Here is a 144,179-nt window from a genome sequence, read left to right as displayed (position 1 = left end):
CTTAATGAGTCTTGTTAACGGTTTGTACTGGGAAGACTCAGAGGCATCAGGTGGAGAGGGAGGTGGGAGGGGGGATCGGGATGGGGAATACATGTAAATACATGGCTGATTCATGTCAATGTATGACAAAAATAACTACAATATTGTAAAGTAATTAGTCTCCAAGTAATAAAAATAAATTAAAAAAGTCATAAAATACAAAGGAAAATTACTTCCTTATGTATAGGTTTGTGATAGAAATAATGTCATTGAACCATTATAGATACTTTAGTTAGTAACAGTAGTAAGAAAACATTTATTGAGTACCCATGCTTGCTAGACACAATTCTAAGTGCTTTACTTTAATTGTTTTTTAAATTTTTAAATAATTTATTTTTTTTTAACATGGAAGTAGAGCTAATTTGAACCCAAGTCTCCTGCATTTCAGGCAGACTCTTTACCATCTGAGCTACTAGGGAAGCCCCATAATTAATTTGCAATGCAGTGTTAATTTCTGCTGTAAAGCAAAGTTATTCAGTTATATATGTATATATACATACATACATACATCTTTTTTATATTCTTTTCCATTATGGCTTATCTCAGGATATTGCAGGTAGTTCCCTGTGCTATACAGTAGGACTTTGTTGCTTATCCATTCTATATATGACTTTGTATAAGTGTTTTGTTTTAAATATTCACAAAAATCCAGTTAGGAACTACTGTTATAAAATTTTACATATTAGGAATGTGGTCATTAGGTATTTAGATAACTTGTTCACAGTCACACAGCTAAAAGATTAAGCTGAGAAATTAAACCAGGGATTTTGAATCTACAGGCTTTATACCTTACTGCACAGTGAAGTTCTCTGACATCCATCATTATTATTCCTGAAAGCAATTTTCTTAGTAGAAATACCATAAGATTTTCCACATATAATAAATGTTTTTATTTAGCACAGTAATTTAGTCTCAACAGAAAGTAGTTGTAATTAACTTCAAGACAATAAGTGTCATCAAATTTTAAATTTGTATCTACTGCATTTTACCATTTCAAGCAATAACTATGAAACATGCTTTAGGAAAAAGTATCATTTCTGTATCTGACTATGAATACAGTACAACTCATCTCCTGACCATTAAGTTTCTTGCTTTTAGATGGCCTTTTTACCAACTGATTTTATTTACTCTTAAAGTGACATTTCAACAGAGGTATCCACTCTCATTTCCACTCTTCTTTGACATTTCTGTGACTTAGAGTGCAAGGAAGTGCTTGCCAAAGACTTGCTAGATTGATGTTGGGAGGAAAGGAAAAAGAAAAATTCTGAACATAGCAGATGTTTCTTTTCTACTTGTTGTGCCTTTTACTTTGAAAAACTGACATTACTTAAAAACAGATTTCAGATGTTCTATCTTTTTGGCAGCAAGAGTGAATGTGTTGCCCAACTAGAAGTGTGAGTATTGTTTAAAGAGGCAAACTGAAGATGGAGGATGAAGCAATGAATAAATTCTCAGGAATGTTTTGCTTTTTTCTCCTTCAATAAGCAGTTTAATCCAAGAAAACCCTAAGTTGACTGGGCGAATAATTTAGTTATGCAACTCACTTTGACCTTGTCAAGGTATAGCTACTACTCTTAATAATACTTAAACTGATCTATTTTCATTCTTTTCTATCTAATTTAATAAACTGCCCATAGGAATATTTCAGATGTTACATAAACCAATAAATAAGTTTCAATATGCAAAAAAAAAAAAAAGAAAGAAATTGTGTGTGTGTGTGTGTGTGTGTGTGTGTGTGTGTGTAGAGCACATTTTCAAAGTCATAGATGAATAATTTAGCCAAAAGCCATTGTGAAATTGTTACTATCTTCACAAGTTTCTGTTCAAACATAAGGCATCTTAAACAAATTATTACAAACATTCACCTCTCTGCAGGTAGACTAATTAAAAAAAAAGTTTGCTCTATGGGGAATCAAATTATAAAAGGACATATGTGCTTCCAGGCTAAATGCAACCTTATTCAGAGTCTTGAACAACTGAGCTTGAATTGGCTTAAATTCCACACTTGCGCCCTAACATGTCTATTTGGACAGGGAACAGAATATTCAACTGAATTATTTTTTTAATTTTAATTTATTTTATTTTTATTGAAGCATAGTTGATTTACAATGCTGTTTCGGGTATACAAAATAGTTTCAGGTATACAAAAAAGTGAATCAGTTATACATATATTCACTCTTTTTTAGATTAATTTCCTATATAGGTCATTACAAAGTACTGAGTAGTATTTCCCATGCTACACAGTATATCATTATTAGCTAGCTGTTTTATATATAGTAGTGTGTATACGTAAATCTCAATCTCCCCGTTTTTCCATTCCTTCCTTACCTACCTGGTAACCATGAGTTTGCTCCTTATATCTGTGACTCTATTTCTGCTTTATAAATAAGTTTATTTGTATCATGTTTTTTAGATTCCATATTTAATGGTGTCATATGATATTTGTCTTGCTTTGTTTGAATTACTTTACTTAGTATGATAATTTTTAGGCCTATTCATGTTGCTGCATATGACAATATTTCATTCTTTCTTTTTTAAGGCATATGTGTGTGTGTATACGTACACACACACACACACACACACACACACACATATATATATGTCACATCTTCTCTATCCATTCATCTATCCATGGACATTTAAGTTGCTTTTATGTCCTGATTATTGTAAATAGTGCTACAATGAATATTGTTGTGCATGCATCTTTCAAAATAGAGTTTTTCAGATATATGCCCAGAGCGGGATTTCTGGACCATTTGTTATTGTTGTTAAGTCACTGTCAGTCTGACCATTTGAGACGCAATGACTTAGTCTGCCAGGCTCTTCTGTCCATGGGGCTGTCTAGGCAAGAATGCTGGAGTGGGTTGCCATTTCCTTCTCAAGGGGATCTTCCCAACCTAGGAGTTGAACCTGTCTACTGTGCTGGTAGGCAGATTCTTTATCATTGACCATCAAGGAGGCCCACTGGATCATATGGCAGCTCTATATTTAGTTTTTAAAGGAATCTCCATATTTTCTCCATAATAGCTGTACCAATTTACATTCCCACCAGGAGTGTAAGAATATTCTCTTTTCTCCACACTCTCCCTAGCATTTACTGCATGTAGATTTTTTTACCTCCCCCCCCCCTTCATGTATCACTGTCTTCTCACTGCAAAGCGTTGTGCATAATTCAATGAAGCTTTGAGCTATGCCATGCAGGGTCAGCCAAGATGGACTAGTCATAGTGGAGAACTTTGGGAAAAAATGTGATCCACTAGAGGCAGGAATGGCAAACCACTCCAGTATTCTTGCCACAAGTATCCCAAGAACAGTATAAAAAGGCAAAAAGTTAAGACATTGAAAGACATCCCAGACTGAAAGGTGTCCAAAATGCTACTGGGGAAAAGCAAAGAGAAATTCTGATAGCTCCAGAAAGAATGAAGCAGCTGGACCAAAGCTGAAAAATGCTCAGTTGTGGATATGTCTGGTGGTGAAAGTAAAATCTGATGATGTAAAGAAAAATATTTCATGTAATTGAGATCTAATCTTACTGCACTGTGGTCAGAAAAGATGACTGGAATGATTTCAATTTTTTTGAATTTTCCAAGACCAGATTTATGGCCCAGGATGTGATCTATTCTGGAGGAGGTTCCGTGTTCACTTGAGAAAAAGGTGAAGTTGATTGTTTTGGGGTGAAATGTCCTATAGATATCAATTAGATCTAGCTGGTCCATTGTGTTATTTAAGGTTTGTGTTTCCTTGTTAATTTTCTGTTTATTTGATCTATCCATAGTTGTGAGTGGGGTATTAAAGTCTCCCATTATTATTGTGTTACTATTAATTTCCTCTTTCATACTCGTTAGTGTTTGCCGTAAATATTGCGGTGCTCCTATGTTGGGTGCATATATATTTATAATTGTTATATCTTCTTCTTGGATTGATACTTTGATCATTATGTAGTGTCCTTCTTTGTCTCTTTTCACATCCTTTATTTGAAAGTCTATTTTATCTGATATGAGTATTGTGACTCCTGCTTTCTTTTGGTCTCTGTTTGCGTGAAATATTTAAATGGGACCTAATGAAACTTAAAAGCTTTTGCACAACAAAGGAAACTAACTATAAGTAAGGTGAAAAGACAGCCCTCAGACTGGGAGAAAATAATAGCAAATGAATAAACAGACAAAGGATTAATCTCAAAAATATACAAGCAACTCCTGAAGCTCAATTCCAGAAAAATAAATGACCCAATCAAAAAGTGGGCCAAAGAACTAAACAGACATTTCTACAAAGAAGACATACAGATGGCTAACAAACACATGAAAAGATGCTCAACATCACTCATTATTAGAGAAATGCAAATCAAAACCACAATGAGGTACCATTACACACCAGTCAGGATGGCTGCTATCCAAAAGTCTACAAGCAATAAATGCTGGAGAGGGTGTGGAGAAAAGGGAACCCTCTTACACTGTTGGTGGGAATGCAAACTAGTACAGCCACTATGGAGAACAGTGTGGAGATTTCTTAAAACACTGGAAATAGAACTGCCATATGACCCAGCAATCCCACTTCTGGGCATACACACTGAGGAAACCAGATCTGAAAGAGACACGTGCACCCCAATGTTCATCGCAGCACTGTTTATAATAGCCAGGACATGGAGGCAACCTAGATGCCCATCAGCAGACGAATGGATAAGGAAGCTGTGGTACATATACACCATGGAATATTACTCAGCCATTAAAAAGAATTCATTTGAATCAGTCCTAATAAGATGGATGAAACTGGAGCCCATTATACAGAGTGAAGTAAGCCAGAAAGATAAAGAACATTACAGCATACTAACACATATATATGGAATTTAGAAAGATGGTAATGATGACCCTATATGCAAAACAGAAAAAGAGACACAGAAGTACAGAACAGACTTTTGAACTCTGTGGGAGAAGGTGAGGGTGGGATGTTTCGAAAGAACAGCATGTATATTATCTATGGTGAAACAGATCACCAGCCCAGGTGGGATCCACGAGACAAGTGCTCGGGCCTGGTGCACTGGGAAGACCCAGAGGAATCAAGTGGAGAGGGAGGTGGGAGGGGGGATCGGGATGGGGAATACGTGTAACTCTATGGCTGATTCATATCAATGTAGGACAAAACCCCCTGAAATGTTTTGAAGTAATTAGCCTCCAACTAATAAAAAAAAAAAAAGAAAAATATTTCATAGGAACCTGGAATATTCGGTCCATCATGATGTCTAGTCACCCAATCATGCAATTCCTTTCAAATTACCAATATCATTTTTCAAAGAAAAGATTTAAAATTTGTATGAAAACACAGAAGAAACTAGAGAGCATAATCAATACTGAGGGGAAAAAAAATGGAGCTAGAAGAATGAGATTTCCTGACTTCAGACTCTCCTACAAAGCTATAGTAATCAAAACAGTATGGTAGCAGCACAAAAACAGAAATATAAATCAATAGAACAGGAAAGAAAGATCAGGAGAAAAAAAAAAAACAACTCACTCAAGTATGCTTAATTAATCTATGACAAAGAAGACAAGAATACTGAATGGAGAAAAGACAGTCTTTTTTAGTAAGTAATGCTAGGAAAATTGGACAGCTACATGTTAAAGAATCAAATTGGAAGGTTCTCTAACACCATACACAAAAATAAGCTTTAAATGGATCAAAGACCTAAATGGAACGCTGGACACTATAAAATTCTTAGAGGAAAACATAGACAGAACACTCTGACATAAATCACAGCAACGTATTTTCTCCCAAAGTAATGGGAATACAAATGAAAATAACAAATGGAAACTAAACAATAAACTTTCTGCACAGCAATGGAAACCATAAACAAAATGAAAAGACATCTCACAGGATGGAGGAAAATATTTGCAAATACAGCAACCGACCATGGGACAAGACATTAATTTCCAAAATATACAAACAGCTTATGTCAAAAAAGCAATAAATCCGATTAAAAAAGAAAAAAAGGCAGAAGATCTGAATAGATGTTTCTCCAAGCAAGACATATAGATGGCCAAAAATATGAAGCATATAAAAATATGCTTCAACATCACTAATTATTGGAGAAATGCAAATGAAAACTGAAATGAGGTATCACATTACATCGGTTAGAATGGCCATTGTCAAAAAGTCTGCTGTCGGTGTTGTTGTTGTTCAGTTGCTAAGTCATTCCCAACATTTTATCAGCCCATGGACTTCAGCATATCAGGCCTCCCTGTCCCTCATTTTCTCCTGGAGTTTGTTCATGTTCATGTATTTTGAGTCAGTGATGCTATCCAACCATCTCATCCTCTAAGCCTCTTCTTTTGCCTTCAGTCTTTCCTAGCATCAGGGTCTTTTCAAATGAGTCAACTGTTCACATCAGGTGGCCAAAGTACTGAAGCCTCAGCTTTAGCATAAGCCCTTCCAATGGGTATTTGGGGTTGATTTCCTTCAGAATTGACTGGTTTCATCTCCTTTCCATCAAGGGAATCTCAAGAGGCTTCTCCAGCACCACAATTCAAGATATTTTCACAATATTTATTCTTTCCATCCAAAAATATAGTATGTCCTTTCATCTGCTTGTATAATCTCTGATTTCTTTCATAAATACCTTATATTTTTCAGAGTAGAAATATTTTGTCTCTTTAGGTAAATTTATTTCTAGGCATTGTATTATTTTTGATGCAATGGTAAATATGTCTATTTCCTTTATTTCATTTTCTATTCTTTCATTGCTAGTGTATAGGAATGCAAGAAATTCCTGTGTATAAATTTTGCAACCTGCAAATTTACTGAGTAAACTGATGAACTCTAGTGGTTTTCTGGCATTCTTTTTAGGAATTCCTCTGTATAGTACCATGTAATCTGCTAAAAATGGCAGTTTTACTTGTTTTCCAGTTTGGATTCCTTTTATTTCTTTTTCATCTCTGATTGCCATGGCTAGGCTTTCAAAACTTGAATTGAATTGATGACAATGACACCCTTGTCTCATTCCTGATCTTAGAGGAAATGCTTTCAGTTTTCCAACATGAAGGATGATGTTAGGTGTATGTTTGTATATATGGCCTTTACTACATTGAGATGTTTCCTTTCTTACCACTTTCTAAAGAGAGCTTTTTATCATAAATGGTGCTGAATTGTGTCAAAAGCTTTTTCTGCATCTATTGAGATAATCATATGGTTTTTATTCTTCAGTTTGCTAATGTCGTAGTTTGAGCATTCTACAGCATTGCCTTTCTTTGGGATTGGAATGAAAACTGACCTTTTCCAGTCCTGTGGCCACTGCTGAGTTTTCCCAATTTGCTGGCATATTGAGTGCAGCACTTTCACAGCATCATCTTTCAGGATTGGAAATAGCTCAACTGGAATCCCATCACCTCCACTAGCTTTGTTCGTAGTGATGCTTTCTAAGGCCCACTTGACTTCACATTCCAGGATGTCTGGCTCTAGGTGAGTGATCACACCATCATGATTATCTGAGTGGTAAAGATCTTTTTTGTACAGTTCTGTGTATTCTTGCCACCTCTTCTTAATATCTTCTGCTTCTGTTAGGTCCATACCATTTCTGTCCTTTATTGAGCCCATTTTTGCATGAAATGTTCCCTTGGTATCTCTAATTTTCTTGATGAGATCTCTAGTCTTTCCCATTCTGTTGTTTTCCTCTATTTCTTTGCATTGATCACTGAGGAAGGCTTTCTTATCTCTCTTTGCCATTCTTTGGAACTCTGCATTCAAATAGGAATATCTTTCCTTTTCTCCTTTGCCTTTCATTTCTCTTCTTTTTACAGCTATTTTTAAGGCCTTCTCAAACAGCCATTTTGCTTTTTTGCTTTTCTTTTCCATGGGGATGGTTTTGATCCCTGTCTCCTGTACAATGTCACAAACCTCTGTTCATAGTTCATCAGGCACTCTGTCTATCAGATCTAGTCCCTTAGATCTATTTCTCACTTCCACTGTATAGTCATAAGGGATTTGATTTAGGTCATACCTGAATGGTGTAGTGATTTTTACTACTTTCTTCAACTGATGTCTGAATTTAGCAATAAGGAGTTCATGATTTGAGCCACAGTCAGCTCCTGGTCTTGTTTTTGCTGACTGTATACAGCTTCTCCATCTTTGGCTGCAAAGAATATAATCAGTCTGATTTCAGTGTTGACCATCTGGTGATGTCCATGTGTAGTGTCTTCTCTTGTGTTGTTGGAAGAGGGTGTTTGCTATGACCAGTGCGTTCTCTTGGCAAACTCTATTAGCTTCATTCCATACTCCAAGGCCAAATTTGCCTGTTACTCCAGGTGTTTCTTGACTTCCTACTTTTGCATTCTAGTCCCCTATAATGAAAAGGACATCTTTGGGGGGTGTTAGTTCTAAAAGATCTTGAAGGAAATTTATGATCAACCTAGATAGCATATTAAAAAGCAGAGACATTACTTTGCCAACAGAGGTCCATCTAATCAAGGCTATGGTTTTTCCAGTGGTCACATATGGATGTGAGTTTCGGACTGTGAAGAAGGCTGAGCATCAAAGAATTGATGCTTTTGAACTGTGGTGTTGGAGAAGATGCTTGAGAGTCCCTTGGACTGCAAGGAGGTCTAACCAGTCCATCCTAAAGGAGACCAGTCCTGGGTTTTCATTGGAAGGACTGATGCTAAAGCTGAAACTTCAATACTTTGGCTACCACATGCGAAGAGCTGACTCATTCGAAAAGACCCTGATGCTGGGAGGGATTGGGGGCAGGAGGAGAAGGGGACGACAGAGGATGAGATGGATGGATGGCATCACTGACTCGATGGATATGAGTTAGAATAAACTCTGGGAGTTGGTTGATGGACAGGGAGGCCTGGTGTGCTGTGATTTATGGGGTGGCAAAGAGTCAGACACAACTGAGCAACTGAACTGAACTTTCTAATGTGGTGTATCACACTGATTTGCAGATATTGAAGAAACCTAGCATCTCTGGAATAAACCCCACTTGATCATGGTGTCTGATACTTTTAATGTATTGTTCAATTTGGTTTGCTAGTATTTTGTTGAGTGTTACTGCATCTATATTCATCGTTAATATTGACCTGTAATTTTCTGTGATTTCTCTCTGGTATTGTTATGAATGTGATATTGGCTTCATAGAATGAACTTCACAGTTTTCCTTCTTTTGTAATGTTTTGGAAAGATAGACATTAATTGTTCTCTAAGTGTTTGATCGAATTTGCATGTGAGGCTGTTTGGTTCTGGACCTTTGTTTGTTGTAAATTTTTTAATCACTTTCAATTTCAGTACTTGTAAACAAACTGTTCATATTTTCTGTTTCTTCAAAGTTGAGTCTTGAATGTTGTACCTTTCAAAGAATTTGTCCATTTTGTCTGTTTTTTTTCCCCCTATTTTGTTGGCATATATAGGACTTTCCAGGTGGCTCAGTAGGAAACAATACAACTGAAAATTTAGGAGACACGAGAGTTGTGGTTCAATCCCTGGGTTGGGAAAATTCCCTGGATGAGGAAATGACAACCCACTTCAGTACTCTTGCCTGAAGATTCTCAAGGACAGAGGAGCCTGGCAGACTACAGTCCATAGGGTTGCAGAGTCAAACATGACTTAGCACACATGAAAAGAAAGCAGGTTGTTTATAGCAGTCTATTATGATCCTTTGTATTTCTGTGGTGTCCTTTCTGACTTCTTTTTCATTTCTAATATTATTGATTGAGCCCTTTACGTTTTTACTTGGTGTGTCTAGCTAAAGGTTTATCTATTTTGTCTATGTTCTCAAAAAAAAACAAACAAAAAAAAAACAAACAGCTTTTAGTTTCATTGATTTTTGTTATTGTTTTCTTCATCTCTATGTCATTTGTTTCTGCTATGATCTCTATAATTTCTTTCATTCTGGTTTCTTTGGGTTTTGGTTCTTCCTCTTTCTCTAATTGCCTTAGCTGTACAGTTAGATTGTTTATTTGATATCTTCCTTGTTTCCTGAGGAAATATTGTACTGTTATAAACACTCCTTTTAGGACTGTTTTTGCCACATACTGGGACTTCCCTTGTGGTGAATCCACCTGCAATGCAGGAGACCTGGGTTCAACCCTTGGATTGGGAAGACCCACTGGAAAAGGCAAAGGCTACCTACTCCAGTATTCTGGCCTAGAGAATTCCATGGCCTGTGTAGTCCATGGGGTCACAAAGAGTCTGACATGACTAAGTAAGTGACTTTCACATCACATCATACATCACATTGCCACATACTAAAGGGTATGGATCATTATGCTTTCATTCTCATTTTTTTCCATTTTATTTTTAAATTCCTATATGATTTTTTCAGTGATCCAGTTGTTGTTTAATGTATTCTTTAGCTTCTTCAGTTTTGCTACATTTTTTTCTTGTAGTTTATTTCTAATCTCATAGCATTGTGGTTGGAAAAGATGCTTGATACGACTTCAATTTTATTAAATACACTGAAACTGATTTGTGGCAGAAAATGTGACCTGCCCTGGAGACTGTTCCATGTACACTTGAGAAGAAAGTGTATTCTGCTCTTTCGTATGAAACATTCTACAAATATCAATTGACTACATTATGTCTACTGTGTCATTTAAGGCCCATCTTTCCTTATTGATTTTCTTTCTAAAGAAGATCTGTCCATTAATGAGAGTGGGATACTAAATTCTCTTGCTTTACTGGTGGCTCAGTGGAGAAAGAATCTGCTCTCTATGCAAGGAGATGCAGACTGAATCTCTGGGTCAGGAAGAACCCTTGGATGAACAAGTGGCTCATTCCAGTATTCTTGCCTGGAAAATTCCATGAGAGAGGAGCTTGGTGGGCTACAGTCCATGGAGTAGCAAAGGGTCAGAAAAGACTGAGAGACTGAGTACACTAATATTGTGTTACTGCCAAATTCTCCTTTTGTGGATGTTAGAATTAGCATTATATGTTGGTGTGCTCCTACGATGGGTGCACATACATTTATAATTGTTATATATTTTCTTATATTAACCCTTTGATTAATATGTCATGTCCTTCATTGTCTCTTATCAGTTCAGTTGCTTAGTCGTGTCTGACTCTGTGAGCCCATGGAAGGCAGCACACCAGGATTTCCTGTCCTTCACCAATTCCTGGAGTTTGCTCAGATTCATGTCCATTGAGTTGGTGATGCCATTCAACCATTTCATCCTCTGTTGTCCCCTTCTACTGCTGTCAATATTTCCCAGCAACAGGGTCATTTATAAGGAGTCAGTTCTTGGCATCAGGTAGCCAAAGTATGAGTGTCACCTCAGCATCAGTTTTTCTAATGAATATTCAGGACTGATTTCCTTCAGGATTGACTGATTTTAACTCCTTGCAGTCCAAAGGACTCTCAAAAGTCTTCTTCAACAGCACAGTTCAAAAGCATCAATTCCTTGGTGCTTGACTTTATTCACAGTCCAGATATCACATCCATACATGACTACTGGAAAACCCATATCTTTGACTAGATGGAACTTTGTTGGCAAAGTAATGTCTCAGCTATTTAATATGCTGCCTACGTTGGTCATAGATTTTCTTCCAAGAAGCAAGTGTCATTTAATTACATGGCTGCAGTCACCACCTGCAGTAATTTTGGAGGCCAAGAAAATAAAGCCTGTTACTGTTTCCATTGTTTCCCCATCTATTTGCCATGAAGTGATGGCACCAGATGCCATGATCTTTGTTTTTTGAATGTTGAGTGTTAAGTCAGCTTTTTCACACTCCTCTTTCAGCTTCATCAAGAAGCTCTTAGTGATTCTTCACTTTCTGCCATAAGGCTAGTGTCATCTGCATATCTCAGATATTGACATTTCTCCCAGCAATCTTAATCCAGCTTGTGCTTCATCCAGCCTGGTATTTGGCATAACATAAGCAGGGTTAAATAAGCAGGGTGACAAGATACAGCCTTGACATACTCCTTCCCCAATTTGGAACCAGTCTGTTTTTCCATATCCAGTTCTAACTATTCCTTCTTGACCCGCATACAGATTTCTCAGGAGGCAGGTTAGGTGGTCTCATATTCCCATCTCTTGAAGACTTTTCCACAGCTTGCTGTGATCTACAGAGTCAAAGGCTTTGGCATAATAGATAAAGCAGAAGTAGATGTTTCTCTGGCATTCTTTTGCTTTTTCGATGATCCAGTGGATGTTGGCAATTTGATCTCTGGTTCCTCTGTCTTTTCTAAATCCAGATTGACATCTGTAATTTCACTCTTCGCATACTGATGAAGCCTGGCTTGGAGAATTTTGAGTATTAGTTTGCTAGCATTTGAGATGAGTGCAATTGTGCAGTATTTTGTACATTCTATGGCATTGCCTTTCTTTGGGATTGGATGTTAAAACTGACCTTTCCCAGTCCTGTGGCCAGTTGTTGGTGTGACTGGAGATGGAAGCAATCTCCGATGCTGGAAATTCCTCTGATATTTCATAGGGATCTGGAATGTTAGGTCTATGAATCAAGGTAAACTGGAAGTGGTCAAACAGGAGATGGCAAGAATGAACATCGGCATTTTAGGAATCAATGGACTAGAATGGATGAATTTAATTTTTATGAACATTTTATCTACTACTGTAGGCAAGAATCCCTTAGAAGAAACAGAGTAGCCCTCATAGTCAAATAAAAGAGTCTGAAATGCAGTACTTGGGTGCAATCTCAAAACACACACACACACACACACACAGAATGATCTCTGTTGGTTTCCAAGGCAAGCCATTCATTATCACAGTAATCCAGGTCTATGCTCCAACCAATAATGCTGAAGAAGCTGAAGTTGAACAGTTCTGTGAATACCTACAAGACCTGCTAGAACTAACACCGAGAAAATATGTCCTTTTTATTATAGGAGCCTGAAATGCAAAAATAACAGGCAGATTTGGCCTTGGAGTACAAAACAAAACAGTGCAAAGGATAACAGAATTTTTACAAGAGAACACACTGGTCATAGCAAACACCCCCTTCCAACAACACAAGAGACAACTCTACACATGGACACCACCAGATGGTTAATACTGGAAATCAGATTGATTGTATTCTTTGCAAATGAGTTTCTCCAAAGGTGGAGAAACTCTATACAGTCAGCAGAAACAAGACCAGGAGCTGACTGTGGCTCAGATCATGAACTCCTTATTGCCAAATTCAGACTTAAATTGAAGAATGTAGGGAAAACCACTAGATCATTCAAGTGTGACCTAAATCAAATAGATTCAAGGGACTAGATCTGACAGACAGAATCCCTGAAAAGCTATGAACAGAGGTTCATGACATTCTACAGGAGGCAGTGATCAAAACCATCCCCAAGTCAAAGAAATGCAAAAAGGCAAAATGGTTTTCTGTGGAGGTCTTCAAATAGCTGCGAAAAGAAGAGAAGTGAAAGGCAAAGGAGAAAAGGAAAGATATACCCATTTGAATGCAGAGTTCCAAAGAAAACAAGGAGAAATAAGAAACACTTCCTCAGTAATCAATGCAAGGAAATAGAGGAAAACAATAGAATGGGAAAAACTAGAGATCTCTTCAAGAAAATGTGTGATATCAAGGGATTGTTTCATGCAAAGATGGGCACAATGAAGGACAGAAATTGTATGGACCTAACAGAAGCAGAATATAGTAAGAAGAGGTGGCGAGGATGCACAGAAGAATTATACAAAAAGATCTTCATGACCCAGATAATCACGATGGTGTGATCACTCACCTAGAACCAGACATCCTCGAATGTGAAGTCATGTGGGCCTTAGGAAGCATCACTATGAGCAAAGCTAGTGGAAGTGATAGAATTCCAGCTGAACTGTATCAAATCTTAAATGATGATGCTGTTAAAGTGCTGCACTTTATATGCCAGCAAGTCTGTCTCTTATAACAGAATTTATTTTGAAGTCTATTTTTCTGACATGAATAAAGCTATTCCAGCTTTTTTTTTTTTTTTAATTTTCATTTGCATGAAATGCCTTTATCTATTTTCTCAATTTCAGTCTGTTTTGATTCCTAAATTTGAAGTGGGTCTCTCTTGTAGACAGCACATATATGGGTCTTGTTTTATATCCATTGAGCCAGTCTGAATTGGGCTCCCCTGATAGTTCAGTTGGTAAAGAATCTGCCTACAATGCAGGAGATCCCAGTTCAATTCCTGTGTTGGGAAGATCCACTGGAGAAGGGATAGGCTACTCCAAAATTCTTGGGTTTCCCTTATGGCTTATGTGGTAAAGACTCCTCCTGCAATGTGGGAGACCTGGGTTCAATCTCTGGGTTGGGAAGATCCTTTGGAGAAAGGAAAGGCTACCCCCACCAGTATTCTGGCCTGGTATTCCATTGACTGTGTAGGCCATGAGGTTGCAAAGAGTTGGACATTACTATGCAACTTTCAGTAAATTTCAGTCAGTCTGTTTCTTTTGGTTGGAACATTTTATCTATTTTCATTTAAGGTAATTATCAACATAAATGTTCTTATTGATGTTATGTATAATTGTTTTGGACTTGTTTTTGTAAGACGACTTTCCCCTTCCTCTTGTGTTTTCTTCTCCTTCTCTTGTGATTTGATGTTTATCTTTACTGATTATTTTGGGTTGCCTTTTCTCTTTTGTATGTCTACTTGTAGATTTTTGGTTTGTGGTGCTCTTTTGATATAGTGGTCTACACATATATGTTTGATTTAAATTGCCTATTTCTTCATTTCAAATGAATTTCTATATTTGTACTCTCCTCTTCTCATGATTGCTGGTTTTGATAGCATATTTGTGTATGAATGATTTCATACCTTTACTTTATGTTAGTCTTTACTGTTGTTCTTCCCCATGCATTATTTTCTTGATTCTAGTTGTATCTTCTTCTGCCCAGAGAAGTCCCTCTAGGTTTTGTTGTAATGTCAGTTTGCTGGCATTGAATTCTCTTATTTTTCCCTTGACTATAAAGCTTTCAATATCTCTCTTGAATCTGAATGCAAGCCTTGCTGGGTATTCTTGGATGTTTTAATAACTTTTTTTCCCCTTTCAATCCTTTAAATATATCATACCACTTCCTTCTGTTCTGCAGAATTTCTGCTAAAAAAAATCAGCTAATAACCTTATGTAGCTTCTCTTATATATAATGTGTTGCTTTATTCTTACTGCTTTTAATATTTTTTCTTTGTCTTGAATGTTTTTCAGTTCAATGAAAATGTATTTTGGTATGTTCCTCCTTGAGTTTATGTTTTATGGGGATTATGTATGCTTTCTGGACCCAGGTGAGTGTTTCCTTTTCCATGTTAGTGGAGTTCTGGATATAATCTCTTCAACTATTTCCTCAGGCCTTTTCTCTCTTTATTCTCCTTCTGGCACCTCTGTAATGTATATGTTGGTACATTTAATAATGCTCCAAAGATATCTTAGACTGTTTTCATGCTTTTTTTTTTTTTTTTTTCCTTCCTTTATTCTGTTCTGTAGCAGTGTTTTCCACCATTCTGTCTTCCAGGTCATTTATCCATTCTTATGCCTTAGTTACTCTGCTATTGCTTCCTTCTTATGTATTTCTAAGTCTATTGGACTTCCCCCATGTTTCAGTGGTAAAGAACTTACCTGTAATGCAGGAGATGCAGCCTCTAGTTAGATTCCTGGATTAGGAAGGACTGCTGAAGAAGGAAATGGCAACCCATTCCAGTATTCTTGCCTGGAAAAATGCACGGGAAGCCCATTTTAATTTTAGTTACTGTATTGCTCATGTTTGCTTTTCCTTTAAATCTTCTATCTCTTTGTTAATCTTCTCTTGTAACTTCTTGGTTTGTGTCTCCATTCTTTTTCTGAGATCTTGGATTATCATTACTATCATTACTCTAAATTCTTTTTCAGGTAGGTTACTCTCCATTTTGCCTTCAGGTTGCTGTGCTCTCCTTCTAAGCTCTAAAACTCTCCCCCCTCCAGTCTGATCCCCCTGTCAGTGGGGATTTTTCCCCAGGAACAGGAACCTTTCTTCCTTCACAGTTCCCTCCCTGGAGTACAGGCCCCACCTTGAATCCTTCTCTTTTTTTAATCCTACCCAGTTATGTGGAGATTTTCTTATCTTTTCAGAATTCTGAGGTCTTCTATCAGCATTTAATTGCTGTTCTGTGTTATTTGTTCCACTTGTAAATGTATTTTTATTTTTTTTTCTGGGAAAAGGTGAGCTCCATGTCCTACCCCTCTGTCATGTTGAAACTCCCACACACAACTGAATTCTATAACTCTTAAAGTAGACTAAAGTGTCTATCCAGAGATTTTTCAAAATTTCTCAACACTCTCATGCAAATTTTCTATCTATGGTCTATTCACCTCAAGATTCAAAAAATGTTTAAAATTGGCCATGATGGCAAAACCACTAAAAATTCAAGGGTAACTCATGAAAATACAAAAATGCCTTAGGAAGAGTTACAGTTAATTTTTCATGAGTCTTCCTGTGGATTATCCCATTTTCCCAAAGTTATCAGATGAGAGATATGTTCTCTCGTACATCAAGCTGGACAATGGACAACATTAAAGCCATAATGTCATCTGTTTTTAAGAAAAGTCTGTATGTATGCTCCCTTTCAATTTGTCATATAAGTAAAAATAGCTGGTAAACTCAGATGGCTGATGTTGTTATTTGTCATATTATTTCTTACCCTCTTCTTCTCCCTTTCCTAATTTTTTCTTTCCTTCTTCTTGTTATTATAATTATTATTTTTAGTCAGTAGTCTTCAAAGTCTTTTTAATAGGAATAGAATGACTTTTTTTAATTTATGCAGATTAAAGGCTGGTAAATAAAACTGTTATAAGAACTTTTGAGAAGTTGGTAACCCTCACAAAATTTGCTACACCTTTGGAATGCAAAGCTACTTTATGGAAATGATTGCTATTTTTCCATACAGAGCCCAAGATCTGTATGTGGACAATGTGGAATAAAATCACTAAACATCCTCATATTCAAAGTTAGAATAACCTATGGGATTTTGGCAACCCCATGCAAAATCTAGTGCTAGGAAAGGTTTAGGAGTATAATGAAATACAATTTTATTGAAGAACAAATAAGGTTTGGTTGGTGGGTTAGCTTTTTAAAATATTTTAAGTAATTTTGTGATATATTGTTTAAGCAAAAATGTTTAATTCTACAATTTGAGCAATGCTGAAAACACCTGCCATGTTAATGATATTTGAGCTTTAGGAAAAAGTGTGATGCATGAAAGAAATAAGAGAATTCCAATTTTGCAGACTAAGAATAGTTTGCAATAATTATGCTTAAGGAAATTGACTAGCACAGTGCCATACCTAGTAGCAGACAAGCCATCCACAAAGGTAGTCACTCAACAGCAATATTATGAGATTGGGAAATTAAACAGTTGAATTAGATTTACCTGTAAATGTCTTCAAATGTCTCTCTTCTTGCTGAAGAGAGATTTACCATCAGATCTCTTATTTTATATTAAACAACTCAGTATAGATTTTTCCAAACAGTTGAGTGAGGAAAGCTTTGATGAGGGAAATACTGTACTTCCTGATAATAAAACAAGTAATGACAAAAATGGTTATTTGGAAAAGCAAGAAATGTGCCTACATTTTACCACAGATTAAAGGTACAATTCATACCAGATATACAATCATGGCATCTGGTACCATCACTTCATGGCAAATGATGGGGAAACAATGGAAACAGTGACAAACTGCATTTTTTCAGGGCTCCCAAATCACTGCAGACAGTGACTGCAGCCATGAAATTAAAAGATACTTGCTCCTAATAAGAAAAGCTATGATCAACCTAGACAGCATATTAAAAAGCAGAGACATTACTTTGCAGACAAAGGTTCATCTAGTTAAAGCTATGGTTTTTCCAGTAGTTTTGTATGGATGTGAGAATTGGACTATTAAGAAAGCTGAGCACTGAAGAATCAATGCTTTAGAACTGTGGTGTTGGAGAAGACACTTGAGAGTCCCTCAGACTTCAAGGAGATCCAACCGGTCAATCCTAATGAAAATCAGTCCTGAATATTCACTGGAAGGACTGATGCTGAAGCTGAAACTCCAATACTTTGGCCACCTGATGAGAACTGACTCATTGGAAAAGCCCTGATTCTGGGAATGATTGAAGGCAGGAATAGAAGGGGATGACAGAAGATGAATTAGTTGGATGGCATCACCAACTCGATGGACATGAGTCTGAGTAAGCTCCAGGAGTTGGTAATGGACAGGGAAGACTGGCTTGTTGCAGTCCATGTGGTCGCAAAGAGTCAGACAGGACAAGATTGACTAAACTGAACTGAACTGATTATATTCTAAATTAAGCCTGACAGAACTCAAAGTACTGAATATGTTTAAAGAATATTTTATATTAATATTACATATATATGTGTGCCCATGTGTTTGTATAGATGTACTATATTTATTAAACCTTATTACCTTGATGTGCAGAATAACAATTGTAAAGTATAAACCCAATCAGTTCAAGCCTATTCAACTTTAAAATCAAACAAGTCTGTTGTGTCATATATATTTTATGAAATCACATGTAACAATTTGCAAGATGGCAATATCCATTTAATGTTGCAAAATAAAATAGCCTGTCTTGGAAATATTCCCATTGAAGAGAAAAATAAAGCATATATAAAAATAAATTAACACTTTTATGGACCAAATTATATTTTCTCAAGAATTAAAATATTATTCAACTTTGACCTAAACTCACATTATTTACCAAAGCCATTTTTCACATTTGACAAAATGTTATGAATATTAAGTTTCCAAGTATAAGTTGGAAAATAACATCAACCTAAATAACTGTATGATAGCTACAGCTATGGACGAAGCACACCGTTCATATCTTGCTGAAATTGAATATAAATTACATAACAACAAATTCAAAGATAAATGAAGTATTTCTTTACTTTAACCAATCAGAAATTTAAAGATACAAGCATATCTCAAACGAAAGAAGTACGGCACTAAATCAAGATACTATAACAGTATACATATCAAAAAAAGAGCAAACTGCAAGTCTACATATTTAAAAATATAGTAATTAGAAAAAATGCATTGCATATCACATACCATCAGTCATTAGCTCAGCAATTGACAGATGGTTAATGTGTACATGATGGATGAGTGGATGAGTAAATCTATTGTATCAAAAGATACTTGAGGTGTTTCAGTCAGTCAGTTCAGTCTCTCAGTCGTGTCCAACTCTGCGACCCCATGAATTACATCATGCCAGGCCTCCCTGTCCATCAAAAACTCCCAGAGTTTCCTCAAACTCATGTCCATCAAGTCGGTGATGTGATCCAGGCATCTCACCCTCTGTTGTCCCCTTCTCCTCCTGCCCCCAATCCCTCCCAGAATCAGGGTCTTTTCCAATGAGTCAACTCTTTGCATGAGGTGGCCAAAGTACTGGAGTTTCAACTTCAGCATCAGTCCTTCCAATGAACACCCAGGACTGATCTGCTTTAGGATGGACTGCTTGGATCTCCTTGCAGTCCAGGGGACTCTCAGGTGTCTTCTCCAACACCACAGTTCAAAAGCATCAACTCTTTGGCACTTGGCTTTCTTCACTGTCCAACTCTCACATCCATACATGACCACTGGAAAAACCATAACCTTGCCTAGACGGACTTTTGTTGGAAAAGTGATGTCTCTGCTTGTTAATACGCTCTCTAGGTTGGTCATAACTTTCCTTTCAAGGAGTAAGCGTCTTTTAATTTCATGACTGCAATCACCATCTGCAGTGATTCTGGAGCCTCCAGAAATAAAGTCTGACACTGTTTCCACTGTTTCCCCTTCTATTTCCCATGAAGCGATGGGACCAGATGCCATGATCTTAGTTTTCTGAATGTTGAGTTTTAAGCCAACTTTTTCACTCTCCTCTTTCACTTCCATCAAGAGGCTTTTTATTTCCTCTTCACTTTCTGCCATAACGGTGGTGTCATCTGCATATCTGAGGTTATTGATATTTCTCCCTGAAATCTTGATTCCAGCTTGTGCTTTCTCCAGCCCAGCGTTTCTCATGATGTACTCTGCATATTAGTTAAATAAGCATGGTGACAATATACAGCCTTGATGTATTCCTTTTCCTATTTAGAAACAGTCTGTCATTCCATTTCCAGTTCTAAGTGTTGCTTCCTGACCTGCATACAGGTTTCTCAAGAGGCAGGTCAGGTGGTCTGGTATTCCCATCTCTTTCAGAATTTTCCACAGATTATTGTGGTCCACACAGTCAAAGACGTTGGCATAATCAATAAAGCAGAAATATATGTTTTTCTGGAACTCTCTTACTTTATCCATGATCCAGCGGATGTTGGCAATTTGACCTCTGGTTCCTCTGCCCTATCTAAAACCAGCTTGAACATCTGGAAGTTCACGGTTCACATATTGCTGAAGCCTGGCTTGGAGAATTTGAGCATTACTTTACTAGTGTGTGAGATGAGTGCAACTGTGTGGTAGTTTGAGCATTCTTTGGGATTGCCTTTCTTAGGGATTGGAATGAAAACTGACCTTTTCCAGTCCTGTGGTCACTGCTGAGTTTTCCAAATTTGCTGGCATATTGCATGCAGCACGTTCACAGCATCATCTTTCAGGGTTTGAAATAGCTCCACTGGAATTCCATCACCTCCACTAGCTTTGTTCGTAGTCATGCTTTCTAAGGCCCACTTGACTTCACATTCCAGGATGTCTGGCTCTAGGTGAGTGATCACACCATCGTGATTATCTGGGTGAGGTGTTTACATATATAGAAATCAGAGATGGCCATTCCCAGAACTATAAGATGGATAGCTAGATGTTTTATGGGAGGTAATAGAAACAGATAATGGCAGAAATATTCCTGATACCTGGAAAATTATTGTATTGGGCTTTGAGTTTTGGCTTTCAGAATCATGGAATTTGAGAAAAGCCTGAAATAATTCTGAGAGAGAGAGAAAACAAAGCAAGCTGATTAGTAAGAAATCAGGAAAGAACATATGAAATATACCATAGATACTCCATTTATAAGCTTTGGAAAAAATAGTTACTTTTCCTCTTATTACACTATGCCACTCAAAATTGAACCAAATTTGTCCCCCCACCCCTAACACACACATGCAACACTTTAGAAACAATATTGCTGCTACTTCCCTTGCTTAGAGAGATAAAGATGGGTAAGATCCTTAGCTGTAGCAACCAGCTAGCAACTGTGAAGGATATCATCTACATGCTGCTTTTATCTAGTGGAAGAATGGTGACATATTGGGCAATTAGCGATTTCTTTCAGTTTCATAGTCAACAATTGCACCACTAATTTGGAAATTAAGCAAATCGTAAATATTTTTATGAATTAAGTCAATTTAAACTCTGCAGTCCCTGTATGTAGCCAATGCTTCAGATAAAATACAGAATAAGTATATTTGTATATTATTTGAAAATTAAGGGTTTGGGAAACTCTTATGGAAAAACTTTTGAAAATAAATTTTCTAAAATGTAACGCTGGAGGAAGAAAACAAAATAATTTAAAATGAAGAGTATGAAATCTATTTTAAGGTAATTAAAAATCATTGATAATTTACATATTTATACATATCCATAAAGTATCTACTTTGAACCAGGCTCTTTTTTTTTTTTTTTTTTTTTACTGGACAGATAGTACCCAAATCAAGTTAAAAATATATATAATATAATTACATATATTTTTAACTTGATTTTTGTCTCTCTCCTTGTTGGGTATTATCTGTCCAATAAACAAACAGTATAGAGAAAATATACTTAATTTAAAAGAACAAAACCCAGCAGAAAAATTAAATACTGTAGAAAATTTAAAAATATATATATCTTAAATAGCTAGACATTATAGGTTTTGGTAATTTCAATATAATAGCTACTATTATAGTGAGCCTTATTTCATAATTAGTCTTGCATCAAGCATTTGATAGACTGTTAGTGCCATTTCAGATTTTGTATCATTATGCAATTCAATGTTTGAACACACACAATGTCAACATGATACATATCTGCAAATATGGCATAGAACAAAATGCTTATTCTATGAATAATGATAGCAATGAATTGTGTTTTTCAAAATCATCTATTCAAAACATCACAAAAATATGCTTCAGAACATACCCATAGCACATTGTTGTTTAAAACACCTAAGAATAATAAACAAAGTAATAAAAATTGACATAAAAACATTAAGCTTAACAGAGAAAGAATGATTTCAACCATAGTCATTAATCCTTTCATTGGATACTAAATATGAGAATATTAGCTTATTATTAGTACTTTCACTTGAGTAATTAATATCAATTTTCAAACATCATTAACTTCAGTGCTAATATAGATTAAATTTTTTACCTTCAGAAGTCATCACTCACAATCAGATAACAGTGAAAATGAGAATTACAAAAAGTGGTGCAAAAGATTATGCATATTTTATTCTTATTTTGAGTTAGTCATTGTGAACAACCAGGAGAAAGTCCAGTTAACTAATTAACTGTTCTGTAACAGTAACTGACTTATTTTTTCTTTGGAATGATATTAAAAGCTGCAAGCAAAGCATGGTAGCCACGTTTTCCTCACTTATTGTCTCAGCTAAATGTTGATCTTTGCCCAGTTACTTTTTTGGAGGGTTGGGGTGGGATTTGGAGAAGGTGAAAATAAAAATGACTGTCAGGGCATCCAAAATAGAGCTGCTCATCAGCTGCATGTCTTAGCTGAAAGCTTGACAGAACCATTAGGGCACACAGATAACTCTAGCCATACTGAAATTCTTGAAAATACTCTAATGCTTGCTTCTCTAAATGATGCTTCTATGTTAATATTTCTCCCTTCCATATGTGATAAATTCCTATGTCTTTCTAGACTCATCTCGTAAATCATTTCTATGAGACTTTCACTAATTTGTAACTGAGTTAAATGTGTCCCTACTAAGCTTCCACAGCCCTTTTCTCAGACTGTTTTCACTATTATTTTTATTACATTACTCTGCTCAACATACTATTCCATACTATGTAATGCAAACTACTCTTTATTCAACTTAAATCTATGAATCTTTCTGCTCCCCACCAGATAAATGAATTATTCTTCAACTTCACTTTCTGCTGAAGGTGATTTAGCACACATTTTACAGAGAAATTATATGTTGTATAAAAAGAGTGATCTGATTTAACTGCAATCATATAAAACAAGCTGTCTATATAGCAACTTATCCTCTTCTCCCTGCCTTTCAAAACACTGAGGCCCTGTCTTTTGACCTCCATGCATAAGTCATTCTGTACCTGCACCTTTAAGTCACCTGATCTCAGGAAACTATACTATCAAACTAATTATTTTCGTCCTTCAGGAATTCTGAACTCTGTTTCTTACTTTGATCATTTTTAACATCACTTAAATATGCTGTTTCATAATATTTTGTGCCATTAATAACATAGATATCATTGTTCACAGACATATTTTCCCCCTATTAATTGATCTCTGAAGAGCATTCAATATCTTTCAATATTGCTCTGTCATGAAAGACACCCTCTCTGAAATCTTCTGTGGCAATAACATTACATGGTTAGGGTTAGGGTTAGGGTTAGGGTTAGGGTTAGGGTTAGGGTTAGGGTTAGCTTTTGGTATCAAATTCTCAATTTCCTTTGCATGCTAATACTTTTGTATGCAGCCATTATATATTGAAATTATACAAAGTTCTCCTCTAGGCTTTTCTGAAACTGTCCTCTCCTGTAGTAATACCTTCTATCCCCTCTAGTGAAAGTGCTAGAAGCTCACTTGTGTCCTGCTCTTTGCACCACAATGGACTGTAGACATTTAGACAGCTTTTTCACTATCCTTTTTCACTGTCATCAAGAGGCTCTTTAGTTCCTCTTTATTTTCTACCATTAGGGTGGCATCATCTGTATATCTGAGGCTGACTGCTGATGTTTCTTCCAGTAATCTTGAGTGTAGTTTGTGATTCATCCAGGCTGCCATTTTGCATGATGACTCTGCATAGATGTTAAATAAGCAGGGTGAAACTACACAGCCTTCTTGTACTCCTTTCCCAATTTTGAATGAGTCAGTTACTTCTAGGTAAGTTTCTAATCATTTCCTCTTGACTCACATACACCTTTCTCAGGAGACAGATAATGTGGTCTGGTATTCCCACGCTTTAAGAATTTTCTATAATTTGTTGTGATCCACAAAGTCAAAGGCTTTTGCCTAGTAGATGAAAGAGACATTTTTCTGGAATCCCTTGCTTTATATTTGATCCAACGAATGTTAGCAATTTGATTTCTGCTTCATCTGAGTTTTCTAAATCCAGCTTGTACATCTGGAATTTCTCAGTTCACATACTGCTGAAGCCTAGCTTGAAGGATTTTGAGCATAACCTTCCTAGTATGCAAAATGAGCACAGTTGTCCGGTAGTTTGGACTTTTTTTGACATTGGCCTTCTTCAGGATTGGAATGAAAACTAATATTTTACTGTCCTGTGGTCCCCACTATGTTTCTTATATTTTCTGACATATTGAGTGTACCAAATAAATGGGGAAACAATGGAAACAGTGAGATATTTTCTTTTTTCTTTTCTTTTTTTTTGAGAGATTTTCTCTTCTTGGGCTCCGAAATACTGCAGATGGTGACTGCAAGCATGAAATTAAAAGACACTTACTCCTTGGAAGAAAAGTTATGACCAACCTAGACAGCATATTAAAAAGCAGAAACATTACTCTGCTAACAAAGATCCATTAGTCAAAGCTATGGCTTTTTCAGTAGTCACGTATGGATGTGAGAGTTGGACTATGAAGAAAGCTGAGAGCCGATGAATTGATGCTTTTGAACTGTGGTGTTGGAGAAGACTCTTGAGAGTCCCTTGAACCACAAGGAGATCCAACCAGGTAATCCTAAAGGAAATTAGTCCTGAATATTCATTGGAAGGACCGATGCTGAAGCTGAAACTCCAATACTTTGGCCACCTGATGTGAAGAACTGACACATTGGAAAAGACCCTGGTGCTGGGAAAGATTGAAGGCAGGAAAAGAAGGGGATGACAGAAGATGAGACAATTGGATGGCATCAACAACTTGATGGATATGAGTTTGAGTAAACTCTGGTAGTTGGTGATGGACAAGGAAGCCTGGTGTGCAGCAGTCCACGGGGTCACAAAGAGTCGGACATGACTGAGCGACTGAACTGAACTGAGTGCAGCCCTTTAACAGCATCATCTTAGGATTTTAAATAGCTCAGCTGGAATTCCATCACCTCCACTAGCTTCGTTCGTAGTAATGTTTCCTAAGGCGCACTTGACTTTACAGTCCAGGATGTCTGGCTCTAGGCAAATAATGACACCATTATGGCTATCTGGGTCATTAGACATTTTATATGGTTCTTCTGTGTATTTGTGCCACCTCTTCTTAATCTTTTCTGCCTCTGTAATGTTCTTATCATTTCTGTCCTTTATCATGCCATTCTTGCACGAAATGTTCCCTTGATATCACTAATCCTCTTGAAGAGATCCATAGTCTTTCTCTTTCCCATTCTATTGTTTTCCTCTACTTCTTTGCATTGTTCATTTAAGAAGGCCTTCTTATCTCATCTGCCTATTCTCTGGAAATCTTTATTCATTAAATTATTTTTATCTTAATTAACAGATTTCAAACTGGAAACTTGAAAGTTAACTTATTTTTATGCTTATCATGTTTATTATATAGGATACAAATGAAAAATCAGATAAACAAGCACATAGGGTGAAATCAGGAAGTGTTCTGAGGGGCTCTTTGATGTAGGAGCTCTATCTCTGTACAGCTGTGGTGCACCTTCTCAGAATGTGGTTGTATTTACTAACCCAGAAGCTCATGAGTTCTCATTGTTCATGGAGTTTTTGAAAATTAGCGTTGATTTTTCCTCCTCACAATTCCTCCTTATTTTAATCTATCAGCAAGTCCTGTAGTTTCAAATATCTCTTAATTCCATTCACTCTCTCGATGTCATTTTCATCCTCTAGTTCAAGCTACCATTATTTTCCATATATACTATTTTCACAACCTCTCACTAGCCTTACATTTTTTATTAAAGTATATTGATTTACAATATTAGTTTCAGGTGTGCAACATTTTATGGACTATATCCATTTAACATTATTGTAGAACAATGGCTATTTCCCTGTGCTGTACAATACATCCTTGTTGCTTGTTTATTTTATACATAGCAGTTTGTGCATTTTAATCCCATATCTCTATGTTGCCACTCTCTCCTCCATTTTCCACTGTGAACAACAGGTTTGTGCTTTATACATGAGAATTTTATTTTTTTAGCTTCTACATGTAGGCGATAGCATAGAACATTTGTCTTTGCCTAATTTATTTCACTCAGCTCACTACTTTAGGTCCATACATGGACTTGCAAGTTTCAGAATTTTATTTTATTTTTTGTTGGAACAGTATTCCACTATGTACATACACACCACATCTTCTTTATCCAGTTATCTGTTTATGAACACTGTGATTGCTTGTTTCTATTATTATAAATAATACTGATTTGATCATTGGGGTGCATATAACTTATTGATTTAATGTTTTCATTTTTTCAGATATATACTCAGGATTGGAATTGCCAAATCATGTGACAGTTCTAATGTTGGTATTTTGAGGAATGTTTGTACTGTTTTTCATAAAGGGTTCACAGATTTACCTTCCCACAGTGTACAAGGGTTTTCTTTTCTCCACATCCTATCCAACCTTTGTATATTTGTAGACATTTTGATGATAGAAATTCTGACAGGTGTGAGGTGGTATCTCATTGTGATTTTAACTTGCATTTCCCTGATGACTAATGATATTGAGCATCTTTCAGGTTATTCATCTGTATGTTTTGCTTAGAAATGTCTATTCATATCTTCAGCACATTTTTAATTGAGTTGTTTGTTTTTTGATAGTAAATTTTATAACTTGTTTGCATACTTTGGATATTATCTCCTTGTAATTCCTATCATTTGCAAATACTTTCACCCATTCAGTAGGCTGTTCTTTTATTTTGTTGATGGTTTTCTTTGTCATGCAAAAGTTTTCAAGGTTAATTAGGTCTCATTTGTTTATATTTGCTTTTATTTCTTTTGCTCTAGGAGACTGATATGAAAAATATAACACTATTATTATGTCAAAGATTGTTCTGTCTATGTTTTCTTCTAAGAGTTTTATAGTTTCAGGTCTTACATATAGATCTTTAATCCATTTTGAATTTATTTTTGTATATGATGTGAGAAAATGTTCTAAGGTCATCCTATTACATTTAATTGTCCATTTTTCCCAACACCACTTATTCAAGAAACTATCTTTTCTATATTGTATATTCTTGTTTCTTGTCATAGGTGAATTGACCATAGGTGCACTGGTTTATGTCTGGGCTCTCTATTCTGTTCCATTGACTAATGTGTCTTTTTTTGTGCCAGTACATGCCACTTTTCTTTTCCAATAATTTTATTTATTTATGCACTTTTGGCTGTGCTAAATCTTTGTTTCTGTGTGGACTTTTCTCTAGTTGTGTTGAGTGGGGTTTACTCTCTAGTTGTGGTGCATGGACCATTGCAGTGGTTTCTCCTGTCGCAGAGCATGGGCTCTAGGGCATACCGGCTTCAGTATTTGTGGTACATGGACTCAGATGTTGTGTTTCCTGGGCTCTAGAGCACAGGTTCAGTAGTTGTGGCACATGGGCTTAGTTGCTCCATGGCATGTGGGATCTTTTCCAGATCAGGGACATCAGAGATTAAACCCATATCTCCTGGATTGGCAAATAGATTCTTTACCACTGAGCCCCCAGGGAAGCCCTACTATACTGTTTTGATTACTGTAGCTTTGTAGCGCAGTAAACCGTAAAGTCTCCACCAAAATACTATTAGAGCTAATAAATTCAGTAAAAGTGTAGGATACAAGGTTAATGTATAGAAATCTGTTGCTTTCTATACTCTAATAATTAGCTTTGTGAAAGAGTAATAAAGCAAGCAATCCAGTCCCATTTAAAATCATAAAAAAGAATGACATACCTAGGAATAAACTTAGCTAAGAAGCTAAAAGACCTGCACTCTGAAAACTATAAAATATTGATGATGGAATTTGAAAATGACACAAGGAAATGAAAATATATGCCATGTTCTTGCATTGGAAGAATGAATATTGTTAAAATGTCTGTACCACCTGAAGCAATCTATTGATTTCATTCATTCTCTATCAAAATACCCAAGACATTTTTCACAGAACTAGAACAAATGATCTTAAAACTTATAGGAACCACAAAAGATGCTGAATTGCCAAAACACTTTTGAAAAAAAAGAACAAAGTTGAAGATATCATGTTTCCTTTCGTTTTTCATTCTAAATCCACACTGGAAACACAAAGTTTTTTATTTTTTTTTTAAACTGCTAATCTAACCAAGTTAGCTCATACTTAAAATTTTTCTGCTTCCTGTGACCCAGAAGAAAGCCCAATATTTGTAAACTGGCTCATTTTGCCTTGTTTAAGCTATGTTTTTGCTATTGTTTTTAAAAAACTTGTATCCTTTCTAGCTTTATTGAGGTGTATTTAATATACAGAAAACTGCACATATTTAATGTGTTTCTTTTGATGAATTTGGACATATGCATACATTCCTTATACCATTACCATAACCAAGGTAATATACATGTTCATATTGTCCAAAAGATTTCTTGTGTTCCTTTTATTTTTTTCTCTAGTGTGTGTGATAAGAAAATAATATGAGATCTACCTTCCTAAGTTTGTAAGTATTGACACCACATTGTCTGAGCTGTCTTATCCTGACCTCTGAAGTGTCATCTTAGAGCACCCCTCACCAGTTTGTCAGAGCTCTAGTCACACTGTATTCTCTCTGTTCATTAAATATTCCATGTCTCATCCTACTACATGCTAGTACATATATCTTCTACCTCTTATTCAGTAAATCCCTACTCATCTCCCACATATCAATTTAATTGTTTTGTCTTCACAAGAGCTTTTCCTTACCCAGATCATTAAATCTTTTTAGAGTTTTGTCTCTTCATTTCATGACCCCTATCAATTTTGTCACTTTATATTCTTCTGTGTAATTATTTAATTTCTGTTCATTTCTATGTATATTGTCTAAATTCTATGAAGGCATAGAATTTCCCTTTGCTTTTCCCTCTACTCCATCAAGTGCCAGAGTCATACATAGTACTTGAAATAAAGTAGAAAATTAAATATATTTGTTGAATGTGTATTAAATTGAAATTTTAAATTTCACTTTTTTCTTTCATTTTCTTTAAGTTCAGAGATGATGGAATCATGCATCTTTTAATTCTGAGTGTCTTAAATTCCCTCAGATCTACTAAAAAAAATTCTTTTTTTTTTTCATTAAGATTGGTTGTGAATGTAAGCAGAAGAATATGTTAATATTATGAGATTAATAAGATGAGATAGTTATTACAAGTTCTTCAGAAAATATTGTTTATTATAATTGTAATGACATATGACAGAACAGCACTGAATTTGAAATAGCTCCCCTTTACCTTCATTTTTACAAGTGCCTCATACTTTGACTTTCTTCCATTACCATTTTTTATTTCTAAAATAATTTAAATAACTTACATAGCACTGGGGATGTGAATAAAAGAAGGAATTTCTACACAGAAAGACTGCCAATTTCTGATATCTGACTCTTGTAAACATCTCATTTTCAAATTGGCAAATGGTAGGGAAGCAGCATTGCCTTGTGCTCTCTTGAGCCTATTAATGAACACAAATCTCTAATAAAATTGTTATAAAAGTCAGAGAATTGGTATATCTAATCTTCAAATTTTAATTTCTCTCTTTGAACTTAAAAAGAAATGTTGATACATTTGTATGTCTAATAATGCAAATTAGAAAATGATTGTGATTCTATTGTAAACTTTTATTTAATCTCTGAATTAGAAAACAACCTAATATAAAATCCTCACCATTATAAAGTGTAATCTATAATTTTCAGGTATATATTTTTTAATATCATGAAAATCAACATCCTACTGAAGCTAAAACTATTTAATGTTTCAACTGAAACACTGAATATCAAAGTTTTCTCAGATATGTGTAAATAATGCTGAGTAAATATTTTGACAGCCTGGACTGAAAATTGTTTCTTAAAAAACAAATACTATTCATGATGTAAAATATCATTCTCATTGCTTTCTATTGTTGCTCTTATTCATTCTCTCAAATATAATCCTTAATAACAAGTGGAGAAGGAACTAACTGCATCCCTGCAGTTTGTCTCAGGAAGATAAAAAAATGTTCCCAATTTGGTGTTCCCCAAGTGTGCATTAGTCAGGCAGAGTTAATGGAGCTATCTATCACTTCCAGCTCTTCTCTGTGAGCAGGGAGTAGTGGTTGACCCAGCTGACTCAGCTCAGCTAGTTTGTTATTCATATGCTCGCTGCAATGCCATTAGGGTGGGCACATCACAGAGATCTAATGCTCAGTTGGGCAAAGGTATCTGAACTACCATGTCAACTCTAGAGGTGAATCTTGCAGAGTGTTTCTTAATTCAAATGATGTAGTTGGAAAAAAATCATGAATTCCTATTGTGGATAGAAATGAAAACCTTTGAGCTAATATTTTTAGCAGCAAATTCCAAAATGGATTTATTATAAATGTGGGGAAATGGGTAAATAGTAAGTAGTTCCAAGCAATCTGTGATATAAATAACCATTTTAACAAGCAAAATAGACAACTAGAGCATAATTAGTAATTGTTGAAAAGACCTTGGATTAAATCACAAAGATAAAATGATGAAAAAAAGAAACAATTACTTCAAAATCATAGACTCAGGATGATTACCATTTCCTAATATATTTGTACCACTGATGGCTTGCTAATTACCAAAACATTCATATCAAAAATATCATTGACTGTGGAGGCTAAATGTTAAGTTTGTCTTATATATCTTTTTCCATAATTCCCCAAATTTGAGTTCAACAAATGTGGAGAAAAGTTGAGAAAATGATTAAACAGGTAAAATTATGTGTACTGCTATATTTACATCCTCCTTGCCCACCACAACCCCATATAAATTATCCTTTTTTTTTTTTAAATCTTTGAAGTATTTAATTCTTGGGTTTAGGACTTTGTGTCATTTCTTTTCCTTTCCCTAGATTCCATCATTCTTGAATAATGTAGAGATACAGGCATGTACCATCTTTGACATGTCAGAATGATTATTTCTAGAGAACTGTCAAGCTAGATCAACTTTCATCCTTTGTTAAAGCTTGAACTAGAGTATTAATTCAAGGACTGCCTTTCTGAATTTGACAGTATGACACTAAGAATTTAGTGATAGATGTGAGATATACACCTGGAATTTGAATGATTTTCAGAATGTTTAGAACATGAATATAAATGTTAATAAATATAATAGTTCTAACATTACATGAATGTAAACATTATTTTCTTTATAGTGATTAAATTTTTGAAACTTTTCAAACTGATATTTTTATAGAAAATATTTTGAATATTTTTGAGGTTATGCCTTAGTCTATGTTAAAAGCAATACATATTTACCTTTATATTTTATTGTGCTTGTTATTTATTTCAGAATATATATTAAACAAACAGCTTGTTTCAGAACTATTCAAAATAATTTTTTAAAACTCATATTATTTTTTAAAAATCTGTAGGTTCACCATTTTAAGGGTTTATCCCTCTCTTCCCCAGGACATGATATATGACAGATATACATGCTAAATTTAAAAAAACACCCAAACCCAGATCAGCTATAAAGGAGGTGGGGCAATAAGAGTAAAAGTATCAATGTTTTCATTTAATAAATTTTTAAAGAAAAAGGTTATATATTTTTAAATTATGAATACAGTAATCTAAGCTAATCAGTCACTGCATTTCAGAATACTGAAATAGAATATTTGCTAATCAAATTCCAAAAACATTCAGTTCAGTTCAGTCGCTCAGTCATGTGCAACTCTTTGCGACCCCATGAATCGGGGCACACCAGACCTCCCTGTCCATCACCAACTGCCAGAGTTCACTCACACTCATGTCCATTGAGTCAGTGATATGATCCAGCCAACTCATCCTCTGTTGTCCCCTTCTCCTCCTGCCCCCAATCCCTCCCAGAATCAGGGTCTTTTCCAATGAGTCAACTCTTTGCATGAGGTGGCCAAAGTATTGGAGTTTCAGCTTTAGCATCAGTCCTTCCAATGAACACCCAGGGCTGATCTCCTTCAGGATGGACGGGTTGGACCTCCTTGCAGTCCAAGGGACTCTCAGGTGTCTTCTCCAACACCACAGTTCAAAAGCATCAACTCTTTGGCACTCGGCTTTCTTCACTGTCCAACTCTCACATCCATACATGACCACTGGAAAAACCATAACCTTGCCTAGACGGACTTTTGTTGGCAAAGTGATGTCTCTGCTTTTTAATATGCTGTCTAGGTTGGCCATAACTTTCCTTCCAAGGAGTAAGCATCTTTTAATTTCATGAGTGCAATCACCATCTGCAGTGATTTTGGAGCCCAAAAAATAGTCTGACACTGTTTCCCCATCTGTTTCCCATGAAGTGATGAGACCAGATACCATGATCTTAGTTTTCTGAATGTTGAGGTTTAAGCCAACTTTTTCGCTTTCCTCTTTCACTTTCCTCAAGAGGCTCTTTAGTTCCTCTTTACTTTCCGCCATAGAGTGTTGTCATCTGCATATCTGAGGTTATTGATATTTCTCCCAGCAATCTTGATTCCAGTTTGTGCTTCTTCCAGCCCAGTGTTTCTCATGATGTACTCTGCATATAAGTTAAATAAGTAGCGTGCCAATATACAACCTTGATGTACTCCTTTTCCTATTTGGAACCAGTCTGTTGCTCCATATCCAGTTCTAAGTGTTGCTTCCTGACCTGCATACAGGTTTCTCAAGAGGCAGGTCAGGTGGTCTGATAGTCCCATCTCTTTCAGAATTTTCCACAGTTTATTGTGATCCACAAAGTCAAAGGCTTTGCCATAGTCAATAAAGCAGAAATAGATGCTTTTCTGGAACTCTCGGTTTTTCAATGATCCAGTGGATGTTGCCAATTTGATCTCTGGTTCCTGTGACTTTTCTGAAACCAGCTTGAACATCTGGAAGTTCACGGTTCATGTATTGCTGAAGCCTGGCTTGGATACATTATAGAGATATAATAGCTCAGTTCTCACAGCATATATTTATGTTACAATGATTAGTTTCCTTGTTGGTTTAAAAAAAAATTACTCCATAATGAACCCTGTAGAAAAACTGAGAAATCTCAGGAAAAACAATAAGTAAAATATTATTCCACAGAACATTTTGCCAACATCAAATTAAATGGGATACACACACACACACACACACACACACATATATATATATATATAAATTCATATTATATTAGGATTAATTAGGTACATTTTCATGATGCAAAAGTTGGATTTTTAAATTCTGTTTGGGGAAACTTATAAAAAATAGATGGATTTAAATGTGCAGGGTAACAAATGAACATAATGAAAAACCATTAAACTAGCACCAAAATTAAAAAAAAAAAAAAAACATATATTTCAGTACTCAGAGGCCTCTATGTGATTCTCTTCTTGATCACCATAATCCCATATCTTGACTTTTACAGTTATTAAATCTATAACCTTCTCTATAATTTTATTACCTAATTATGCCTTCAAAGTATATATGAATATATGCATCAGTCAGAGTTCAGTCACAGAGACAGTACCAGTACGGGATATATTAGGTCTTTCATTGTAAGAAATTGACATATATAATTGTGGGATATCATGAAGCAAGTCTAAAATCCATACAGTTGGTCATGAGGAAGGCAAGTTGGATGAACTGAAGTTTCTAACCACAGGCATAATTTCATCCTCATCACGGAAACTTCAATTCTGCGGCCTTTAAGGCTGCCCATCTTAAACACTCTCCCTTACTTAAAGTCATATAATAATGGACATTAACCACAACTACTTTCACAATAATAGCTAGACTAGTGTTTGATTGAATGTCTGAGGACTATTGCCCGTGCAAGTTGAGATAGGAAAATGTCACCACTGTATGGAAACCTATGTATTTATGAATTATTTTACCTACTTTTTAACTTTTCGAATGCATTTTTCCACAATATATTCTTTGTCATTTATTTACTCTTACTCAATATTATTCTTCAAAATTCAGCCATATTTTTGCTTGTAGGTGGTGTTTGTTTGCTTTTTAATAAACCATGAGACATTTCTTTATTCTATGAATGTATAGTTGGCTAATTTTCCATTTGGAATAATCACAAACAATGATTCTATGAGTGTCCTTTAATATTACTATCTTGAAACACAAAAAAATATATTTCTGTACCATGCATATCTAGAAAGGAATCCCTCAATCATAGGGTATGCATTTATTTTACCTGACCAAGTTAAATAAAAATTGCCTTGACACTGTAAAGTAATTAGCCTCCAATTAAAATAAATAAATTTATATTAAAAAAAAGTAGGGACATTTTTCTAGGGACTATTGTAATAGGAGTCAACTCTATTGCAATAGGGAAAAGAGATTGAACTTAATTCCAAACACAGCAAGGACATGGGTGTGTTGATATCCAAGGAGTGGAGTGGAAGGGTCAGTGAATGGAAAATTATAAGAGTAGACATCAAGGGTAGGGAGATTATACTTAACCTGACCTAAAAGAATTCTTAATAAAGGCCAGCCAGAGACTTAGACATCAAGAGTAGAGGATGAAGAAGTTAATTAGGTATCAAGGGTGAGGGATTCTTGCTAAAATACCTTAGCAGAATTATTGCTTAATGTAGGCAATGCCAAGGCTTAGTCCAGAAGAAAACTCCGAAGAATCTACTTAGAGTTTAGTCAAGGAGAAACTTGTTATCACTGAATAATGCCAACTCTTTTCCAAAGTAAAGATATCAATTAACACACTTCTATAGCAGTGCATGAGAGCTTTTTTTTTTTGCTTGACAAAATTGTCAAAAATGGTACTTTTCAATGTTAGTCATAATTGTAAGTATCTAAAACCACTGTAATTATTTTCTTTCTTTCAGGCCTTTCGAATTTTCATTTTTATAAAGTGTATAATTAAGTTTTTACCAATTGGTTTCTATGTCTTTTATTTACTGATTTTTGAGGGATTCTTTTTAGATATGGGCCCCTTGTCACAGTGGCTAGAAATGCTAAATTTACATTCTCTTAATGGTTCTTTTCTATGAGAAGAAGTTCTTAGTTTAATGCATTCAAATATATGAGTCATTTTCTTTACAGTTTCTGCTTTTTTATTTTCATGTAATAAAATATTTTAATAATATTTATAACCTTAGTTTCTGCTTTTGCTGACAGTTTAGGAATCTTTCTCTACACAGATGTCATGATTTTTTTTCCTTTATTGGTTTATTTATTTCCCTTTGAATGGTAGAGACAAGTTTATTTAAGTTTAGCACTCCTATATCTGTAAATCTGCTTCTCAGTTCAGAAGCTGAGTCGTGTCTACTCTTTGATACCCCATGGACTGCAGCACATGAGGCTTCCTTGTCAACACCAACTCCTGGAGCTTGCTCAAACTCATGTCAGTAGAATCAACGATGCCATCCAACCAGCTCATCCTCTGTCATCCCCTTCTCCTCCTAACTTCAATCTTGCCCAGCATCAGGGTCTTTTCCAAGGAGTCAGTTCTTTGCATCAGGCGGCCAAAGTATTGGAGCTTCAGCTTCAGCAACTAAGTCAAAAAGAGAAAGACAAATATCATATTCTAACTCATATATACGGAATTGGGAAAAATGGAACTGATAATTTATTTGCAGGGCAAAGATGGAGAAACAGGCTTAGAGAATAGACTTATGAACATGGGGAGAGGAGAGGAGAGGAGAGGGTAAGATGTTTGGGAAGACTAACATGGAAAGTTCCGTTACCGTATGTAAAATAAACAGCAGATGGAAATTTGCTGTATGGCTCAGGAAACTCAAACGGGGGCTCTGTATCAACCGAGAGGAGTGGGATGGGAGGGGGATGGGAGGGAGGTTGAAAAGGGAGGGAATATATGCAGACCTATGCCTGATTCACACTGAGGTTTGACAGAAAACTGCAAAATTTTGTAAAGCAATTATCCTTCAATTTAAAAAAATAAATATTTTTTAAGTAAATAAATAAATAAATACATTTGAAAAATTAATCCTTTGGCTCTCAACTTTATTTATGGTTCAGATCTCACATCCATACATGACTACTGGAAAAACCGTAGCTTCAACTAGACAGGCTTTGTCTGCAAAGTAATGTCTCTGCTTTTTAGTATGCTGTCTAGGTTGGTCATAACTTTTCTTCTATGGGGCAAGTGTCTTTTAATTTCAAGGCTGCAGTCACCACCTGCAGTGATTTTGGAGCACAAGAAAAGAAAGTCTGTCACTGTTTCCATTGTTTCCTTATCTATTCGCCATGAAGTGATGGGAACAGATGCCATGATCTTCATTTTTTGAATGCTGATTTTTAAGGTAACTTTTTCACTTTCTTCTTTCACTTTCACCAAGAGGTTCTTCAGTTACCCTTTGCTTTCTGCCATTAGGGTACTATCATCTGTGTATCTGAGGTTATTGATATTTCTCCTGGCAATCTTGATTCCAACTTGTGCTTCGTCTAGCCCAGCATTTTGCATGATGCAATCTGCATATACATTAAATAAGCAGTGCTACAAAATACAGCTTTGATGTACTCCTTTCCCAATTTGGAACCAGTCTGTTGTTCCATGTCCAGTTCTAACTGTTGCTTCTAGACCTGGATACAGATTTCACAGCAGGCAGGTAAGGTGGTCTGATATTCCCATCTCTTGAAAAATTTTCCACAGTTTGCTGTTATCTGCATGGTTAAAGGTTTTGGCATAGTCAGTATGATCCAACAGATATTGGCAATTTATTCTCTGGCTCCTCCGCATTTTCTAAATCCACATTGACTATCTGGAAGTTCTTGGTTCACGTACTGTTGAACACTGGCTTGGAGAATTTTGAGAATTAGCTTGCTAGTGTGTGAGATGAATGCAATTGTGAAGTAGTTTGAGCATTCTTTGGTACTGCCTTTCTTTGGGACTGGAACGAAAACTGAACTTTTCCAGTCCTGTGGGCACTGCTGAGTTTTTCAGATTTGCTGGCATAGTGAGTGCAGCACTTTCACAGCATCATCTTTTAGGATTTGAAATAGTTCAACTGGAACTCCATCACCTCCACTAGCTTTGTCATAGTAATGTTTCCTAAGGCCTATTTGACTTCACATTGCAGGATGTCTGGCTCTCTGTGGATGATCATGCCATCGTGCTTATCTGGGTCATGAAGATCTTTTATTGTATAGTTCTTCTGTATATTGTTGCTATCTCTTCTTAAAATCTTTTGTTTCTGTTAAGTCCATACTTTTTCTGTCCTTTATTGTGCCCATCTTTGCATGGAATGTTCCCTTAGTGTCTCTGATCTTCTGGAAGAGATCTCTAGTCCTTCCCATTCTATTGTTTTCCTCTATTTCTTTGCATTGGTCACTGAGGAAGGCTTTCTTATCTCTTGTTGCTATTCTTTGGAACTCTGAATTCAGATGGGTATACGTTTCCTTTTCTCCTTTGCCCTTAGCTTCTCTTCTTTCCTCAGCTATTTGTAACACCTCCTCAGAAAACCATTTTGCCTTTTTGCATTTGTTTTTCTTTGGTACGGTCTTGATCACTGCCTCCTGCCCAATGTCACAAACCTCCACCCATAGTTCTTCAGGCACTCTGTCTATCAGATCTAATCACTTGAATCTATTTGTCACTTTCACTGTATAATCATAAGGAGTTTGATTTTGATCATATTTGAATGGTCTAGTGGTTTTCCATATTTTATTCAATTTAAGTCTGAATTTTACCATGAAGAGTTCATGATCTGAGCCACAGTAAGCTCCCAGTCTTGTTTTTGCTGACTCTATAGAGCATTTCCATCTTCAGGGGCAAATAATATTATCAATCTGATTTCAGTATTGACTCTCTGTTGATGTCCATGTGTAGAGTCTTCTCTTGTGTTGTTGGAAGAGGGTGTTTGCTCTGACCAGTGTGTTCTCTTGCTAAAACTTTGCTCTGCTTCATTTTGCACTCCAAGGCCAAATTTGCCTGTTACTCCGGGTATCTTTTGACTTTCTACTTTTTTCATTTCAGTCCCCCATGATGAAAAGGACATCTTTTTTTGGTGTTCTAGAAGGTCTTGTAAGTCATCATAGAACTGTTCAAATTTAGCTTCTTCAGCATTAGTGGTTTGGGCATAGATTTGGATTGCTCTGACACTAAATACTTTGCCTTGGAAATGAACAGAGATCATTCTTTCATATTTGAGATTGCACTCAAGTACCGCATTACAGATTATTTGTTGACTATGAGGACTGCTCTATTTCTTCTAAGGGATTCTTGCACTCAATAGTAGATATAAAAGCCATCTGAATTAAATTCAGCCATTCTGGTCCATTTTAGTTCACTGATTCCTAAAATGCTGATGTTCACTCTTGCCATCTCTTGTTTGATCATTTGTTTTTCTAATTTCTCTTTATTCTGTTTCATTATTTTATTATTCTATCCCTGTACCAATATTACAGTGAAAGTGTAAGTCACTCAGTCATGTCCAACTCTTTGTGACCCCGTGGACTAAATAGTTCATGGAATTCTCCAGGCCAGAAAATGTAGTGGGTAGCCTTTCCCTTCTCCAGGTGATCTTCCCAACCCAGGGATCTAAACCTACATCTCCTGCATTGCGGGCAGATTCTTTACCTGTTCAGCCACAAGGGAAGCCCAAGAATACTGCCCTGCATAACTTATCCCTTCTCCAGCTGATCTTCTCAACCCAGAAATCAAGCACGTGTTTCCTGCATAGCAGGCAGATTCTTTACCAACTGAGCTATCAGGGAACTCCCAGGGAAAGTCACACCACTTCATGGCAAATAGATGGGGGAACAATGGGAACAGTGACATACTTTATTACAGGGTCTTGACTAAATAACTTTATATCTTAGTATCTACTATCTGGGCTTCCCTTGTGGCTCAGCTGGTAAAGAATCCACCTGCAATGTGGGAGACCTGGGTTTGATCCCTGGATTGAGAAGATCTCCTGGAGAAGGAAAAGGCTACCCACTCCAGTATTCTGCCCTGGAGAATTCTATGGACTGTGTAGTCCATGGGGGTCACAAAGAGTCAGGCACAAATGAACGACTTTCAGATCTAATAGAATAAATCTTTTCATCCCTTTCTTCTTCTGTAACAGGTGTTGCCCCTTCTAGCCTGTGTGAAATTCCATATAAACCTTATAGTGATTTGTTTAATTCCACAAATAAACTGTTCAGCTTTTGTTCAGATAGCATTCAATTTATCTCTCAATTTCAGAATTGACATTGGATTTGTGGGTAGGTCTCAGCACTGACTAAACAGATTTTTGCTACCTAATTTATGTTTTTATTCCCTAAACCTCCCTCTGTTGTGCCTGCTTTGACAATACCTGCAAAAAATAGTTTTTTAAAAATACTGTTTTACAGCTCTTAGACTCTTTGGGAGGACTAGAAGATAAGAGTTTGGAAATCACAATCTCTCTGGTTCCATTTACCTAAGAAATTCAAATACAGGATTTAAAAAACCTATATTTAAGCAATTAAATAATTAAATCAGGTGTTTGTCTTAAGTAATTATTCCTTTACACTAAGAAATTATAGTTCTTCTCATGGTCTTTGATACTTTTCTTTATTACTGTCATCAAATACAGACCCCCAGTGCTCTCCTATGCAATTCAGGTAAATATGAGCCATCAACCTTCTCTGCATTGTCAAATAACTGAAATGTTTGGTACTCTATTTTAGAAGTTTCTCTTCAATAATACTGTGACAGACTCTATGGATATTATTAGTGGAAAATGTTTCAAAATAGGTCAGTATGGTCAAATGACAGAGGAGGAAAGAGCAATATTATCACTTGAGGTACAAAGGTAGAAATAATAAAATAATATAAAGCTAGTGAAAAACTTATGCAAGTAGGTAAAATGTTAGGGATTACATGCTCTACAATTTTCAAATCAGTGAAAAATGAGTAATCCTGCTGTAAGTAATTCAAATCTTGAAGGACACTTACCCTGAGATTTACTTTGTAAGTGGCTTTGTTGTTAAGATTTTTTAAATATCTGTATAATTATCATTTTCTCTAATACATATTTAAATCTCCTACCCTTAATTTTATCATTTAAATTTTCCAGCATCAGTTTTTACTTTTGATGAAATGACTCTCTCTTTTAATGGTAAGAATTGGTATAAAGCAGGATTAGATTAATAGAAGTCCACCCACTTCTAAACAATCATGAATGTTTCTAATATACTAATATAACTTAGATAAAGCCACTAAGAAATTAACTATGTTTAGCATTTGTTGTAAATTTCTATTTCTTAACTTTGCAACACATTATGAAATAACTATGGTCAATTTATTTTAAACATGCAGAAATAATGATTTTGTTTCAAAGAGAATTATCATTGCTCTTATGAACTATTGCAAATTTAAATGACTCAGTAAGTGAATGTGCCCTGCAGTAACCACCTTATTCTCATCAACATTTTAAGAATATTATATTTAACTGTAATGAGGAAGTTGATCATCGTAAGTATTAATTGTAAAAAATAGCAATATAACTTTCCCAAATGAATGAAAAATGTTCACTATCCTTTATAGTGAGGGATTTCACATCAGTTCAACTGGCGAATTATCAATTAACTGAAAAATAAGTGTATTAAATATACATCTTAAATTTCAGAATTATTTTAAAGGTGATTACATCTCTTCAGGGTGCCTTTAACCATAGTTAATTACTATTGCAAGGTGGAGTTGCTATTTCACTGCATTTTTAATAAGGGTCCAAAACCACCTTTGGAACTTGCCACCTTGTGTGTCTCCACCAGATATTTAAATCGTTTTCTAATGACATGCATTATAAGAGGTTTAGCAACTAAGGCAAAAATCATTAAACCTTCCATTTTCATTTACAGGGCTTCTCATTTCTAATCAGTGCTTTACTTCGCATACTATTTAAACTATTTTTTTTTTCTTTTGACTTTCATATACCCTGGAAAAGACCTTGAAAAAATACTTATAGCTAATATTTTAGTCACCACTTTATAAAAATTACATTGCATTTTGCTCAAGGCTTTACTATAATAGAATAAAAACAGGAGGAGAGCACACTCTCTCTCTAGTCACTTATTAAAAGATATTCTCTATAATCACTTGGGCTATGCCAGCACCTATTGAATAAAATGAAGCAATGAGACAATCTGAGGGAAGATCCAGTTGTTAAGTTGCCTCAAGTTTACACAATTTGAGGAGACATTTGTTTTTAAGATAATTAACACATTTTATATAAGTACCACAAGGATGAGCAAAAATTAAAAATCAGAGACTTAATTCTCCTTGTTGAAAATAAACTACTCCCCCTCTTTTTCTCACAGCCTTTACTTTAGAAAACTTGTTCGTACTGTCCTCTCTCTTTGAAATGTCTATATATCCTTCTGAATTCTAGGTTAGCATTTTATTAGCTTTGTGACCCAGGAATGTCTTTCTCCAGGACTTGAAAGCCGTATCTTTCATGGGTGAAGAAGACAGCCATCTCTATCTCACATGTATCTTCTATCTTTGGGAGATTAGGAGTGTAACTTTCTGTCTCTTGCTCCAAGTACAACACTACCTCCTGTCTTTAAAATATGAAATGATTATTTCTTCTCTGATAAATCAATTAGCTAACATAGATGATTACTCCAATTACTGGGTAAATTTAAGGTGAACTAGATGTTACATACAGTGCTGTCAAGATTTCTTGAGTACTACATATTATTCACTTTGAAAATATATGAGTAATGAGTTCTGACTACTTGGCTACATAAAAGGGGAGATTTCTTTCTGTCTATACAATCCCTTTAGTGGATTTCCAGTAATGTGCATCACTCTCTAGATTAGTGTGTGTGCTTTTTTTTTTTTAATAATAAAAATGGAGAACATTTCTGGGTTGAGATAAGGTTTTTGTTTTTTAATCATATTTTCATAAAAGTATCTAGATCAATCTTTGCAAAAACTGGACACACACACAATATTAGCAACAAGTTGGAGAAATATTACACATCTGCAGAGACCCTGCACGCTTCTTCCCATTTACCATAACTCAATTCAAGGAAGGATCAGGAAAACTGATTTTAAATACATGGAAATTCAGGAAACACTAATCTAAAAATATATCTGAGCAATGATCTTGCACAATAATGAGTCCATACTTTAGAAAGTAGTTTAAAGGCAGCTGGGGAAGAGGAAAGTTTTTCCATTTTGCCATTTTGTATAATCTTTGCAATCCCGTAGACTGTAGCCCACCAGGCTCCTCTGGCCACTGGGATTCTCCAGGCAAGAACACTGGAGTGGGTTGCCATGCCCTCCTCCAGGGGATTTTCCCAACGCAGGGATCAAACCCAGGTCCATTGCATTGCAGGCAGATTCTTTACCAACTGAGCCACCAGGGAAACCCAAAACTGACTCTAAATACATGGAAATTCAGAAAACATTGATTCTAAAAATATATCTGCTCAATGATCCTGCACAATAATGAGTCCATACTTTAAAAAGTAGTTTAAAAGCAGCTGGGGAAGGGGAAGGATTTTACATTTTGTATAAAGTATAATATGTGGTTAGTTTAGGGTATGCGATGTGGTTAATTTAGGCTATATTGAGGGTATTTTTTAAATCAGCAGTAAAAAATAGACACTTACAAAAACAAACAACTGAATATAAAGATTGAGTATTTAGTGAATTGTTGTTGTTGTTCCATCACTAAGTCATGTCTGACTCATTTTTGCCGCATGGAACTGCAGCATGTCAGGCTCCCCTGTTCTTCACCATCCAATTTAGCAAACTGGAATATGGCAAATATTTGATCATTTGACAGAGAACAGGAAAATATATTACATTTGACCCTGATGCTCGAAATATTATTCAAGTACAGTGTTTATGACATGAATTTGAAGGTATTAAATTATATTAGCCTGCAAGCCCCCTGAGTACAGGGGCATTTTTCTTTCTTTGTTCACCTGTTTTATTCTCTGCTGAATCCTCTTTGATTAAAACAGTTTCTGGCATAGAGTAGATAGTCAATACATATTTATTGACTAAGGAAATGACAGACAATCAAAGCATCCTGCAGAGATCTTCAAATAAAGAATTTATATAAACTTTATCAAAAGTGGAACCAAATTTTAATAATATTATGTATTGTTACAACAATAGGCAATAAAATAATTAAAATCATATCATACTATAATGTTAAAGCACTTTAAGTGTGAAATGAATGAAGACTATTATCTGATTAGACTACAAGTTAAACAGTTTTTCCTTACAGAGCACTAATAGTAAAATCCAGATCATTGCTATAATAATGTTTTTAGGCCTTATCCACCTTGAAATCTGTAAAAAGCATAAAAATAGATAATACTTAAGTACTAGAGTGGGCATAGGGAACTATATGAAACGAGAAGTTGTTTCTCATTACAAACTTTTACTATTTGAGTTTTTCCTCATGTATGTCTAAGATTTTGGTATAAATTAGTAAAAACAAGAAAAGAAGTAAGTAAATGGAGTGAATAAAAGCAGACAATCATTGTTTAAAATTTTTTAGATTATTTCCTTGTATAAATGTATGCATTTAAACACTCTTTGGTCTTTACCTTAATGGTTGTCTTTATCGCTTGAACTATTTTTTAACTAGACATTGAAAACATTATTTAACGCCCCCACCTTCCCCCTCCCTTTTTTTTTTTTTTTTTTTTGCCTATTTAGACTTGTAATTTTGGGAATTTAGGCTATTATCCCTTTGGAATATCACTTGTTCTACTCTACAATTTTTCTTTCCTGCTTTTCAGAGTGCCCTAAACAAATACTGGCGCAAAATGAAAAATATGGAAAGAGATTAGTCATTTGTTAATGAGGATCCAGTAACATTTATTGAACATAGAGTTTCTCTGACTTTTGATGTTAAGTATGACCTTAAACTAGAAACCTAGATGAGTTGTTTATTGCTCCTTCACTTTCTACTTTGCTCCCTTGAAACCAGACTTCAATTCACTTAAGCAATAAGTAACATAGATGAGGAACTGAAAATGACAGATCAGGCCAGTGAGACCAGGCACAGTCCAGGGACTGCTTACATCATGTAAGACAAACACTTCTGCCACCGTGACCAGGAAATGAAAAGGCTGTCCTATGTCCAATAGAAGCAGAATATTTTACACTTTTTGCCACAGAAAATGGAAATGAGAACAAGATCATTGTTAAACGTGTAATGTCTCTTTAATAAAAGAGAGACCGAGCAGTTGTCAAACTGAGACTGAGAACTACCACTCTCTATAATAGCGCTGAAGTGGAGGTGAAAAAATGATAACAGGTTGTATATCATCCCTGCTGACCATGTTGGAAATAAGAATACAGAAGTAGAAACATCCTCCCTCTTCTTAAAACTTATGACATATTATGTGACTAGCTCTCTGTGTTGGCCAAGGTTTTAACCCTAATAATCCCATAGGATAATACTTATTTTAAAAAATGCCTCTGATTGGTGAAACAAATACTTAAGAAAAAGTGGTAGGCAAGACTGACAAAGTATATGGGAGGTTGTACCTCAATTAGTCTTTAAAAATATCTAAGACATGGAAACAACGAAGTGTGTTTCTCAGTGAATGAATGTATAAACTGAATATTATTCAACCATGAGAAAGAAGACAATCATGCCATTTGCAACAGCATAGATGGACTTTGAGGGCATTATGTTTAGTGAAACAAATTTGAAAGAGAAAAAAAAAATATTGTGTGATATAATTGATATGTAGAACCTGAGAAAATAAAAATCAAACTCATACAGTAGAAAAGTAATCTCCATGGGCTAATGATGTTGGGTCTAATGTAAAACATGATGAGTGTAGTTGATACCACTGTATTGCATAACTGAAATTTGCTAAGACAGTAGAACTTAAATGTTGTCACAAAAAAAAAGATAAATGGCTGAGGTGATGGATCTGTCAGTTATTAATAACTCATGAGGGGAGTCCTTTCACAATGTACATGTGTATTAAATTGCCACAAAATATACATTAAATATCTTAAAATTTTGCTTGTCAATTATACCTCAATAAACCTGAAATTAAAAAAAGAAAACTAGTTAAAATAAGAAAAAGAAGTGGGAATGAAAATGTAGTCCATAAATTTGGGGCAATAACATAAAAACAAGCTTAGAGTAGAAAATGAGCATAATATATTCAGAAGGTGCAAGAAGCTCTATCTCAGCTCATGCTGGGAAGCAGAGAGATCTAAAATTGCACATGTAGAGCAGAGATGGGGTTTTGAAGAGACTAGTCATCGAAGTGAATACCCTGTGGGTTCTTGTCTGCTCTGAGAGCCACTCACCTGTTATGATGAAAATGTTCTGCATGTGTGTTTTTGTATAATCCTGCTTGTTACATTTTGTAGATTGATGTTAGGTTTAAAAACAGGCTCTTTGTGAGAAGGAAGAGTATTATGAAATCAACTGTTAAACTGCTGGTGCTTCTCAGTAAAATTAAAACACTAATCCACACTCTGGATCTTGTAACTGTTAGTAAACCTTAAAGTGGGTGACTTAGGAAGGAAATTTGAAAATAATTAAGGAGAACACACCAAGAGTGGGATTGTCTATTCTCATAGTAGCTGCATATTCTCCACATTTGCGGAATAGCTGTTTTAATAAGTGTAGAAAGGTGTGCTTTGGAGTCAGTAGCTGGTTAAGGGAAAAAAAGGACATGATTATAAATCCTGCAGCCCACCTATAATGCAGAAAACAAGCGCAGTGAGTCCTAGCTGTCTTCCCTAAGCACTCAAAAAACCCTCTGGTGCTTAGTCAGGAAAGGAAGTGGTCAGTCCCACACAGTTCACGTCTAGACCAGAGGTCAAGGGATCAATTACAATTAAAGGGCTTTCTGCAATACTAAAAAGAAATCCTTGTAACTCCAATTAAACCTGGAAAAGCATGAGCAGATTTCTTGAGTTTAACAATAATTGAAAAAAATGCTTTAGTAGGAAGCAGTTTATTCTTGGAAGTATTTTATTTTTTATGTTTTTCTTTTTTTCAGGAGTTAATCATTCCAGCCAGAAGAAATCTAAAAACAAACAAACAAACAAAAATTGGCCAGATTTTCATTACAAGGTGCCAATGGAATAACATAGGATTCAGCAATATTAGATTTACCACCATAGACAATGATAATTGTTTTGAAAATAGGTGATCAAAACATTTAAATTATGTTTAATTTCAATAAATATTGAAAACCTGCATTTTTTCTCATATAAGTAATGAGTTATTTATATTTCAAAGAAAATAGCATTTTTATAAATACATAGAGCCCCTTACTATTCTGAAATAGCAATCTTTGCATAGAACTTCATAAGTAACTTTTAAACTTAATAGTTATATTAGTATAATAGTTTATATTAAGATGCAATTTATATTAACAGCATATCTGCAACTAATCTTTATTGATCATTAAGTATAAAGCATAACACTCTTCCATAACAAAGAGATAGACATGCTGTAACTATAGAGTACATATCTGCACATTAACTAGCAGCAAAAAAAATCTTAAGCAAAATCCTAGGGCATACTACACTACAAAGAAATGATAAGAATTCAATTGTCAAAAATGCTCAACAGAATCACACCATATACTTTATTCAAATATGAAAAGCTTTTAGTAACCTCTGAATGTCTTAAATAGCAATGTGTGTATGCTTGTTGCTCAGTCATGTCCAACTCTTTGTGACACCATGGACCGTAGTGCACCAGGCTCCTCTTTCCATGGGATTCTCCAGGAAAGAATAGTGGAGCGAGCTGCCATTCCCTTCTACAGGAGTTCTCCAGGATATCTTCCCAATCCAAGGATTGAACCCAGGCCTTCTGCATTGCAGGCAGACTTTTTACCATCTGATCCACCAGAGAAGATGGCGATAGTTGTATATATATGTGTGTGTGTGTGTGTGTGTGTGTGTGTGTGTGTATTCAGTTCTATCACTCGGTTGGGTCTGATTCTTTGCACCCCATGGACCACAGCACCCCAGGGCTCCCTGTCCATCACCAATTCCCAGAGTTTACCCAAACTCAAGACCATTGAGTCGGTGATGCCATCCAACCAATTTATTCACTGCCGTCCCCTTCTCCTCCTGCCTTCAATCTTTCCCCAAATCAGGGTCTTTTCAAATGAGTCAGCTCTTCGCATCAGGTGGCCAAAGTATTGGAGTTTCAGCTTCAACATCAGCCCTTCCAATGAATATTCAGGACTGATATCCATTAGGATGGACTCTTTGGATCTCCTTGAAGTCCAACGGACTCTCAAGAGTCTTCTCCAACACCACAGTTCAAAAGAATCAGTTCTTTGGCGCTCAGCTTTCTTTATAATCCAATTCTCACATCCATACATGACTACTGGAAAAACCATAGCCTTGACTAGATGAACCTTTGTTGGCAAAGTAATGTCTCTGCTTTTTAATATGCTGTTTAGGTTGGCCAGAACTTTCCTTCCAAGGAATAAGCGTCTTTTGATTTCATGGCTGCAGTCACCATCTGCAGTGATTTTGGAGCCCCAAAATAAAAGTCTGTCACTGTTTTCACTGTTTCCCCATCTATTTGCCATGAAGTGATGGGACCAGATGCCATGATCTTAGTTTTCTGAATGTTGAACTTTAAGCCAACTTTTTCACTCTCCTCTTTCACTTTCATCAGGAGGCTCTTTAATTCCTCTTCACTTCTGCCATAAGACTGGTGTCATCTGCATATCTGAGGTTATTGATAGTTCTCCCAGCAATCTTGATTCCAGCTTGTGCTTCCTCCAGCCCAGCGTTTCTCATGATGTACTCTGCAAATAAGTTAAATAAGCAGGGTGACAGCATACAGCCTTGATGTACTCCTTTTCCTATTTGTAACCACTGTGTTGTTCCGTGTCCAGTTCTAACTGTTGCTTCCTGACCTGCATACAGATTTCTCAGGAGACAGGTCAGGTGGTCTGGTATTCCCATCTCTTTCAGAATTTTCCAGTTTATTGTGATCCACACAGTCAAAGGCTTTGGCATAGTCAATAAAGCAGAAATAGTTGTTTTTTTTTCTTCTGGAATTCTCTTGCTTTTGTGATGATCCATTGGATGTTGGCAATTTGATCTCTGGTTCCTCTGCCTTTTCTAAAACAAGCTTGAACATCTGGACGTTCACAGTTCGCATATTGCTGAAGCCTGACTTGGAGAATTTTAAGCATTACTTTACTAATATGTGAGATGAGTGCAATTGTGTGGTAGTTTGAACATAATTTGGCATTGCCTTTTTTTGGGATTGGAATGAAAACTTACCTTTTCCAGTCCTGTGGTCATTGCTGAGTTTACCAAATTTGCTGGCATATTGAGTGCAGCACTTTCACAGCATCTCTTTTAGGATTTGATATAGCTCAACTGGAATTTCATCACCTTCACTAGCTTTATTCTTAGTAATGCTTCCTAAGGCCCACTTGACTTCACACTCCAGGATGTCTGGTTCTAGGTGAGTGATCATACCAATGTGATTATCTGGGTTGTGAAGATCTTTTATGCATACTACTTAGGTATATTCTTGCTACCTCTTCTTAATATCTTCTGCTTCTGTTAGGTCCATACCATTTCTGTCCTTTATTGAGCACTTCTTTGCATGGAATGTTCCCTTGGTATCTCTAAATTTCTTGAAGAAATCTCTAGTCTTACTCATTCTATTATTTTAGTCTATTTCTTTGCACTAATCACTGAGGAAGGCTTTCTCATCTCTCCTTGTTATTCTTTGGGACTCTGCATTCAAATGGGTATATTGCTCCTTTTCTCCTTTACTTTTCATTTATCTTCTTTTCACAGCTATTTGTAAGGCCTCTTCAGACAGCCATTTTGCTTTTTTGTATTTCCTTTTCTGGGGATGTTCTTGATCCCTGTCTCCTGTACAGTGTCCCAAACCTCCATCCATAGTGCATCAAGCACTCTGTCAGATCTATTCCCTTAATAGAATTAAGGGAATAGATGCTGTTAATGTATAATCATAAGGGATTTGATTTAGGTCATCCCTGAATGGTCTAGTGGTTTTCACTACTTTTTCTATTGAGGCCTGAATTTGGCTATAAGGAGTTCATGATCTGAGCCACAGTCAACTCCCGGTCTTGCTTTTGCTGACTGTATAGAGCTTCTCCATCTTTGGATGCAAAGAATATAATCTGTCTGATTTTGATGTTAGCCATCTGATGATGTCCATGTGTAGAGTCTTCTCTTGTATTGTTGGAAGAGGGTGTTTGCTATAACCAGTCTGTTCTCTTGACAAAACTCAATTAGCCTTTGCTTTGCTTCATTCTGTACTCCAAGGCCAAATGTGCCTGCTACTCCAGGTGTTTCTTAACTTCCTACTTTTGCATTCCAGTCCCCTATAGTGAAAAGAACATCTCTTTTGGGTTTTAGTTCTAAAAGGTCTTGTACATCTTCATAGAACCGTTCAACTTTAGCTTCTTCAGCGTTACTGTTTGGGGCATAGACTTTGATTACCATGATATTGAATGGTTTGCCTTGGAAACAATCAGAGATCATTCTGTAATTTTGGGATTGCACCCAACATATGGAAAAACCATAGTTTGAGTATATGGACTTTTGTTGGTTAGTAATGTCTCTGCTTTTTAATATGCTCTCTAGGTTGGTCATAGGTTTTCTTTCAAGAAGCAAGTGTCTTTTAATTTCATGGCTGCAGTCACCACCTGCAGTATTTTGGAGCCCAGTGAAATAGTCTCTCACTGTTTCCATTGTTTCCCGATTTATTTGCCATGAAGTGATGACACCAGATGCCAGGATTTTAGTGTCTGAATATTGAGTTTTAAGGTGACTTTTTCACTCTCCTCTTTCACTTTCATCAAAAGGCTGTTTAGTTCCTCTTTGCTTTCTGCCATAATGGTGGTGTCACCTGCATGTGAGGTTACTGATATATCTCCTGGCAATCTTATTTCAGCTTGTCATTCACCCAGATTGGTATCTCACATAATGTACTCTGCATATAAGTTAAATAGGTAAGATGACCATATACAGCTTTGACATACTGCTTTCTCAATTTGGAACCAATCCATTGTCGCATGTCTGTATCTTACTGTTGCTTCTTGACCTGCATACAGGTTTCTTGGAAGACAGGTAAGGTGCTCTGATATTCCCATCTCTTGAAGAATTTTTCACAGTTTGTTGTGATCCACATAGTCAAAGGATTTAGCATAGTCAATGAAGCAAAAGTAGATACATTTTTGGAATTTCCTTGCTTTTTTCTATGCTCCAAGAGTTGTTGACAATTTGGTCTCTGGTTCTTCTGCCTTTTCTAAGTTCAGCTTGTACAGTTAGATATTCTGCTTCACAAACTGTTGAAGCCTAACTTGAAGGATTTTGAGCATTGCTTGTCATGTGAAATGAGTTAACTGTGTGGTAGTTTGAACATTTTTTTTGGCATTGCCCTTTTTGGGGGATTTTAATGAAAACTGACCCATTCCAATTCTGTGGTCACTTTTGAGTTTTCCAAATTTGCTGGAATATTGAGAGCAGCACATTAACAGCATCATCTATTAGGATTTGAAATAGCTGAGCTGGAATTCCATCACTTCCCCTATCTTTGCTTATAGTATTGATTCCATAGGTCCACTTGACTTCACACTCCAGGATGTCTGACTCTAGGTGAGTGACCTCACCACTGTGGTTGTCCCAGTCATTAAGACCTTTTTGTAATTTTTCTTGTATAATCTTGCCACCTCTTTTTAATATCTTGTGCTTCTGGTAGGTCCTCAGACTCCAAATTTCATGTACTTCCCATTATGAAACATTTCCCTTCTGTTTTCTATTTATTCACTTTGAAGAATTACTCAATTATTTCCTACTAATGGCCATTTTCTGGGCTGTCACTCTGTCAGATGGATTATAATACCTCTCTTGGTTATCCATTTTATTTGGAGCATTTCTCACTCTGAGAAACAATATAATTATTTCTGAATCACTTTAAGATTCAGTCTCCTACCCTTTCAGTTTTGTAACTTTTTTGTTTCAACTTTAATGACTTTTTATCTCTTATCAACATTCTTCTACATTGGATCTTATCATCACTTGGAAACTCTTAACCAGTTAAAGCTTGAGTTGGAACACTCCTTTCCCAAATCACAAACCAACTTGTATTCATCTCAGTTAATATCAAGACATATTTTCTCCAAAGAAGACATACAGATGGCCAAGAAACACATGAGAATATGACCAACATCATTAATTATTAGTGAAATGCAAATCAAAACTTCAGTGAGGTGTCATCTCACATTAGGAGAATGACCATCATCAAAAAATCTAGAAAGAATAAATGCTGGAGAGCCAGTGGAGAAAAGGAAATCCCTCTTACATTGGGGAATGCAAATTGATAGAGCCACTCTGGAGAACAGTATGGTGGTTCCTGAAAAATTAACAATAGACCTACCATATGACCCAGAAAACCCACTTCTGGGCATATATCTCAAGAAATCCATAATTCAAAAAGATATATGCACCCAACAGTTCAATGCAGCACTATTTACAATAGTCAGGATCTAGAAGCAACCTAAATGCACATCAACCTATGAATGGATAAATAAGTTGCTATATGTATGTATTATGGAATAATAGCCATAATAAGAATAGAATTATGCAATTTGAAGAAACATGGATGGACCTAGAGACTCTTAAACGAGTGAAGTAAGTCAGAAATAGAAAAACAAATACAATACAGTACAATGGAATGTAGAAAAGTGATACAGATGAACTTAACTGCAAAGCAGAAATACAGACAAAGACATAGAGAATGGATGTATGGATATTGAGGGGAAAGGGGTGGGATGAATTGAGAGATTGGGGTGACACACATATATGTGTGTGTGTGTATATACACATATACACATATGTATATATGTATATGTATATATATATATATATACACACATACACTAGCATGTATAAATAGATAACTAATGAGAACCTGCTCTATAGCACAGGGAACTCTGCTCCATGCTCTGTGGTGACCTCAATGAAAACTAAATGAGAAGGAAATCTATTATAAAAAGAGGCAACATATGTATACATATAATTTATTCACTTTGCTATGCAGCAGAAAATAATACAATGTTGTAAAGCAACTATACTCAAAAAAGTAATATAAATCTATAAATATAAATAAATAAAACTGTTTGCTACTGACCGGGGTGGGGGGGTGCAAGCAAAAACAAAAACAATAATGATATATTTTTTTCAACTTCATAAAGTCCTGTTCCTTGAACCTTCTGTTTTCTCTCTTTATTCTTCTCATTTTCTTTTTCTTCTTCATATCTAAGGTTTCTAATCCACCATTACATTCTTTGATTCTTATTTTTACTAATTCCTTTTTATTGTTCTTTAATCAGACTACCTGAGAAATACTTTCCCATTGTCTCTACATATTCCCCAGGGTATTAAGCACTGCTGAATATACCTAAAAATGCTGTGGATTTTTGACAATATGGATTTATGACACTCCACCTCAGTTGGAACCTTAGTCATGACTTGTCTTCTTTTCAACATTCCTTCTTCAGTTTTTGCTATTGTTCTTTAAAGCAATAATTCAAATATTTTGCGTAAGTCTCCATAAATCTCCTTAAACTTTTCTTAAATTTCCCTCTTTCCTTTTCTCCTACATTCAGTAGTGTAGGTAGCATATTCACTGAATTACTAAATCTTCAAATTAAAATAGGAATTATATAATAGATCAGCCTCTACTCCTGCCACCACACCAATATTTTAATCTACATCTAGAATGTTCTTTAACCAACCCATGTCAGATTATCAACTTCATGTCTTTTCCCCCCTCTTTTTTTGCATTTTTTCATTCTTCCCATTCCTGTTGATCCCTTTCCTTTAGTGTATAAACGTCAAGTAACCAAGTGATCCCATTAAATCCCCTTAATCTGTTGGATCTCTAGCCTTCATTATATCTCTCTTCTCTTCAAAAAATCTCAAGAGTTTTAAACACCATGTCTTTCTGCATTTCCTCACAGCCTTCACTGAGATGACAGCAGCTTGATGGTTGCATTGTCATTGCAGTAAAACTTCTTCCATAAAGATCCCTCAACCTGCATTATAATAATAGTGACAAATTAATATTCTTCTTACCTGACCTATGGGCAATATTTAAAATTGCTGAACATTTTTATGATATGAATTATTTTCTTCCTTCTAATTTTCTTTCTGATTATTTCTCAAATTTCTATGTCAGCTGTTCATTCTGTGCATAATGTAAATGGTTGTAAGGATCTTTTTTGAAATTTTTATTGATTTTTTTTTTAATTTTCAACATAGAATATTTACTGCTACCTTGACATCAGATAGCACAGCGGGAAGTGCATGTGGGAAGTACCTGGTAAATATTTGTTGAATAAAATAAATAAAATATATTTTTATCTGGTAGGAGTTGCTCTATGCCATGCTACTGTAGTTCAGAAAATTTCTAATTCTTATAGTTTGGAGATGAGTTTATTTCTTTGGAGTGTAAGAGGAAATGTGTTTTTCAGACTACTTCAGTATTCTCTTATGTTCTTTTTTTGTCAGGTGGGGGGGGGCAAAAGGAATATAAGTATTACAAAGTTTTGTATCATAATACATAAAAGTATACAAAGCATATTAAATGAGGATTATAAATTGGCTTGTTAACATGTGAATAAATGAGTGCATGAAATTTTATATTTTGGTCTAATAACATTTATCCAAATTCACTTGCCTCTATTTTCTTTAATATTTTTATAGGGAGACATCTGTGCTTCCCAGGTGGCGCTGGTGGTAAAGAACCCACCTGTCAATATAAGAGACACAGTTTCGATAACTGAGTCAGGAAGATCGCCTGGAGAAGGGCATGACAACCCACTCCAGTATTCATGCTGGGGGAATCCTATGGACAGAGGAACATGGCAGGCTATGGTCCATAGGGTTGCAAGTAGCCAGATATAACTGAAGCGACTTGGTACACTGGGAGAGATCTATTAGTAAACATTTGTAAGAACCAAATCTGTGAAACCTACATAGAATTCAATGTCCATCTTTTAATGAGATTTAAAAAATGCAAAATACATATACTTTTACCACAAAACTAGAAACAAAGATAAATTTGATCCCTGAGGTAGGGGGAAATTTTCTGAAATGCTGATATGCTGTCAATAAGTATTATCAATATTGTTTCTCAAATATCTTATGAATTAAATTGTAATGAGATGCAAAACAAAACAAGAACAAAATAAATGACTCCAGCATATAAATGTTTTCTTCAAATGAGCCTTTAATCTTCTACAAGGCCATGGTTTAATTATTTTCCTTATTCTAAGCATCTGGTTCTCTCCTTTGATTGAATGAAAGGTTAGTTTGACCCCACAGTTAAACCATCTTTATACCTGGAGACTATTTATCAAAAGCAGGGTTTTCAAAAATGAAGTGATCGATACTTATAAAATAAGTGACTTTTCCAAGCTAGATAAAGTTGACCTGAACTTTAGCTAGTATAAATATGTTAAGGATAACAAATTTTCCTCTTTAAAATGAATGTTAAATCACCCAGTAAAACATATATCATTCCTTTAAACTACTTACATATTAGTTTGATAAAGTGAAAGTTTGCAGCTTCTGAATATAGATTCTGATAGTTCTTTATTTCCCCAGATTAATATTTATATAGTAAATGCCATGCTATTCCTTCTTTGATGTCATGTTAATGCCTGAAGCATTTCTAAGAAACAAGCTGTGGGTTAGAGATTCCTGAGGAGAAAGCTGAGAGAACTTTACTATTAACTGTCATGTATAGGTATATATCTGTGTACTGCTACATATATAGAATTGAGGAAAGTAAGGAAAACGACTAGACCATTCAGCTATGACCTAAATCAAATCCCTTATGATTACACAGTAAGTGACAAATAAATTCAAGGGATTAGATCTGATAGACAGAGTGCCTGAAGAACTATAGATGGAAGGGTCCTAACATTGTACAGGAGGTGGTGATCAAAACCATCCTCAAGAAGAAGGCAAAAAGGCAAATGGTTGTCTGAGGATGCCTTACAAATAGCTGAGAAAAGAAAAGAAGTGAAAGGCAAAGGAGAAAAGGAAAGATATATCCATCTGAATGTAGAATTCCAAAGAATACCAAGGAGTGATAAGTCTTTCTAAGTGATCAATGCAAAGAAATAGAGGAAAACAGTAGAGTAGAAAAGACTAGAGATCTTTTCAAGAAAATTAGAGATACCAAGGGAACATTTCATGCAAAGATGGGCATAGTAAAGGACAGAAGCTGTACGGCCCTAACAGAAGAAGAAGCTATTAAGAAAAGTGGCAAGGATACACAAAACTAAGTTAAAAAATTAAAAGATCTTAATGACCCAGATAATCATGATGATGTGATCACTCACCTAGAGCAAGACATCCTGGGGTGCAAACTCAAGTGAGCCTTAGGGAGTATCACTACAAACAAAGCTAGTAGAGGTGATGGAATTCCAGCTGAGTTATTTCAAGTCATAAAAGATGATGCTGTAAAAGTGCTGCACTCAATGTACCAGGGAATCTAGAAAATTCACCAGTGGCCACGGGACTGGAAATGGTCAGTTTTCATTCCAATCCCAAAGAAAGGAAATACCAAAGAATGTTCAAATTGCTGCACAATTGAACTCATCTCACATGCTAGCTAAGTAATGTTCAAAATTCTCCAAACTAGGTTTAAACAGTACATGAACCAAGACTTCCAGATATGCAAGCTGGATTTAGAAAAGGCAGAGGAACCATAAATCAAATTGCCACATTCATTGAATTATAGAAAAACAAGAGAATTACAGAAAAGCATCTACTTCTTCGTCATTGACTGCACTACAGCCTTTGACTGTGTAGATCACAAGAAACTGCAAAAAATTCTTCAAGAGATATGAATTAACAGACCACTGTGTTAATCTGAGGAGGTAATACCATTACAATATCAGGTAATGCCATTACCTGCCTCCTGAGAATTTGTATGCAGGTCAAGAAGCAACAGTTAGAACCGGACATGGAAAAATGGACTGGTTCCAAACTGAGAAAGGCTGTATATTGTCATCTTGCTTATTTAACTTATATGCAGAGTACATCAATATTTCAGGGAGAAATATCAATAACCTCAGATATTCAGATGACACCACCCTTATGGCAGAAAGTGAAGAGGAACTAAAGAGCCTCTTGATGAAAGTGAAAGAGGAGAGTGAAAAAGCTGGCTTAAAACTCAACATTCAGACACTAAGATCCTGGCATCTGGTACCATCACTTCACGGCAAATAGATGGGGAAACAATGGAAACAGTGAGCGACTTTATTTTCTTGGGCTCCAAAATCACTGCAGATGGTGACTGCAGCCATGAAATTAAAAGACACTTGCTCCTTGGAAGAAAACCTATGACCAACCTAGACAGCATATTATTGAAAAGCAGAGACATTACTTTATCAGCAGACATCCTTCTAGGCAAAGGTATGGTTTTTTCAGTAGTTATGTATGAATTTGAGAGTTGAACCATAAAGAAAGCTGAGTGTCCAATAACTGATGTTTTTGAACTGTGGTGTTGGAGAAGACTCTTGAGAGTCTCTTGGATTGTAAGGTGATCAAACCAGTCAATCCTAAATGAAATCAGTGCTGAATATTCTTTGGAAGGACTGATGCTGAAACTCCAATACTTTGGCCACCTGAATCGAAGAGTTGACTCATTTGAAAAGACCCTAAAGCTGGGAAAGATTCAAGGCAGGAGGAGAAGGGGACTATAGAGGATGAGATGGTTGGATGGCATCACTGACTCAGTGTACATGAGTTGCAAAGAGTCAGACATGACTGAGCGACTGAACTGTAACTATATATATTTATATGAATGTATATATAAATATATGTATGTATACTAAAATATATGTATATATATTTACATACACACTGTATTAGTGTGTATCCATGTTTTAGAAATAACAGATTTGAAAGAATTAGTGGAAAACCATCACACTGGAAAAGGAAAGGAGTGAAACGACATTGATTGAAATTACCTGCTGTAAAGTAGAAATATACTTACTGACTATAATTCATCCACCCTCAAAAGGGAGAGCAAACACGTTTTCCAAATCTCAGAAAGAATCTCTTTCTCATACTCTTGATGTTATAATCTGATAAAAATTACTCAGTATATATCACACAGTTGGATCAGACTTATATACACTGTAGGGTTCAGAAGATCTCACATATTTTCTACAACTCTCCCCTCGCCCACATCATTTATGCTTAGTCTGGAAGGAGAAGAATTGAGGGATCAGTTCTTGGCATGGAAAAGCCACAGAAAGATACTATTCCTTCTATCATGCCAGCGTAAGCAGAAGGTACTCTCAGATAAGAGTGTTAGCTAAGGTGTTAGGATAATCAGCTAATTAACAATTTCATGTGTAGTAGAAGGAAGCAAGTCTTACCAAGCTCTCAAGTGCAGAAATAGTTAAGCAGCCAATCCCTGAATCACCAGAGGTTATCTGTCAGCAAAACTACGAACACCTAAAGGGACTGTTTGCTACTCTAAGTCCCAGAGAAAATATTGCTGTTATAGAATGGTGGGAGCTGGTGTTCTTATTCTAAATGACAGAAGAATGGTTAAAAATATAAACAGACTGAAAATGCCCCAGAGGTTGAAAAGTCTATTTGCTCATGCTTTAAGTAAATGTTTCAAAATCTGTTTCATTATATGTTGTTCTAAAGGGAAACCTCCATTTCTAGTAATAATTAAGAACTGGTTTTCCACCTTGTACTTTTATATTTTGACACTAGCAGCATCATTTCTAAAGTCAGTGGCAGTCCTGCTTTCTCCAGACATCACTCATAAGCAAAGCATGCTGTGAAACTGCCAAATTATCTGTATCAAAATACAGGCAGCTGGGCTAGGTACTAATAGAGTCCACAGAATCTGCCTTAGGCAGACACCATTCTCATAGCCAAGCATTCCTTCTTCAATCAACAAATGGGAGTTGAAGGCCTACTAAATGCTAGACATTGTTGTCTCTCATAGAGATGCCTCCTACTCTGAACCTCAGCAGGATATCATTGTACAGGTTTAACAGCTTCTCCTCCGCCAAAGTGGCTCTTTATTCTGGTAGTGCATACTGTATGAAGGGCACTGGAAGTGTTGACGGATTCTTAAAATACAATTATGATTTATGCAATGAACATACAATATGAACATCTATAAAAAGCACTATTTTTATATCTCCATCACATAGACTGTGATAGCCAAACTATTGTCTATGCAAATGACTATATTGTAGAAATCTTATTTAATACTTTCATTTACATTCTTAATGTAATAGGGCTATACAATGCAAAAATCAAGTTTTTTTCTTATTGAGTCAAACTTCTATAAATTTTTAAGCAAAATCAATGGCTAACTTTTATTTTTATAGATCTAAATTTGTGGCTATGATATGCACTGTATGCCTTGTAGGACTTGGATAGAATAATAAAACCTTTCCGGAAAATGTTTCAAGAGACTATCATGAGTGTCAAATTTCCTCTCTTTTGTGACTCAGCACTTAGCATAAATCCTGCCTTTAGCAACTTAGCATTTCTTGAATAACTAAATGAACTGTGTGTCTCTACAGAAAACATATTTTGGTGGAATTATTAACTCAAAAGAGAGAATATAATCAGTGTTTTCTTAATGCACAACACATGCCACACATTGATAAAATTTAAATATATTTTCTATTCAAACCCCCAAATAGAGTAAACTAATACACTGTTGTGTTTCATTTTATTATTAGTTTTTTGATCTGAAGATTTCTTTTTTTTTTTTTTTTTACTGAAATATAATTGCTTTGTAATGTCTTAGTTTCTGCCATATAACAACATGAATCAGCCATATGTATACATACACCACCTCCTCCTTGAGCCTCTCTTCCACTCCTCCATCCTATTCCTCTGGGTCACCACGGATCACAAGCTGAGCTCCCTGTGTTATACGGCAGCTTCCTGCTAGCTATCTATGTCACACAGGGGAGTGTATATATGTCAATGCTACTCTCGCAACCTGTCCTACTCTTTCCTTTCACCTCTGTGTCTGCAAGTCCATTCTCTACATCTGTGTCTCTCTTCTTGCCCTGCAAATAGGTTCATCAGTACTAGTTTTCTTAATTTCATATATATGAGTTAATATAAAATATTTGTTTTTCTCTGACATTTCACTCCATATGAAAGGCTTTAGGTTCATCCATATTACCACAACAGACTCAATTTAATTATTTTATGACTATGTATTATTCTATTGTGTAGAAATTCAGACTTACATTGAAGAAAGTAGGGAAAACCACTAGACAGTTCAGCTATGACCTAAATAAAATCCCTTATGATTATACAGTGGAATTGACAAATAAATTCAAGGGATTAGATCTGACAGACAGAGTGCCTAAAGAACTATGGATGGAGGTTCCTAACATTGTACAGGAGGCAGTGATCAAAACTGTCCCCAAGAAAAAGAAAGTCAAAAAGGTTGTCTGAGGAGGTCTTAGAAATAGCTGAGAAAAGAAGAGAAGCTAAAGGAAAAGGAGAGATATACCCATTTGAATGCAGAGTTCCAAAGAATACCAAGGAGCAATAAGAAATCTTCCTAAGTGATCAGTGCAAAGAAATAGAGGAAAACAATAGATTGGCAAAGACTAGAAAATTAGAAGATATCTAATTGGTAAAGAAAATTAGAGATATCAAGGGAACATTTCATGCAAAGATGGGCACAGTAAAGGACAGAAGCTGTATGGCCCTAACAGAAGAAGAAGATATTAAGAAAAGGTGGCACAAATACACAGAACTATTAAAAAAAAAAAAAAATCTTAATGACCCAGATAACCACAATGGTATGACCACTCATCTAGAGTGAGACATCCTGGAGTAGGAAATCAAGTGGACCTTAGGAAGATCACTATGAACAAAGCTAGTGGGAGTGATGGAATTCCAGCTGAGTTATTTCAGATCTTAAAGATGATGTTATAAAAGTGCTGCTCTCAATATGTCAAGAAATTTGGAAAACTCAGCAGGAAATCAGTCCTGAATATTCACTGGAAGGACTGATGCTGTAGCTGAAGCTCCAATATTTTGGCTACCTGGCGTAAAGAACTGACTCATTGGAAAAGACCTTGATGTTGAGAACGATTGAAGGCAGGAAGAGAAGGGGTGACAGAGGATGAGATGGTTGGATGGCATCATCTACTCGATCGAAGTGAGTTTGAGCAATCTCCGGGTGTTGTTGATGGACAGAGAAGTCTGACACACTTCAGTCTATGGAGTAGCAAAGCGTCACACATGATAAAAGACTGAACTGAATATATATATGTCATTTCAGTCAATATATAACATCTTCTTTATCCATTCATCTGCCCATAATATCTAGGTTGCTTCCATGTCCTGGCTAATGCAAACAGGGCCGCAATGAGCATTGGGATATCTGTTTCTTTTTAAGTAACAGTTTATTTATTTATTTTTATTTTTTTAATTACAAAGGAACAAAGATCATTTATCATGGCATTGCTCAATTTAAATGAATGAGATATACTGCATAATAACCCAGCAGACATTCTTTTCTAGCAAGCCATACTTACAGTTTGGAAGTAAATGCAAGTAATGAAATGATGTGAGAGTTAAGATCATGATGGTTCTCAATCAGGAGGCATTTTGACCCCAGAGACCTTCTAGCAACATCTCATGTCTGAAGATACTTTCTGTTGTCACAAATGGCAGGGTAGAGTAGAAACCAGCAATGCTATCACAACAAGGAATCATCTGACTCAATATGTCAATTATACTGAAGCTTAGAAACCATGAGTTAGGAGTATTCATACTATTTGGGGTCTCAAAGTAGGGGGTTTAAGAACTGGTGTCTAATAGAAGAGCCTCAACAATTCTCTTCCATAGTTTTTGATGTAGTGACTCAAAAGGAATATTTCCATATATGTATATCTATGTTAGAAAAATTCCAGAATGGCTCATACAAGTATAGATCCTGGTACATGAAAGGATTTCATTTGATATTTGATAAGAACTCACTGATATTTCCCTATTGAAAGACCACATTGTCTTAGAAAATAAACTTATATATTCTATATTTAGGGAGTTATCTTTGCTTTTGTTGTGGCTATGCTTAGCTGTCTTAACAAATAAACCACCAAATCTCAATGGCTTAATCCAATAGATCATTTCATGCTCAGCCATGTAATGTTAGTTCTATTTAGAAGTTAATTTACTCCACGTAAATAGTGGAGTAATAGGGTTGTGGGTCTGCTCCATTGTAGGGCCACACCATCTCTAGGGTCTCAATATCTACCTCAGACATTCAGCAGGGAGCACAGTGCTCTTGCTTTCAAAAGTCCTGGCCCAGGAACTTATTCAACATTTCTGTTCATAGTCCGCCTATGAGAAGTGGTAACTTAAGCATGGCTGTATTTAAGAATTACTGAGCAGCTATGTTGCACTTCATATATTTATTTTATGCTAAGGAGAGAATATATATATATATATATACAGCTAACTTTCACTAACAGAAGGGTGTCCCTTGTGGTTCAGACAGTAAAGAATCTGCTTGCAGTACAAGAGACCCAAGTTCAATTCCTGGGTTGAGAAAATCCTCTGGAGAAGAGAATGCCTACCCACTCCAGTATTCTTGACTGGAGAATCCCATGTACAGAAGAGCCTGGTTGGTTACACTCCATAGAGTCTTAAAGAGTTGGACACAGCTGAACGACTAGCACTTTCACCATTTTCACTAACAGAATCCAATTTCTTTATCCCATTCTCAGATTTTAAAAGCCTATTAGTTGTTAAGGACTCTACCAGATTTTAGCGACATACAGACAAAATCTAATTTTCTTGTCTACCAAGAATGTACAATCTAGTAGTGGTCTTTAATCATTTCAGAGGTAATTCCTTTGAACTGAAACCCTGTGCTTGAAGAAGCACAGCAGAATACCATGGAACATTTCTATAGCTTGCTTTAGTATAATTTTTTTTCTCAGTGCCTATTATGGACTAAATGTTTATGGTCCCTGAAAAGTTCTTAAATTGCAGTCTTACCCTCAAATGTGATAGTATTAAGCAGTGGGGCAGTTGGAAGGTAATTAGCACCAAATGAGGTCATGTAGGTGGAGCCCTCATGAATGTGTTCAGTGTCCTCTTAAGAGTCAGAAAGAACTCGCTTCCTCTTTCTCTCTTTGCCATGTGGAATTACCAATAAAAATCAGCAACATACAGCCTGGAATAGCTTGCTTACCAGAGCTTGGAGTATGAACTTCCAGCTTCCAGTACTTTGAGAAATAAATTTCTGTTGTTTATACACTACCCAGTCTACTGTATTTTTATAGCAATCTAAGATAATTAGGACAGTGATTAGAGTACAGTAATTATATCCAAGATAACTAGAATAATTATAAATGATCCCTAAATATATTTAACTTTAGGGAAGGCCTATAAGGCAAAATGGCCCTAATCAGTATCTCTAATGGAAAGATGTGGTAGGTAATAATTTCTAAAAACAAAGAATCCTATCATAGGTAGTGGTTCTCTCTTTATATGAGGTAACTTTGGGTTCTGAGATATTTCAAAGCATTTACAAAAGCTGCATTCAAACGTGCGGATATGCAACTATTAAATAAAATGTGTTTTGTTCTAGCTAGGTCTCCTTTTTTTTGGACATGGGTACATAAATGAAAATACAAATTGAAATAAGACATGAATATATGACCACTTAAATATATGTTCCACTAGACAAATACCACAGTTTATCAATACAGTCTTCTACAGTTATAGACATATTTATTCCTTTACTCAAAAATCAGTTCCACTCACACAAATTGGTGTTTAATTAGGTAGAAACTTAATGATGCCAGTTTTCTGTTTTCCACTGTGGCAAATAAGAATATCTGCCTAAAACAAACTCTTTAAAAATTCTGTTTCAGTTAATAGTAGACACATTTTTAACTTAGTACATTATCTATCAGAGGGGAAGATTGTATTTTCCAGTCTCTTAACAGGATAAGTGTGGCCTATGATTGATGACATATAAAAGGGACTGTTGCTCCTGTTAGACAATAGCTTACAAGGAACAGACTCAACTTAAAAAGCATTTCTATTGCTAGACAATTTACCCTTTTTCTAGCAATGGTAAATGTGATTGTTTCCTTAATTTCTCTTTCTGGTATTTCATTGCTGGTGTATAGGCATCAGTGATCTTGTCCTGAGAACGCCATGAATAGTATGAAAATGCAAAAAGATATGACGTGAAAGATGACCTCCTTAGGTGCACAATATGCGACTGGAGAAGAGTGGAGAAATAACTCCAGAAAGAATGAGGAGATGGAGCCGAAGCGACTGGAGATGAATGAATAAAAACTAGAAAGAGAGAGAGAGCCAAAGCAAAAACAGTGCCCAGCTGTGGATGTGACTGATGATGGAAGTAAAATCCCATTATGTAAAGAACAACATTGCATAGGAACCTGGAAAGTAAGCTACATGAATCAAGGTAAATTAGAAGTGGTCAAACAGGAGATGGCAAGAGTGAACATTGACATTTTAGGAATCAGTGAACTAAAATGGTGTGAAATGGATGAATTTAATTCAGATGACCATTATATCTACTATGTAGGCAAGGATCCCTTAGAAGAAATGGAGTAGCCTTTATAGTAAAAAAAAAAAAAAAAAAAAGAGTTCAAAATGCAGAGCAGTTAAGTCGTTCAGTCGTGTACAATTCTTTGCAACCCTATGAACTACAGCACACCAGTCCTCCTGGTCCATCAGCAATTCCCAGAGTTTACACAAACTCATGTCCATTGAGTCAGGGAAGCCATCCAACCATCTCATCCTCTGTCATCCCCTCCTTCTCCTGCCTTCAATCTATCCCAGCACCGGGGTCTTTTCAAATGAGTCAGCTCTTTGCATCAGGTGGCCAAAGTATTGAGTTTCTACTTCAACATCAGTGCTTCCAATGAACACTCTGTACTGATCTCTTTAGGACGGACTGGTTGGATCACTTGCAGTCCAAGGGACTCAGGAGTTTTCTCCAATACCAAGTTCAAAAGCGTCAATTCTTTGGTACTCAGCTTTCTTTATAGTCCAACTCTCACATCCATACATGACCACTGGAAAAACCATAGCCTTGACTAGAGAGACTTTTATTGGCAAAGTAATGTCTCTGCTTTTTAATATGCTATCTAGGTTGGTCATAACTTTCCTTCCAAGGAGTAAGAGTCTTTTAATTTCACAGCTGAAATCACCATCTGCAGTGATTTTGGAGCCCAGAAAAATAAAGTCAGCCACTGTTTCCACTGTTTCCCCATCTATCTACCATGAAGTGATGGGACCAGATGCCATGATCTTAGTTTTCTGAATGTTGAGCTTTAAGCCAACGTTTTCACTGTCCTCTTTCATTCACATCAAAAGTCTTTTTAGTTCTTTTTCACTTTCTGCCATAAGGGTGGTGTCATCTACATATCTGAGGTTATTAATATTTCTCCCAGAAATCTTGATTCCAGTTTGTGCTTCCGCCAGCCCAGCATTTCTCATGATGTACTCTGCATATAAGTTAAATAAGCAGGGTGACAATATACAGCCTTGACATACTCCTTTTCCTATTTGGAACCAGTCTGTTGGTCCATGTCCAGTTCTAACTGTTGCTTCCTGACCTGCGCACAGGTTTTTCAAGAGGGAGATCAGGTGGTCTGGGATTCCCATCTTTTTCAGAATTTTCCACAGTTTATTGTGATCCATACAGTAAAAGTCTTTGGCACAGTCAATAAAGCAGAAATAGATGTTTTTCTGCAACTCTCTTGCTTAATCGATGACCCAGCAGATGTTAGCAATTTGACCTCTGGTTCCTCTGCTTTTTCTAAAACAAGCTTGAACATCTGGAAATTCGCGGTTCACGTATTGCTGAAGCCTGGCTTGGAGAATTTTATGCATTACTTTACTAGTATGTGAGATGAGTGCAATTGTGCGGTAGTTTGAGCATTCTTTGGCATTGCCTTTCTTTGGAAGTGGAATTAAAACTGACCTTTTCCAGTCCTGTGGCCACTGCTGAGTTTTCCAAATTTGCTGGCATATGAGTGCAGCACTTTCACAGCATCATCTTTCAGGATTTGAAATAGCTCTACAGGAATTCCATCACCTCCACTAGCTTTGTTCATGGTGAAGCTTCCTAAGGCTCACTTGACTTCACATTCCAGGATGTCTGGCTCTAGGTGATTGTGACTGATCACACCATCATGATTATCTGGCTCATGAAGGTCTTTTTTGTACAGTTCTTCTGTGTATTCTTGCCACCTCTTCTTAATATCTTCTGCTTCTGTTAGGTCCATACCATTTCTGTCCTTTATCGAGCCCATCTTTGCATGAAATGTTCCCTTGGTATCTCTACGTTTCTTGAAGAGATCTCTAGTCTTTCCCATTCTGTTGTTTTCCTCTATTTCTTTGCATTGATTGCTGAGGAAGGCTTTCTTCTCTCTCCTTGCTATTCTTTGGAACTCTGCACTCAAATGGGTATATCTTTATTTTTCTCCTTTGGTTTTCACCTCCTGTCTTTTCACAGCTATTTGTAAGGCTTCCTCAGACAGCCATTTTGTGTTTTTGCATTTCTTTTTCTTGGGAATGGTGTTGATTCCTGTCTCTTGTACAATGTCATGGACCTCCGTCCATAGTTCATCAGGCAGTCTGTCTATCAGATCTAGCCCCTTAAATCTATTTCCCTCTTCCACTGTATAGTCGTAAGGGATTTTATTTAGGTCATATCTGAATGTTTTAGTGGTTTTCTCCACTTTCCTCAACTTCAGTCTGAGTTTGGCAATAAGGAGTTCATGATCTGAGCCACAGTCATCAGTCTATCGTTCCATGTCCAATTCTAACTGCTGCTTCCTGATCTGCATACAGATTTCTCTAGAGGCAGGCCAGGTGGTCTGGTATCCCATCTCTTTCAGAATTTTCCACAGTTGATTGTGGTCCACACAGTCAACGGCTTTGGCATAGACAATAAAGCAGAAATAGAAGTTGTTCTGGAACTCTCTTCCTTTTTTGATGATTCAGTAGATGTTGACAGTTTGATCTCTGGTTCCTTTGACTTTTCTAAAACCAGCTTGAACATCTGGAAGTTCACAGTTAACGTTTTGCTGAAGCCTGGCTTAGAGTCTTCATCGTGATCTCAAAAATGAGAGAATCATCTCTGTTCATTACCAAGGTAAACTATTCAATATCACAGTATCCAAGACTATGCCCTAACCAGTAAGTCTGAAGAAGCTAAAGCTTAAAGGATCTATGAAGACCTACAAGACCTTCTAGAAATAGCACCCTAAAAAATGACCGTTTCATTATAAGGGACTGAAATGCAAAAGTAGGAAGTCTAGAGATACTTGGAGTAACAGGTAAATTTGGGCTTGGAGTACAAAATGAAGCAGGACAAAGTCTAAAATAGTTTTGCCAAGAGGATGCACAGGACAGGTCATAGCAAACACCTTCTTCCAACAACATAAGAGAAGACTCTACACATGGACATTACCAGATGATCAATAGCAAAATCAGGTTGATTTTATTCTTTGCAGCCAAAGATGGAGAAGCTCTAAACAGTCACCAAAAATAAGACTTGGCACTGACTGTGACTCAGATCATGAGCTCCTTACTGTCAAATTTAGACTTAAACTGAAGAAAGTAGGGAAAAACATTCAAGTATGAACTAAATCATATTACCTCCAATTATACAGTGGAACTGATGAATAGATTCAAGGGATTAGATCCAACAGATGGAATCCCTGAATAAATACGGACAGAGGTTTGTGACACTGTAAAGGAGGCAGTGATCAAGACCACCCCAAAGAAAAATAAATTTAAAAAGGAAAAGTGGTTGTCTGAGGAGGCCTCACATAAAGCTGAGAAAAGAAGAGAACCCAAAGAAAAGGAGAAAAATAAATATACACCGATTTGAATGCAGAGTTCCAAAGAATAGCAAGGAAGGATGAGAAAGCCTTCCTCCGTGATCAATGCAAAGAAATAGAGAACAATAGAATGGGAAAGATGAGATCTCTTCAAAAACATTAGAGATACTGAGGGGATATTTCATGCAAAGATTGGCAAAGATTGACACAATAAAGGACAGAAATGGTATGGACCTAACAGATGCAGAAGTTATTAAGAAGAGATGGCAAGAATACACAGAAGAACTATACAAGAAAAGATCTTCATGACTGAGATAACCATGATGGTGGGATCACTCACCTAGAGTGAGACATCTTGGGATTCGAAGTCAAGTGAGACTTAGGGAGCATCAAGACAAACAAAGCTAGTGGAGGTGATGGAATCCCAACTAAACTATATTCAGGTCCTAAAAGAATATGCTGTGAAAGTGCTGCACTCAATATATCAGCAAGTTTGGAAAAGGCAACAGTGACCACAGGACTGGAAAAGGTCAGTTTTCATTCCAATCCCAAAGAAGGGCAATGCCAAAGAATGTTCAAACTACCGCACAATTGCATTCATCTCACACAGGATCAAAGTAATGCTCAAAATTCTCCAAGTTGTAGGCTTCAACGTATGTGAACCATGAACTTCCAGCTGTTTAAAACTGGGTTTAGAAAAGGCCGAGGAACCAGAGATCAAATTGCCAGCATTTGTTGGATCATAGTAAAGGCAAGAGAGTTCCAGAAAAACAGCTATTTCTACCTTATTGATTATGCCAAAGTGTTTGATTGTGCAGATCAAAACAAACTGTGGAAGATTCCTCAAGAGACTAGAATACCAGACCACCTGACCTGCCTCCTGAGAAATCTGTATGCAGGTCAGGAAGCAACAGTTAGAACTGGACATGGAACAACAGACTAGTTTAAAATCGGGAAAGGAGTACATCAAGGCTGTATATTGTCACCCTGCTTATTTAACCTATATGCAGAGTACATGATGTGAAATGCCAGGCTGGATGAAGCACAGTCTGGAATCAAGATTGCCCGGAGAAATATCAGTAACCTCAGATATGCAGATGATACCACCCTTATGGAAGAAAGTGAAGAACAACTAAAGAACCTCTTGATGAAAGTGAAAGAGGAGAGTGAAAAAGTTGGCTTAAAGCTCAACATCCAGAAAACTAAGATCATGGTATCTGGTCCCATCACCATGGAAAATAGATTAGGAAACAGTGACAGACTTTATTTTGGGGGGTTCCAAAATCACTGCCTATGTTGCCTGCAGCCATGAAATTAAAAGACGCTTGCTCTTTGGAAGAAAAGTTATGACCAACATAGATAGCATATTAAAAAGCAGAAGCATTATTTTGTCAACAAAGTTCCATCTGGTCAAAGTGATGGCTTTTCCAGTAGTCATGTATGGATGTGAGAGTTGGACTATAAAGAAAGCTGAGTGTCAAAGAATTGATGCTTTTGAGCTGTGGTGTTGGAGAAGACTCTTGAGGGTTCATTGAACTGCAAGGAGATCAAACTGGTTAATCCTAAAGGAAATCAGTCCTGAATATTCATTGGAAAGGCTGATGCTGAAGCGAAAACTCCAATAATTTGGCCACCTCATGTGAAGAACTGATCCTGATGCTCTGAGAGATTGAAGGCAGGAGGAGAAGGGGACGACAGAGGGTGAGACGGTTCGATGGCACCACTGACTCAATGGACATGAGTTTGAGTAAACTCTGGGAGTAGGTGATGGACAGGGAAGACTGACAAAGAGTAGGACACAACTGAGCTACTGAACTGAACTGAACTGATGCGAAGAAGTGACTCACTGGAAAATACGGTCATGTTGGTAAAGATGGAAGGCAAGAGGAGAATGGGATGATGATAGAGGATGAGATAGTTATATGACCTCACTGACTCGATGGACATGAGTTTGAGCAAACTCTGGAAGTTAGTAATGGACAGGGAAGTCTGGTGTGCTGCAGTCCATGGGGTTGCAAAGACTCAGACATGACTGAATGACAGAATGACCGAACAACAGATTGACTATACAAAATTCAGACCAGAGAACAGATACAATATCACCTGCACGAGAAAATCCTTCAAGAATGAAGTGGAGAGGAATTCTCAGACCACAGGGAAAAAAAGCAAACATGGATCTTCCTTAGGCAGCAATATTCTGTAGTGGTAGGGAAACTTTGAGTAACTGGGAAATCTACATTGTGTAATCTCAGGTAAATTGCATGGCTCTTGCACATGGTTATTTAACCTGAGAAGAGTGGAAGGAGAAGGAGGAAGAACACTTTCACTGCAAAGCATTCAATTTAGCAAAATTAATTTAATATGATTACTACCATCAAAATGTTTATTTCTGGCAGATTACACAAAACCTTATACAATATGAACAGCAGTATAATGGGATACATTTCATTTTAACATTATGAGAGGTAGCTTAATAACAGATTCAAACAAACCTGAAATTCAGTCCAGGAACTTGATTTCTTAAATTTGGTTTCCTTATCTGTAAAATGAGAAGAAAAAGAAACTTGATATGGAGTTTTGGTATGATTAAAGAATAATCAATTTTAGTGTCCTTTGTAGAGCCTACAGTAGAAGGAATAATGGTCATCTGAGTTAAATTCACCCATTCCAGTCCTTTTTATTTCACTGACTCCTAGAATATCGACATTCACTCTTGCCATCTCCTGTTTGACCACTTCCAATCTGCCTTGATTCATGGACCTAACTTTCCAGGTTCCTTTGCAATATTGCTCTTTACAGCATCAGACCTTGCTTCTATCACCAGTCCCATTCACAACTGGGTATTGTTTTTGCTTTGGCTCCATCTCTTCATTCTTTCTGGAGTTATTTCTCCACTGATCTCCAGTAGCATGTTGGGCACCTACCGACCTGGGGAGTTCCTCTTTCAGTATCCTATCATTTTGCCTTTTCACACTGTTCATGTGATTCTCAAGGCAAGAATACTGAAGTGGTTTGCCATTCCCTTCTCCAGTGGACAACATTCTGTCAGATCTCTCACCATGACCCGTCCATCTTGGGTGGCCCCACACGGCATGGCTTAGTTTCATTGAGTTAGACACGACTGTGGTCCTGTGATCAGATTGGCTAGTTTTCTGTGATTATGGTTTCAGTGTGCCTGCCCTTTGATGCCCTCTTGCAACACGTACTGTCTTAGTTGGGTTTCTTTTACCTTGGACGTGGGGTATTTCTTCATGGCTGTTCCAGCAAAGTGCAGCTGCTGCTCCTTACCTTGGACGAGGAGTATGTCCTCACTGGCTGCCCCTCCTGACCTTGAACGTGGAGTAGCTCCTCTCTGTGGGCAGGAATCCCTTAGAAGAAATGGAGTACCCATCATGGTCAACAAAAGAGTCTGAAATGCAGTACTTGGATGCAATCTATAAAGAATGACAGAATGATCTAGGTTCGTTTCCAAGGCAAACCATTCAATATCATGGTAATCCAAGCCTATGCCCCAACCAGTAACACTGAAGAAGCTGAAGTTGAACAGTTCTATGAAGACCTACGAGACCTTTTAGAACTAACACCCAAAAAATATGTCCTTTTCATTATAGGGGACTGGAATGCAAAAGTAGGAAGTCAAGAAACACCTGGAGTAACAGGCAAATTTGGCCTTGGAGTAAGGAATGAAGTAGGGCAAAGGCTAATAGAGTCTTGCCAAGAGAACACATTGGTCATAGCAAACACCCTCTTCCAACAACACAAGAAAAGACTCTACACATGGACATAACCAGATGGTCAACACCAAAATCAGATTGATTATATTCCTTGCAGCCGAAGATGGAGAAACGCTATACAGTCAGCAAAAACAAGACCAGGAGCTGACTGTGGCTCAGATCATGAACTCCTTATTGCCAAATTCAGACTTAAATTGAAGAAAGTGGGGAAAACCACTAGACCATTCAAGTATGACCTAAATCAAATCCCTTATGATTATACAGTGGAAGTGAGAAATAGATTTCAGGGACTAGATCTGATAGACTGAGTGCCTGATGAACTATGGATGGAGGTTCATGACATTGCACAGGAGATAGGGATCAAGACCACCCCATGGAAAAGAAATGCAAAAAGGCAAAATGGTTGTCTGAGGAGGCCTTACAAATAGCCGTGAAAAGAAGAGAAGAGAAAAGCAAAGGGGAAAAGGAAAGATATTCCCATTTGAATGCAGATTTCCAAAGAATAGCAAGGAGAGAGAAGAATGCCTTCCTCAGTGATCAATGCAAAGAAATAGAGGAAAACAACAGAATGGGAAAGACTAGAGATCTCTTCAAGAAAAGTAGAGATACCAAGGGAACATTTCATGCAAAGATGGGCTCGATAAAGGACAGAAATGGTATGGACCTAACAGAAGCAGAAGATATTAAGAAGAGGTGGCTAGAGTACACAGAAGAACTGTACAAAAAAGATCTTCACAACCCAGATAATCACGATGGTGTGATCACTCATCTAGAGCCAGACATTCTGGAATGTCAAGTCAGGTGGGCCTTAGAAAGCATCACTACAAACAAAGCTAGTGGAGGTGATGGAATTCCTGTAGAGCTATTTCCAATCCTGAAAGATGATGCTGTGAAAGTGCTGCACTCAATATGCCAGCAACTTGGAAAACTCAGCAGTGGCTACAGGACTGAAAAAGTCAGTTTTCATTCCAATTACAAAGAAATGCAATGCCAAAGAATGTTCAAACTACCGCACAATTGCACTCATCTCACATGCTAGTGAAGTAATGCTCAAAATTCTCCAAGCCAGGCTTCAGCAATACATGAACTGTGAACTTCCAGATGTTCAAGCTTCTTTTAGAAAAGGCAGAGGAACCAGAGATCAAATTGCCAACATCTGCTGGTCATCGAAAAAGCAAGAAAGTTGCAGAAAAACATCTCTTTCTGCTTTATTGACTGTGCCAAAGCCTTTGACTGTGGATCACAATAAACTGTGGAAAATTCTGAAAGAGATGGGAACACCAGACCGCCTGACCTGCCTCTTGAGAAACGTGTATGCAGGTCAGGAAGCAACAGTTAGAACTGGACATGGACCAACAGACTGGTTCCAAATAGGAAAAAGAGTATGTCAAGGTTGTATATTGTCACCCTGTTTATTTAACTTATATGCAGAGTACATCATGAGACACGCTGGGCTGGAAGAAGCACAAGCTGGATTCAAGATTGCCAGGAGAAATAGCAATAACCTCAGATATGCAGATGACACAACCCTTATGGCAGAAAGTGAAGGGGAACTAAAAAGCCTCTTGATGAAAGTAAGAGAAGAGAGTGAAAATTTTGGCTTAAAGCTCAACTTTAAAAAAACTAAGATCATGGAATCTGGCCTCATGACTTCATGGGAAATAGATGGGGAAACAGTGGAAGCAGTATCAGACTTTGTTTTTTGGGCTCCAAAATCACTGCAGATGCTGATTGCAGTCATGAAATGAAAAGACGCTTACTCCTTGGTAGGAAAGTTATGACCAACCTAGATAGCATATTAAAAAGCAGAGACGATACTTTGCCAACAAAGGTCTGTCTAGTCAAGACAATGGGTTTTCCAGTGGTCATGTATGGATATGAGATTTGGACAGTGAAGAAAGCTGAGCAACAAAAATTGATGCTTTTGAATGTTGTGCTGGAGAAGACTCTTGAGAGCGCTTTGGACTGCGAGGAGATCCAGCCAGGCCATCCTAAAGGAGATCAGTCATGGGTGTTCACTGGAAGGACTGATGCTGAAGCTGAAACTCCAATACTTTGGCCACCTCATGTAAAGAGTTGACTCATTGGAAAGACCCTGATGCTGGAAGGGATTGGGGGCAGGAGGAGAAGGTGAGGACAGGATGAGGTGGCTGGATGGCATCACCAACTCGATGGACACGAGTCTGAGTAAACTCCAGAACTGGTGATGGACAAGGAGTCCTGGAGTGCTGTGCTTCATGGGGTCACAAAGAGTTGTACATGACTGAGCGACTGAAGTGAACTGAACTAATAGAGCCTAAATCATTGTATTATTGTTGTTATTACCCTATTTCACATACTGGTTCATACATTAATTCATTTAACTCTCATAATATTCCATAAAGTAGATATACCTGGAGCATAATGGCAGAGTAGCAGGACATATGCTCACCTTCTCCTGAAAGTACTCCAAAGTTACAAATTACTTTTGAAGAACTATCAACAAGAGAATGTTGGACTCCACCCCACCCCCCCCCCCAAAAAAAAAAAAAAAAAAGATATCCAGCATCCAAGGGCAAAGGAGAAGCCCCAGCAAAATAGCAAAAGGGACAAAATTTTATTTAGAGTAAAACCCTATACCTGCCAGAGGCACTCAGACGACTCAAAGAATACCTTGTGCAACCAGGAGACCCCACAATGACTTAGACCATTATTTGGGTGTTTGAGTGTTTCCTGTGGAGGTACGGGTCAGCAGTGGCCTGCTGTAGGGACAGGGGCTCTGGATGCAGCAGACATGGGTGTGGCATAAGCTCTCTTGAAGGAGGTTGCCATTAACCCCACTACAGAGCCATCAAACTTACACAGGACTGGGGAAACAGACTCTTGGATGGCACAAACAAAACCTTGTGTGAAACAAAACCCAGGAGAAAGGAGCAGTGACTTCACAAGTAATTGACTCAAACTTGCCTGTGAATGTCCAGGAATCTCAGGTGGAGACATGGGTTGGCAGCAGCCTGCTGCAGGGTTGGGGGCATGGATGCACAGGTCCTTTTGAAGGAGGTCACCGTAGTTTTCATTACCTCCACCATAGTTTGGTCTCAGGTCAAACAACAGGGAGGGAACACAACCTCGCCCATTAACAGCCAATTAGATTAAAGATTTACTAAGCATGTCCCCACCCATCAGAAGAAGACCCAGTTTCTCCCCTAGTCAGTCTCTCTTACCAGGAACTTCCATAAGCCTCTTACCCTTATCCATCAGAGGGCAGACAACGAAAATCACAATTACCAAAAACTAATCAAACTGATCACAGGACCACAGCCTTGTCTAAATTAATGAAACTATGAGCCATGCTATGTAGGGCCACCCAAGATGGATGGGGCATGGTGGAGAGTTCTAACAAAATATGGTGCACAGGAGAAAGGAATAGCAAACCACTTCAGTGTTCTTGCGTTGAGAACCCCATGAACAGTATGGAAAGTAAAAAGATATGACAGTGAAAGATAAACTCGCCAGATCTGTAGGTGCCCAATATGTCACTGGAGACGAATGGATAAAAACCAGAAAGAGACAGAGCCAAAGCAAAAACAGTGCCCAGCTGTGGATGTGACTGGTGATGGGAGTAAAATCCGATTCTGTAAAGAACAACATTGCATATGAACCTGGGATGTAAGGTCCATGAATCAAGGTGAATTAGAAGTGGTCAAACAGGAGATGGCAAGAGTGAACACACACATTTTAGGAATCAGTGAACTAACATGGTGTGAAATGGATGAATTTAATTCAGATGACCATTATATCAACTACTGTAGGCAAGAATCCCTTAGAAGAAATGGAATAGGCCTCCTATTCAGCAAAAGAGTCCAAAATACAGTTCTTGGGTGTAATCTCAAAAACAACAGAATGATCTCTCTTTCTTTCCAAGGCAAACTGTTCCATAACACAGTAATCCAAGTCTATACCCCAACTGATAATGTTGAAGAAGTTGAAGTTGAGTGATTCTATGAAGACATACAAGACCTTCTATAACTAGTACCCCAAAAAGGTGAACTTTTCATTATACTGGATGGGAATGCAAAAGTAGGAAGTCAAGAGATACCTGAAGTAACAGGCAAATTTGGCCTTGGAGTACAAAATGAAGCAGTGCAAAGGCTAACAGGGTTTTTCCAAGAGAACCTACTGGTCATAGCAAACAACATCTTCCAACAACACAAGAGAAGACTCTACTCATGGACATCACCAGATGGACAATACCGAAATCAGGCTGATTATATTCTTTGCAGCCAAAGATAGAGAAGCTCTATACAGTCAGCAGAAACAAGATCAGGAGGTGACTGTAGTTCAGAACACAAATTCCTTATTGTCAAATTCAGACTTCAATTGAAGAAAGTAGGGAAAAGCACTAGATCATTCATTTATGACCTGAATCAAATCCTTTACTATTACACAGTGGAAGTGACAAATAGATTCATGGGATTAGATCTGATAGACAGAGTCCCTGAAGAAATATGGAGGGAGGTTTGTGACATTGTATGGGAGGCATCCCCCAAAAAAAGAAATGTAAAAAGGCAAAATGGTTGTCTGAGGAGGCCTTACAAATAGCTGAGAAAAGAAGAGAAGCTAAAGGCAAAGGAGCAAAGGAAAGATATATGCATCTAAATGCAGAGTTCCAAAGAATAGCAAGGACACATAAGAAAACCTTCCTCGGTGATCAGTGCAAGAAATAGAGGAAAACAATAGAATGAGAAAGACTAGAGATCTCTTCAAGAAAGTTAGAGATACCAAGGGAAGATTTCATGCAAAGGTGGGCAAAATAAAGGACAAAAATGGTATCGACCTAACAGAAAAAGAAGATATTAAGAAGAGGTAGCATGAATACTCAGAAGAACTATACAAGAAAAGATTGTAATGACCCATAGCCATGATGGTGTGATCACTACCAAGAGCCAGACATCCTAGAAAGCAAAGCCAAGTGGGCCTTAGGAAGCATCACCATGAATAAAGCTAGTACAGGTGAAGTAATTCCAGCTGAGTTATTTCAAATCCTAAAACATGATGCTGTTAAAGTGTTGCACTCAATATGCCAGTAAGTTTGAAAAACTCAGTAGTAGCCACAGGAATGGAAATGGTCAGTTTTCATTCCAATATTAAAGAAAGGCAATGCCAGAGAATATTTAAAATACCCCACAGTTGCACTCATCTCTCATGCTAGCAAATTAGTGCTCAAAATTCTTTAAGCTGGGCTTCAGTATGTGAACCAAGAACTTCCAGATATTCAAGCTGGATTTAGAAAAGGTAGAGGAACCAAAGATCAAATTGGCATCATCCATTGGATCATTGATAAAGCAAGAGAGTTTTGGGAAAAAAATCTACTTCTGATTTATTAATTACTCCAAATCCTTTGGCAGTGTGGATCACAGCAAACTGTGGCAAATTCTTCAAGAGATGCAAATACCAGGCAACCTTATTTGACTCCTGAGAAATCTGTATGCAGGTCAAGAACTAGAACTGGACATAGAACAACAGACTGATTCCAAATTGGGAAAGGAATACATCAAGACTGTATATATTGTCACCCTGTTTATTTAACTTACATGCAGAGTACATCATGCAAAATGACAGGCTGGATAAAGCACAAGCTGGGATCAAGATTGTCGGGAGAAATATTAATAAACTCAGATATGCAGATGGCACCATCCTTATGGCAGAAAATGAAGAAGAAATAAAGAACCTCTTGATGAAAGTGAAAGAGGAGAGTGAAAATTTGGCTTAAAGCTCAACATTCAGAAAACTAAGGTCATGGTATCCAGTCCCATCTCTTCAAGGTAAATTGATGGGGAAACAATGGAAACAGCAAGAGACTTTATCTCTGTGGCTTCAAAATCACTGCAGATGATGAATGCAGCCATGAAATTAAATGATGCTTGCTCCTTAGAAGAAAATCTATGACCAAACTAGACTCATATTAAAAAGTAGATATTACTTTGCCAAAAATGTCCATCTAGTTAAAGCTATTGTTTTTCCAGTAGTCATGTATGGTGTGAGAGTTGGCATACGAAGACAGCTGAAAGCTGAAGAATTGATGTTTTGAACATCAATTGTTGTGTTGGAGAAGACTCTTGAGAGTCCCTTGGACTGCAAGGAGATCCAACCAGTCCATCCTAAAGGAAATCAGTCCTGAATATTCCTTGGAAGGACTGATGCTGAAGCTGAAACTCCAGTACTTTGGCCACCTAATGCAAAGAGCTGACTCATTGGAAAAGACCCTGATGCTGGGAAAGATTGAGGGCAGGAGGAGAAGGGGATGACAGAGGATGAGAAAGTTGGAAGGCATCATCAACTCAATGGACATGAGTTTGGGTGGACTCCTGGATTTGGTGATGGATAGGGGGGCCTGGTGTGCTGAGCTTCATGGGGTTGCAAAGAGTCAGACACGACTGAGCGACTAAACAACTGATACGCTGACCCTTCGACCAGAAGTGAAACTGACTGTCAGCACTCATCAACTGAACGATCTTGAATGCAAGAGGGCATAAATTCAGGCAGCAGTTTCAATTAGAAGCTTAATGTAGTTTTGAATAAAGAATATTTCTCCCTGGAAGTGAAGCGGAAAAAAAAAAAAAAAAAAAGTATATTTTGGACTTAAAGCTCTCCTGTGAAGTTTCAAATATGTGAACTTTTTATTATTTCAAATAATTGCAACCTTCCCCACACTGAAGCCTAGGTATCAAGTCTATTCAAGAAGGTGTTTAAAGGTATGCCTGCAAGTCATCAAGCACGCTTCATTTTAGTTCTTCAGTGTTATTTTCAATGTGTTCTTCAGCGACTGTGTAGTATCATGTTACAAAGGAGTTGACGTGACCCTCCATCACTTCCTTCACATCTCTCACCACTTTTTCATGACTTCATAATATATTGTACTCTGTGACATAATGGAAGCTTTGGATTTGCTTGAGAGTAAAATAAAATAAACACATCTCTTTTGGGGGAAAAAAAAAAAAAAAAAAAGATATTTGACCAAGGTACTCTATCTAGGAAATAATTGAGTGAATATTAAAATGCAATTTCTAGGCATCTTGAACAATTAATACATAGCTTAACTAAGTAAATAATAATAATAGGAACATGAATGCATTTACCAGAATTCCTAAAAACCCTAAAGTATCATAGACCAAAGGAGTTGATAATTAGTAAGCCTAACTGAGCTCTGTAAAGTCCTAGGAAAAATTTGAAACGTGAGTACCATTTGAAACTTGAATACCAGACAACTTGATCTGCCTCATAAGAAATCTGTATGCAAGTCAGGAAGCAACAGCTAGAACTGGACATGGAACCAACAGACTGGTTCCAAATAGGGAAAGGAGTACATCAAGGCTGTATATTGTCACTCTGCTTATTTAACTTATATGCAGAGTACATCATGAGAAATGCTGGGCTGGATGGAGCACAAGCTGGAATCAAGATTGCTGGGAGAAATGCCAATAACCTCAGATATGTAGGTGACACCACCCTTATGGCAGAAAGTGAAGAAGAACTAAAGAGCCTCTTGATGAAAGTGAAAGAGGAGAGTGAAAAAGTTGGCTTAAATCCTAACATTCAGAAAACTAAGATCATGGCATCTGGTCCCATCACTTCATGGCAAATAGATGGAGAAATAGTGACAGGCTTTATTTGTTGGGGCTCCAAAATCACTGCAGATGGTGACTGCAGTCATGAAATTAAAAGACATTTTCTCCTGGGAAGAAAAGTTATGACCAACCTAGACAGCAAATTATTAAAATTTATTTATTTATTTTAATTGGATGCTAATTACTTTACAATATTGTAGTGGTTTTGCCATATATTGACATGGATCAGCCATGGGTGTACATGTGTTCCCCATCCTGAACCCCCCTCCCAAATCAATCTAGACAGAATATTAAAAAGCAGAAACATTACTTTGCTCACAAAATTTCATCTAGTTAAAGCTACTATTTTCCAGTAGTCATGTATGGATGTGAGAGTTGGACTATAAAGAAAGCTGAGTGCTGAAGAATTGATGTTTTTGACCTGTGGTGTTGAAGACGACTCTTGAAGTTTCATTGGATTGCAAGGAGATCAAACTGGTTAATCATAAAGGGAATCAGTCCTTAATATTTATTGAAAGGTCTGATGCTGAAGCTGAAACTCCAATACTTTGGCCACCTGATGTGAGGAACTGACTCATTAGAAAAGATCTTGATGCTGGGAAAGATTGAAAGCAGGAGGAGAAGGGGAAGACAAAGGATGAGATGGTTGGATGGCATCACCGACTCAATGGACATGAGTTTGAGTAAGCTCCAGGAGTTGGCAATGGACAAGGAGGCCTGGCGTGCTACAGTCCATGGGATCACAAAGAATCAGACATGACTGAGCGACTGAATTGAACTGAGCTGAACTGAGTACCATCATATTCACATCTCTTGTTTTTATTTCTATTTCCCTCTATATGTTCATTTCATGAGGATGCTTGAACCTCAGACAATGTCAGTCCAGTATTGTAGTGTTATTAGCTTGTGGTCAGACAGGGAAAAGACACTTATTTCCTCCATGTTCTGTGTGAACAATGCCTGGGAAGGACTCCTCAAGATTGTGTTAATGTGCAATGCAAATTATGCTATAAAAGAGCAAGTGGGAGGAGAAATCCTAACAAGGTTACTGGGTTTATGGATGCTGAGGTACATAGCTATTAAAATTTGTCTCTTACAGAGAATAGCCAACCAAATTTGTGCAGGGAGAGAGAAAACGGCTTGTGATGTCTAGAATAGCTTTCATTTCCTAAAAGCCATGCAAACTTCCTTTAATTCTACTTTTCATTTTTAAATGAATTCATTATATCACAAATTATATAGCTTTATTTGATGCATTTTGGAAGACTTCAACATATTATAAATGGCATCTGATGGAAGGAATTTGACTAAAATGAATATTTCTGTCTAGAAGATAGATGAGCATAAAGACATAAAGTATCATGAAAGGAAGTCTTAATTTGTCACAAAAGGTTATCTGAATGATTTTCCTGATTATTTCTATCTTTTAAAAAGGTACATATTACGTGGTAGTTGTTCTTTTAACCACTAATACAACTAACACCTAATGCATGAGAAATATAATTTATGGTTTTGTTTGGCATGTACTTAAGCATCTGCATAGCAATTACTGGTGTGACATTTTTGTCTGCACTATAAAGCACTGCATATGGTTGAAAACTGAAGCAAAGAAGCTGGCTCCTGGGGGGTGGTACCTGCCCTAATCTTATCTGGTAGAATGAAGATAAGATTGCCTTCCTATAAACTATGCTTTCCTAACTCTAGGACCTTTCTGCAACAGTAATATACACCATTAGTGTGGCTCTTTCATGCTATAGGAAAGTTGTTTTGCATTTACAATACTTACATAGGAAATCTTTCTTCCCTTTTTTCATTTCAAATTGCATGATAATTGATCATCACAAAGGAGTATTTTTTATGAAACATACAATGTAACACTTCTCCCTACTGTAATGATGAATATAAGATACTGATTCAAATGGTAAGTGAATATCAAAACTCCGAAGCTGAATGAAACTGTATCAATATATTCCTTTGAAATAAGTAGCTAAATAGCTCTCATGGGTGAACTTTTTCTTTAGCTTTTTCCATTTACAATGAATTGGAAACACAAACAGCCAATAATTGTCACTGCCTTGAAAGTTAGGGTGAAATCCTTGTTTGTGTGGTCTCTGTAGACATTTCCATGCCAAAGGTTGTGATTTCTCCAAGGTTCCTGTTATACCCGATAACTCAAATGCTTTTTGGATGACATTCTGCTCTGGTATCTGTTTATTTTCTCTTTAACTGATAGCTTTCAACTTTTTTTTTTTTTAATTGTATATATTTTCCATTTTTCTGTGTTTCTGTAATATTACTTGATTTTCCATTTGATAGTTTATTTTTTGGAACTAAAAGGGAAAAAAGAAACACTTTAAAATTTACCTCAAAAGACTTCTCCATCAAACTGCTCTTAAAATTCCTATTTTTCATGACACAATTGCAGAACAAACTTTGTTAATACCTTATTTACACAAACTGAAGGCTGTTATATCTGTGTTTGGCGACCTTGAAACTGCATTGTGCTCAGTGCCCTTTTTATAACCTTAATTACCGGGGAATACAGAGCTTTAAAGAAAGACTAACATTTCACTTTAACATCCACAATAATCTATTATAAAGCCAGCTAAGCCAGTCCCCAAATACAGAGAAATGTTATTACATGCTCAGCTAGCTGTCAAGGGGCCATGAGTCAGTAGCTTACAGTTATCAAAAGTAACAAGGTTGTTCAGAATTTCCTCCAACAAAGCCAACCAGCTTATGGAAGGATTAAGCTCTCTTTGATTAGAACAACTGGAACATGTCCTACCCTTTTAATTAGCATTCCCTTTTGCTTGGTGGATGCTGGTAATTTGACGCTCACATTAGTCATCTCAAGAAATGATTTGGTATTTTGTCCTACTCGTGAGCATTAGAGCTAGGGTGTATACTTCTGCATCAACTAAAATTTGAGCTGCTGAAGGATTTATGTTCAAAACCCTGTAAAATCCCAAGGGCACTATGTCTCTAATAGACAAAATGTAATAACACTCCAATATAATGTGTGACAGGAGGCTTGGTTAGCCTTCAGGCATAGTATATTACCCTAAGGCCATGCTCTTTTCACTTTCTATCTTTGGGAACAAAAGTTTTATGTCAGCTTTATTGATATTATACAGGTTTACATTTTAATTCATACCTTAAGGCAATTCAATGAGAGAAGACCTCTACATATGCTGCTGGATTACTTGGTTGGTGAGTAAATATAATTTTTCAGTGACCATACTAAATAGAGCAGAGCAGAGACTATATAGATCAGAAAAAGGAGATGGCCTGCTGCCATTTTTTTCAAGGAGCACATGATCTATTTGAAAACTAATATAGACATAAATATCTCTTTTCTCCAACTTACAGGCTGCCTTTACTTACATCCTCTGGGATTTCTATGTATCTCTATTTTCTCTACTTAATTTTAGTTCTCTTTTCCCCTTTTCCTTATCTTTTCTCCCCTCTCTTTCTCACCCTCCTGTCTCTCTTTGTATGAATAAGTATCAAAGAAGTCATTTTCCATTGTGAAAATTCTCTTGCATTCCCCTATTTAAGTTATATGTAGCAGGAACTTGTGGAAAAGAAGACTCTGTTCTTTCATGCATGCCTGCTTAGTCACTTCAGTCATGTCTGTCTTTGAAGCACTATGGACTGTAGCCTGCCAGGTGACTCTGTCCTTGGGATTCTCCAAGCAAGAATCCTGGAGTGGACTATCATGCCTTCCTTCAGGGCATCTTTCTGACCCTGGGATCCAACCTGCACCTCTTACATCTCTTGCATTGGTAGGCAGTTCTTCACCATCTATTACTTCATGTAGTTCTAAATACGATTTGGGAAAAAAGAGTAAGTTTTATATATATATATATATATATATATATATATATATATATATATATATATATAATATTATATATATTATATATAATATATAATAATATATCAATAATAATATATATTTATATATATTTATATTTTATTTAATGTATTTAATATATTTATATTATATTTATATTTTATATAAATATATATATTTATATTCATATTATATATATATATAAAACAGCTCAATTAGAAAAAGACAATGTAATTTGATTTTCTAAATATTTAGCATTCTCTTCTAAAATTGAGTAGCTATTGTGTGTTAGTAGCTCAGTTGTGTTCAACTATTTTTGATCCCATAGATTGTAGCCCACCAGGATCCTCTGTCCATTAAATTCTCCTGGCAAGAATACTAGAGTATCCATTCCCTTCTCCAGGGGATCTTCCTGACCCAGGGATCGAACCCAGGTCTCCCACGCTGCAGGCAGATTCTTTACCATCTAAGCACCAGGACTTGTAGATATTGCACATACTTTATTTCAAATTTATATTCAAATCTCAGATTTTTTCTTCAAATTATTTTCAGAGAATCATATATCAATGAAGGATTCTTATTTATTTCAACATTTCAAAATGTATTGAGGTGTTCCTGGAGCTTATACCTGTACAGTAATCTATTTAGTCAAATGAGTATGAGGTGTCACTTTTATAAGAAGTAAAATGAAATTTCTCTCCAGTTCAAGAAACAGATAGGATAATGGTATCTTCTATTTAAGAAGCAGATACTAAATTTGAAACTGAGAAGAAAGTTTTGTTATGATAAGTTTATTTAGAAGCCATGAATGCAGGTTCAGTTGCTCAGTTGTGTCCAACGTTTCCTATCCCATGGACTGTACCCTACCAAGTTCTTCTGTCCATGAGATTCTCCAGGCAAAAGAGTGGGTTGGAGTGGCTTGCCATTTCCTCCTCCAGTGGATCTTCCTGACCCAGGAATTGAGAGAGTCAATTCCTAGGTATATTTATAAGAAGTCCGGGGTCCCCAAGGAGGAGAAAGGAGTCTGGGGCCTTTGAGAAGTAGAAAGGGGTCTGGAGTTCTCAAGGAGGAGAAAAGGACAGTTTTTGTTTTTCTTTCCTTTTCTTTCTTTTTTTTTTTTCTTTTTCTTTTTTTTTTTTTTTTTTAAACCCAGAGCTGATGAATGCACAACAAAGCAACTCATCTTGCTCAAGGATATGTTTTCCCCTTAAACTCTGTTCCGAGGATTATATAATAATAATGTGTCCTGCTTGAGGACATGTTTCTCCTTCTTAAGAACATTCTGACTAATCCTGTCATCTTAAAATTATGTTGTGGGAGTGGGTCTTTTAAGGCCTTTACAACCTTGAGACATTCTCTTGATTTACTGTAATAACCAAATGAAAAAGTATATAACTCCCTTGCTAAGACTAACCAGGGAGCACTCTTAATCCCCCTTCTGATGTCTATGTCAGAAGGTTTCTCTGTCCCTTTTATAATAAAACTCTGCTACACAAAAGCTCTTGAGTGACCAAGCCTGGTCCCTGGTCCCGAAGCTAAATCTTCTTCTTTGGAGATCGCAAATCAACATCGTTCACCATAGGCTATCAGAATCAAAACTGTGTCTCCTACATCTCCTGCATCGCAGGCAGATTCTTTACCACTAAGGCATCTGGAAGGAAATGGCAACCCACTCCAGTATTCTTGCCTGGAGAATCCCATGGACGGAGGAGCCTGGTAGGCTACAGTCCATGGAGTTGCAAAGAGTTGGACACGACTGAGCAACTTCACTTCTTTTACTTCAAGGCATCTGGGAAACCATCCCTTTCCTTATCTTCAGTTGTTTTTGTGTGTTTCTTTACAACTTAAGGTGGGTTGGAGGGACAGTGTTGTGTGAGAAGTGGTGGCTTGATTTGTTGTCCTAATGAAATGGAGTTGACTATTCTTGTCTGAGAACGTCTGTCTTTGAGAAGGTGAAATCTTTAGCTCAGAATAGAGAGATGGATTTGCAGAACTGATGAGAGATTTGAAAAGGCTGTTGTAGATAATGGGAAAGAAACTGACTCTCAAAGTCAAGAGAGTTTGCTAGGCCACACTGAGAGGTTAGATTTCTAGTTGTGAGCTTTTCTACCAGCAGCTCTCAGCAAATCAGATGTGCACAACAACAGATTGCTTGATTGAGGATGAAAAGTATTCCAGGTTTAGCAGCTCTTCCCTCTGGGATGGCCTGCACTCTGTCTGTGGAGTGTGTTTCTCTCTGAATAAATCCACTTCTTACCTATCAGTTTGTCTCTCGCTGAATTCTTTCTGTGATGAGATATCAAGAACCTAAGCTTCACTGAGTCCTGAGACCAGATGCTGAAATCCCTCCAGGTGGGAAACAGTGATTAATGATGGTATACTGCTTGTAGGCATGCAGACCCTAGACCAGTGGACCTGAAGGTTGCCAAATTACCTCACCACCGACCCTTCAGAAGGATATCTCTGAATTGATGAAATCCTCTTTAAAAAGTTACTATAAAACTTCTCACTCTCTTCCCCAATTTAGGACAAATGATTTTCAGGACATTAGCCTGCTCTGCCTTCCTTCGTCTGGCAAACTAACAAACTGCTATCCTTTTCTACTTTACCAAAATAATAATAATAATAATAATAATAAAAGTTCCAAGCTTATCTCATGGAAGGAAAATAGTGTATGCATTGACTATATTAGATGAGTTTAAGAAAACACTAAAAGTGAACTCTTTTTCCTGTAATAAAGGCAATGGCAAAAATTGTTTCCTAACATATATCCACTTTCAATATTTGAGTAATGTATGGACATTACATATCCTCATCATGTTAGGGCAAGTATATCTTTCTGCAGATTCCCATGCTTTTTGTTTCCTTTTGAAATAAATTTTAATTCAGGAGTACCTACAAATAGTTCTTTGAAGTAACAAATATACAGTTTTCTTGTATGTTTGCGTTATTTTTAACTCTCACTACAATAAAATGACATATCGCCTATTAACAACAGTTCTTCCAAAAGTTATTATATGGATTTAAAATCATGAGATACATTATTTCTGAAATTATTTTTTCTAATTTCAGGGACATAAATCTTTGAAGAATGTATAATCTAAATATTAACACATGGAAGCATTCTCTCTGGGCCATAAAACATGCTAGAGAGTACAAAGTTATTTGTTTCACACTCTAACTCCCTTAACATACAGCATGTTATGCCACTTGTTGTGAGATCAAATGGGTCAGATTAACTCTATAAATTTATTTATTTCATCAAGCTAGCATTTAAAGCATTTTCAATATAAAAAGATTTCTGGTGAGCATACACTTTCTAGTTTAAACATTCTTCACACTTTTTATATTATTCTGTACTTTAGGTTCATCTCTTTATATTTCATGTTTCTATAGGCATTTGGAATTGGAAACACTGGTTTAAGCCCATATTGTTCTTCATTACATAATAAAATATTCATGTAATTACATTATTATTCTTAGCAAGAGTAAGAGTATTCTTAGAAAGAGAGTGAAGAAAGCTATTTTAATTGACTAATAATAGTGGTCACAATTTAACAAGTATAGATGCTATACAGATAAAAAAATCTTTCCTCACAATAAATATGTAAGATAAATATTTTCATCTCCATTTTACAGGTGAGAAAAAACAGACTCACTGAAGTTATCATATGTATGTTTTCCAGCAAGATGGCAAGAATAATCATGGTGAAATACACCCTGAATCTTCTCTATAACGAAGGCCTACTATAAGTTGACTTCATAGACATGAATACTAAATGTAGGGTTGTATCCTTGATGGGATCCTAGAAATGAAAAAAGGAGATTAAGTTAAAACTAAGGAAATTTGAATTAAGTATAAGGTTTAGTTAATATAAATAATACTCGTTCATTAATTGTGAGAAAGGTATCATACTAATATAAATGTTGGTAACAGGGAAATTGAGTGAGGGGTATATGAAACTTTGTACCATATTGGCAATTTTCTGTAGGCCAACAGATATTTTAAAATAAAAATTGTATTAAAATATTATTAAAGAAATATCAACAAAAGAAAGTGGTCCAGAAATCATAATAATATTGTTTTCCAGAAGGAATTGTTTAATTCCCCATAGATTTAAGTCCTTAACTCTTTAATAGTAGACAGGTCATTTAATCATTTTTCTGAAAAAAATGCCAGTAGCAAGAGAGTAAGCAAACATAAAAAGCATTTTCCTTTTCTTTCTTCCTTCTTCATTTTTCCTTCCTTTTCTCTTTTTGTTTTCTTTCATCTCCTTTCTTTTTTTTTTTTTTTTTTTTTTGTTGACAAATGTATGGCCTGATGTTGAGAGACTGAAAGAGCCCAAGCAGTGACTATCTGTTTTTCATTGTTGTACTTTTGAGGCCTCGCAGAATGCCTTCTGCATAATAATTACTCAAGTCTCCCTCAGATATTTGTCTCATGAAAAATTAAGTGATTAATAAAGAATATTAAGGGTGACTACCTATAATAAATGCACTGAATCTATAAAAATTAACATTTTCTCCAGATAACTGTATTTGTCTTTAGATAGTTTTTTCTTTCCCCTGCTCTCTCTCAACAGTTCTACCATTTCTAAAAAGTTAATCAAGATATATGCTTAAAAATAATTGCTTTAAACAAATGAGAACAAAGAAGCCAAAAGAGGTTAATGGATTCCCTCAAAGTTTCATAACTACTTACTGAAAGAATACAAACTGTTATATTGGTATTCAGAGATTTTTTTTTCCCCCTATTATATAACACTGCTTCTTCCTTAGAATTAGTTATATAAGAAGAACCTGGGGACATCTAATGAAATGTTTTGATATAAATTATTATTCAGTTAAACAATTCAGGCATAGCTCTTGAGAGCAGACCTCAATTAACACCAGAGGAAGTTGTTATAGATATAAGAAACTATACTAAAACTAAAACATAATGAGTATCTAGGAGGGCTATATGAATAACTTTCCCTTAAAATATTTAAGGAAAGAATGTGTTTTTTTGAGTCCATTTTTGAGACATCGTTTACGGAAAAATCACAATGGTACGTTATTCCTACTTTTTCTTGTTAGTTTAAAGAGAAGCAAATATCATATACTTACATTAAAATTTTATCATAATAATTTTGGCAGTTCAAAAAAGCAATAATACATTTAAAAATAATGTATTTTATTTTAAATACATTAAAAAATAAATCTTCTTTAGAATAGTTTCAATTCTTTCCATGAAATATGCTGTGTTCGGACATGTAGTTATTACTAATGATTTTTAAAAATGCATCAAATCATGTGTCAAAAGAAGTAGTTTGTTACAAATAAATATTGGAATCCAAACAGTTCAGTTCAGTTCAGTTCAGCTCAGTCATGTCTGACTCTTTGCGACCCCATTAACCACAGCACGCCAGGCCTCCCTGTCCATCACAAACTCCCGGAGTCCACCCAAACTCATGTCCATTGAGTCGGTGATGCCATCCAACCATCTCATCCTCTGTTGTCTCCTTCTCCTCCTGCCCTCATTCTTTCCCAGCATCAGGGTCTTTTCAAATGAGTCAGCTCTTCGCATCAGGTCGCCAAAGTACTGGAGTTTCAGCTTCAACATCAGTCCTTCCAATGAACGCCCAGAACTGATCTTTAGGATGAACTGGTTGGATCTCCTTGCAGTCCAAGAGACTCTCAAGAGTCTTCTCCAACACCACAGTTCAAAAGCATAAATTCTTCAGCGTTCAGTTTTCTTTATAGTCCAACTCTCACATCCATACATAACTACTGGAAAAATCATATCCTTGACTAGACAGATCTTTGTCGGCAAAGTAGCGTCTCTGCTTCTTAATATGCTCTCTCAGTTGGTCATAACTTTCCTTCCAATGAGTAAGTGTCTTAATTTCATGGCTGCAATCACCATCTGCTATGATTTTGGAGCCCCCCAAAATAATGTCAGCCACTGTTTCCACTGCTTCCCCATCTATTTGCCATGAAGTGACGGGTCCGGATGCCATGATCTTAGGGCTGAGGAGGAATCAAAACAGTATCTGGCATTAAATGCTTAATATAAAATACTGGTTGAATTACCCAGACTTGTGGTGGTTTAGTCCCTAAGTCTTGTCCAACTCTTGTGATTCCATGTATTGCAGATAGTCTCCTGCATTGCAAATGGATTCCTTACCAACTGAACTACCAGGGAAGTAGCTCAGTTGGTGAAAATACACCTGCAATGCAGGAGTCAGATTGCAATACTGGAGAGATGAGTTTGATTCCTGGGTGGGGAATATCCCCTGGAAAAGGAAATGGCAACTCACTCCAGTATTCTTACCTGGGAAATCCCATGGACAGAGGAGCCTGGTGGGCTACAGCCCATGAGTCAAAAGTCAGACACACAATTTTCAAACATGACTTAGCAACTAAACCACCACGACCATGCAAATTTGAGCTCTGATCATTTGTGTGACTTAGGAAATTTTTATTATCACTAAAATTTGCAAATAGAGTATAAATAAGATATTTTGTTTTGATGTTTTAGTTTAGGTGTCCCACCTCTCAGGATTAATGTTTTCTTATCATTTCATTTAGTCTTTCAACAAAGATTAATTATGGCCATACTATGTGCCAGGTACTGGGTATACAAAAGTGAAAATAACTGGCAGATATTACTGAACTTTTAGGTCTTAAAATCTATGAGGGAGGCTTATTTTTGTTAAGGAGGAAAAATAATGTAGGAAGGAAAATGGAAATTTTAGATAAGGAGGCCAGAGAAGTATGTGAAAGCATATTTTTTAAAGTAATTGGAGTATTCTTTGTTTTTTAAATAAGCTATAAGATACCCATCAGTACCATTAAAGTGAGTAAACAAGGTAAACACTAGGACATGAGACCTCAGATATAATGGGAGGGGCCAATTATGTAGGTACTTCAAGGTCATTTTAAGAAATCTGTTTTTTCATTTGAGTGTTGTGGGAAGATAATGGTTGGTATTGAGTAGGGACAGAATATCAGCTGGTTTATATTTTAATGATATCACAGTGACTGCTACGTTGAGAGGAAGCTGAAAAAGTCAGAAGAAAGATAATTTAGAAGGCTATTTCAATAGTTCACCTAGGAGAAGTTCTTGGGTTGGCTCTGGATATTGGCAGTTATGGTGTGACATGTAGGTCAATTCTTGAATTTGTAGGAGGACCTAGTGGATTCCCTGATGAGTTAGAGGAGCAAGTTAAAATGAGTCAAACATAACTCAAATATTTTGGCTTACATAACAAGAAAAATAAGATCCATGGTGACTAAGATATAAGTAACATGGGAGAAGAAGTTTGGAAGGAACGCTAGTGTTCAGATGGTTTGTTAAATTTGGGAAAATGATTACACATTTCAGCATATGTAAAAAGTAGATAGTTAGCTATTTGGATTTGAAGTGCATAGTAGGGACTAGAATAGAAATAAAATTTACAAATGTATCAGTATATACATTTTATTCAAAACCACAAAGTTGGATGCACTATTCTAGGAGTTGATATAAATATTTAAGATGAAATGCAAAAGCAAATATTAGAGAAAACCAAATTATAGAAGTCGGGGTGATAGAAAATGAGTAGCAAAAGTAGAGCTGATAGAAAGCTGGTGAGTGCAGTGTCCTGGAAGGTAAGTGGAGAAATTATTTAAGGGGGAAGAGAATGATCACCTGTGCCAAAGACTGTACATAGGTCAAGTAAGATAAGGACTGAGAAATGAAAATTGGATTTAGAATCTATTAGTTGAGGTCTTTGGTAACTTCAGTAAGAGTAGTTTCTTGTAGTGATGTGGGAAAAGAAAAATCTGATTGGAATGAGTTCATGAGAAAAAGAGAAAAAAAAAAAAAAAACAATTGGAAGCTGTAGGAAGAGACAATTATTTGAAGGACAGTCATAATAAAAGGGAAGGAAAAGATATAGTAGCTGGTTAAGATAAAAGTTGTTGACTTTGCTTTTATTTTATTTATTTATTTATTTGAAGATGGAAGAGATGTTTGGATCTCTTGTTTGGATGTTTGGACCTTGTGTAGATCAGTTCATTTCAGTCATTCAGCTATGTCTGACTCTTTGCCACCCCATAGACTGCAACATGCCAGGTCCCTCTATCCATCACCAACTCCTGGAGTTTATACAAACTCATGTCCATTGAGTCGGTGATGCCATCCAACAATCTCATCCTCTGTTGACCCCTTATCCTCCCACCTTCAGTTTTGCCCAGCATCAGGGTCTTTTCATATGAGTCAGTTCTTTGCATCAGGTGGCCAAAGTATTGGAGTTTCAGCTTCAACATCAGTCCTTCCAATGAATATTCAGGATTGATTTCCTTTAGGATGGACTGGTTGGATCTCCTTTTAGTCCAAGGGACTCTCAAGAGTCTTCTCCAAGACCACAGTTCAAAAGTATCAATTCTTTGGTGCTCAGCTTTCTTTATAGTCCAACTCTCACATCCATGCATGACTACTGGAAAAACCATAGTTTTGACTATACGAACTTTGTTGGCAAAGTAGCATCTCTTCTTTTTAATATGCTGTCTAGGTTGGTCATCAATTTTTCTTCCAAGGAGCAAACATCTTTTAATTTCATGGCTGCAATCACCATCTGCAGTGACTGTGGATACTTGGATATTAGTTTTCTATAGCTGCTGCAACAAATTACCATGAAGTGGTTAGCCTAAAACTATAGAAATTTATCCCCTCATGATTCTGGAGGGCAGAAATCTAAAATCAAGTTCTCAGCAGTACTACACCACCTATGGAGATTCTGGGGAGAATTCTTCTTTACCTCTTCCAGCTTCTGGTGGCCCCAGGCATTACTTGCTTTCCCTGGCTGTACCACTCTAATTTTTGTTTCTTTGGTCACATTTCCTTTTATTCCTTTGTCTCCATCTTCTCTTTATTCTTTTTTAAAGGTACCTGTCACTGGATTTCAGACACACCTGAATAATCCATGATGATCTCATGTCAAGGTCCTTAATAATGTCTGCACAGATTTTTTTTTTTCCAAATAAAGGAGCATTCACAGAGTCTGGGGTCCAGAGTACAGGCATGTCTAGGGGAGGATATTCATCATTCAACCTACTACAGGTACTGATGATTAAATAATGCATCAGAGAGGGGGAAACTGGTGACATGAGAAAGCAGAAATTGCTAAATCAAAATTTTTGAGAAAGTAGTAAAGTAGTGCTGGGACTGAGATTATGATAGTCCTCCAATTGTAACAGGAAAAATTATAGGATACAGGGATAGATAGATGAGTAGATAAAACAACAGGTTATAAAAATTTTTTTCTTTCTTTTTTTTCTTTTTTTAATTTTCTCAGTCAAGACACAAATATGTTGTTTTAGATAAGGATTTTCTTTTCACAAGAGAACCTGAACTGAGTATTTTTGCACAAGAAATGTAAAGAAAGCACTCTCAGGAGAGACCATTAAGAGACAGTGGGGGAGATCCAAGATGGCAGAGAAGTAGGTGGATGTGGAATACCTCTCTCTCCACAGATACATCATGAATGCACCTGAAGTATAGAGATTGGAGAGAAATCCCAGGACAAAGCCTGCTGCTATGGCTATGGGGGGATGACTAAGGGCACCTGAGGGAGAAGATCCCAGTAGGAAATACTTTAGAAGGAAAGCCAGGGTGATACTACTGAGTCATTCACATGGGTTGGAGCCATCTTTACAGCCTCTCTCTCTCCACATGTCAGCATTGGACAGCTGAAAGACCACAGAAAGGGTGCCACTTTAAGCACCTGACATGCCCAGCAACAGAGAAGGACCCTAGCCAAGGTCGCCCTTAAAGTGTCTGATGTGCCAAACAACAGAAAAAGACCCCAGACAGGTGGACCTTTAAGTGTCTAATGTGCCAAGGAGTAGAAAAGGACCCCAGCCAGGGAGTCCTGTAAGTGCCTGAATGTTCCAAACAACAGAGAAGAATCAGCTAAAGAGGCCCTCTGATTGCTAGCTGCCAGAGGTTAGGAAAAGATTCCAAGGGACCATAGCTCTTACAGCTGTAGTTGTTGTCCTCCACACCTGGTGCCTCCAGAGTTCCCATGATCCAAGCAGCTGTGCCACCTCCATGCTCAATCCTCACTGGGGCAGAGATGCCAGAGGCTAGGAAAAAACCCTAATAGCACCATATTTCCTGTGACAATTGCCACCAGGACCCTTGTGTATCTGGCATCGTCAGGGTCCCTGTGACCCAAGCTCCTGTGCTACCCCTTCATGTAATTCCCACTGGGACAGAGAGCCAGAGGCTAGAAAAGACCCCTAAAAGCACCATATTCCTTGCTGTCCTAGCCACTGGCTCCCCTGAGTAGCTGCTACTGCCAGGGCCCCTGCGAGCCAAGCAGTTCCAGCAACCTCCACACCCTCTCCTCCCTGGGAAAGACCCAAGTCCTCTGGGGCACCCTTAGGAACAAACTCCAGTGGATGAATCAAACACAAAGCTGGAGATAGAAGCACAACTGAAACCCAGGAGCAGTGTTCTAAGGAAGAGAACCCAAAACCTTCCCACCAGTGATAGAACTTGCAGATTGAATCCACCAGATCAACTAGACAGACTTTGTGTCTACAGAATATATAAAAGGACAATGAGAGGTCCCACAAAACAGTGTACTAGCACGAGCAGATGCAGACATTAAAGGCAAGAACACACAGGAGGAGGACCAGGTTAGAGTCTGAGCTGCCCCCAAAACAGGTCCAGAGACCAGCCAGTGGTGAAGGGCATTCTAAGGAGTGAGGTGAACTGTGACTCACAGCGAGGGAAAAGATGCTGACAGCTGAGATCCAAGAAAAATGTTTATTAAGCTTATAGTTTAACTTGCTCTGTAGTTGCTTCTGGATTTTTTTTTTTTTTTTCCTTTCCCCCACCCACCTCCCGCCCCCTGCTGTAGCTGTTGATTTTATTAGTACTATTAAATCTGTTTGCACGTTTGAGAATTTGTTTTGCTGTTGTTAATCACACATTTTATTTCCCATAAATATGTCTGTTTCTACACTGGCCTTTTTGCAGTCTTGTGGGGGGCCCTTCCTTTATTTTCTTTTCTAAATTTTAATTAGAAAAAGCTATCATTTTTAGTTTTCTGCATATATTCTTTGCTTTGCTTTTCTTATTCTTTTCCTGTTGAAATTATTCTTTAATGTATATAAATCTCTTTTATCTGCCTCTATTTAACTTTGCCTTTCTATTGTTTCCTTCTTTGCTTTCTTTTTCTCAAGTTTATTAGTCTGTTTTGCTTTCATTCTTTTATTCCCCAGTTGGCGTATTGCTTTAGATTTGTTTTGCAATTTATACCTTAGTTATTTTTCTTTTTACCTGGTTGATATCTTTTTTGCTTTCCTTTGCTCGTTGGGTCAATCTCTTCTACTTTCTTTTTTCTTTTTTTAATACTGTTTATGTTTTATGTGTGTATGTAAGCCATTATTTCTGTTAGTATCTGCCTTTTGTTTCTTGTTTTAGTGTTTGGTTAAACCCCCTTTAATGTCACAGCAAAACACCTCAGTTCCCTAGCCAGAATCTCAGTGGAATCTCAGTTTCCTAGCCAGAGATTTGGCCCTGAGCCTTTGGAGGGGGAGCACTGATAACAAGAATCTAGACTGCCAGAAAACTTCTAACCCCTGGGAGTATTGATAGTGAGAACTCCCACAAAGTCCCTCGCCTGTATATAAGACCTGCAACACCCAACTGCTGTCGGCACCCAGTACAGGATGCCTTACCCAAATAACAAACAAGAAAAAAAAAAAAAAAAGCAAACCTAATCATCTGCTCTCCTTGACACTGCCCTTCTTTGGGATTTAAATGAAAGCTGGCATTTTCAGTGTTGTGGACACTGCTGTTTCCAAATTGGCTGGCATATGGAGTGCAGCACTTTCACGGCATCATCTTTTAGGATTTGAAATAACTCAGCTAGAATTACATTACCATTAGCTTTGTTTGGAGTGATGCTTCCTAAGGCCCACTTGACTTCACACTCCAAGATGTCTGGCTCTAAGTAACAGATCACACCATCAGGGTTATCTGGGTCATTAAGATCATTTTGTATAGCTCTTCTGTGTATTCTTGCCACCTCTTCTTAATATCTTCTGCTTCTATTAGGTCCATACCATTCCTGCCCTTTCTCATGCCCATCTTTGTATGAAATGTTCCCTTGGGATCTCTAATTTTCTAGAAGAGATATCTAGTCTTTTCCATTCTGTTGTTTTCTTTTATTTCTTTGCATTGTTCACTTAGGAAGGCTTTCATAACAAGGCTTTCTTGTCTCTCATCACTAACTTTGGAACTCTGTATCCAAATGGACATATATTTCCTTTTCACCTTTTCCTTTTGCTTCTCTTCTTTTCTCAGCTATTTGTAAGTTCAAAGGACCATGCAATTGCACTCATTTCATATGCTAAGAAAGATATCAAAATTCTCCAAGCTAGGCTTCAACACTATGTGAACCGAGAACTTCCAGATGTTCAAGCCAGATTTAGAAAACGCAGAGGAAAGAATGATCAAATTGTCAGCATCCATTGGATCATAGAAAAAACAAGAGAATTCGGGAAAAAGGAACAATCTACTTCTGCTTTACTGAGTACACTAAAGCCTTTGATTGTGTGGATCAAAACAGAAGGGAAAATTTTTAAAAGAGATGGGAAAACCAGACCACCTATCCTGTCTTCTGAGAAACCTGTATGCAGATCAAGAAGCAACAATTAGAACTGGACATGGAACAACTGGTTACAAATTGGGAAAGGAATACATCAAGGATATATATTGTCACCCTGTTTATTAAACTTTTATGCAGAGTACATCATGCAAAATACAGGGTTGTATGAATTACAAGCTGGAATCAAGATTGCTGGAAGAAATATAAAAAATCACAGATATGCAGATGGCTCCACCTTATGGCAGAAAGCAAACTAAAGCGTCTCTTGATGAAAGTGAAAGAGGAGAGTGAAAGAGGTGGTTTAAAACTTAACATTCAAAAAACAAAAATCATGGCATTTAGTCCCATCATTTCATGAAAAATAGAAGGGGAAACAATGGAAACAGTGATAGACTTTATTTTCTTGGACTCCAAAATCACTGCAGATGGTGACTGCAGCCTTGAAATTAAAAGACATTTGCTCCTTAGAAGAAAAGCTATGACAATCTAGAGTGTATTAAAAAGCAGAGACATTACTTTGTTGACAAAGGTCCACGTAGTCAAAGTTATGGTTTTTCCGTTAGTCATGTATGGATGTGAGAGTTGGACAATAAAGAAAGCTGAGCACCAAAGAATTGATGCTTTTGAACTGTGGTGTTGGAGAAGACTCTTGAGAGTCTCTTGAAGAGAAAGAAGATCAAATCAGTCAATCCTAAAGGAAATCAGTCGTGAATATTCATTAGGAGGACTGATACTGAAGCTGAACCTCCAACACATTGGCCACCTATTGCAAAGAGCCATGTCATTGGAAAAGACGCTGATGCTGGGAAAGATTGAAGGCAGGAGAAAGCAACTATTTTGAACAAGATGGTTGGATGGCATCACTGACTCAATGAACATGAGTTTCAGCATGCTCTGGGAGATGTTGAAGGACAGGGAGGCCTTGCATGCTGCAGTCGATGGAGTCTCAAAAAGCCAAATATGATTCAGCAACTGAAGAAATCTTCAGCAAACAAAAGGGATTGCCACCTCATACAACCCACCCCAGCAGAGGAAAACAAACAAACTTACCTAATCCCACCAGAGCACAACCACAAGTCACACCCAACAGAAACCTACACAAAACACTGGATCAACCTGACTCACCGAGGGAAGAAATCAAAAGGAAGAAGTAATTCAATTTCAAAGCTTGGGAAAATGAGATCTTAAACACAGTAAATTTAAAAAAAAAAAAAAAAAAAAAGGAAAAAGATAAGACAGAGAAGTATTGCACCAATGGAGGAACAAACTAGAAACATACAAGACCAACTAAATGAAGAGGAAATAGGCAAATGAACTGAAAAAGAAATCAGAATAATGTTAGCAAGGATGTTCCAAAACCTTGAAAATAGAATAAGAAAAATGTAGGAAGCAATTGACACAATTACCAAGGACACAGAAGAAATAAAGAATAAAGAAACAGATGAATAGCTTAATTACTGAAATTAAAAAATACTCTGGAAGGAATGAATAGTAGTTTCCTGGAAGCAGAAGATTAGATATGTGAGGTGGAAGATAGACTGGTGGAAATAACTGCTGAAGAGCAGAAAAAAGGAAAGGAAAAAGAATGAAAAAACAAAAACAAAAACTGAGGATAGCCTCAGAGACTTTTGGAACAATATTATTAAACAAGCCAACATTCAGGTTATAGGAGTCCCAGAGGAAGAAGAGAAAAAGAAAGGCACTGAGAAAAAAATTTAAGAAATAATAGCTAAAAACTTCCCCAGCATGGGAAAGGAAAAAATCAATCAAATCCAAGAAGTGCAGAGAGTCCCATACAGCATATATCCAAGGAGAAACACATCAACATACATACTCTTCACGCTAACAGATATTAAATACAAAGAAAGAATATTAAAAGCAACAAGGAAAAAGCAACAAGTAACATAGAAAGGAAAACCCATACGATTAACTGCTGATCTTTCAGGGGAAGCTCAGCAGGCCAGAAGGAAATACATTTAAAGTATTAAAGAAAAAGAATCTACAACCAAAGTTACTCTCTCCAACAAGGATCTCATTCACATTTCATGGAGAAATCAAAAACTCTACAGACAAGCAAAGTTTAGAGAACTTAGCTGCACCAAACCAGCTTTGCAGCAATTACTAAAGGGACTTATATAGGCAATGAACACAAGAGAAAGGAATGACCTACAAAAACAAAACCAAAACAATTAAGAAAATGCCAATAGGAATATTACTTTAAATGTAAATGGATTAAGTGCTCCAACCAAAGGATATAGACTGGCTGAATGTATACAAATAGAAGACCCATAGACAGATAGATAGATAGATAGATAGATGATAGATAGATAGATAGATATAGATACAGATATAGATTTAGATATAGGTAGATATATGCTGCTTACAAGAGACCCAGTTTAGACCTAGAGACACATACAGACTGAAAATAAAAAGATGGAGAAAGATATTCCATACAAATAGAAATCAAAACAAAGCCAGAATGACAATTCTCATTTCAGACAAAATAGACCTTAAAATAAAGACTATTACAAGAGATAAAGAAAAACACTATATAATGCTCAAGGGATCAATCCAGGAAGAAGCCATAACAATTGTAAATATCTATGCACCCAACATAAGAGCTCCTCAATACATAAGGCTAATACTAACAGATGTTAAAGGGGAAATTGACAGCAACATAATAATAGTAGGGTAGTTTAACACCCCAATTATACCAATAGATAGTTCATCAAAACAGAATATTAAAAAGGAAACACAAAACTTATATGAAACATTAGACTCAATGGACCTAATTGATATCTTCAGAACTTTCCAACCAAATGCAGAAAAATGCACTTTCTTGTCAAGTGCACTTGGAACATTCTGCAGAATAGACCACATCTTGTGTCAAATAAAACTTCAGTAAATTAAAAAAAAAAATTGAAATCTTATTAATCATCTTTTCTGACCACAGTACAATAAGACTAGATATCAATTACAGGGAAAAAAAAAAAAAAACTGTAAAAATCACAAACAAATGGAGATTAAATAATACAATTCTAAATAATGAACAGGTTACTGAAGAAATCAAAAGCAAAAAAAAAAAAAAAAATCCTAGAAATAAATGACAATGAAAACATGACGACTCAAAACCTATGGGATGCAACAAAGGCAGTTCTAATTGGGAAGTTTATAACAATTGAATTCTACCTCAGTAAACAAGAAAAACATTGAAGAGACAACCTAACTTACACCTAAAACAACTGGAAGAAGAAGAAGAACAACAAAAATTAGTAGAAGAAAATAAATCATAAATATCAGAGCAGAAATAAGTGAAAAGGAAATGAAGGAAACAATAGTAAAGACTAATAAAATTAAAAGCTGATTCTTCGAGAAGATAGACAAAATTCAAAACTATTAGCCGGACTCATCAAGAAAAAAGGGAGAAGAATCAAATCAAAAAAATTAGAAATGGAAAAGGACAGGTTACAACAGACAACACAAAATTCAAAGAGTAATAAAAGACTACTACACACAACTATATGCCAATAAAATGGACAAGCTGGAAGAAATGGACAGATTCTTTAAAATGTTCAATTTTCCAAGACTGAATCAAGAATAAACAGAAATTATAAACAACCCAATTATAAGCACTAAAATCAAAACTGTGATCAAAAATGTCCCAAAAAACAAAAGCCCAGGGCCAGATGGAGTCTCTCAAGTAATTGGAGAAGATTCTTTACCAGCTGAGCTTCCAGGGAAGTCTGGTACTATACAGAGAAAACCCTAAAGATACTCTCCTAAAGTTGACCAGTGAATTTAGCAAAGTGGCAGGATATAAAATCAATACACAAAAATCACTTGCATTCCTACAAAGTAACAATGAAATATTCGAAAGAGAAATTAAGGAATCAACCCCATTTACTTTGCAACAACAATAATACAATGCCTAGGGACAAACAATAATAATACAATGCCTAAGGAGACAAAAGCGTTATATACAGAAAGTTATAAGATATTGATGAAAGAAATCAAATACAACTTAAACAAATGGAGAGATATTCCATGTTCCTGGATTGGAAGAATCAATATTGGGAAAATGTCTATACTATCAAATATAATCTACAGATTCAATGTAATCCCTGTCAAATTGCCAATGGCATTTTTCACAGAACTAGATAAAATATCTCACTATTCACATGGAAACACAAAAGACCCTAATAGCCAAAGCAATCTTGAGAAAGAAAAATGGACCTGGAAGAATCAACCTTTCTGACTTCAGATTATAATACAAACCTATAGTCATCAAGATAGCATGGCACAGAAATAGAAGTATGGACCAATGGAACAAGACAGAAAGCCCAGAGATAAATCCATGTACTTATGGATACCTTATTTTTGACAAAGGAGGCAAGAATATACAATAGGGCAAAGATAGTCTCTACAGTATGTGGTGCTGGTAAAATTGGACACCTATGTGTAAAAGAATGAAAATAGAACACTTCCTAATACCATATACAAAGATAGACTCAACATGAATTAAAAACCTAAATGTAAGACCAGAAACTATAAAATTCTTAGAGGAAAGTATAGGCAGAATATGCTATGACATAAGTCACAGCAAGATCCTCTATGGCCCACCTCCTAGAGCAATGGAAATAAAAACAAAAATAAATAAGTGAGATCTAATTAAACCTAAAAGCTATTGCACAGCAAAGGAAACTCTAAACCAGGTGAAGAGACAACAGAGTGGAAAAAAATAATAGCAAATGAAAAAACTGACAAATGATTCATTTCAAAAATATACAAGCAGCTCAAACAAGTCAATATCAGAAAAACAATTAACCCAATCAAAAAGAAAAAAAAGGGCAAAACATCTAAACAGACATTTCTCCAAAGACATATAGATGGCTAATAAACACCTGAAAAGATGCTCAACATCACTGACTATTAGAGAAATGCAAATCAAAACTACAATGAGATACTACCTCACACCAGTCAGAATGGCTATCATCAAAAAATCTACAAATAATAAATGCTAGAGAGGCTATGGAGAAAAGGGAACCCTCTTTCACTGTTGGTGGGAATGCAAACTGATACAGCCACTATGCAGAATGAAATGGAGACTCCTTGAAAAACTAAGAATAAAAACTGTTTGACCCAGCAATCCCACAACTAGGTATATATCCTGAAGAAACCAAAATTGAAAAAGACACATGTAACCCAATATTCATTACAGCTCTGTTTACAATAACTAGGACATGGAAGCACTCTAGATGTCCATTGGCAGAAGAATGGATTAAGAAGCTGTGGTACAAATACAAGGGAATATTACTCATCCATCAAGAGGAAATTAAAGGACACTTGCTCCTTGGAAGAAAAGTTAGGACCAACATAGACAGCATATTAAAAAGTAGAGACATTACTTTGCCAACAAAGGTCCATCTGGTCAAAGCTATGGTTTATCCAGTAATCATGTATGGATGTGAGATTTGGACTATAAAGAAAGTTGAGCACTGAAGAATTGATGCTATTGAACTGTGGTGTTGGAGAAGACTCTTGAGAGTCCCTTGGGTTGCAAGGAGATCCAACCAGTCTGTCCTAAAGGAAATCAGTCCTGGATAATCATTGGAAGGACTGACTTAAGCTGAAGCTCCAATATTTTGGCCACCTGATGTGAGGAACTGACTCATTTGAAAAAACCCTGATGCTGGGAAAGATTGAAGGCAGGAGGAGAAGGGGACAACAGAGGATGGGATGGTTGGATAGCATCAATGACTTGATGGACATGAGTTTGAGTGATCTCTGGGAGTTGATGATGGACAGGGAAGCCTGTCATGCTGCAGTCCCTGAGGTCACAAAGAGTTGGACATAACTGAGAGACTGAACTGAACTGATAAAAAGGAATGCATTCAGGTTAGCCCTAATGAGGACGATGAACCTAGAGACTATTATACAGAGTAAAGTAAAAAAGAGAAAAAGTATCATATACTAAGGCATATATATGGAATCTATAAAGATGGTACCAATGAACTGATCTGCAGAACAGCATTGGAGACACAGACATTGAGAAAAAACTTACGGGCATGGCTGGGTGGTGGAGAAGGTGTGGGTAGTAGGTATATAGAGAGTAACATGGAAATGTGCATTACTGTATGTAAAATAGATAGTCAATTGGAATTCTCTCTATGACTCAGGGAACTCAGACTGGGCCTAGGGAAGAACTTAGAAGGGTAGAATGGGATGGCAGGGATGTTCAAGTTGGTGGGGACATGGGTAAATCTGTGGCTGTTTCATAGAGATGTTTGGTAAAACCAATGTAATACTGTAAAGCAATTATCCATCAATTAAAAATAAATAAATTTCAAAAAAGAGATTGAATGGGCTGGCAGGGAGGACAATGAAAGCGAAGTCAAGAAAGAAGACCTTTTCTGGAAAAGGAAATCTTTAGTCTGATCTTAGAGGGGAATTCTGGAGTGTAAATTATAAAAAGTTGTCCTGATGAAAGGCAAGAGAGCTGGACTTCCATATACCTATACTCATCACTCATTGTTTAAATATTCCCCAGGGTTGCAAATTCCCAGTTCTTGGAATTTTTGTTTTTGTTTTTACAAAACAGGAACTATTAGTCTAAGTTAGTCCTCTGACAAAAAACTCCAGGTGCTAGCTGCTTAAGGTAAAAAGACTCTTGAAGCTGAGGGCTAAACAAAACAAAACAAACAAACAAACAAAATCAGACTGTTTCTCAGAGGAGCACGACACTGTTAAATACAATTATTGATTGAAAGAAAAGAGGGAGAAGATATTGAAAACTGAGGAAAGAAAAGAAATGATGCAATTGCTTTGTAAGAGGAAAGATGTGAAACTGGAATTGGTAATAGATTATGGGGTTTTCTAGGTGTCTCAGTGGTGAAGAATATTCTGGCCAATGCAAAAGGAGGAGGGGATGCAGGTTTGATCCCAGGGTCAGAAAGATCCCATGGAAGAGGAAATAGCAACCCACTCTAGCATTCTTGCCTGGACATCCCATGGACAGAGGAGCATGGTGGGCTACAGTCCATGGGGTTGCAAAGAGTTGGACATGACTGAGCACCTGAGCACAGCACATATATTTATAATATGTAAACTATGTATTGATACTTCACTTGCATGTCCTATATTTTTTACTTTTTTCCCTATTTTAATACACTTAAAGTAGGTCATTTATATTTACCACACAATTGATTGTATATGCTGATTTTTCCAAACCCTGATCTGTTTTTTTCTTCTATAGCTAGAATATTACCCAGTGTCACTAATACCTCTAAGTGTGTAATTAGTGGAAATGATCTTTTCTGCTTGTTCTATTAAATTTGATTCCTCAAGTGTTAGTTCTTGTGTTGGTTGAGTTGTTTCTTAATGTTGGCTATGAAATGTGCTTATTTTCCTAGCTGAACTTTCTACTAGATTGCCTATAGCCTTCTTTGCACAGCCCGATTATGGGTGAAGACCTGGCAGAAGATGCTACAGCTTTTGTTTGATCTATTTGCTATGAGAGTAGTGGGAGAGTATAAGAGTTGGCAGGCATAGTACTTAAGAAGCAAATTTGGGTATGAGCCCCCTATTTCTTCCAGTGTATAGCCAGCTGCCTTGGGCATTGCCCTGTCACTCTAACTCAATTCCTAAACTCTGTGCTTTTGCCTGTAGGTGTCTGCCTCCATGGCTATTGCCTGACACAAGTTAGCAGTGTAGAGGGAAAAATTTTCCTGGTTGTCTCTGTGGGGGTAATCAAGCTAATAACACCTCTCTTTGGCTGCCTCTGCAAAGGAGAAAAACTGAAAAGGCAGGAGGAAATGTGGTGCAGTGCCTCCTGTCTTTTCTGTCTGTTTCTGTCCAAGAACTCTTATTAATAGAAACATACTATGGCACACATTTTAGGCTATGGATTCCTTCTTTATATTCATTTTTTCTACTGTCTATGTTTGAAAGATTATGAATAGTTTATGAGACACTAGTTTCTCTTTCTTGTTATCAATGCATTTAAAAATTTTGTCTTGTTTCTAGAAATTTAGTGTTGGATAGGCAGGCTTAATGTGTGCTAGTTTAGTCTTTGAATAGAAACAGAGATTATTTCTCAAAAAAAAAAAAAAAAAAGTGCAGGAACATTTGTGAATATAAGGAAGGTAAAATGTTTTATATGTAGGGAAAATCCTATAATAAATGTTCACAATGTCAGCAGTCCTTCATATAGATTTGAGGGAATATGTATAACAAGTAGATATAAGCAGAGTTTTATAAACTTATAAATCAGCTGTTATCAATCTCTATCAATGTTCTTTATAACTTAGCAATATTTTACTTGTTCACAAAAACGGTATTAAACAAACATGGGAGAGATAGAAAAGAAGGCATTTGTGAACTATTTCCAGCCACTATGGAGGAAATTTCTGGGATCATATTTGGGTAAAAGAAAATTGAGGTCTTCCTATGAAGGGTGTGTTTAAAAATTAAAAAAAAAATTTTTGTTTGTTTCTTGATCAGTATAGAGTGATGAATTCTTAGAAAAGTATAACTTTCCAAAACTGAACCAGAAAGAAATAGAATATCTTAACAGACCCATCACAAGCAAGGAAATTGAAACTGTAATCAGAAATCTTCCAGCAAACAAAAGCCCAGGACCAGAAGGCTTCACAGCTGAATTCTACCAAAAATTTAGAGAAGAGCCAACACATATCCTACTCAATCTCTTCCAGAAAATTGCAGAAGAAGGTAAACTTCCAAACTCATTCTATGAGGCCACCATCACCCTAATTCCAAAACCAGACAAAGATGCCACACAAAAGGAAAACTACAGGCCAATATCACTGATGAACATAGATGCAAAAATCCTTAACAAAATTCTAGCAAACAGAATCCAACAACATATTAAAAAAATCATACACCATGACCAAGGGGGCTTTATCCCAGGAATGCAAGGATTCTTTAATATCCACAAATCAATCAAAGTAATACATCACATTAACAAATTGAAAGATAAAAACCATGTGATTATCTCAATAGATGCAGAGAAAGCCTTTGACAAAATTCAACACTCATTTATGATTAAAACTCTCCAGAAAGCAGGAATAGAAGGAACATAACTCAACATAATAAAAGCTATATATGACAAACCCACAGCAAGAATTACCCTCAATGGTGAAAAATTGAAAGCATTTCCCCTGAAATCAGGAACAAGACAAGGGTGCCCACTCTCACCACTACTATTCAACATAGTGTTGGAAGTTTTGGGCACAGCAATCAGAGCAGAAAAAGAAGTAAAAGGAATCCAGATAGGAAAAGAAGAAGTGAAAGTCTCGCTGCTTGAAGATGACATGATCCTCTACATAGAAAACCCTAAAGACTCTACCAGAAAATTACTAGAGCTAATCAGTGAATATAGTGAAGTTGCAGGATATAAAATTAACACACAGAAATCCCTTGCATTCCTATACACTAACAATGAAAAAACAGAAAGAGAAATTAAGGAAACAATACCATTCACCATTTCAACAAAAAGAATAAAATACTTAGGAGTACATCTACCTAAAGAAACAAAAGACTTGTACATAGAAAACTATAAAACACTGATGAAAGAAATCAAAGAGAACACAAACAGATGGAGAAACATACCGTGTTCATGGATTGGAAGAATCAATATTGTCAAAATGGCTATTCTACCCAAAGCAATCTATAGATTCAATGCAATCCCTATCAAGCTACCAACGGTATTTTTCACAGAACTAGAACAAATAACTTCACAATTTGTATGGAAATACAAAAAAACCTCGAATAGCCAAAGTAATCTTGAGAAATAAGAATGGAACTGGAGGAATCAACCTGCCTGACTTCAGACTCTACTACAAAGCCACAGTCATCAAGACAGTATGGTACTGGCACAAAGACAGAAATATAGATCAATGGAACAGAATAGAAAGCCCAGAGATAAATCCATGTACCTATGGACACCTTATCTTTGACAAAGGAGGCAAGGATATACAGTGGAAAAAAGACAACCTCTTCAACAAGTGGTGCTGGGAAAACTGGTCAACCACTTGTAAAAGAATGAAACTAGAACACTTTCTAACACCATACACAAAAATAAACTCAAAATGGATTAAAGATCTAAATGTAAGACCAGAAACTATAAAACTCCTAGAGGAGAACATAGGCAAAACACTCTCCGACATAAATCACAGCAAGATCCTCTATGACCCACCTCCCAGAATATTGGAAATAAAAGCAAAACTAAACAAATGGGACCTAATGAAACTTAAAAGCTTTTGCACAACAAAGGAAACTATAAGTAAGGTGAAAAGACAGCCTTCAGATTGGGAGAAAATAATAGCAAATGAAGCAACAAAGGATTAATCTCAAAAATATACAAGCAACTCCTGCAGCTCAATTCCAGAAAAATAAATGACCCAATCAAAAAATGGGGCAAAGAACTAAACAGACATTTCTCCAAAGAAGACATACAGATGGCTAACAAACACATGAAAAGATGCTCAACATCACTCATTATCAGAGAAATGCAAATCAAAACCACAATGAGGTACCATTACACACCAGTCAGGATGGCTGCTATCCAAAAGTCTACAAGCAATAAATGCTGGAGAGGGTGTGGAGAAAAGGGAACCCTTTTACACTGTTGGTGGGAATGCAAACTAGTACAGCTGCTATGGAAAACAGTGTGGAGATTTCTTAAAAAACTGGAAATAGAACTGCCATATGACCCAGCAATCCCACTCCTGGGCATACACACCGAGGAAACCAGAGCTGAACGAGACACGTGCACCCCAATGTTCATCGCAGCACTGTTTATAATAGCCAGGACATGGAAGCAACCTAGATGCCCATCAGCAGACGAATGGATAAGGAAGCTGTGGTACATATACACCATGGAATATTACTCAGCCATTAAAAAGAATTCATTTGAATCAGTCCTAATGAGATGGATGAAACTGGAGCCGATTATACAGAGTGAAGTAAGCCAGAAAGATAAAGATCATTACAGCATACCAACACATATATATGGAATTTAGAAAGATGGTAACGATAACCCTATATGCAAAACAGAAAAAGAGACACAGATGTACAGAACAAACTTTTGGACTCTGTGGGAGAAGGCGAGGGTGGTATGTTTCGAGAGAACAGCATGTATATTATCTATAGTGAAACAGATCACCAGCCCAGGTGGGATGCATAAGACAAGTGCTCGGGCCTGGTCTGAATAGCATGAATACTGTGATGAGTTTGTCTTCCTGGCAATAGTAGCTCTCATTTAGCAGGCCATCTTTAAATATTGATGGTAACTTTTACTATGTGAATAGAAAGTGTAGGGATTTTGAAAGATTCTATGACAGTAAGGAAACTTTGATTTTAAATCTAACTACATTTTGAGACTGCAAGGAGGTCAAACTAGTCAATCCTAAAGGAGATGAATCCTGAATATTCATTGGAAAAACTGTTGCTGAAACTGAGGCTCCAATATTTGGCCACCTGATGTGAAGATCAAACTCATTGGAAAAGATGCTGGGGAAAGATTGAAGGCAAAAGGAGAAAGGGGCAGCAGAGGATGGGATGGTTAAATAGCATCATCAACTTAGTGAACATGAATTTGAGCAAACTCCAAGAGACTGTGGAGGACAGAGGAGCCTGGCCTGTTGCAGTACATAGGGAATCAAAGAGTAAGACAGGACTTAGTGACTGAACAGCAATAATAACATTTTGAGCTGGTTGGCTTAGACGGATAGAAAAAAAAAAATTCTTCTTTTGCTTCAGAAAAATGTTAATGGGTCTATTTATTTAACAAAGGCATGATTGTGAGCATACTATGTAGGTGGGAAAGGTTTAAATAGAAATGAGAATTAAAATATAATATACAAAAAACATAGTTATGTGGGTTTGGGAAGTGATTATTAGTGTTGAAAGGGGTGAGAAAAAGCTAAAAAGAGAATGATCCCAGAAATATGATGGGGAACCAGTGCTCATGAAACTTGATACTGAATTGAGAGCTTTCTTATACAGAATGCTGTTATGCAATATTAAATTTTCTCTTTTTTCATTTATATTCCATGATTACTCTCAGAGGCACATGCTAGCTAGATCTTATCCATGTCTTTATCTTCCTGGACACACATGGTAATTACATTTCCACTCTTCCTTGACCTTAAGATGGAAGCTGTCACTGTTCTGCAGTGTGGGTGGAAGTGAAATATGCCCTTCTTATCCTAAGAATAAAGGATTTCATGTTTCCTTCATATTTGCCTTTTTTTTTTTTTTTGGCAATTGGATGAAGATGATACATTATATATATATATATATATATATATATATATATATATATATATAATACACACACACACACATAAATGTGAAAGTGAAAGTCTCTCAGTCATGTCTGACTCTTTGCGACCTCACGGAAGATACAGTCCATGGAATTCTCCAGGCCAAGATACTGAAGTGGGTAGCCTTTCCCTTCTCCAGGGGATCTTCCCAACCCAAGGGCTGAACCCAAGTCTCCCGAATTGCAGGCAGATTCTTTACCAGCTGAACCAAAAGGGAAGCCTAAGAATACTGGAGTGGGTAGCCTATCCTTTCTCCAGCGGACCTTCACAACCCAAGAATTGAACCAGGGTCTCCTGCATTGCAGGCAGATTCTTTACCAACTGAACTGTCAGGGAAGCCCACATACACATACATATGTTTAAAATACACATATTATATATATATATATATATATATGTATATATATGTATATATGTATATATATGTATATGTATATAGTGTGTATACACTATAGAGAATATAAAAAATGTATGTATGTGTGTGTATATATATATATATATATATATACACACATGTATATATATATAGCATGTGTGTTTAAAGGTAAAGAATCTTTCTGACAATGCAGGAGATAGGGGCTTGATCCCTGGACTGGGGAGACCCCCTGGAGAAAGAACTGGCAACCCACTCCAATTTTCTTGCCTTGAAATTCCATTGACAGAGGAACTTGGTGGGCTACAGTCCATGAGGTCACAAAAGAGTAAGGCATGACATAGCAACTAAACAACAACAGGAATTATGTATATATGTGTGTTTTTATATTTCTTGTATATAAAATTTGCAGTGAGATAAGATTCTTCTGGAGAATATTTTAAAGAGACAAATGGCTAGACCACATACTCAGAAAATCTTGTTTAAGTGGTCATGAAAAACAGCAGGGTACTTGAACCTCTACAGGTAAATTCTAATGTGTAACAAGGTAAAATTTTGGGCCTGGGGATGATATGTTATAATGTGGTGTAAGTAGGACCTGAGGAAAATTTATATCCCTTTGAGAGATAAATATCCTCAAATGAGGTCATTACAGAAGAAGGACTATTTGTACTGAGAAGGGAAATGCCTAACATTTGTCCATTTAATATATTCAGCGGCAACTGAATATCTCCATTAAGTTTCTTAATTCCTCACTATTCTAAACAATATCCCAACTTTCAGATAAAAGCTCTAGACTTGCTGTGAATATATCTTATAGTTCAGTACCACTCAAGTTCTGATTCTGCATCTGATATTAAGCTATACAAACTATGTTACCTCAAAAAGAAACCTAGTGGTTCTCTGACCCATTCTTTTATCTAACAATTTAATTAAGTAAATAATTTTTGTTAAGCTCTCCATTAAATTTAGAAGCAGCAAACTCATATCATTTTTTCAAAATGTCCATTGTAACTGCCCCTGAAAGTTTTGCTTTCAGTAGGCATTTTATTCAAAGTACCCATGTTAAATAGTTTAAATCTTGTTTCATCATTGTACACTAGAGATTACCAGGGTTTCTTCCAATCAGATCCTTATTACCTTCAAACTCTAAAACTCTAGGTCAGAAAAACACTTTAAATTCTCATTTTGTTTTAGCTTACTTTTTTCCCACAACCATTTCTTTAATCAGTTATTATATAGGTCTCTGTTGTTAGTTGCAGACAACAGAATACCTTCAAGCTAGACTTTTAAAGAAAATAATAGATAGGGTACAGAATTTATAGGAGCAGCTTAAAATTTAATACCATAAGGTAATATAGTGTAAGGATAAATGTTCAAACACATATAGGATTGGTCCTGTTAGTCAAGAAAAGAATTTGGCTTCCTCTTGAAAGATTGTGAAAATCACTCAGTTATGTCCAACTCTTTGCAAGGTCGTTGACTATACAGTCCATGGAATTCTCCAGGCCAGAATACTGGAGTGAGTAGCTTTTCTCTTCTCCAGGGAATCTTCTCAACCAAAGGACTGAACCCAGGTCTCCCTCATTGCAGGCAGATTCTTTACCAGCTGAGCCACAAGGGAACCCCAACAGTATCTTCCTTTGAAAGATATCTTGAACGGTATCTTCCCATATATACTGACATCTATCACCACATCTTTATACCTAGAGACATTTTTAGGAATTGATAGTGAATCATGTTTCATTGGCATTTTATACTGTCTTGAACTTGAATAGAAATATTCCTATATCCTTTAACTGAAGTTTGGCTTTTTATTGTTTTGAATAAAAAGTGCAGGCTACAATAGTATTAGCACAACTTATGACTACCAAACAGGTCAATGGCACAAAAATAATTAAGAACCCTGCCTTAAAAGAGTTAAATATTTCTGCTTCAAACCCTGGTTTCCCTGAGTGAAGGCTCAAAGCTTGCTCCCTTTTGTGACTGTTGGTGGAACCCAGATAAGAAAAAATTAGAAACTATAAGTGGATCTAGGATATATAGAGCATTCTAGTATTCATAATATAAGAAGGCCTTTAGGAATTAAAGTAGGTTTGGAGTAAGCAAATTATTGTATACTAAAAGAACATAAATTATCATTTACCTCTTATAATCACAAGCTAGAATCAAGATTCCCAGAGAAATATCAACAGCGATATCAATATCAACAAACATCAGATATATAGGTGATACCACTCTAATGGCAGAAAGTAAAGAGGAGCTAAACAGCCTCTTGATGAGAGTGAAAAAAGAGAGTAAAAATGCTGACTTAAAACTCAACATTCAAAAAATGAAGATCATGGCATCGATCCCATCACTTAGTGGCAAATAGATAAGGAAACAGTGACAGACTTTATTTTCTTGGGCTACAAAATCTCAGTAAATGGTGACTGCAGCCATGAAATTAAAAGATGCTTGCTCCTTGGAAGAAGAGCTATGACCAACCTAGACAGCATATTAAAAAGCAGATACATTGTTTTGCCAACAGTCTGTCTAGTCAACGCTATGATTCTTCTGTTAGTCGTGTATGGTTGTGAGAGTTGGACCATAAAGAAGTTGAGTGCTAGAAAACAGATGCTTTGTAATTGTGGGACTTAAAGTCCCTTGGGCTGCAAGGAGATCAAAGCAGTCAGTCCTAAAGATAATCAACCCTAAATATCCAGAAAGTGATGCTAAAGCTGAAGCTCCAGTATGTTGGCCACCTAATGAGAAGAGCTGACTCATTGTAAAAGACCCTGATGCTGTGAAAGACTGAGAGCAACAGGAGAAGGGACAGCAGAGGATGAGGTGATTGGATGACATCACCAACTCAATGGACCTGAGTTGGAGCAAATCCTGGGCGATAGTGAAGACAGGGAAGCCTGGGATGCTGCAATTCATGGAGATGCAGAGTCAGACATGACTTCACGGTTGAACAGCAACAGCAAAAACAAAATATTGAAAATGATGACAAAAGGCTATTTAAATAATTAATGTACACTTCATATCTATATAAGTTAAAACTTTAATGGAAAGCAACAGAAACTAAGAAAAATTTTAATAAAAGTGGATTTTTTGGAAAGATAACTAGGAAGCACACTAATTGAAGGAAGTGATGAAAAACTCTGAAGAATAGGAAGGGCATTCTTATTATACTTGATGGTTCTCTTACTTTTGCATTAAAAAAAAATTGTTTTAACAGTATGAAATACCTAAGTATTCTGGTGCCTTTGAGTCCTCAAGTTCTGAGGGAGTTAGAGGGCCTTGTTACTGTTTCCCAAGTAAGCACCACAGACAGGGAGGAATGTAGCCTGGTTCTTTTCAGATGATGCTGAAAGTTCTCTCCAATTGCTCCCTTCTGACACTACATCTCCAGGTGTGAGAAGGGCTGTCTCATTCATTACTGGTGGGTAGAGATGGAAGTCCATCCTTCCAATGTGGTCTCTCCTCATATGTTAGGTTGTAGGGAGGGGGCTTGTTACCATTTGGAGAAGATGAAATTTTCGCAACTCCCTGTTCAGCTTTTTTTTTTTTTTTGACATTGCCCTTGCAGATGTTTTGTGGTATCTCTTTGTGACCTCTCCAATGTTGTGTTTTAAACTTCCCACTAAGATTTTTCCTGTTTTGGTTGAAGATAAGGCCACACTTGTCTGTGGTGTTGGCTGCAGCAGACCAGCTATTGTCTGAAAGTTTTCCATCCTCTGAGGCTACTCCTTTACTGTCCCTTGGTTATATAGAATATGTGTTGTTTTTCTACTTCATTGGCATTTCTATATTACCAGTTTCTCTATTGTCTGGTCCAGAGTATTTGAGGCAAAAAGAAAACCCTGGAGACTCTATTGTAATATTTCTTAGATACCAAGGGACCTAGCTGGTCTGTCTTATTCTCCCTTCCTTTCAGAATCTTCTTTTGTTTTTTTTATACATAATAGCTAGAGATTTTAATTGTATGTAGCAGGAGAAATAGAAAGAAAAAAAAAATTGTTCTCCACCTTCCCAGAAACAGAAGTAATTTATATTTTTGTCTTTATATAATTTAAAATGCCACTCTAGCTTCAAAGAGGTAAGTAAGAATTTTTATTTTATTTTTTAATATTTACTAAACCCATATTGAAAGGTATACTAGTCCATACCTGTTGTTTACCATCTCACTTAAACCTCCCAGTTGAAAAAGCAGAGCCACAGAGAGGTTCACTAACTTTTACTAAATCACACAGCTAGTAAGTATCATAAGCAGGATGGGAAACTGGAAAATTTGGCTCCAGAGCTGTCTTAACCACTTCTCTATATTGTCCCTCCCATTGTGAAATGGATTATCATCTGTCTAACAAGGGCCAAGTGAACATCTTGACCTGGTCATTTTGCTTAAAAAGTTGCATCTCTTACAGTAAGAAGGAAGGAAGTGTTGCTTGGAAACCAAATACAAGAAAAACACCAAGGTTTCATGTTTGATTGGTTACATAATTTGGTCATAAACTCCCTTATTCTAGACTCAACTATAGACTAAAGTCTTACTTTTCATAGAGCATATCTTCTCATATAACTTACATCCTTTGTTTAACTGCCTTTTCAATTTATCACGGTATCAATTTCTAAGACAAAGTTGAAAAATCTTATCCATGCCTATTATCACTAAGCTGATTGATATTAAAAGTGGCTATCTTAACTCTATTACTTAAAAATTTTTGTCTCAGTTTTAAAAATTGAAGAGAAATAGAACATTTGAACATTTGGAAAATCACCTTGAGTTTCACCAATGATGATAACTCCCTGTTATAGCTACTTCTAGTGTTATGTCTCAGGTATTACACAGTATTGTCTGCAACAAAAACTGAATGTTTAATACGTTTTACAAATACTTGACATTAGTTTTATTTATAGTTATTTTCTGAATTTAATTATACATCCAAATTCTTTGTTACTTTAATTGTGCCTAAATTGACTTTATTTCCTTAAGCATTCAATTATATAATTCACATATGCCCTTAATTGTGTACTAACTTTATCAACTATTACATTGTATTCAAAGATAAAGGCAAAGATAGCTTATTTCCTTCAAGTAAGGTAGCACTACTTTGATTATATATTTTATTACCACAAGACACACACATATATATGTGAAATGAAATAATTAGTAGACTAACTTGCCATAAAAGACATATATGTGTGTATATATATATGTTTGTGTGCACATATATGTATCTTTATATCTATCTATCATATATATATATATAATATTTTGCAGATATGTCTGTCTCCAAGATAAATATGTAGCCCTATCTATGTATCCATATACATATGTAATGTTCTTGAATATATATAGATAGTACATGTGATAAAATAAATACTAAGACACACATATAGATATTGATATATATACATATGTGATATAAAATAAACAAAATATACACTGTATATTGTATATATATATTTTGTAAACAAAATATACATTGTATATTGTATATATATGTGTGTGTATATATATATCTGCTTCCAAAGATGGATCAGTGGTAAAAAATCCAGCTGCCAAGCCAGGAGACACAGAAGATGCCAGTTTGATCCCTAAGTCTGAAAGATTCTCTGGAAAAGGAAATGGCAACTCACACCAGTATTATTGCCTGGAAAATTCTGTGGACAGAGGAGCGTGGTGAGTTGCAGTCCATGCGGTTGCAAAGAGTTGGACATAACTCAGCATTCACACAGGCACGCACCTCCAAGGAACTAAATGGAGAGGTTATATCTTACATTCATTGGAGAAAAAGATGTTGTTAAGAACACAGAGAAAAAAAAAAAAAACAACTTTTTTTCCAACCTGCAACAACTTGTTCTCCAGCATGTTGGCTTGTCAACATTATAGAAACAGCGTGGCTCTCACAGTTATGTCTTTATACCAGCATCCCAAGCTGAAAGGAAGCAAGCAGACAGAAAATATGAGGTCTGATTTTATCAGTTAAAAATAATCCCCTTATATGCTCTGAAGCATTTTCCCCTTATATCTGAAATGTGCATTTGCTTTTAAGAATATTCAATTATCTTAGATGAATAAATATGTAGTTTATAAAACATAGGTAAAATTAGTCATTTTGAACATAGACATGTTAATCAGTAAGCAAATAGTTAGACATAAGCAGAACTCATAAGGTATATTACTTAAAAGGTAAGTAGTTAATAAGCCAATCAAGTATTTGGAGAACCAAGAGATACTTTATCTTCATGAGGTATTGGTGTAGTAAATATTTATGATATACAAAATATACATGTAGGGCTTCCCTGGTGGCTCAGTGGTAAAGAATCCACCTGCCAATGCAGAAGATGTGGGTTCAACCCTGAGTCAGGAAGATCCCCTGGAGAAGGAAATGGCAACCCACTTCAGTATCCTTGCCTGGGAAATGCCATGGACAAAGGAGCCTGCCCCATTCTGCAGTGCATGGGGTGGCAAAGAGTCAGACTGAGAACACACACACACAAATACACATAAGGCTCGATATGTATAAGTGTCTCAAAATATTCCAGCACTAAATATTTATGAGGTCTTATTGAGCCACCCACTGGTAACACCCATTCTAGACCTATGAGTTCTCTGCTAAAGAGACACAAGTACATGTCATGGCTACTCATCAGAATATTTGAGAAGCTACTACTTTGGCCATGTATACTTCTTCTTGCAGCTCTCTAGTGGAGCAAATGTCTTTGGCTCAGGACATCTGTCATTTGGCTCAGTTGTTAAGAGTCTCCATTCTGGTCCTCATACCTACCAGAAGGGCATTTGATAAGACAAAGAAACAAGATACACAAACACTGCATACCCAGGATTTGGAAAATGAGGTGCTTCCATCTTGCTTGCATCCTATCCTAAATGTGTTAATCAATATCACCTCTCTCCCTTGCATTTCACTTAATTTTGATAAGCCCTGTGATTGGATCATTTTAATTTGGTTTGGAAACTTTCTGGCCCATGCCCTACTTGTAGTGTTTGTGGAGGCTACCACTGCATCAACATTATTTTCCCACAGTACAACATGTAGCTGGACAGAGATGGTCCCAGAGCTATTCCAAGTGGAAAGGGAGATTGGGAACATAACAATTTGTCAAAGAAAACCCATTTGATAAGACTGGCTGGTATTCAGTCAAGGTACAAGTCACAATTATTCACAGTGTTACAATTAGGGTGTTTTTAGCAAGAAGTTAAAGCATAAAATGATTGCTGGTCAATTTTAGTATCTGACATAGACTTATGCTCTTTGTTTACAAATTTGTGCTTCATTTTATAATTAACATGTTTTTCTTTGCAGAGCTGAGAAATCAAGAGAGGTTTTCTTATAGGCTTCTTTCACTCCATATGGAGCGAAAGAAAAATTAAGTAATTATCTGATGCATTTGTAGATGTAATACAAGTATGAGACACATAAATAGCTGAAGTCTCACAATAGTTTTTGCCAAATTACAATAAAAACAAGTGTTAATTTTGAGTCAGCTGTGCAACTTTACATTATATTTTATTCATTTTTTCATAGAAAGTAATTTCCTAAAATTTTAATATTTGTGGTTAAGAATATTTCCTGAAATGTAATACCGTTATTATTCTTGAATGAGGTAGAGGTGGTGCAGAACAAGTAAAAGAGACAAGACATGCTCTGTGCCTCTATAGAATTTGTTATTTTTATAAAAGTTAGAAATTTTGAAAGAAAACACATAAAACTATATTTATGTAGGAAATGCCTGATTTGTGTGTAAGTTCCAAATATTAAAATAAGCATAAATATAGCTCACGGCCTTATTTCTAGAATAAACATAAGACAATATACATAAAATGCCTAGTATAGCACCTGTTTCATTTCGGGGACTAAATGAATAAGTAGTTATTCTTATCCTTTTTAATAACTTTGTGGACATTAATGAATTTCAATGTCAAAAGGAAAATGTAATTTAGACATAAATACAGGTTTGCTCTAGAATGAGAATCTTAAAGATTCCTGGATGTCTTTTAAGGCACGTTTATTAGTCATTTACAAAAATTCACTTTAACATTCCTTTCAAGTAAGCTACTGTGATGTACTTAACATACTATTAATTTGCAAAGCTGATGAGCAAGAGAAAATGAATTGGGTAGTAAAATTGTAAAAGAAGTGTGTGGACATTTAGTAATTGTGCTAAAATTGTGCTAGAAATTAAGGCAATTATAGAAAAAATTCAGGCTAAATGTGATTGAAGAGGACTTTTTTAAGCATTTATTATTCAGATGACTCATCTAAAATGGATAACTGCTCTGACTGATTATTGCTCAAGACTATTTAATTTATTTAAACGACTTAATCACTGAAAACTTCATGTTGAAGTTTGGATTTCAGGTAATTATTGAAGGAGAAAAAAAGTTGCTTGGCAGTAGACCTCAGTCTGAAATTAGAAATAAAATGAGAACAATATAACATGCACCATGAAATTTCTCTCAAGGTTAATGATAATTCACTTTTAAGAACTATATATTCAGATATTGCTGGCTCTTTGCAAGACTGAAGTAAGTGAAATTTGTCTTTGAGGAATGCAGTCATTACTTATTACCCTTTGTTTTACTTTGGGAACTCTCACACCCTCGCTCTCAACCCCCTCCGATTTATGCTATGGGTGACTGCCTTCGACTATGAGCAAGTATACACCAATCAGTGTAGTCTCCAAGAATATTTTCATTTTTAAATCTAAACTCCAATAGTGGTATGAAAATCTATATTTTCATCAATTGCGTTTCAAGGAAAGAAAGGAATTTTTTGTTTGTTTGTTTTATTTCAATTTATTTTTCAAGAAGAAGAAGAAAGGAAAGGAAAATACAGGTAATTTCCAGAGCTTTGAAAAAGCTTTTAGAGAGGATAATCATATGGCCTAGTTTTAGCAGAAGAGTCCTAGTTTACATTAGTTTTCCTCATAATTATTAATTGAGTTCCATTTAATCTTTAAAAAATGACATGATTTGCAGGATAATTATAGAAACATCTATTTATTTATGCCTGAAATTAATGGATCGCACTTCACCTACATGTTTTAAAATGTTTTATAAGTAAGTAGTACATATATTTGTAAAGTTAATGTCCCAATTAACATATAGTACATATTCCTTCCAGGCTTGTTTATGGGAAAACTTCCTTCCCTCTGACATTTGTTCCAAAAGAGCAAGACTTCTATAAGAAAACCTCTCCTAATGTCTCAACTCTGCAAAGAAAAGTGAATCACTCAATTTGTAGGAGTTTTCCATTGGTTTATATTTTCATATGTGCAGGCTTAATTTCATGTAAATTATGGCATTATATACATGACTTAGAGATAGATAAGATAAAAATTAGAACTATAATAGCAAAAATTAAATCACCACATTTCATGAATTTATTATAATAAATGTTTGTTTTCCATTAAAGGAAGTTATGAAGTAGTTTGGGAAATTCTTTGATAGCTCCTTGTAACTAGCAGTCTTTCTTCAATCTTATCTTCAATCTTTCTTCAATCTTTTTTTTTTTTAATCTTTCTTCAATCTTATCTTTCTCTATTGTTTCCATAATCTCAACATGAGTGTTTCAGGGTTACTTCAAGAATAAAAGAAAACATGGAATATTATGAGCGGTCTTTTTATTATTTCAACCCTGAAATGACACTTGCCACTTTCACCCATAAGCCACTTGCTAAAAATAGCCAAAATTTTTATCATAAAATATCTTTTTCTTATTACCATTAAAGAAAACATTCATCATATCTCCATAAAAATTTCAACCCATCACTACATCCAACTCAAAATTCTAGAATCTCTGGTGATACATAGCCATCTTTGTATCAGGTCAGATGTGACTCCTATAAGTTATCAGCCTGAGTTCACCAAGTTCTTGTTCAGTCATGTCCAACTGTCCAACTCTTTGCAACATCATGGACTTCAGCAAGCCAGGCTTCCCTGTGCATCACCGTCACCCAGAGCTTGCTCAAATTCATGTCCATCAAGTCAGTGATGCCATTCAACCATCTCATCCACTGTTATCCCCTTCTCCTCCTGCCTTCAATCTTTCCCAGCATTGGAGCCTTTTCCAATGAGTCAGCTCTTTACATCATGTGGCCAAAGTATTGGAGCTTCAGCTTCAGCATCAATCCTTCCAATTAATATTCAGAACTGAGTTCCTTTAGGATTGACACTGGTTTGATCTACTTGCAGTCTTAGGAACTCTCAAGAGTCTTCTACATCTCCACAGTTCAAAAGTATCAATTCTTCAGTGCTCAGACTTATTTATAGTCCAACTCTCACAACCATACATGTCTGCTAGGAAAAACATATCTTTAACTATATGGGCATTTGTCAGGAAAGTGATGTCTCTGGTTTTTAATATGCTGTCTAGTTTGTTCATAATTTTTCTTCCTAGGAGCAAGTGTCTTTTAATTTCATGGCTGCAGTCATCATCTGCAGTGATTTGGGGGCCCAAGAAAATAAAGTCTGTCACTGTTCCCAATGTTTTCCCATCTATTTGCCATGAAGTGATGGGACCGGATGCTATCATCTTAGTTTTTTTGAATGGTTACTTTTAAGCCAGCTTTTTCATTCTCCTCTTTTACTTTAATCAAGAGGCTCTTTAGTTCCTCTTTGTTTTCTGCCATAAGGGTGGTGTCAACTACATATTTGAGGTTATTTATACTTTCCCTGGCTTCACCAAGTATTCAGTGGTAAAACAAGGGTCAAATAATTGCAATTAACAATTCTACTTAAAAAGGAAAGTCAAAATACTCCTGGCCTTAAAGATCAGAACAGAAATAAGTGAAAAAGAAATGAAGGAGATTATAGTAAAGATCAATAAAACTAAAATCTGGTCCATTGATAAGATTTTTTTAAAAATGACAATTTTGCAGACTCATCAAGAAAAAAAGTGTGACTCAAATCAATAAATGAAAAAGGAGGAGATATAACAGATAATGCAGAAATACAAAGGTTCAAAAGAGACTACTGAAAGCAACTATATGCCAGTAAAATGAACAGATTTAAAGAAATGGACAAAATCTTAGAAAAATATAACTTTTCAAAACTGAATCAGGAAGTAATAGAAAATATGAACAGATAAATCAATAAAAAATACAGAAATCAAATCTGTAATAAAAAATTTTCCAGCCAACAAAAGCCTGGAACCATATGGCTTCACAGGTGAATTCTACCATGGCTTAAAGAAGCACTGACAGTTATTCTGCTCAATATCTTCCAGAAAATTGCAGAGGAAGGAAAACCCCCACATTCTGTGAGACCATAAACACCCTGATACCAAAATCAGACAAAGATATCACAATAAAATTACAGGCCAATATCATTGATGAAAATAGATGTAAAAATCCTCAACAAAGTTCTAGCAAATAGAATCCAACAATACATTAAAATAATCATACATCATGATCAAGTTGGCTTATCTCAGCAATGCAAGGATTTTTCCATGCATGCTAAACAATCAATGTGATACATCATATTAACAAACTAAAAGATAAAAACATTATAATCACCTAAATAGATGCAGAGAAAATTTTTGACAAATTTCAGTACAAATTTATGGTAAAAACTGTCCAGAAGCAGGCATAGAAGAAATATGCCTCAACATAATAAAGGCCACATATGACAAACTCACAGCAAATGTTTATGTCAACAATGAAAACTTTAAACAATTTCCTCTAAATCAGGAACAAGACAAGAGTGTCCATTAATATTCAACATAGGTTTGGAAGTCCTAGCCACAGCAATTAGAGAAGAAAAAGAAATAAAAGGAATACATATTGGAAAAGAAGTAAAGCTCTGACTGTCTGCATATGATATAAATGTATACATTGAAAACCCTAAAGATGCCACCAGAAAATTAGTAGAATTAATCACCAAATATAGTAAAGTTATAGGACATAAAATTCATATACAGAAATCCCTTGCATTCCTATAAGTTAACAATGAATTATCAGAAAGAGAAATTAAGGAAACAATTCCACTCATCATTGCAAAAAAGAATAAAATCCCTACAAATAAACCTATCTAATGAGGTAAAAGACCAATGAACAGAAATTATAAGACCCTGATGAAGGAAATCAAAGATGATACAAACAAATGGAGAGAAATACCATGTTCCTGTATAGGAAAAATTAATAATGTGAAAATGATTATACTACCCAAAGCAATCTACAGATTCAATGCAATTCCTATCAAACTACCAATGATATTTTCACAGAATTAGAGTTTAAAAAAAATTCATAATATGTTTGGAAATACAAATGATCCTGAATAACCAAAGCAATCTTGAGAAAGAAAAAACAGAGCCGGAGGAATCAACTTTCCTGACTTTAGACTATACTACAGAGCTACAGTTATCAAGACAGTATTGTATTGGTACGAAATATAGGCCAACAGAGCAAGATAGAAAGGACAGAGATAACCCACATACCTTTGAGCACCTTGTCTTTGACAAAGGAAGCAAGAATATACAATGGATAAAAAACAGCCTCTTTGATAAGTGGCTATGGGAAAACTGGACAACTACATGTAAAAGAATGAAACCAGACACCTCCTTCAGTAAAGTTCAGTTCAGTCCCTAAGTCATGTCTGATTCTTTGTGACTCATGGATTGCAGCATGCCAGGCCTCCCTGTCCATCACCAACTCCCGGAATTTACTCAAATTCATGTCCATTGAGTCAGTGATGCCATCCAGCCATCTCATCCTCTGTAGTCCCCTTCTCCTCCCACCTTCAATCTTTCCCAGCATCAGGGTCTTTCCCAATGAGTCAGTTCTTCTCATCAGGTGGCCAAAGTATTGGAGCTTCTGCTTCAGCATCAGTCCTTCCAATGACTATTCAGGACTGATTTCCTTTAGGATGGGCTGGTTGGATCTCCTTGTAGTCCAAGGGTCTCTCAAGAGTCCTCTCCAACACCACAGTTCAAAAACATCAATTCTTTGGCACTCAGCTTTCTTTATAGACCAACTCTCACATCCATACATGACTACTGGAAAAACCATACCCTTGACTAGACAGATCCTTGTTGGCAACGTAATGTCTCTGCTTTTTAATGTGCTGTCTAGGTTGGTCATAACTTTCCTTCCAAGGAGTGTCTTTTGATTTCAAGGTTGCAGTCACCATCTGCAGTGATTTTGGGGTGCAAAAAAATAAAGTCTGTCACTGTTTCCACTGTTTCCCCATCTATTTGCCATGAAGTGATGGGACCTGATGTCATGATATTAGTTTTCTGGACGTTGAGTTTTAAGCCAACTTTTTCACTCTCCTCTTTCACTTTCATCAAGAGGCTCTTTAGTGCATCTTTGCTTTCTGCTATAAGGGTGGTGTCATCTGCATATCTGAGGTTATTGATATTGATAGAACACCTCCTAACACCATACATACTCACAAAGCACACACACACACACACACACACACACAAACCCAAAGTGATTAAAGACTTAAAAGGAAGACCAGAAACCATAAAGCTCTTACAGGAAAGCATAGGCTGTACACTCCTTGCCATAAATCACAGCAAGATCTTTTATGACTCATCTTCTAAAGTAATAGAAATAAAAGCAAAAATAAGGAAGTGAGACCTAATTAAACTTACAAGTTTTTGCACAGAAAAGGGAACTATAAACAAGGTGAAAAGACCAATCTCAGAATGGAAGAAAATAATAGCAAATGAAACAACTGAACAAAACACCTACACAGATATTTCTCCAAAGAAGTCATACAAATGGCTAATAAACACATGAAAAGATGTTCAACTTCACTCATTACTAGAGAAATTCAAATAAAGAAAAAATTTAGGTATCACTTCACCCTGGTCAGATGAGAATCACCATCATCTACAAACATTAAATGCTGGAGAGGGTGTGGAGAAAAGTGAACCCTCTTGCTTTGTTCATAGGAATGTAAATTGATATAGCTAGTCAGGAGAACACCATTGATATTCCTTAAAAATCTAGTAATAAAACTACCATATGACCCAACAATCCCACTACTGGATATATACCATTAAGAAACCATATTTGATAAAGACCCATGTTCCCCAGTGTTCATTGCAACACTATTTACAATTGCTAGGACATAGAAGCAAGCTAGGTGTTCAATGACAGATGGAATGGATAAAGAAGTCATGGTACATATATACAATGGAATATTACTCAGCCATAAACAGGAATGTATTTGAGTAAGTTTTACTAGGGTGGATAAACCTGGAGCCTATTATACAGAGTAAAGTAAATCAGAAAGAGAAAGACAATTATCATATAATAAAGCACATAAAAAGCAGAGACATTACTTTGCCAACAAAGGTCCGTCTATTCAACGCTATGGGTTTTTCCAGTGGTCATGTATGGATGTGAGAGTTGGACTATAAAGAAAGCCGAGCACATAAGAATTGATGCTTTTGAACTGTGGTGTTGGAGAAGACACTTGAGAGTCCCTTGGACTGCAAGGAGATCCAACCAGTCCATCCTAAAGGAGATCAGTCCTGGATGTTCATTGGAAGGACTGATGTTGAAGCTGAAACTCCAGTAATTTGGCCACCTGATGAGAAGAGCTGACTCATTTGAAAAAACCCTGATGCTGGGAAAGATTGAGGGCAGGAGGAGAAGGAGACAACAGAGGATGAGATGGTTGGATAGCATCACCGACTCAGTGGACATGGGTTTGGGTGGACTCCGGGAGTTGGTGATGGACAGGGAGGCCTGGAGTGCTGTGGTTCACGGGGTCACAAAGAGTCAGACACAGCTGAGCGACTGAACTGATGGAACTGAACTGAAAGCACATATATGAAATCTAGAAAGATAGTACTGATGAACTTATTTATGGATTAGCAAGGAGATACAGATATAGAGAACAGACTTGTGGATACAATGGGGAAAAGAGAGTATGAACAGAGAGAGTAGCATTGAAATATATATTACCATATGTGAAAGAGATAGCAGGTAGGAATTTTCTCTATGATGCAGGAAGCTCAAACCTGATGCTCCAACTTAGAGGGCAGTGATGGGGTGGGGTGTGGAAGAGGTTCAAGAGGGGGAGGACAAATGTATGCCTGTGGCTGATTCATGTTGCTGTATGGCAGAAAGCAACACAATATTGTAAAGCAATTATTCTTCAACTTAAAAAAAAATACTTCATGGTCATCAATCCATAGCAATTTTTTTTTTAAATTTAGTTGCTTTATGCTTATTTAGGCAACTTTTTTTTTTTTTTAAATAAAACACAACAGGAAGTTGCATTGCTCAAAGCAATACACTCTGAATACATTATTGAGTTGGATTTATGGATACAGTTGAGTATTTGAGTATACTTGCATTAAAGATTACATGCTCAAATTATTGTAGTCAAGATATAGCAATTTTTAAATCCCACTGGGGAAACATTACACAAGGCTTTGATTTGGAGATGCAGTAGGTACTTTCATTTATCCCTAATCCTACTCCCAGGAAATACCCCCTTGTTCTCTGTTACATCTGACCTCAGATTCTGAAAGGTTCTTTTCTTTATCTCTGTTGAAAACAACTGAGATGAATTTTTAGAAATATGGCTATCTTTGGCTCTACAGCTCTCAAAGACTGTTTTGTATTGGTCTAGGTTTCTTGAATTAATTGAGTTATTAAAAGGTAATTAGCAGATGGAGCAGAAAAATGGGTAAAAGTTTTCTGTAAAATATGTTTTAGTTATCGAACCATTATCAATACTTGATCAACAGATCTAAAGCCACACTTCCAAATCTATTTATCAGTTAAAAGTTGTCATATTGATCCCTCTTTGTGGATCTCCTATATGTTTTACTTTTCACTTGGTTCTAAACTGAGAATGAAAGAAATATTAATTATTCATTTCCTAAAATGAATAATGCTCACCAGCATTAACTATTTATATTGTATTCTAAAGATATTACATTTTACTTGTGTGACTAATAAAAATGGTTTTGTAAATCATGTAACCTCTGGTTAGTTAGACTACTCTCAAGCAAGTATGTCTGTCTTAGTAGAAATCTTTTGACAAGTAGAAATATTTGATTAGGCTTATTATTTTTGCTCTTCACTAGGAGTGTTACAAATGTAAAAATATTTTATGCCTGTTAATGTAACAATTTTATGCATAATTCTGACTACATATATGTAGATATTAAATTTTGGAGGAAATAACATTGAAGACAAAATTTAGACTCTAACATATAAGCAGCATATACTATCCTTTTTATTATGAGTTTTAGTGTTGTTCTAGTATTTCAGTTATCAATACATGATTTCTTTGAGTTCCTTTCTGGATAAATACTTTGCTTAGCTATTAGCATTGCTTTTGCCTAATAAAATCTTTCTGGGTGATGTAAACTAGTTTTTGGTGAAACTTTTCTGCCAGTTTCATTACTCTTAATAATTATGATCCTTTCCTCATCACTGACTCCTTTCCAGTTTATATCATGAGTGAATATTGCTGTTATATTTTAATATTTCTCTCCCAGAAAAAAATGACTCATCTGTTAGTTAAATTGGTACATCTACCTGTCTCATTCAATTAATTATTTAAAAAAATTTCCATAAATGTTTTAAAACCATGGAATTACCATATACATAAAGATATTTCTTGTAGAAATGTGCAAGAATATATTTATAAATCACTTTTTAATTTTAGTCCACATTTGTAAACTATTTTAATCTTTACTAAGGATGTTTTGAGATATACTTCTTGGGGTTTTTCCTTTTAGATATGTTAAGAATTTCTCAGGTAGACACAAAATTAACACCCATGTAACTGTGTCTTCACATTTAATGCTAAGAGATTTTTTGTACTATGATAATAGTAATGACTTACATTTACTCAGTCCTTTTTCTAGAGTTATTATGGGGCTATTGAGCTGAGATCTTAAAACAGATTATAAAATTTCAGTCATAACCACTCATTGAATTAGGCAATATTTCTCTATTTTATACTGAAATTTCTAGCTTTTAAGGAGATTATTTAATTCAAAATAGGAATGCAGCCAAAACGCAAAGACAGGATTCTATTGCAATTCCTTCTAACTTCAAGCCTATTCCTCTTAAACTTATTTTTAAAAATTCATATTGCACCAATCATAGTGCTCAGAGCATGCAGAGTGCTTAATCAATGGAGATTGGTTTATTAGAACTGAATAAGTCATATATACAATAATTATTATCTTCAAGGGCTCCCCTGGTGGCTCAGATGGTAAGGCATTTGCTTGCATTGAGGCAAGAAAATGCCCTGGAGAAGGGAATGGGAGCCCACTCCAGTATTCTTGCTCGGAGAATCCCATGGACAGGGTAGCCTAGCAGGTTACAACCCATGGGATAGCATAAAGTCGACCACAACTGAGTGACTAATACATACATATATATGATTTTCAACCTACAGCATAGCAATATATTGACTGATTTGTCTTTTAAATCATATTAAAAATCAATGACAACTTTGTCAAAATCTTTGGAATGAAAACAAATGAGAGCTTATATATATATATATATATATATCTCCTGTATCCTCTAATGTCCTTTTTATAACAGTCAAGGGAATAATTACTTTTACAGAGCTGCTGTTCTAAGGCTTTCCTCTGCCTATAGACAGGCATGCACAGATGATTGTCTGCAGGTATTTGCCTGAGGGAAGCTATTGAAAGTCAGTGCAAATCAGGGCAGTTTCCTCAGCTATAGAAAGTTACTGCCAGGAACCTTGCAGTCATAGGTACACTTTAAGAGTAGAACTACACATTGTGTCAATAAATTTATATACCCAAATAACTAAGCTTTTGTTTTCCTTGATCAGTTGTTTTATAATTTCTGTATAATATATTTATTTTAAAGCATGTTATCAGGAAACTATAAATGTAAAAGATTGTGTATATGGTTTAAAACACACTTATATGACTTTTAAATTTCTTGACTAATGTGAGCACAAAATTTGAAATAATACTCATAATAATAATTATATCTTAAAACTGTGCTAGATGTTTGAATGATAAATTGAGACAATTTTTGTAAGATTACATTTTATAAATTCATCTTGAACTTTAAAAAATTTCAAAAACAGAACCCTAAACTGACATTATCGTTTACATATTTTATGTTACTTTTTGTTCTTCAAAAAAAACAGTGCCATTTGAAAAAAACTTTTCTTCTTCACAAGTAAACATGATGTGCTAATTAATTGTTAAAATTTGTAGTAGGTGATTGAGAAAACAAAATGATAATGTGATATGAAAAAACAAATAATTTTCTATTTAGATGTATTAATTTTACTATTTCTAGTGGAACCAAAAATGGTGAAGTTGCTACACTATGAAGAAATGTCACTCTTTAAATTACAATCTGGATGAGTATGTATAAAATACGGGTAATCACACTAATACAGACTTTACTCTTCATGAAAAAAAAATCAATATTGGAGTCAAATGAATAGCATCAGAAATATATCAATGTATTCCATGAACTATGGTAGAGATATTTCAATTTAAACTTAAAATTTCAGTTTAAAATAGAGTCTAATTAGCTCTTCAACTTTGTCTCTTCATGTTAGATAGTTATCATGACATAGAAACAAACAAACAAACCAAAAAAAAAAAAAAAAAAAAAACTCACATTGGAAACTAAGACTAGCTGACAACTCATTGCCATAACATAAAACATATTTTAGCATTGCACAAATTTGAAAGCAGTCATAAAACATAGACCAAGAAAAGCATTAGACATAACAGAGAGGGGGGCATGGCAACCCACTCCAGTATTCTTGCCTAGAGAATCCCAAGGACAGAGAAGCCTCGTAGGCTGCAGTCCATAGGGTCACACAGAATTGGACACAACTGAAGTAACTTAGCATGCACAAAGTTCTCCTTTATCTAAGAAGCATGCCTTCCAAGATCCCTCAGAGTTTGCCTGAATCCTCGAATAGTATACCAAATCTGTAAACACTGTGCTTTTTTTCTTATACAGACATAAGTATGATAAAGTTTAACTTAAAATTGGGCACAGTAAGAGATTAGCAACAATAACTGATGATAAAAATAGAATGACTGTAACAATACACTCTAATAAAAGTTACATGAATATGGTCTCTCTCAAAATATTTCATTGAGCAAATTTAGTGCCCTTTTCATCATAACTAAGCCTAAGCATGTAAAAGTTACTATGGTAGTAACTTCTGTAGTTTGAGATGTGACAGTAAAACTAGCATGACTTTCTTTTTTCCTTCTACATAATTTCATGAACAGAAGATCAATTTTTATTGTAGATCTTAGCCACCTCAGCAAACAGCTTTTTTCTTTTCTTATTAAGTCAAGAACTCACATTTTCATCTAAAGGAGTGCCTTAGGGCTTCTCTTTGACAGATTAAAATTGCAAGCCTCACAATTCTTGTGCTTTGTGATCGTTATTAAGTAAAATAAGGATGACTTAAACACAGCACTGAGATACCACAACAGTTGATCTGATAACCAAGATGGCTACTAAATAACTAATGGACAGGATACATTGGATAAAGGAAGGATTCACACCTGAGGTGGCAAGGAACCAGTTGCCCATAGATTTATTCAGCCTACTCACCCTGGTCTGTGATTTAAAACTTATGAGTTATTTATTTCTGGAAATTAACAGCAACTTTATGGGCAAGATGTTGCATAACGGCAGCGCTATATACTTTTGGTTGGCAAAGACTATGCTTGGATATTACTTCCTCATCTGAGAATGATTGATAATAAAAATTGATATGTGGCATATAAAAAACTCTTCCAAGTAAAGACAGTGCCATACCAAAAACTAAAAGGTAGACTATAGCTCTGCAAATGGTATAATAAGTACATGTGAATCTTTAAAAAAATAATTTAGATGTTTTAAAATATATATTTCTTGTGAAAAGAAATAGGATACTACCAGAAAGGACTAACAATAAATGTGAATTTATTTAGAGATATCCAAAAGAATATATGTAAAACATGTATCTAAAAACAAATATTTTAACAATAAAAATCTCTAATGGAGGCAGCAAAGATAAAATTACTCTATTGGATTACCATATCATTGTAAAAGACAAATTTGAGAGAGAAATTTATACCACAAAGGAGGGAAAAAAGAGTTTAAAATTGCAAGGGAGAAGCTAATAATTATGGGAGATTAGAGACCAGCAATAGAGTTTAATAGTTCCAGGAACCCAAAGATAAACAAACAATACCCACTAGATTTAAGTAAACTTTCTGAAAATTAAACAAAAGAATAGGCCCTCTATTTGAACAATTTTACTGTGAATCAGGAATCAATGGATTCTTACCCTAGCCCACTATATAAAAGTTTTAATTATAAGCATAAAGGATGAGTCCTACATTCAACTAAAAATAAAACAATGTATTTGCAAAGGATTAAATTTCAATTTAGCTTAAAATCTTCTCTGGAACACTGCATGGAACACTACAAACAAAAAAATATGTAAAAGTAAAGCATTTTTACTTTTTTTTTTTTTCTTTCTTTTTTTTTATTAGTTGGAGGCCAATCACTTCACTTCACTTCACAACATTTCAGTGGGTTTTGTCATATATTTGATTTTAAAATTTTATATTTGTGCTAATTTTGATTACTATTTGACAGTTACATATTAATATTATCTGAAATAGAAGGTATAAAATCCATATCACAGGATTATCATCCTGAAAAAAAGATATTTGCATACATATGAGAATACATCATGAGAAAAGCTGGGCTGGAGGAAGCAAAAGCTGGAATCAAGGTTGCCAGGACAAATATCAATAACCTCAGATATGCAGATGACACCACCCTTATGGCAGAAAGTGAAGAGGAACTAAAAAGCCTCTTGATGAAAGTGAAAGAGGAGTGAAAAAGTTGGCTTAAAGCTTAACATTCAGAAAACTAAGATCATGGCATCTGGTCCCATCACCTCATGGGGAATAGATGGGAAGACAGTGGAAACAGTGTCAGACTTTATTTTTTGGGGGGGCTCCAAAATCACTGCAGATGGTGACTGCAGCCAAGAAATTAAAAGATGATTACTCCTTGGAAGGAAAATTATGACCAACCTAGATAGCATATTAAAAAGTAGAGACATTAGTTTGCCAACAAAGGTCTGTCTGGTCAAGGCTCTGGTTTTTCCAGTTGTCATGTGTGGATGTGAGAGTTGGACTGTGAAGAAAGCTGAGTGCCGAAAAATTCATGCTTTTGAACTGTGGTGTTGGAGAAGGCTCTTAAGAGTCCCTTGGACTGCAAGGAGATCCAACCAGTCCATCCTGAAGGAGACAAGTCCCGGGTGTTCATTGGAAGGATTGATGCTGAAGTTGAAACTCCAATACTTTGGCCACCTCATGCGAAGAGTTGACTCGTTGGAAAAGCCCCTGATGCTGGGAGGGATTGGGGGCAGGAGGAGAAGGGGACGACAGAGGATGAGATGGCTGAATGGCATCACTGACTCGATGGGCATGAGTTTGAGTAAACTCCGGGAGTTTGTGATGGACAGGGAGGCCTGGCGTGCTGTGATTCATGGGATTGCAAGGTGTCGGACACAACTGACACAACTGAGCGACTGAACTGAACTAAACTGGCAAATGAAGAAGATAAGGATGCTTAAGTAGCTAATTTGAAGACTTACTACAGGGGAAAACTTGCCGTGTTGCCTTCAGAAATTAAGTTTTCACTTGACATTTCTGGAAATATTTCAAACAAGACTTCCTGCTAAGCCAGCTCTTTTAGTTCCTTCTGATAATCAAGGTGGCATTCCATAGTCTGTGTTCTTTGTCTCTTTATCCAGAAAATCTCCCATGAAGGACAGGAGGTTAGTATCTACTGCTCTCAGGAGATAAGGTTTTTTGGTCTTACAAGACCTTTCTTTACATGTTCTCCATCTGCAGAGCTGATTTAAGAGTTTTATACCACTTTCCCAGCTTTCACCTACAAATGAATAAGGTCTGAGGATCTAATATATAACTTTGTGACTAGAGTTGATAACACTGTACTGTATAATTGAAATTTGCCAAGATAGTAGACTTTAAATGTTCTCATCCCCCCCAACAAAAAGATAAATGTGAAGTGATTGATGTATTAATTAACTTAAGGGTGATGGGATTTCCTTCACAATGCATATGTATATCAAACTACCAGGACATATACTTTATATATCTTAAAATTTTATTTCTTAATCATAACTCAGAAGAAGTTTAAAAATAAACCAGAGCTTAACAATATGCAAAAGTAATTTTCAAATGAATGAAAAGCAAAATAAAGAGCAATCTTGGATAGTGCAGGGCCATACAATTATGCTAAATTACTTATCTTGGAATTGGGGGCTTATTTCTGGGAGAAATAGTTTATGCCCCAAATTCTTCAGGCTAGGCTTATGCAGTAATAAAGCAAGAACTTCCAGATATACAAGCTGAGTTTAGAAAAGACAGAAGAATCAGAGCAAATTGCCAACATTCATTGAATCATAGACAAAGGGAATTCGAGAAAAACATCTACTTCTGCTTCATTGGCTAAATGAAAGCCTTTGACTGTGTACATCACAACAATCCTGTGGGAAATTCTTAAAATGATAGGGGTACTAGACCACCTCACCTATCTCCTGAGAAACGTGCATGCAGGACATGATGCAGCAGTTAGAACCTTACAAGGAAGAACTGACTGGTTTGAAATTGGGAAAGGTGTATATTGTCTTGCTGTTTATTTAATTTATGTGCAGAAATGCCAGGCTGGATGATTGCCAGGAGAAATATCAACAACCTCAGATATGCAGATGATACTACTCTTCTGGCAGAAAGTGAAGAACTAAACAGCTTCTTGATTAAGGTAAAAGAGGAGAGTGAAAATGTTGGCCTGAAACTCAACATTTAAAAAGTAAAATCATGGCATCCAGTCCCATCTCTTCATGGCAAACAGAAGGGGAAAAAGTGAAAGCAGTGATAGATTTTCTTTTTGGGGGCTCTAAAATCACTGTAGACAGTGACTGCAGCCATGGAATTGAAAGACACTTGCTTCTTGGAAAGAAAGCTATGATAAACCTAGACAGTATACTAAAAAGCAGAGACATCACTTTGCCAACAAAGGTTCAAAGAGTCAAACCTATGGTTTTTCCAGTAGTCCTGTATGGATGTAAGAGTTGGACGAAAATGAAGACTGAACACTTTCAAAGGATTGATGCTTTTGAATTATGGTGCTGGAAGAGACACTTGGACAGAAAAGAGATCAAACCAGTCAATCCTAAAGGAAATCAGCCTTGAGTAGTCGTTGGAAGCACTGATGCTGAAGTTGAAGCTCCAATACTTTGGCCACCTGGTGCAAAGAGCTGACTCATTGGAAAAGACCCTGATGCTGGGAAAGAGTGAAGGCGAAAAGAGAAGGTGGCAGTACAGGATGAGATGATTAGATAGCATCACGGACTCAATACATTTGAATATAAGGAAACTCCAGTAGATAACAGAGGACAGGGGAGCCTGGAGTGCTGAAGTCCTTGGGGTCACAAAGCGTCTGACATGACAGTGATTGAACAACATCAAACATTTTAAATAATCATAGTACTAATTAATATATGTAAATAAATTTTGAAATCTTAGTAAGGCAGGTAGCATCCTGGGTTGGGGTAAATGCTGATTCAAAAAGAGTACATAATTTGATTAAGCAAGTGATCATTGAATAATTGGGGAAAATAGTCAAAGTAAAACCATCTATAGTAATAACAGTTCAGCAAAATATTATCAGGAAGTAAAATTTTCCCTGGCATACAAAAAGAGAGAAGCTTCAACATTCATTTCTGTGAAGAATAATCATATCAAAACTTGATAAAGATTGCAATCAAACAGAAAAATATAGCTTAAACTATACTTTCTCTGACAATGGTGTCTAAGATGGTCTTCAACAATTGTCATCTCCTGGCATTTAGGTCCTTGTTTAACCCCTCCTCTTGAAGGTTGGCTGGATTAGTGGATTAGTGACCAACTTCTCATGGAAAGAATATAGCAAAAGTGATAGGATGTCACTTCTCTGGACATGACCAAAGATGCTGCTAACACCCTGTTTGCACCCTGCTGAGAAACTCAGAACCAGAGGCATGCAGCTATACTGTTCATGGAATTCTGACCCACAAAAAATGTGATAATGAATAGATATATTTTGTCACTATGTTTGGAGTGCCTTGTTATGCAGTAATAGAAAACTGTTAGACTTAGTTAGAACATACTAATTAAAATATGAATAATACTAAATATAACAGTATATTTTAAAAATCCATATTATAACATATAGAGTGATATCAATGAAAAGAGAAAAAGAGTCAAAAAGTAAGTAGACAAAAACTTGAAATATGTAACTAACATCATTAGAGGGTAAAAGAATAAAGCCATAAAAAGCAAACAGAATGATATAAAAAAAAGTTTCATTAAAACCAATGACACAATATTAATATATAATATAAATGGAATAAATATATATGCTATATATATATATATATGATTTACGTGTGTCTGCATGTGTGTACTATCTACACATATGTGTATATAAGGAATTAAAAACTGGAAATAAAGTTGGGCCAATATCATAGGGATAACAGGAAGATAAAGGAATGGGTAATAGAAATAAATTATAAAACAGGAGATAGGAAAAGTTCAGCCCAGAAAGCCCAATTTCTGAATGAAAATCATTATAGCAAGGAAGAACTGAGGAAATGTTGAGTTGAGTTCAGTCACTCGGTAGTGTCTGACTCTTTGTGACCCCATGGACTGTAGCACTCCAGGCCTTCCTGTCCATCATCAACTACCAGAGTTTACTCAAACTCATGACAATTGAGTCAGTGATGCCATCGAACCATCTCATCCTCAGTCACCCCCGATTCCTCCCACCTTCAATCTTTCCCAGCATCAAGGTCTTTTCAAACGAGTCAGTTCTTCACATCAGGTGGCCAAAGTATTGGAGTTTCAGGTTCAGCATCAGTCCTTCTAATGAATATTCAGGACTGATTTCCTTTAGGATGGACTGGTTGGATATCTTTGCAGTCCAGAGGACTCTCAAGAGTTTTCTCTAATACCACAATTCAAAAGCATCAATTCTTCAATGCTCAGCTTTTCACAGTCTAACATCTCACATCCACTACTGGAAAAACCATAGCCTTGACTAGACGGACCTTTGTTGGCAAAGTAATGTCTCTGCTTTTTAATATGCTATCTAGGTGTGTTAGAACTTTTCTTCCAAGGAGGAAACGTCTTTTATTTTCATGAATGCAGTCACCATCTGCAGTAAATTTGGAGCCCTCAAAAATAAAGTTTGTCACCGTTTCCAGTGTTTCCCCATCTATTTGTCATGAAGAGATGGGACCAGATGCCATGATCTTAGTTTGTTGAGCTTTATGCCAGTTTTTTCACTCTCCTCTTTCACTTTCATCAACAGGTTCTTTAGTTCTTCCTTGCTTTCTGCCATAAGAGTGGTGTTATCTGCATATCTGAGGTTACTGATACATATCTCCCGGCAATCTTGATTCCATCTTGTGCTTCCTCCAACCAAGCGTTTCTCATGATGTACTCTGCATATAAGTTAAATAAGCAGGGTGACAATATACAGCCTTGATGTACTCCTTTTCCTACTTGGAACCAGTCTTTTGTTCCATGTCCAGTTCTAACTGCTGCTTCCTGACTTGCATACAGATTTCTCAAGAGGCAGGTCAGGTGGTCTGGTATTCCCATCTCTTTCAGAATTTTCCACATTTTATTATGATCCACACAGTCGAAGGCTTTGGCATAGTCAATAAAGCAGAAATAGATTTTTTTTTTCTGGAACTCTCCTGCTTTTTCAATGATCCAGTGGATGTTGGCAATTTGATCTCTGGTTCCTTTGCATTTTCTAAAACCACCTTGAACATCTGGAAATTCATGGTTCATGTATCGTTGAAGCTTGGCTTGGAGAATTTTGAGCATTACTTTACTAGCATGTGAGATGAGGGCAATTGTGTGGTAGTGTGAGCATTCTTTTGCATTGCCTTTATTTGGGATTGGAATGAAATCTGACCTTTTCCAGCCCTGTGGCCACTGCTGAGTTTTCCAAATTTGCTGACATATTGAGTGCAACACTTTCACAGCATCATCTTTTAGGATTTGAAATATTTCAACTGGAATTCCATCACCTCCACTAGCTTTGTTTGTAGTGATGTTTCCTAAGCCCTACTTGACTTCATGTCTGGCTCTAGGTTAGTGATTACACCATCATTATTATCTGGGTCATGAAGATCTCTTTTGTATTGTTCTTCTGTGTGTTCTTGCCACCTCTTCTTAATATCTTCTGCTTCCATTAGGTCCACACTATTTTTGTCCTTTATTGAGCCTATCTTTGCATGAAATTTTCCCTTGATATCTCTGATTTTCTTGAAGAGATCTCTAGTCTTTCCCATTCTGTTGTTTGCCTCTATTTCTTTGCACTGACCACTGAGGAAGGCTTTTTTGTTGTTGTTGTTTTTTTTTTGAGGAAGGCTTTTTTTATCTCTCCTTGCTATTCTTTGGAACTCTGCATTCAAATGGGTATATCTTTCCTTTTCTCCTTTGCTTTTTGCTTCTTTTCTTTTCACAGCTATTTGTAAGCCCTCCTCAGACAGTTATTTTGCTTTTTTGCATTTCTTTTTGGGGATGTTCTTGATCCCTATCTCCTGTACAATGTCAAGACTCTGTGTCCATAGTTCATCAGACACTCTGTCTATCAGGTCTAGTCTCTTAAATCTATTTCTCACTTCCACTATATAATCAGAAGGGATTTGATTTAGTCATACCTCAATGGTCTAGTGGAAATGATAGGGGAAAAATTATTGAAGGAATATTTCAGAAAAGCTTTCCAGAATTTAAAGCTTCAGTTCAGTTTAGTTCAGTTTCTCAGTCGTGTCTGACTCTTTGTGACCCCATGCGCAGCCAAAAGCCATGCCTCCCTTTCCATCACCTACTCTCGGAGTTTACTCAAACTCATGTCCATTTATTCATTGATGCTATCCAACCATCTCAACCTCTGTCATCCCCTTCTCCTTCTACCTTCACAGCATCAAGGATTTTTTCAAATGAGTCAGTTCTCTCATCCGGTGGACAAAGTATTGGAGTTTCAGCTTCAACATCAGTCCTTCTAATAAATATTCAGGACTGATTTCCTTTAGAATGGACTGGTTGGAACTCCTGGCTGTCCAATGGACTTTCAAGAGTCTTCTCCAACATCACAGTTCAAAAACATCAATTCTTTTTTTTTTTTTTTACTTTTTTTTTTCCCATTTATTTTTATTAGTTGGAGGCTAATTACTTACAATATTGTAGTGGTTTTTGTCATACATTAACATGAATCAGCCATGGATTTACATGTATTCCCCATCCCGATTCCCCTCCCACCTCCCTCTCTACCCGATCCCCCTGGGTCTTCCCAGTGCACCAGGCCCCAGCACTTGTCTCATGCATCCAGCCTGGGCTGGTGATCTGTTTCACCCTAGATAATATACATGTTTCAATGCTGTTCTCTCGAAACATCCCACCCTCACCTTCTCTCACAGAGTCCAAAATTCTGTTCTGTACAACTGTGTCTCTTTTTCTGTTTTGCATATAGGGTTATTGTTACTATCTTTCTAAATTCCATATATATGTGTTAGTATACTGTATTGGTCTTTATCTTTCTTGCTTACTTCACTCTATAATGGGCTCCAGTTTCATCCATCTTATTAGAACTGATTCAAATGAATTCTTTTTAATGGCTGAGTAATATTCCATGGTGTCCATACACAAAAATAAACTCAAAATGGATTAAAGATCTAAATGTAAGACCAGAAACTATAAAACTGCTAGAGGAGAACATAGGCAAAACACTCTCTGACATAAATCACAGCAGGATCCTCTATGACCCACCTCTCAGAATATTGGAAATAAAAGCAAAACTAAACAAATGGGACCTAATGAAACTTAAAAGCTTTTGCACAACAAAGGAAACTATAAGCAAGGTGAAAAGACAGCCCTCAGATTGGGAGAAAATAATAGCAAACGAAGCAACAGACAAAGGATTAATCTCAAAAATATACAAGCAACTCCTGCAGCTCAATTCCAGAAAAATAAATGACCCAATCAAAAAACGGGCCAAAGAACTAAACAGACATTTCTCCAAAGAAGATATACAGATGGCTAACAAACACATGAAAAGATGCTCAACATCACTCATCATCAGAGAAATGCAAATCAAAACCACAATGAGGTACCATTACACACCAGTCAGGATGGCTACTATCCAAAAGTCTACAAGCAATAAATGCTGGAGAGGGTGTGGAGAAAAGGGAACCTTCTTACACTGTTAGTGGGAATGCAAACTAGTACAGCCACTATGGAGAACAGTGTGGAGATTTCTTAAAAAACTGGAAATAGAACTGCCATATGACCCAGCAATCCCACTTCTGGGCATACACACTGAGGAAACCAGATCTGAAAGAGACATGTGCACCCCAATGTTCATCGCAGCACTGTTTATAACAACCAGGACATGGAAGCAACCTAGATGCCCATCAGCAGATGAATGGATAAGGAAGCTGTGGTATATATACACCATGGAATATTACTGGGCCCTCAGCTTTCTTTACAGTCCAACTCTCACATCCATACATGACTACTAGAAAAACCATAGTTTTGACTAGACAGTTTTTTGTTGGCAAAGAAATGTCTCTGCTTTTTAATATACTGTCTAGGTTGGTCATAACTTTTCTTCCAAGGAGCATGTGTCTTTTAATTTCATGGCTGCAGTCACCAGATTGAAAAACAAAACAACAAAAAACTGAAATCTATGTCAATTAAGAACTTCTACAGTAAGACACACTATTTTGAATTTTCAGAGCTGTTTAAGAAAATGTAATAACAATACACAAAGGGGCAAAAAAACAAAAACAAAAACCAAAAAAGAATCACATTTTATTAGACCTCGCAGTAATTGCTCTGGACTGTTGAGCACTTAGGTAACACTTTCATTACCCTGTGGAGTAAAATTTGAGGAAAATTTAAGGAAATGATTTTTCCAACCTAAAAATACACAATTACGTAAATGGTAAGTTAGGTCTGAGGGTAGGGTAAAGACTTTTTCACTCACAAAGCTTTCAAAATGATCCCATCTCATGCCCTACCTATACTATGTTGCACCAGTAAACAGCGTTTCCCTGTAAAGATTAAGATGATAAATATATTATACTCTGTGGACCCTAATATCTATGCTGCAGCCACTCAGATCTGCCGTGACAGTGTGTAAACAATTATAGACAATACATCAGTGAGTGTGAGTATGTTCCATTAGCTTTATTTATGAATATGGAAATTGGAATTTCATAAAATGTTGTATACTATGCCATGATATATTATTCTTTTTTCTCAATCATTTAAAAGTGCAAAAATCATTTTTGAGGCTAATCATTTAAAAAGATTTTTAAAAACTAGTGTTACATATTAGTTATATATTTTTATACATTTTTATGTTTTAAAGCATCAAATAGTCTTCTAGATCCTATAGTGCAAAGAAAACCTCCACTCACCTCTCAGGTGTTGGGCATTTCTGACTCCTTGTCTTTCCCACTGGACACCTTGAAACAGGGCTCTTATTTCAATTTATTTACTCCTGCCTTCAGAAGCAGAGAATTTCAAGTGAGCATTTTGTGACCACCTGAATCAGAACCATCTGGGGATGACTTCAGGGGCCTATGTCATCCTCCCAGTCCAAAGCTCCTGTGATAGACCCCAGGGATATGCACAACCTCCTGATTTGAAACATACCAAAACTTTTCACCCTTGTTTTAAAGGCAAATATTTCATCTCCCAGAGCAAAGGAAAACACAAGCTAGGAGTGGAAATATGGCTCAAGTAGGGAGCAATTCCCAATAGTGAAGGGATACCTATATGTCTGTCCTGGAGCAGTTAGGCTAATGCAGGATCTGAGGTGGGGAGAAGGGAAGAGGCACGGGAACTAAAACAGATATGGAACCAAAAGCCTGTCTCAAGTCCCCACTGCCTCATCTCCTGGCATTGAAGTGGTGTTACTGGAGATGTTTAGAGTGGGAAAAGTAACAAGGTGGCTCTTGAGCTAAGACTGGGTCTGCAGACATGAGAGAGGCACACAGGACCCTGTTGTACATCTTGTTTCAGAGACACTCAGGGGATGTGTGGTCACAGAACAACTCCAGGGAGGTGCTCAGGCATGAGCTCCCAGTGGCAACCAGCTCCCTGCACACCCGGAAAATCATTTGTTTTTAATTGAAGGCTAATGGCTTTACACTGTTGTGCTGGTTTCTGCTACCCAGCAGCATGAATCAGCTGTAATTATATATACACCCCTCCCTTTTGAGCCCTCCTCTCCCCATCCCATCTGTCTTGATCATCTCAGAGTATCTGGCTGAGCTCCCTGTGTTATGCAGCAGCTTCTCACCAGCTATCTATTTCACATGATTGTGTATATACGTCAACACTGCTTTCTCAATTCATCCCACCCTCTCCTCTCCTTGCTGTTATAGAAGTCACTGCCCTATGTCTGTGACTCTATTTCTTCCCTAGAATTAGACTCATCAGTACTATTTCTGTGGATTCCATATCTATCTACTATCGATCTATCTATCTATATATTATTATTATATGATATTTGTTTTTCTCTTTTTAACTTACTTCACTGTGTATAATGACAGGCTCTAAGTTCACCTCACTGCAACTGACTCACATTCATTCTTTTTCATGTTTGAGTAATATTCCACTGTATATATGTACTGACTTCTTTATTAATTCATTTATCAATGAACATCTAAGTTGCTTCCATATCCTGGCTATTTTAAATAGTGCTGTAATGAACATTGGGGTGTCTGTGTCTTTTGAATTATGGTTTTATTAGGATATATGCCCAGGAACGGGATTGCTGGTTCATATGGTAGTTTTATTCTTGGTTTTTAAGGAATTTCCATACTGTTTTCCATAGCAGCTGTATCAATTTACATTTCCATCAACACTGCAGGAGGGTTCCTTTTTCTCCACACACTCTCCAGTATTTATTCTTTGTAGATTTTTTGATGATGGCCATTCTGCTAGTGTGATGTGATACCTCATTATAGTTTTGATTTGAATTTCTCTAGTAATAAACAATGGTGACCACCTTTTTATGTATTTATTGCCCATCTCTATGTTTTATTTGGAGAGATGTCTGTTTAGGTCTTTTTGATTCAGCTATTTGTTTTTTTTTTCTTTTCTGATATTGACCTGTATAAGCTATTTGTATACTTTGGGGATTAATACTTTGTCAGTTACTTCATTTGCAATTATTTTCTCCCATTCTGAGGGTTTTCTTTTCATCTTGTTTATGGTTTCCTTTGCTGTGGAAAATATTTTAAGTTTAATTAGGTCTCATTTGTTTATTTTTGCTTTTATTTACATTACTCTAGAAGGTGGGTGATAGGGGATCTTGCTGTGATTCATGTCAAAGACTGTTTTGCCTATATATTCCTCTCAGAGCTTTATAATCTCTGGCCTTACATTTAAGTCTTAAATTCATTTTGAGTTTATTTTTATGAATGATGTTAAGAAGTTTTCAAATTTTATTGTTTTATATGTAACTGTCAGTTCTCCCAGCATGACTTACTGAACAGGCTGTCTTTTCTCCACTGTATATTCTTGCTTCTGTGTCAAAGAGAAGGTGCTCATAGGTGTGTGGGTTTATCTTGGTTTTTCTATCTTATTCCATTTGCTTATGTTTCTATTTTTATGCCTGTACCATACTGTACTGATGACTGTAGCTTTGTAGTATAGTGTGAAGTCAGGAAGGTTGATTTCTCCTGCTCTGCTTTTCTTCTCAAGTTTGCTTTGTCTATGTGGGGTTTTTTGTGTTTCCATACAAATTGTGATTTGTGTTTGTTTTGTTTTAGTTCTGTGAAAATTGCCATTGGTAATTTGATAGGTGTTGAACTGAATCTGTGAATTGTTTGGGGTATTATTTCATAATATTGATATTAATAATATTGATTCATAAGAACATTCTCCAAGAGCATGATATAGCTCTCCATCTGTTTGTGTCATCTTTGATTTCTTTCATCAGTGTCATCTTTTTCTGTCTTTTGTCTTGATAGGTAGGTTTATGTTAGGTATTTTATTATTTTTATTGAAATGTTTAATGGGATTATTTTCCTTAATTTTCATTCTGATTTTTCATTGTTAATGTGTGGGGATGCAAGGGATTTCTGTGTTTTTATTTTGTATCTTGCAACTTTATCAAATTTGTTGATAAGGTATAGTAATTTTGTGATAGTATCTTTACAGTTTTCTATGTATGCTAGCACATCATCTGCAGACAGTGAGAGTGGGCATCCTTGTCTTAACTTCTGAGTTGCCCAACAATAAAGAGTAGATTAGATTTGGCCTGCAGGACCATAGTTTGCTGTTACCTGGTCTTTTGGAAGGTAAACTCCCATAGCCAGAATTAAGCAAGAAGGAATAAACTATAGATGCAAGGGTATAAAGGATCCAACACAGGAAGAGACAGAGTGAATCCTAAGGATGAAGGCAAAGAGAGATCCTGGACCAGAGATACAACTGCCTGATGATCTCAAGATCCACCAGTCAGGTTGAAGTAGGATGATAGAGGGCACTAGAGAGATTTCACCCAGGAAAACAAAATGAAGCAAAGCAAAATAAAATGAAGTTGATAAACTTCCCAGTATGTTCATAATAATAAGAATTTTAAACGTTTGTTATCACTTCATAGATGGGGAAACAGTGGAAACAGTTCCAGACTTCATTTTTCTGGGCTCCAAAATCACTGTAGATCGTGATTGCAGCCATGAAATTAAAAGACATTTACTCCTTGGAAGGAAAGTTATGACCAACCCAGACAGCATATTAAAAAGCAGAGACATTACTTTGCCAACAAAGGTCTGTCTGGTCAAGGCTATGGTTTTTCCAGTGGTCATGTATGGATGTGAGAGTTGGACTGTGAAGAAAGCTGAGCACTGAAGAATTGATGCTTTTGAACTGTGGAGTTGGAGAAGACTCTTGAGAGTCCCTTGGACTGCAAGGAGATCCAACCAGTCCATCCTGAAGGAGATCAGTCCCAGGTGTTCATTGGAAGGACTGATGTTGAAGCTGAAACTCCAATACTTTGGCCACCTCATGCGAAGAGTTGACTCGTTGGAAAAGCCCCTGATGCTGGGAGGGATTGTGGGCAGGAGGAGAAGGGGACGACAGAGGATGAGATGGCTGGATGGCATCACTGACTCAATGGACATGGGTTTGAGTAAACTCTGGGAGTTCATGATGGACAGGGAGGCCTGGCATGCCGTGATTCATGGGGTCACAAAGAGTCGGACACAACTCAGTGACTGAACTGAATGTTTTCAAGGTTTATCCGTGACATGTATCACTACTCCATCCTTTTTTGTGACTGAACACTATTCTTTATAGATATAGCACATTTTGTTTATCTACTCATCCATTTGGATTGTTTCCGCCTTCTGGTTGCTGTGTATAATGCTACTGTAAATCTCTATACACATTTCTGTGTGACTATGTTAACAAAAATAAAATTAAATAAAATAAAGGTTTGTTGAAGCACTGAAGAGAATGAATCATGATGAGTATATATATATATATATATATATATATATATATATATATATATAAAGAACAAATAAATGAGATGATAGGTTAAGAAAAGCAAGTGTCAGTCAAGAAAATAAAGTTAAACACCATTACTGCCCTGTACAGATCTGAACAACAGTTACTTACTTAAAATCTAATCTCAGAATATTGATTTAATGAAAATCACAATATAACCGTATAGAATGAACTGTTAGTGTGTATGAGGGTGGTGATTGGACAAGGTGAGTAAACAGCTAAAGCTAAAAGTTCAATTAATAGCACTAAGAGCATATTATGTCAAAATATATGGATGCAACCACCAAAAGCAATAGATAGCATTAGTGAGTTTCTACTTCTGTAGTTCTTCATTAGTACTGAATAGATAAGGAAAGCCAAGCAGGACCACTGTTTTTACTGAGAGTTATACGTTTATGGGAAATGGTGTTTTAATACCAGTAAATTTTAATATACCAAAAGTTAAATGGAAAACAGGAAAAAACAAAACAAAACTATTTCTGTTCTATAAATGACATTAATTCACATAGTATAATAGTAATGATACTAAATATGCAATATGTTAATTTTTAGCAATATGAAATATAAAATGCATTAAAGCAGCATTGCAAGAAAGGACTGAAGACAATCTATAGAAAATTAACTTGAACATATATTATGGTTTTTACAAATGTTTTGAAGTGACTGTTCCCTCTAGCTTGAATGGCCTTCCTGAAGATATTTGACTGACTTGTGACTTTCCCTGCTTCAGGCCCCTACTAAAACATCACTTTCTCACTGGGATCTTTCCTTATTGCCCAGCACATACACACACACACACACACACACACACACACACACACGTACACAAATACACATGTTCCCTGCCCTCCTACCCTGCTTTATTCTCTTCCATAGTTTTGATATATATATGACATTATTTTTAATTTTTTGTTTTTTTTTTTTCCAGGAATTCTTTTTTTTTTTTTCTTTTTTTTATTATTATTATTATTTTTTTTTTTCCCAGTGGGTTTTGTCATACATTGATATGAATCAGCCATGGATTTACATGTATTCCCAATCCCGATCCCCCCTCCCACCTCCCTCTCCACCCGATTCCTCTGGGTCTTCCCAGTGCACCAGGCCCGAGCACTTGTCTCGTGCATCCCACCTGGGCTGGTGATCTGTTTCACCATAGATAGTATACATGCTGTTCTTTTGAAATATCCCACCCTCACATTCTCCCACAAAGTTCAAAAGTCTGTTCTGTATTTCTGTGTCTCTTTTTCTGTTCTGCATATAGGGTTATCGTTATCACCTTTCTAAATTCCATATACATGTGTCAGTATGCTGTAATGTTCTTTATCTTTCTGGCTTACTTCACTCTGTATATTGGGCTCCAGCTTCATCCATCTCATTAGGACTGGTTCAAATGAATTCTTTTTAATGGCTGAGTAATATTCCATGGTGTATATGTACCACAGCTTCCTTATCCATTCATCTGCTGATGGGCATCTAGGTTGCTTCCATGTCCTGGCTATTATAAACAGTGCTGCGATGAATATTGGGGTGCACGTGTCTCTTTCAGATCTGGTTTCCTCAGTGTGTATGCCCAGAAGTGGGATTGCTGGGTCATATGGCAGTTCTAATTCCAGTTTTTTAAGGAATCTCCACACTGTTTTCCATAGCAGCTGTACTAGTTTGCATTCCCACCAACAGTGTAAGAGGGTTCCCTTTTCTCCACACCCTCTCCAGCATTTACTGCTTGTGGACTTTTGGATAGCAGCCATCCTGACTGGCGTGTAATGGTACCTCATTGTGGTTTTGATTTGCATTTCTCTAATAATGAGTGGTGTTGAGCATCTTTTCATGTGTTTGTTAGCCATCTGTATGTCTTCTTTGGAGAAATGTCTGTTTAGTTCTTTGGCCCATTTTTTGATTGGGTCATTTATTTTTCTGGAATTGAGCTGCAGGAGTTGCTTGTATATTTTTGAGATTAATCCTTTGTCTGTTGCTTCATTTGCTGTTATTTTCTCCCAATCTGAGGGCTGTCTTTTCACCTTACTTATAGTTTCCTTTGTAGTGCAAAAGCTTTTAAGTTTCATTAGGTCCCATTTGTTTAGTTTTGCTTTTATTTCCAATATTCTGAGAGGTGGGTCATAGAGGATCTTGCTTTGATTTATGTCGGAGAGTGTTTTGCCTATGTTCTCCTGTAGGAGTTTTATAGTTTCTGGTCTTACATTTAGATCTTTAATCCATTTTGAGTTTATTTTTGTGTATGGTGTTAGAAAGTGTTCTAGTTTCATTCTTTTACAAGTGGTTGACCAGTTTTCCCAGCACCACTTGTTAAAGAGGTTGTCTTTTTTCCATTGTATATCCTTGCCTCCTTTGTCAAAGATAAGGTGTCCATAGGTTCGTGGATTTATCTCTGGGCTTTCTATTCTGTTCCATTGATCTATATTTCTGTCTTTGTGCCAGTACCATACTGTCTTGATGACTGTGGCTTTGTAGTAGAGTCTGAAGTCAGGCAGGTTGATTCCTCCAGCTCCATTCTTCTTTCTCAAGATTACTTTGGCTATTCGAGGTTTTTTGTATTTCCATACAAATTGTGAAATTCTTTGGTCTAGTTCTGTGAAAAAATCACCCTCAATGGTGAAAAATTGAAGGCATTTCCCCTGAAATCAGGAACAAGACAAGGTTGCCCACTCTCACCACTACTATTCAACATAGTGTTGGAAGTTCTGGCCACAGCAATCAGAGCAGAAAAAGAAGTAAAAGGAATCCAGATAGGAAAAGAAAAAGTAAAACTCTCACTGTTTGCAGATGACATGATCCTCTACATAGAAAACCCTAAAGACTCTACCAGAAAATTACTAGAGCTAATCAATGAATATAGTAAAGTTGCAGGATATAAAATTAACACACAGAAATCCCTTGCATTCCTATATACTAACAATGAAAAAACAGACAGAGAAATTAAGGAAACAATACCATTCACCATTGCAACAAAAAG

This window comes from Dama dama, chromosome 30 (assembly GCF_033118175.1).
Source record: "Dama dama isolate Ldn47 chromosome 30, ASM3311817v1, whole genome shotgun sequence".
NCBI classification, from domain to species: Eukaryota; Metazoa; Chordata; class Mammalia; order Artiodactyla; family Cervidae; genus Dama; species Dama dama.
This window is presented reverse-complemented; position numbering follows the sequence as displayed.